Raw genomic sequence first — 117,868 nt, forward strand, 5'->3', positions numbered from 1 at the left:
ACTGACTCTGTTTATGTTTTTGCCAAGTGAGAACGGGCAAGTTGGAGAACTTTCGTCTGGTTTGCAGTAAGCGCTGGGCTTAAACAAAATTACAACTTTTGAGCGACTCAAAGGGCTGAATACTGCAATGAATACTGAGTCAGACCCTTAATCTTAGGATCATCCCCCCGGGGTGGGAGATTATATTAGCAGAGCCATTCATCTCCAATAATTTAGTAATGTAGATAGTAGATTAGCTCTATTCCCTCTTGTCTGCCAACACCTGGGGCATCGCTCACATTCAATACCTCCTTGTTCTCCTACTGTATACTCCAACTGCTGTAGGTGGCCTGGCCTTCCCACTATGCTCATTTGACTCCAAATTACCGAGCTCCCCAGGGATACGATTCAACAGCAGCTGACCAGAAGACTCCCCCTCTGTCACACGTCCGCAGACACTCACAGAGATCACACATAAAGGTGTAAAAAGAGCCGGATTCTGCACATTAATGCCTAATCACGTGTCATTTTATTATACTCGCTTGGTATGTAACCCATGCCCTTTTTCCTGTAATTATAGCCGTCGAGCGGCAGGAGGAAGGCACGCTGTAATTGTTTTTTAAGGAGGAATGGCAGTGGCAAAGATAGATTTCAGATGCCATATTTGCACTGAGGAATTTGAGCTTTTCCTTTTTTTTTTTTTATTTTCTTCTCCCCCCCCTCGTCGCTCTCTTTCCAAAAAAGGACCCTGTCGTTTTCAGAGCTTGCTGCTCCCGGGGTAGTATGCTTTTTATTATTTTTCCAATTAGAGTCAATTGACCTGACAGAATGGAGGGCAATTAGTGATATTTCCCCCTCCTCGCAGGCCTGCGGGGTAATTTGCTGGAGGTTCTCAGCAGTGCTTTATGTGGATACACGCCCCGCCCCACAAACCCTTTCTGGAGTATAATGGCTTATGATTTTTCAGAATATATCTCCTCTTACTTTATTCTTTCTCCCCAGTAAAGTACAATTACAGACTGTTGAAGGGTTTCATCTTTTAAACTGCCTATAATCTCTCTCTCCTCTCTCTCTCTCCCGTGCTCACATAAAACGAGGGGCCATAGTATCAATGCATTGCTTTTAGTATTTATACACAGAAATGAGATCTTTACTGATGTTTAGGGATTGTTGCCAGAGTAGTAGCGGTTTCAGAAAATATCCATCCATGGAGTTATAATTGTGCGCAGATCATTTCTCTCAGTGCAGAATTAACTTGTGCATTGAAAGCCAGACTTACAGAGGAGGGGGAGGTGGTGTTGGTAGGGTGAGCTCGTTGGCTTAAATCCCGACTTGCTATTGATAAACTTGATGAATGTAATTTGTGCCTGCAACCCTGGGTTATTGTCCCCCTCTATACCTGCAATGCCAGAACGCTCTGTTCCCGCGTGCAGGAAAGCACAATGGCCCGGTCCACGTTGGCTCCCATCTGAATACCTGTATCTGCCTGTGCCTCTGCCGAGGAGTCTGACACACAAAGAGAAAAATAATCTTCTGAACTAAGCTTGTCTGGCATATCCACTGCTGAGTCTATAAGAGCGGAGAAAATCTCCTCAAACTGATGCACTGAAATAAATACGCTTAATTTACCTATACAGGAGCCGCGTTGGAGACCGTAAAGGCCGGCAAATAAAGGAGCCATGGATGGAGTTGTTTGGAGATTGAGATACAAGACAGTGTGGGTTAGTGGAGCATGCTATAGCGAAATGCAAATGCACCGAGAAAAGGGGGAGAGGATGCAACAAAAACACGTTTGATACATTGGGTAAAATTTATTCCATGCATGTGAATGCGCCACCCCAACCCGAGCACATCATTTGCTCGACATTCAGTACATCTGTTGTGTTAAGTGACTGTAATTTAGGTGACATTGGCACAAAGCCTCTTAATGTAGCCCCGGTGGACCCCCTGTAAGAGGGGCACGCGGGACCAAACAGAGGCATCTCGCAGCTGGAGCCGCGTCAAGGATCATTTCCCTCTTCACATGATTAATTACAGTTTGATCACTTGAATCTAAATCTGATTAATTTTGGTCACATGTCAGGGAGGCATCAGTGGTCTATAATGTACACTGTGTTAATCTGCACCAGTCTCTCCTTGAGAATCGTTTCATGAGGTTACAACATGTGAAACTAATGTTGTGCATGTGCGAAGTGCTGAAACGATCACTTTGTGTCATTCATGTGTGAATCTTCGCTACGTGTAAATTTCCAGAATTGGCGTCATGAATGTGAGACGTGCTGCCTTTAATGGGCCACTCGCACAATGGGGTGATTTAAGCTTTACATTTATCGTCCTCATTCTTCACATACGGCACGCTCTGCAAATGTATAGGAGGAGGTGGCCTACAAGCTGTGTGTACAACATTAACCTTCTCCTGGAAAATTGTCCTGATGAGGTGTATTTAAGGAGCTGCACTCAAAACAACTCCTGAGAAATCCGTGTCACTCATGGCTGTTTTCTTTTTGCTCATGACACACTTCAGGCTAAAAAGTCCTCGGAAACACACACATGCACATTCCCTCAGGACATCAGGCCAAATTCCTGTCCCAAGTGATTGTTGTGGAACTCCTGAGCTGTCAGAGCCTCACCGTAATCCCTCTCATGGGTCAGGGCATCGTGTCAGATCTCAGTTTACTGTATGGCTTTACACTCTTTACTGAACTTACTTTAGTGTGGCTTAAACCCCCCAAGGGTAGATTTATTAAATACTTTGTATTTTTAGCCAAGGTAGCTTTTTCATGTCATTGTGAGGTCCCTAAAATGTCAACCTTTGGAAACAAAGAAAAAAAAAGTTTTGACTATAGATTGTATAAAATAATGACAGATTATCGGCCTGGACAATTTCAAGGGCAGATATTTGGGTGATTATCTGTATCTGTGTTAGTATAATGATTGCCAATTAAATTAGTTAAAATTAATTTGCTACTGTGGCTCCACTGCTATCTTTATTTATTATTTATTTATTTCAAGTTTCACTTAACTTAACTTTCACTTAACTAACTTTCACTTAACTTTTTTTTTAAGTTGCTGGGAACTTGCTGTATATGATGTTGAAAGTTTCATTTTGATTAAAATATATTATTAATATTTGCTAAAAGCATTCAAACAATGTTCTGTAATAGATTTTTTTATATTCCAAGTTCTAAATTTTGACAGAAATATATATAATTTTTTTGAATTAATATTTAATAATATACAAGATTATTACCTACTTATAATCTGTATCAATATCTGCTCTGAAAACCAATATCAGTCAAAGCTACCATAATATCGTCCACTGGTTTGTGGCGTGAAGGTTGGCATTTTGATGTCTCCATCTTGGATTTTTGGAGCCAGAAGTGACCATATTTGGATGAGAGGGTGGGCCTAAACCTGAACCAAAGCCTCTAGCTTAGTTGTCAGGGTGCATTTACGGCTATGGTTAACCGTGAGAATACTACTGCTATATTTTGCTACCCATTAAAACAAAATGTATTTATTGTACAAACATTGTACAACATCCAACTTAAGGGTCCTTTCATTCAACCAAACACTGAATAAGATTTTTTTGAGGGCAACCAAAACACTGGAATCAATCTCTATGAACTGAAAACACACTGAAACAGCAACAGCTATGGCTACGCCTATATGTGAACCTGGGGTTATGCCATGGTTACGTTACAAACTAACATTGCAGCAAGAGTAGCGATTTGACAATTCACTCATAGCAGCCACAACCTTAATTATGTATGATTTTAAACCTTAACAACAGTAATAATAATCACCCCCCTGTACAATTGCCATGAACTGAAAAAATTAGCAGCACTGTCTCACACGATAGATACCAACCCTTTCCAACACCCCTTGGCATGTGATACCTACGCCAAAGCTGTCTCTAAGCGTCTCTATGACATGCAGCGATTAACCTTTCTGCATTGTAAACCCATCTGTGACAGTACTTGGCACTAAAAGCAACTGACTTAAGTGCAACTTAGTACTATAAAAAACGAGAAAGTCCAAAAAGGTGAGAAGACATGGAGGTGGATGGGTCAAACGTAACAGGACTTTCACCCATAATACCATAGTTTGTGTCCCATCTGAAACCAAAAGTCAATGTTGTCTTAATGTAACACTACATAACTTGCATATCTACTGCCTGTAGGGAAACCAAGTCCTATTGTTTTCACGTAAAGCTACATAATTTACGTACATCGTCAATTCGTCACACACTGATGTAACTTGTGACGTTTTGACATAATTTTATGTTACATGACAAATGTACTTGTTTTAACCCAAAACATGATCTTTTTTCTAATCCATACCAATTTTTACCGTCAGGCTACAATGTGTTTTAGCTGCTCGATAAACTTAAGGGTAACCTGTGCTTCATTATCAGATGCCAAGAGGCATACAAAGCATATGTTTTTGACAACGTGGGAATGAGAAGGGGTTGAAATCATAGACTGTACATAAGAATGAACGACATGACAGCTCCCCCAAAGTGAAGCTGTGTCCGCCTGCAGTACAGGCCATAAAGTCGGCCCCCTTCCATGTCAGTAAACGGGACATGTGCCAAAGTGCATGCCAAGTGCCAAGTGGCCATTAGAGGCACTGCAGTTTTTGGCACTCGCGCTTGAGTTTGACCAACCGACATGGTTCAGTTTATATTTTTAGAAAAATTTCACCTGATCATGACACACACAACCAAAATAAATTCGAGCCCCTGAAATCACTAAATTGTGTTATGTAAACTGTTCTAATTTCGAAATCCCTGTTTGGTAGCAGTTTCAAAAGGACAGTTAAAACAGCTCCGCAGGGACACTTATGCCTGACCTCACAAATGTGGCAGGAATGTGTGGTGAGTGACATTAGTACAGTGCAGAGTAAACACAGTGAGCCCCGGGGTCACTTTTACAGTACCTGCATGCCCTGAAGCTTGAAGCTTTTTTGCGTGTCTGTTTGGATTTCTGTGATTATATCTCATCAGTCAGCTACAGGATCACTATCTGCCAAACCAGTAATTAGAAAAGAATGATAAATATAGTTGAGCAAACAGTAGGAATTAAGGGAGAACTGGGTGTCCAGTACACTACATTGTTTGTTTTGCTACAAGACTATCTGGGTGCTCCTGTTTCCCCCATGGGCCTGTTTCAACCGTCAGATGACAGCTTCCTCAAAGCAGTTTTGACTAAGTTTTCAATTTTGAAATGACAAAAGACAGTGTGCGCTAAATATCTTGTCAATGTCAAACATTGTTTAGTACAATCAGAATCACCTTGACTGCCTGCTTTGTGGACAAACAGGAGGAAAACTGTAATTGTAGATACGGCGTACGTTTTAACATGAGAATATAAAAGGGGGGCACTGCAACTTGCAGGGAAGCTTTGTGAAGTGTGCAAGCTCTGGAACTGTGATCCTCAAGGGCGAATCAGCGGAAAACAAAAGCACACAACAGTCGTGGCCTACATTCATGTTGGAGTGCTTTCAACGCCAACAGAGCTTATTTTCATACGCCATTAATTGCTTGAATAGATTGCCTGTTGAATTCTTAATGTGCTATAAATTCCATGTTTGTTTTCCCTGAGTTGACAGCACGCAGGCATACTGTGTCAGGCTGTGTCCTGTAATCAGCGCTGGCCTTGGAAGAACTTCAGCTAAAGAAAGCCCTTCCACGTCCTCCTCACTTTATGTTCTTGTGGACTATTGTGCACAAGCTTGTCTCTCTTCTTGCATCCGCAACAAAGGAATCTATCCATTCCATCTGCACTGTACATCAATGGCCTTGTGCCACGTACAGTATAAGATTTCTTTGAGCTCATCTTTTCTATTCAAGGTAAGTGTGAAAGCTGGAGAGGGTCACCGTGCAGCGTGCAGCGCCGCCAAACAGATTATCCCGCAGCACAGTGGGGAGTTGGACAGCAGTGAAGGGACATCTCTGGGTTTTGTCTCCTCAAAGTGCAAAAATCAGTCATCACTCCAGGGCTTTTACCTGTAGGAGTCAAACCCTGCTTCCAATCCATTTTAATGCATAACCAGCAGGGCTTTCCTTTCCAGCTTAATTCGTACGCAGGGACTTTGCATGTTTTAAGCTCTATGCAAATATTATTGGATTTTCCAAGGATTTGGGCGGATTTCCTGCCATGGATTTTCCTTTACAAATGTCTTTAGAAAATAAAGTGAACCTATTTTATTTAAATTCGGTTTAAGAAGGCAAACAAATATTTAGATGCTAAAAATATTGAAGAGGGATCTTCTGAAGTGGGGACTGAACTTTATTTCAAATATTTTTGCCCACACCAGCATTTACTTTTCCACTAATCTTTTTTTTAAATGAACTTATTTTTCACTCAAATTCAATCAGCTGTATCATCATCATCACATTACCCATGTGGCTCTATGGTGCTTAAATGCAAAGAAAAATGTGGATTATGATCCTGCATATTTGTGTAATGATCCTGAGCATTGTTTTCCAGTGGCCCTGACAGATTACGCATGGACCTGGCCTTTAAAAGGCAGCACTGACAACATCACATCCTTGAGCAAAACCAAAAGCCTGTCCAGCATAATGGGCTGCTGTTGTAGTCATGTCATCTGAGAGGGTGTCGTACTCAGGAGCAAGGGGATAAGATGGGGGTTTGTTTGGACATGACCGTGGCGGCTACACCACCCCCTCCAGCCATGGAAGATGACACTGGAGAGGGAGTGAGAACACAAAAGCACGTACAGTTGGCCTCTGAGAACAGCTCTAAAAGACCGCCTGATTCCTTTAAAAGATTTCTACTGTGTACACAATATTCATAATCACAACTCTCAACAGACTTGGGCAGTATCTATTTTTTCATATGTTATGGAATTTCACAGAGGTCTACAGTATATGCAGGTGTCAGGCATTAACAGCCCCCCAGGGTGGGGGTTTTGCAGACTGTCTCGCCATTTTCGGTCTACTCAATACACAGTACACTCACGAGATGTCAACAAAAGGTAATATTTTTACACTTATTTTGCTTATTAAACAGAGAAAGACCTTAATCCTATGTTAATGTGTTATTTTAAAAAAACAGTAATAATAATCACCCCCCTGTACAATTGTCATGAACTGAAAAATTAGCAGCACTGTCTCACGCGATAGATACCAACCCTTTCCAACACCCCTTGGCATGTGATACCCACGCCAAAGCTGTCTCTAAGCGTCTCTATGACATGCAGCGATTAACCTTTCTGCATTGTAAACCCATCTGTGACAGTACTTGGCACTAAAAGCAACTGACTTAAGTGCAACTTAGTACTACAAAAAACGAAGTCCAAAAAGGTGAGAAGACATGGAGGTGGATGGGTCAAACATAACAGGACTTTTACCCATAATACCATAGTTTGTGTCCCATCTGAAACCAAAAGTCAATGTTGTCTTAATGTAACACTACATAACTTGCATATCTATATTTTTAAACCTATTTTGCTTATTAAACAGAGAAAGACAACCAAACATGTTTCTCTCTTCTTTTTTTTTTTTTACAAAGACTTCTGCATCACGGAACCTATTTTTTTTTTCGGAGCCCATGTCAACAGGTTACACACTTCATGCATAAGCAGCGCGTGAAAGCAACCTCGCCGAACTGCGCATTTCGCACGCTTGCGGTGTTCACACAGGCAGCATTGATTGTTGCTGCCGTGCTTCTGCAGGGCTGCTTGCTGCTACGAGTACTGTCTTTTCACTATTATCAGCACATATTCCACTCATTTATGAAGTCATGCAAGCTCCAGCATTGTCAACAACACGGTCCTGCAAATGTTTCACAATGAAATACCTTGTGTCAACAACTGATGGGTTTCTGTTGACAAAAATGTTGACTTTTATTTTTAAACAGAAACAGGAAAGGTTGAGTAAAACAGATACATTTGTAATTCCTCATTTCTGTGACAGATAAAGACATTTAAACTGTACTAAAAGGTGGCACAGAGTCAATGTAGTTATCAAAACACCATTCTCACTTTTTCTGCGGGCACATGGGCACGGAAAAAAATAACAACAGGTTCTGTGACACTTATGCGCTGCTCTCACGCAGGCAGTGTGTCCCAGGTGTAAGAGCAGCCACACTGATGCCGCTCAGCTGAGGCCCATCTATAGAAACAGTCTTGCTGATTTTTTCAGTAAAAAATAGACAGCGAAAATGTTTGTTGACTCTAAACCGCCTTTTACCACAGTTTCAATGTCTTTATCCATGACGTGTTAATACAAATTTATCTGATTTACTTAATCATTCCTGTTTCTGTTCCAAAATAAAAGCCCTCAGACAGCATTTCTGTTGACAGAATCCCTTCAGTTGTTAACACAAAGCATTTTACTGTGAAACATTTGCAGGACCGTTGCTTGCATGACTTCATAAATGAGTGGAGTACGTGCTTTTTAATAGTGTAGTTACAACAGTAGGCAGCTCTGCAGCAGCACTGCAAAAACAAACGTTGCCAATGTGAACACTCACTGCTCATGCATGCAGTGTGGCCTGGGCATCACCTCCAGTGCACGTGATCCACACTGCATTCAAAACATCCTTAATAGAGCCTGTCCAGCATAAAGTTAGCAGAAAGATGAGGGTCTGTATTTTTGACAGTATTTAAAATCACACCATCGGGATATCTATATACCCGGCTATACTGTGATACAGTGATACCACCCATGCCGAACTCTCACCCATTTTGCCACCAACAAACGTCCTGACAAAGGCCTTAATCAGACAGCGTTATGAGTGGAATTTGAGGTTCACATGTTTCTGATTAGCGCTCACTCTTTTCCTGCACCGCCATCTTTAACGGTGCCAGAACTTTCAGCAATAATGTTTTCCCAAACAAACTGCAGCAATCCCTGTATTTAAAACATTACGCTTGTGTTCTCTCAGCATACAGGGCACAGTTTTAATGACTATCTCTCACACCCCGCTCGCCTCCTTCTGTCTCTGCCCTTCATTTCTCTCATAGTTTAGTCTGTTGGTGGCTTTTTTCGGGCTGGGAGGGGGGTAGGCCCTGGCCACAAGCTGAAGGCTTGATTACAGTCCTGGCAAGAGAACAGAAAGCTGAGGGGCAGGAGGGATGAAGGGATGGAAGGGGATGGGGAAGGCGGAGGGAGGGAGGGGATGGAGGGACCTCGGGCCCTGACTAAAAGCAGCTGTGGAGCGGGCGGGAGTGAAGGCCCTGTGTGCTCTTAGAGGGCTCAGGAAGACTGACCTCAGCAGGGCTACACGTGGAGGCGCTAAGACGTCCACATTAGCTAACCTGGCAGAAAGCTCGACTATTAAAACTTTTTAGTGCTTCCTGAGTTTCTTATTTGGATTCTTCTTTAACCAGGTTAAATCAGAGCAATTTGGCTTGATTTATGTCAAAAACATGGGAAGAGGGCAATTAGCAACAAAAGCCAAAAAATAAACAAGAAATTATTAAAAAGTAGTTTTTTTAAATTAAAACAAAAATAAACAAGTGTATGCCCTGGAAAAAGCATTTAAAATGATAATAATTCTGTAACATAATTTTAAATGTTTAGTTATAATAATTAGAAATATGGTTTTCCCCTAGCTTTTTTCTTTTCCCCTGGACGTTTTTCGTTATCTTTTTTTTAATACATTTTTTTTTAATCTACTAATTTCCTGCAATATGTGGAACATTTCCTACCAAGTTCCTGAGTGCCTTTCATCCCATCTTTAAAAGAAATCCCACCAGTTTGCTCAGGTTTCAAAGGTTTTAAGACTTGTAAGAGTCTCTGAAAGCAGCACAAGAAACGTGATGTTGCTCCAGTTTTCAAAGGGTTAAAGGTTAAATTCCTGTTTACACAACCATGGGCGTATTTTTTGTAGCTTTGGCTATTGTTTCTATGATAATGTGTATTCACAAATAAACCAATGAGACCAGGAAATATAAGGACATTACTAAAATAAAGTCCAACAGGTTCTTTAAGTGGAGGTAAAACTAAGAGTAAGTACATACAGAATCATAACTATTTGCTTTCCACTTAATAACTTTATAAGGTGTAACATTTTTATTAATTGTTAATAGACTGCCCAATTTCCAGCAGAAAATGTTGGCATTGTATGTTTTCTATAGACCCCAAATGTGCAACGTTTGTACATTTCTAAGTGACATAGTATTAAAGGCTGACTCTGTCATCACCACTGAAAAACACTTGCCAAACTGCACTGTTCAAGACCAACAAACAAACAAACAACAACAACAAAAAAGTTGCTTTTAAGCAACCCATGGCTGTGTCTTCAGTCCCACTTTAGCCCCCAAATGTGTGTGGGTTTTTTAAGGACTCATTTCTGTGTTTCAGTTCAATTCATTTTCATTCAATGCAATTCAATTAATTATATTTATGAAGCTCATTATCACAAATCACAATTTGCCTCAAAGGGCTTTACAACATCTCTCTGTCCTTGGACCCTCTCAGTGGATAAGGAAAAACTTGAAAAAAAACCCTTTTACAGGGGAAGAAATCGTAGAAACCCTAGAAAGATCAACAGAGGAAGGATCCCTCTTTCACAACAGACAGGTGGCAATAAATGTTGTAAAAAGCATTTAAAGCAAGCAAGTCTGCACGTTTTTAGCCCCCAAGTGTGTTTTTTAGAGACCGTGGCTGCATAGCCAGCACATAGCTCTGAAACGTGGATGCTTTTTTGGGGCTATGGCTGTGTTTCCAGCAGCTTTTTAGCCCCCAAATGTGGGTGCTTTCTAGTGACTCATGACTCTTAGCTGTGTTTCCTGCCACAACACCAAAATGTGGGTGCTTTTTTGGACCTGTCGCTGTTTTTCCAGCTCCTTTTAGGTGTTTTTCAGACAGCTAGGATAGCGCCATGAAAGCACTTGATTTTTACCAAGACATAGCTGCGCTTTCCGCCAGATTCTGCCATCAAATCCAGGTATTCTCAGCCAAAGCATGACCTTAAGATTACAACTATAGACTGTAAGAATGTGATGCACTGTGGTTTGCAGAAACGTACAATGCCAATATTTATTCTGCTATGCTGTAATAAATCATTTACTGATGTTTTACAACTGAGCAAAAAATTAAAACAGATTTTGGGTTGTCAGGTTGTGAAAAATCTCCTTGACCAGTGCTCTGCAGTTTTGACAGTAATCCATTCATAAATTCATATTAAGTTGTCAATAAGTGGATTTTCATTTTTTTCCAGCAGGTAAGTGTTCATACAGCCAATCAACACATGTAAAGGAGTGACATACACGTTTATGTTTTGAGTAAAAGGCAGTATTGTGATAAGAGAGATCTTACATTCAAAGCCGAGTAAGATGTGGATTCAACAACATATGCAAAACCTCAAGAGCCAATGAATCTGGCTAGTGAGGCGTCAGCGCTTCAAGTGACTTGATGCTCTCTTCTCATGAAGCTTTTATCTATTCAAAACAAAGAAAAAAAGAGAAAAATGGTGATGAGCTGGATGCGATAGTGCTGCCAGAATAATGATATATTCAAAATAATGGCTGTGTGAGAGCTCCCTAATGGCAACATTCGGGAGCCAAGTATTGTAAAGCACCGCAACAAGGCTAAACTTGTGCGGCGGATTTACATGGGGGAGATAGCCGGCGACTCCCACCATTTTCCTGGCATTCCCTACAAATGAAAGATCTGCAACAGTCGACACGACGGTGTCCTAGTATAGTTTTCTCACACTCCCACAAACCTTCTGTCGAATGCAAAGGGAGGAAGAAGCACCAAAGGGGATCTAAATTTGTGAAGCCACTGGATCTGAGCAGGAAGAACAACAAAATTACATGTTCACAAATGAAAAGCCTAACACTATGGCACCTTCATATTTCACTTTACTGCACTGTCATTTTGGCGCAGTGGCATCTTCTCTCGCCCCCCTCTTTGAGTGACGAGGACAGTCAGCTTTATTAAAGGGACATTTCATCTAAACACGAGGGCCCGTTCTCCTCCTGATTTTTGATTGACGGCTCGACTCCAGCAGAAAATCAAAGCAATCTGGGATGCATTTGGATTAAAGTGAGAGGGTCATCCTCGGAGGCGAAGGTTAGGCACACTGTGTGGATTTCCCCATTGAAGGAACACGCATTTGAGCGCGGATCAAACGCCTTTGTTTCGGGGAACAGGGCTTTAATGTGAAGATAACATGTTGTTGTTTGGAAATGTTGAAATGCAATCTTAAGTATCCCTCTTGAATGTGAATCATCTCATTACCAGTCATTCTCACACTGAGATAATGTGAAGCATAATGTGTTTTATATCATCATGGTATGAAACCGGGCCAGCAGTGCACTGTGTAAAATCCCCTTCAGTGGCATTATTTTGGTCGTCAGTAGCATAAATTTGGATGTGAGAAACATCAAAGCCCCCATATAAATGCCTTTCTCTTCATGTTGTCATCCTATCTTTGAATCACTCCCCCTCCCCCCTAGGGCCATGGTTATTTACATTTTCAAATCTGCATTTTTCATATAGATCTGTCTGCCTCTGATTTTAATATCAGTGATGTTTCCCACGACACCTTTTGTTTTATTATGCATTATGAATTTCTTCCCCTCTCACTCCTCCCTCTCTCTCTCTCTCTCTCTCTCTCTCTCTCTCTCTCGCCTCCATCTTTTTCTAATCCCTATCCCCCACACTAGGCTTATGAGTCCCAGTGTTTTATCATGGGGAGAGAGATTTATCATTTCAATCTCATTTCAATAAATAAAATAATCTCTCTTCTCCTGTACGTGACAGCAGCTAATAGTATTTTGTTATCGTGGAGTGAAACTTTGCAGACTTAGTGCACTTGCTGAAATGCTTTGCATTCTGCAGCGCCGTCGCCAGCATTGTAAACCATGCACAAGCAAAGAAACGCAGCCCACTTCGTTAAAGTCAAGCACGGTGTCAAAGCATTTAAGTTGTTGATTTAATGGGTGTAATAGTGTAATATGCTTCTGTAACAACACGCGTTCAGTGTCGTTCAGAGGTTAAACGCAGCATCATGTTCGATGCTCGGTGATTAAATGAATAATGCACTTATTGGGGTTGTGTCTACTCCAGTGGCAGTATAGGAACCCTCTTGTACCAATTCCATCCTCTTAAAAGCTACTGGGCTGCACTCATGTATGCTTTTATCTTTCAGCCAGGATATGTTCTTAAAGCACGGTCTGTCAGATCCGCCTGCACTGTGGTGTGTAGAAGAACAAGAGCAGCCATCAAGACGACAGTTTTATTTTAATTGCTATCTCCCTTTCCTCCCGGTCCTTCATTTTCCCTTACCCCTGGAGCAAATCAACAGAAAAAATGTAAAAGGACTGACAGGAAAACAATTGCGTTTCAAATTGAACTCCCTGCAGAGTGTGTTCACTTCCTTAACCTGACATCCCTCCCTTCCCCACACATGGCAGAGGAGAAGGCGAGGCGAGCGGCAGCCACACTAAAGCTGGAGAGAGTGAGCGGAGGGAGGGGGGGTGTACCGTCCTTTTGAATATGTGTTTTCTGTTTATCATTAGCTGACTGGGTGCTTCATCATTCGGCGAAAATCCCTATCTGCTGAACATAAGGCCGAGAGACAGCGGGGAATCAATCTTTTGTGCTTGGGCAGATAAACACAGGACGCAATCAGGGGGAGACGGAGCGACGGAGCAGGCCGCGGGACTCACGCCGCCGGTGATGGATGGCGGAAGTGAAAGTGTCAGGATGGCATTATGCAAATGGGGGAGGCATCCGAGCATCGCCCCGGTGATTATGGGAGATGGGAGAGCAGCCTGTGGTCCCCCTGGCACCAAGGCAGCCATTTTGGGGGCTCGTTGTCTCCTAGTGGAGCTGGGGAAGAGGGGGGGAGGAGGGGACGTGCAGAGTGGTGGACGAGGGGGGAGAGAAAAAGAAGGAGGAGATGAAGGAGGAGGAAGAGGGAGGGAAGAACGTGTCATGGTATCATTCCCTCACATGCGCCACCGCCTCACCCCCCACCCCTTACCCAAAAAAAAAAAAGGGGAGGAATAAGTCTATAAGCAGAGTGAGAGGCATCTGTGTCATTTACGGAAACAAATGACCAGCCTTCGCTTTCTGTGGGGTTTGAATGAGGAGGGTGAGCCCATCGAGTGATAGAGATAGAACATTGATGGAGCAATCATGAATAATGAACTTGAACTGGACAGAAATAAAAAAGCCGGTCGGGGTGATTGCGACAGCCGCCATGTTTTTCCCCGACAAGTGGAAACAACTGCACGCGAGCCACTCTCAGAGGCCAACGTGACCCCTGGGTACAATGGTATCCATCCCGCCTGTGTCACTTTCACAACCATTGAGGCTCTCTCACACACACACACACCAATCTCAATGACAAGCGAGCACACACTCCCACTATAATGACCAAGGATGCTACTTGTATTCAAATGAGGGTTGAAGTGAGAGCAAGGCAGATACTTCAGGGAGCAGCCGGGGCCCAGAGGGGAGATCCAGCCGCAGTCCCTGCTGTACCATTACAGTAAGATTGGATGAAGATGGAGACATGGAAAATATGATAGTGTGTGTGAGCTGATGGGGACGGCGCAAGGAGAATGCCGCCCAGATGATCTATGCACACGAGCTGCTGTGTGTGTTTGTGTGTGCTGCAAAATTAGCAGCTGCAGTTGGATGAACCCATTTTTCTCCTGTTTACACAAGAGGAGAAAAGAAGTGGGCACGTGTTTTTGTGATATCAGAAAACAGGAAGAGTTCACAGGGTTCCCAAACATTTTCATGGACAAAATTTCAAAACTTTACCATGACTTTTCAAGGACCCAAAAATTTTGTTTTTGCCTCGTCCCACTTTCAAATTGTTTTTTCAAACATATTAGATTCAAACTATTTTTAAACAAAATTTCATCATCGTGATTAGTGTGTTCAAGGGCCGGCGGTTATTTGAAAATCCTATCCAGTCTGGTTTTACAGTTTGTGGCTATGATAAGTGGTAACATTTTGGTGATTTTTAAAGAAATGCATTCCAAAACTGTTGTTTAAATACATTTTAAGAGAAAAATAGATCAATAAATTTTGGGGGGGGGGGGGATTTTCTGTCAAATTTATATATATATTCTTTTTAGGAATAAAGAAAATTGATGACATTTTTACATTTCCAAAAGTTTTAAAGTTTTCTAAAAAAAAATGCCAAAATATACATACACATATATGTTTTTTTTAATCAATGTGTAATAAATACAAAATGCAGGCATTTAAAGGAGCATGCCCCTCCCCTAAGACAAATTAAAAAAAACGTAAGTCCGTCCCCTGTGCTTTTATTTTGCATGCTTATTGGGCATACATGAAGGGAGAGACTAACTGTGGGGGAAAAAAAAGAAACGTACGTGATTAACAAATAAACAAAACATAATTAAAAAGTTAAAGTTACTGTATGTCGTCAGCTATAGAAAATAAATACACAATTATATTGGATTAATGTCATTTAAGTTATTACACAGAACCAATTGTTATGTTTTTTTTCCAAAACTTTCAACGATTTTTACAAATTCTTTGACTTTTCCAGGCCTGTAAAATGTGATTGTGAAATTCCATGACATTTCCAGGTTTTCCATGACAGTGGGAACCCTGGAGTCATCAGTGTTTCTGAATTCTCTATCCAGTCTCAAATCGTTGTCCCGTTTCTCCTTTTGTGTCCATTTTTAGCCCCTGTCCTAGAGAGACAAAGCGGGCTGAAGTGCCCGTCCTCCACCTCTAACTTTACCACTCGCCACAACGCACAGACAATACCAGTCCGTTCCGCCTGATTGGATCCATTTGCATTGGACACCTCCTCTGCATATTGATTGATGGGTTTAATCAGCGAATCAGGGGGAGCGCACAGACATCAATCTCTGTCAAGCCCCTACCTTTTTTCCAAGCCTGTGATTCCCTGCTAGGACTCATCAAGGAAAGCAAGTTTAGACAGAGAGAGGGAGAGAAAGGGGGTAAGGAGCGGGAACAGAAGAGAGGGGAAAAAAAGAAGAAAGGCATGCAGGGAGTGGAAGGACAAAGTATTAGAAATAACTTCAGGTGGATTTCTCCGACTGGCCCCAGTAAAAGTAGATCAGGTGTAGCATAAAGAGAGGCTGGCCGACTGTGAAGCCATGGAGGGAATTTAGAAATGAAATAGCAGCGAGACAGAGCAGATTTATACGGGTTATACATGTACGGTTATGCAGAAAATGTGAGTCAAGCATGAAAATTGGAGTTTTGACAGTGCTTAGTTGAAAATGATCTGCAACATTATATATGATGTTCTACATTTATTGTAAATCTATCCTATAATATGACACTTTTTATCCAGTTATATCATTTGATCATACTAGGGCTGGGAAATATGGCTTAAGAATGACATTGTGATATCTTTAGACAATATCACAAAACACAATATATCTCTTTTATTTTTGCTATCACTTTGAAACTACTATAAATGTCAAAATTATTAAATTAACTACAGTTACAATAAAGTTAAATGACAATTTCAAAAGTAAGCAAATACTATTGTTTGCTCACTTTTGAAAATGTTACTTGCACACTCTAAGAACTGAAGCGAAGAGAGGCGACGTTGATAGTCATGTGACTCATGTCTATTTATCACACCTGTGTTATACTTATGTCATTTCACTGAGTGAACACAATACTGGCTGTGCACAGGGAGTTTTGTTAATTAAATAAAGTATTGTTATGATGAAATGAATCAAAGAAGAACCACTGGAGCTTTTATTTTGAAGCACGTAGCTCTTTTGAGGCTGTAAGTGTTGATGTATTGTGCTGTGAAGTTAGGCTGCCAGTCAACAGTTAGATGTTACCAGAGAGTTAAACTGTCACCACAGTGCCTTTAAACATGAGGATCTAATCACTGTAAGCTGGAAACAAAGTAACAGCTCTCAATTCCATATATTAAAGGGATACTTTTTGATTTCTTTTTATATTCAACCAGTTTTGTATCAAAACAATGTGAGTAGTATTTGTAGATGAACTGTGGTAACCCTCCCTCCATCTTACCAGTGCCGAGACACCCCCTACAGCAAAACTTCGCCAGATGACGTAAAATAACTGTAATACGAGACTGCTTGTTGCCAGCCGGCCACCATTGTGCAAAACAGATGAGTTCACATAGTCAGCCACCAGCAGGAGCATTTATTGGTCTGGTGCGGGGCAGTGCATTCTGGTAGTTGTAGGTTGTCTTTCTCTGTTTTCATCTGGTCACGTGACACCAATTTAAAAAGAATTTGGTCTTTTCTACTATATAAACAGCCTTTTTTAAGTGAGGACAAGATATTGGTGTATCTGTCTTTCTTTCGTAATATTTGCAAGTACCAATGCTGCGCCATGGTCGCAAAATGCAACTAAATGGCGATCCGGCGCCCTGTAGATGTAAAAACACACAGCTCGCCACATACATTATGGCTCAACTGGTCAAGATGGGCTTGTGAGTGTGTGTGACGTAAGAGTGGGAAATATGGTTTTAAAATAAAAATGATCACGTTATAGATTGTGAATTGCAATATTTCCCCCCCAAAAACGTAATACACGATATATATCGTGATATTCTGAAGTCTCCTCCAAACTAATGTTAAGTACTAAAACAAAAAAATTATTAAATGAACTAAAGTTACAATAAAATTAAATAAAGTAGCTACTGCCACATAATGACGTTAAATAAAGCACTGTTATCGTAACGTTTAATAAAATACTGTTATGATGACGTTAAATAATGTACCGTTATAGTAAAGTTATGAAAGTACTGTTATGATTAACTAAATCAAAGTGGAACCCATGGTACTTTTATTTTGAAGGACTCAGCTCTCTCGAGCCAGATGTGTCAATGTTGTTGTTTTGGGCTTGAAGCTTGAGATGCACACTGGCACAGGTTTTTGGAAGAACAGTGTTATGTAACGCAACTTGAACCTGTATCGATATAAACGGTATTGTCTAAATCTATATCTTGCCTAAAAATATATCAAGATATCGCACATAATCACCCAACCTAGTGAGCCGTATCATGTTAGTCTTTTGTGCATGAGTGTGAGTGTGTGTGAGTGTGAGTGTGTGTGAGTGTGAGTGTGAGTGTGAGTGTGTGTGAGTGTGAGTGTGTCTGTGTGTGTGTGTGTGTCTGTGAGAAGAAAAAAGCCACAGGAGAAAGCAGGAGACCCAAAAAGCAAGTGAGTGAAAAAATAAAAGATGTGCAGGATATAGTTTTATATATACCCTGTGAAACAAGCTGCAACACATCAAGTATATTCCATATATCGCACACGCCTAGATCATACCTTATAATAACTTTTTTCTGTCACCAGCATGAAGAGAAATTAGCACACAAAACGATTTCCTCCTCCTCCTCCTCCTCTCTTCCCTCAAATTAAACTTTTGCTCCTTTTCTCTCCACCTAAACTTTGGTGCAGGGAAGTAATCGGTATGACAAAACAGTAAACTAATTGGCATCAAGTCTTAAGAGCGTTTGTCTTGTGTAATTTCACAGGTCCTACAACAGGTGTAGCTGTCAAATTCACAGGATCAATAAAAAAGGGGCTGGAAAAACAGCCTTTTCACTCCCCTCCCTGCTATTTGTGCACATACACTCATCTCTGCTTGTGTGTGTGTGTGTGTGTGTGTGTGTGTGTGTGTGTGTGTGTGTGTGTCTCCATGCCTGTTGTACAGTTGTATATATAGAAAGTGTTAATTGAGTTGTGATTGCCATTGTGTGCCTCATCAGGGGAAGTACAAGACCCCCCTCCACCCTTCCCATGTCAATGTGAGAGTGTACCTGTGACACGTCGAGCTGACAGATACTTCGTTTCCTTCTCACTCGATAATTACTGTAATGCAAACTCAATTAAAAGTAAGCAGCTCAAAGAGGGAGGAGATGAGTTTGATTAAAATATGAATAAAAATACAGATCTGAGAATACATATTTTTACAAGATTGTGTGAGATTTGCACAAAAACACGATCTAATTTCTGTGTGACAGCTAACAGCAAAGAGACAATGTTTTTAAGGGAGGTTGTTTCTTCAGTGTCGGAGAGAGGTGTCTTGTTCTCAGTTGCTTTTAAATAACAATTTTAACAAAATCAGCCAGTTAACAATAAATGAATGACAGAATTAACGACTCCTTTGTCACTCACCCTCTATTAGGAGTGCAGCGCTGAGGTTGGTTTAACAACGACCAGATAATTGTCATGAAACAACATCACACACAGCTAGTAAAAAACACCAAATGAACTCTATCTGTCTGTATTTCAACATTTGTTCAGGCTGAGAGTATTTTTTTTATTTCTTACATTAAACTCAATTACTTCCTGTGTGAACCTGGCCTTGACGGAAAGGGCCCCATAATTCAGTTCTGGAAAAAAAACATTGCAACATGCTCGTTTTTTGGAGGAAGAAACTTTTAATACCCACAGCTCTTAATGACGGCACTGCAATTAGAGTGGCTGCATTTTTGCTCTAGCCGCGAGTCAAAGGAAAACAAATAAAGCAGCTCGATTTAGAAACCTTATTAGACTTTGAGTCCCTAAGCAATTAAAGTATTACAGCTGAAGTGCTTCTGTGAACCCACCGATGGAAAGCATTTATAGGTGGTCTCTGCTTTACTGGTGGTCTGTTACTGGGCTTTTTTTTTCTTTCCCTCTTTCTCTTATTTGCGCAATTCAGAGCTGCAATGGTTTTATTGTTTATGTGTAAGCATGTTGTGAGAGGGTATCCGACAGTAAAGCATCTGTCAAGGACAAATTTTACTCAAACATGTTCAGCCTCTTCTTGCTCAAACATACTAGGGATGCAACTGGGAGGAGGGGGGAGAAGTCAAAAAAGCAAAGTATTGTAATATTTTGTGAGGCAATAAAATATTGATTTCTTTATTATACAAATACTAATATTGCAAATACAAATTGAACTTTTGGTGGCCTACTAGAAAAATAGAATAAAATACTGATAAAATCAATTTTGTTTTTAGTCTACTAGATACATGCTGCTGCAAAAAATGTTTGAAGTAAAGTTAAAAAAAAAACTGAAAACTTAATCTTATTAGATAAAAACGTGTTGACAAAGTTTTTCCTTTATTTGCAGTTGAAAAAGGGTAATTAATTGCAATATTGTAAAACTTAACCTGGGGAAATAAGCTTAATTTTATTCAAAAAAGGGAAGAAGGCAAATAAGGCAAGAAAACCGCAAGAAAATTTCCTGAAAATTTCCTGAAAATTTCCCCAAAAATGCAAAGTTGTGTTGTTATGTTTTGGTACGTTTTCAATAAAACAGAAACGTATGAATGCCAGAGAAATTTCCTTGATATTTACCTTTTTAATTGATTGAAACTAACACCATGAAGTATGATCTTTTTGAAAAATTATTTAACTTTACCTTCTTGGGCGTCTAAATGGACTTCAATGATACCTCAACAGTAGAACAAACATGATGCCTATTCATGCTGATGGAGCTGCTCGCCTGCACTGAAACAGTTTTCTAGCTTCCATGCTCACCCCGCAGTATAAATCTCAATGACTGCACAGTAGTGTTCCTCACGTTGGCCCCTTCATAGACCTTACATTGTGATAACATGACCGATTTTTAAATTGTTTTTCTTTGCTTTAGAAAGGTTTTACAAATTATAGAACCACCAAAATGCATAATTAAAAGAGTCATAATTGACCTTGATCACAGGTGAAGGTGTCCTGTCTCTTTGATAATGTTGGTCTATAGGGTAGAATAATTTCTGCACTGAAGGGGTTTTTTTTGGTTGTAATACTGCGACTGGCCACTCGGAAAAATCTGCTGCAACGGGGAGCTGCTTCTCTAAGGGCCTGAGTGTCTTCTCAGCAGCATATAAAACAAATAAAGATCCTTAAAAACTATATTATAAACAAATTCAAACAAATATTTTGTTAGTGAAATGCCAGAGACATTTCCTTGATTTTAAATGTTTTAAGTTTATTAAAACTAACATAAATTGGGCTTTTATTTTTGGTACAAAGCAAGAATTAAGGACTGGCTGAAATGCATTTGAGATGGAATATAGGAACAGGGCGCCAATACATGAAGCTTTTTCATAAAGCTTGCGTTTTCCACGATAGAGCTAGGTCTCATATCTGGGGCTATATACGTAACATTGCCAATCACAACGTTATTTCAAGTGTGAGGCAACATTGGGAGAAAATGAAGAAAAGTATGCGACGTTAAACAAAACATCACACATCGACAGCTACAAAAAATAAATGTAAGTTGTAAATATTATTTTCCAAATGTAATAGAACAGTTGTAATTCATACGAACAGCCTCGTACCAAACACTTCAATACAAATACATGTTGTTACACCCCAAAAACATGCATAAATTCCTACTAAATATAACCATGCATCATACAGAAACGTCTATTTAAAATGTAACAATTTAAGAGTTCAAATCAAGTCATCTTCATCCATTCTTTAATCTTCTATCTGCAGCCCCACGCAGTGTCTAAATTGGCTTGGCTGTGATGATGCCCTTTGCAATGCAATCTCTCCAATTTGATGCCTTATCAAATTACTAACCCAGAGGAAATGAATGGTATCATCTGTGTCAAGGCATTGATGTAGTTTCACTTAGCCTGAAACACTATGGTCCTAATTGAATGATTAGATTCCTCTAGATTTTCTATCCATCTTCATACTAATTACAATTGAAGTGGAAAACTGAGTGCCTTACGTATCAATTTAACAAATAAAAACCAGGTGAAATTTTCTAAAAAGGATGTTTCTATCGCACAGAATTTAATAATGCGTAATTGTAATTGGCTCTAATTGAAGTAGAAGAGCTCTGCAGACAGGCAGAATTTCATTTTCTTAGATATATTTTATTTTAATTAGCTGTGGTGCATTTTGCAGAGAGCACAGTAATAAAAGGCTAACACCTGATGTGCCACTAGGGGGGGTGGTGATGCCTTTTGGGCCGAGCAAGCACATGGGTTGAAAATACATTCAAATCTCTCATTCACACACACTTATTTTCCCACAAGAGAGAGAGGAGGTAGTTTTAAGACAGAGAATGAGGAGAAAAAGAGACGAAAGTACAATGCAGTCACATGACTAGTTGCATTACAGCTCTATCTTCACTAACTTTTGCATGTACTTTCACCCTCTGCCTGTTAATACTATAATCCCCCAAGCGGTGACCTCCTCCTCTCAGGCCACTTCTGACACCTCCTGCTCGGCCACCTCTGCCCCGGTTCCTCCCCTCTGATCACTCAGCAAGAGTCCCAGCCATAATTGACTAATGACCCCATATCAATATTTGGCTGTGGTCACAGGCTTTCAGTACCGTTGTAATTTAAAGTGGATTAGTGTTCGCCTCAGCACGTTTCTTTTGGCAGCCAGCCAGTGGGACGAGCTTTTGATAACAGGTTCCTTCTTGCGTGAGTGTATGTGTGTTTCCAGTGTAAGTGTGTGTGCTTGCTTTGTGTGAACTACATAAGCTGCCCGTTGCCCTACGGGACTGAGTAACCAAAGCAGTGAAAAAAAAAGGCTGCAGTTTTTCCTGATGAGGAGATGGGAAGACACACTGACTGACTTACTGCCTGCAAAATGCCACAGTCCCACTCCGAGCTTTTTTTGCTGCTCTCCCACTGTGAAGTGTACATAAAGGGAGAGAAAAAACACGATTACTTGATTCTTCACACTGTCTGGCAAGTTGATTTATGTATCTCATCAAGTACTAAAAAAAATTTCTAGAACTAGATCAGTGGTGTTCACCTTTGTTGGCACGTGGCCTCTAATCACAAGTAATGACCTTATTCTGGACATTATATTGGTGAAAACCTTTTATTTTAAAAAGGGTCCTCACATGAAACTAGGCCGTCTCTGCAGTAGAAAGATGCAAATACTTTTGAAATTGGCGCTACATGACGAGAGAAAACAGAGAAAGAGCCCATTTTTGCTCAACATTTTCAGAATCTATACCTACTATAATGCATCATGCCTTACCAGACGCTCCGGCAGGTGGGTTACGTAAGCGCCTCTTGATGCCATGATGTAATTGTTGACTATAAAATGTACTCTTAAACTGTAAAATATTCTGCCTCTATTACATGTCTCGGTCACAGGTATTTGATAACCATATCTGAGGGATAATTGTATTGCGTAATTGTGTGATAACACTGTATAAAATACTAGCTGATATATCAATACCGGTATCGGTCGTGCTCTATCTAAAATGCTTCGCCGATATTGACACATGGTTTATTTTGCTTATTGTCAGACTCTCTTTTAGACTCTTTTTGATAAGACCATCTTTCTTTCTTGGGCTGCTTTGCAGTGAAGGCAGTTGTTGCCAATGCTGGAATAAACACTTTCTTTGCAGGATTCTCAGCCATTGAATCAGGCTGTCACCAACGTGCACGCACATCTGCATTCATGCAACAGCTAATAACAATGCCCTCTCTCTGAAATGACTAGTGATTGGCCAAAGTCTGCCATCACAGACTAGATTGTATAATGTCAGAAAACAGAGCCAAGAGGAGGTGCAGGAGTCTAGTTTTCTCTCAGTCCGTTTTTATCACAATATGCTCAAAGTTTATAATAGGATTTTTGCCCATTGACACCAAAATTAAACTGCCTACTCCAGCTTTAAATAGAGAGAGAAAGAGCACTTCAACCAAATAGTGAGTTTTCCCTCTCAGATTGTTTTGTTTGAAGGATTTTCAAGGACTTAAGTTGTAAAAGTACTTCTCAGAAAAAGAAAGAGACAACATTTAGATTAAAGGAAGATGACCCCTTGGAAGGGCCCTGGCTGCCTGGTTGAGGAGTGTGAGTGTTAATTCAACAAAAATAAAGCATTAAACTGTTTTCTTATTTGATTAAATATCTAAACGACATAACTGATTTTTGCCTCCTTGTCTTGTACTGTCTGCACTGCTGTGGCCCGTCAGACACAATCAGGTCCAGACATGTCAGGACACACATGTCTGTCTTTCTGCTGCACTTAACAAACCTCACAGCTCTACCATGGCGATACCCAGACAGACAGAGTCTGACCGTGTCTTACCTTGTCCCTGATCCTCTCTCTGTATGCAGAGTGCGGAGGCAAAGTGTTTATCTCGCTCGCTGGTGGAATGTTTGTGTAACTGAACGCTACGCTGATCGAGTTCAAATCACGGCAGGATAATTAAAACATGTTGATCCCTTCAGTCATGGGAAAGGGGCAGATTTATTAATGATACACTTACCACAGCCCGTGGACTGCGTGCGCAGCTGAGGAATGGTAATATTGCATGAAATCGTTGGTTAGATTGTCATTTACCTGCAGGCCCGTGCCAGTGTGAGTGGTCTTTCATGTAAATGAATTTGTCTTGAGAATGAGAGAAATGAGAGACAGAGGGAGGAGTGAGAGATGGAATTAATAGCTTCGGGTCATGGGGATAATGATTTCTTCATGGACCCAGTCAGAGTCAAATGGCCCAGGCATCTCGCTTGGTGTTTTTGAAAGGAGGAATGAATGTAAGGGTGAACATTACATTGAACAGGGGCATTTGCTGAATATGTAAACGCATTTGGTTTTTATGACAGGGTCTACATGCCAACAACGCTTCCAAATGACCCACTTTGTATTCACGCAATGCAAATTTGCCACTGCGTCGTTAGACCTCGTTGATTGAGTGGGGCTCCCATATGTTGAACAAGAGAACATATCATTTGCTCATGATATCAAAATATTATGACATGTAGCTGTGGAAAAATAAAATAAAATCCACAAAACTGACCCAGCTCACCTGTTTAAATTTACTCCAGTCAAACATATCCTAGAATTTCATCCACTTTAAACTGATTCAGGGAAGGCATGGGCATTTTAGGTCATTTCCATATTTGAGCAATTACATTAACCCTTTCAAGCCTGAGCAAATTTTCATGATTTCTTAAAAAAAAACATGAGAAGAAGGCATTGAGCAACAAAAGAAGAAATTACTCAAAAATTGCAAGAAATAAGTAAAAAGTACAAATACTACTCACAAGGTTCACCGACAAATAAATGTTCTTATATTAAGAACCAAAAAACAGCAACATCATTCTGGTCCAGTGTGTGATTATAAACTGCATCCTGCAATCAAAAGAGGCATGACAGGTGTGACGTTTAACTCACGAGAGTCCGCCTCTAGCATGACATATAATATATGAGTCGGCAGCATTTTGTAAACAGTATAAACGGCATCAATGTGTCAATCTATCATTTATCCTCTCTGTTATATGGCAGCTGATCCCATTCCCAGTTTTCCCAGTTTGAGGACATTTACAGCCGCCGTCTTTGAGTTAGCCACTATGCTAACAGCTGCTTTTTAAATATCCTGTGGTGGGTTGCTCACATAAACATGTCAACAAAACTTTACACCTGTGCCGCCATGTTCACATCTTTCCTGCTATACGTTTTACACAGACCTCGTTTCGGTGCTATAACTACCTCTGTTCTGTTCCTGACTCATAGGTGAGACCACGCTGCCCACCCTTGTGCAGCTAGAGAGGGGGGGAGAGAGAGAGAGAGGAGCGGGGAAAGGAGGTGCTGAGTGAAGCAATACACTGCACACAGCTGTACAGTAAAAAAAATAAATAATTAAAAATTAAAATTAAGTCACATTCACATGTGGGACGGCTGCAGCAAGTACTTGACACACTGAACGAATACTGGCGTCCAAACTAGGGGTCGACAAATTATTGGCCGGGCTGATATTTGGCATTTTGACATTTAAATGTATTGGCGTTTTATTTTGATGATCACTGATGATATTTATCATTAAAAGTGTACATATTACACTCAACCAGCACCAGGGAAGGCAGTCAACAATACATGCACAGAAAGCGTCAGCATGGGAGGAACTTTTACTTCTGTAAAACCTCAGGGAGCAATTTTTATTCTTTCATTTTTTTAATTAAATTTTCACTGAACTTTAAAAAAAAAGTTGCATGGAATTTGCTTTTAAACAAAGTTTTAGTTGGAGTTTGAAAATATTTGCTGAAATTTAGAATTTGAAATATAACATTTTCATTATAAATGCCAAATATTGGTGATCTGTCTCATTAACTACAAATAATCAGTATCAATATTGGCCCTGATAACCCAACACCTGTCAACTCGTAGCCTAGAGTGAGAGTGAGAGATGAGGACGGTGGGGCAAGGAGGTGCTGAACGAGCCAATGCACTGCTCACAGCTCTACAGTGAAATAATTTTTACCCACTTTAAATAGTAAGAAAATAAAAATTACGTCATGTTCACATGTAGGAGGAGCTGCAGCAAGCAACCTGAACGAATACTGACATCCAAAGGAGTGCTAAGTACTCATGCCCATCACTAATTCAGAGTTGATATCAGGCTTAAATCTAAACCTTCAAGTCACCCAGGACAGACATACCCCTCCAGCATTAACTGTGAACCCACATAAAGGTGCAGGTGTGTTTTTCCACCCATACTCATTCATATCTGAATGGGGGTGGTCGCGTCAAAAGCTGCTGGTCAATCTCTTTGCACGCCCATTGTGAAGGGAGCAATCTGACAGAGTAAACCAGCATGGACACATGTGAACATAAAGGGCGTACCTCACACCCCCACTGCCCCATGCTGAAAGGAGACGGTGGGGGGGGGTTGTGAGCAGGAGGGAGAGAGGAGGGAACGAGGAAAAAAGGGCCTAGGCCAGGGCCTAATGGTGGGAACAGTGCGGAGGTGAAGCCGTCTTTTTGTTCGCCATGGATAAAGGAGGCTTTTGAGAGGCAGCGTGTGTTTTTGTTCCACAGAGGGCCATCCAGGCTGCAGGCCATGCTTGTCCTGGGATGTGTTGTTGGGGCGGGGGGGACAGGAGTGTGGACACAGGCAGAAGACAGAGTTACTTGCTCCAGGGAGAGAAATATGCTACTGCGAGGGTGTTGGAAGGAGGACAACGTATCATCTGTCTATGAAGAAAAAAAAAAGAAGGGGGGGAGTGAGAGAGTGAGACAGGGCTATAGAAAGAGACAGATGGAGAAGGGTGGAGGGGCAGAAAGTGAGACAGAGGGAGAAGGAAAGAGGGAGAAGGAGAGGCGTGAAGGTGTTTTATGGGGTACTTAGTGGCTCATGTATCCAAGCTGCTGTCATTTCAGGTCATCCATTGTGCTCCGTGCACCTGATTCTCGCTCAAAAATACTCCCCAGTAATACATGATATATATGTGATGGAGAACTTTTTCTGTTAGATTGGAACTGGATCATTTTCATAGATTTTGGGAAAACTGGATTGAGTATTTATTGCCAAGCTGGTCAAATTTCATAGCAAAATAGTGTGCAAATTAAAGAATCCCTTGGTTCATTGCTAAAGAATTATAGAAATGTTCCGTTTTTCCTTTTTTCCTCCAAGAGAATAAAGAATTTTTTTTTTTTTTTTAATTTTGGAAAAATTATCTCATTTTATGTATTTATGTTAGTGTTAGTGTTTTTTCCCTCTTTCCTTTTCTCTCATCTCATTTGGAAAGATAAATTGAGAATGTGTGGCAGTTATAGATACACAAGTATATATATATATGTAAGCAGTAGATGGGGAGCATCTAGGAATCAGTTCTTACAATTATTTTCCTTTTGTCTATATAAACTTTTATGATTTGTGAGGATTAATATGATTTATTATTATAATTATCAGTTATTATTATTGTTATTTTAATTATTTATGTATGTTTAAAAACAGAAAAAATGTATGTGAGACTATTAAATATTTGATGGATATAATGCCCTTTTTTTCCCAATAAAAAGAGAATTTTAAAAAGTACTCTGACATAGTCTATGACATGTATAATTTCTGAATCATCCACATAACCAGCTTTGATTTTTGGACCCATTAAATTGGTACAAGCGTCCCTGCCTCCCCGTGACAATGACCTATTGTTTGAGATGACGGAGCGACAGCTTCAGGCAATGAACTCTTGGTGCTCCCTGACCTGTCTGACCTTTCCAACAGTTAAACTTACACAGACATGTGATGATTGATCTGCCTTTAGGGCCCTTAAACCGCTTCTTGTCTCCTCTGCTGACAGGGAAAAAATCAGTGATTCCTCTACAGAAACCTGATCTTTGTATAATATCTCAGCGTAAAAGCACCATTCATTCTCACCAGCCGAGTCACTGTATCAGCTTACGGTGTTACACCTCAAACCCTCAAAAGGGTTTCCATGTCATAAATTTAATGGTGTATTCAAGTTGAAAACAAGTATTTATTTCCGTATTTTGCATTTGAGGAAACGGTGTGGATTTTATACTGATGACAAACCAAAAAAAGCTTGGTCACATTTTATACATTTTATCAACTCAAGCTACATTCACCTGCATCCGAGCAGGATTTACATGACAGGAACACAAACAGCCAACAGCTTAATAACTAGAAATAAATTCACCTGTATTTCATCAACACAGGTTTTACAACACAGACGGCGCAGGTACAGTGTGTAAACACAGCATGTTAACTACGACACACATTCACCTGCATCTCAACAAGATTTACAGCACAAGAACACTCAAAGCCAACAGCACAATAATAATGAGATAATTTAAAGACCATTTTAAAAAAATAAAATAAATTGCAGCGTATGTGAATGACAGCAGCTGACAAGAAGAAAACATGGACCCAAGCTGTTGACTAGCAATGCAATTCAAGCCGAAATGCAGCCGAGGGGATGATGCGCAGAGGGGTCCTGCATCACAGTGGAGCTCCATATTGATTTAAAGGTCGGTGTGTAGGATTTAGGGAGATATACTGACACACATAGAATATAATACAACAAGTATTTTGCCTTAGAATGAGTTTATAGCTTCATACATTGCATGCCCTTGTCTACAGATATTGTCATGTTTCTACAGCAGCCCAGAATGGACAAACTAAACACTGGTTCTACATAGGGACATGCACATATTTACATTGGACACCATAGTCAGCATCCACTCCGAGATAAGCAGCCTCATAAAGACACTGTTTTTTTAACGTGAAACTGCTTTATTCAGTGTTTTCACTGGTTTAAATCACCTAATCTGTTTGTTTTGGAGAGGAAAGAGAGCTCTGTGGATAATTCAGCATCCAGTAAAACCCTCCTACTGGGCGCTGATTTATCCTGAGCACTGAAGGAATTTTAACCAGGAGAAGTTTCAACTGGTTGCAATCTGCAACCCACATAACACATTTAAATTCCCTTTAAATAATGTGAGGAAAAACTTTATTTTTATGAGAACTTAATTTAAAACGTGTACTCATAAATATGGTAATTAAGTACATAAGGTAAGAATTTATTTTAGATAAAGTGGAAACCTATTTGGAACAAATTAACTTCTATGGGCTATCAACTTAAACTAAGAACTTGTATTCATAATTATGGTAATTAAGTATTACAGTAAATCTTTTTTTTCAGATCATTCAAACGTTATTTTAAATTTAAGTTAATGACAAGTAAAAATTTGATCTAACATATTTTTCCATATTTCAATAGAGGAATTTTAAAGTGCTACATAGTTAATTAACACAGTTGATTTCTTCTTAAATGATGTCATTATATCTAATTTTTTCACATTATTTTAAAGGAATTAAGAGTGTTATAGCTCGATAAGTGATAAATTTAAGCCAACTGAGTTGTGCGGCATTAGCACTGACAGTACTGATGCTAACTGGCCAATTTTAGCTTCACTAACTGTCACCACATGAGCTAGCCTCGCACGAGCAGTCTTACCTGTTGCCATGTTTTCGGGTAGCTGCTCCTCCTCCTGTTGCTCCTGCCTGGTCCATGCTCCGGCTTAACGTTAGCTCCATTAACAATGTCACAGGTGTCCATGTCCTCGGCCTCTTCGTCCCAGTTCCCCGCTGTTATCATCATCTTGTAGCCGCTCATCTGTCCTCTCCTCCCGGCAGGCCGTTACTGTTGTTATCATTTATGCTAACGTTAGCTAAACCTCCCTCGACGTTAGCATCGACGGTTATGATATTTTCGACCAAATTAGTAATCTTAAAACACCTTTTAGCGTAAACAACAAGTACTCTAATTTGTTTCTGAATTATTTTCTTGGTTTACCTTTTGCTTTAACAGCTAATTTTGCCCCGCTAATATGTATTTTCGGTCCACTTCCTCTGCTCTTCCTGTGCGCGTTCCTTCTTTTGCTTCCCGCGTGACCTCTAACGTGACCCGATGGACCGAACCACCTTGGGGGGTGACGACGGACGGAACTACCGCACCATCAAGGCACCGGGCTGCTCCAATTGGTAATAATAATAATAATATCAACAATAATAATAATAATAATAATAATAATAATAATAATAATAATGATAACAACAGCAACAAATTATACAAATTATAATAAATAATAATAATAAATAATACAATAATACCAATAATGATGATTGTTATTATTATTATTATTGTTGTTGTTGTTACCAACTGGAACAGCTCATCTGATTAGTAATAATTATCATCACTAAGATGGGCTAATAATTATTACTAATCAGATGGACTGTTCCAACTGGTAACAACAATAATAATTTAAACTAAAAAAATAATATATTAATATACTGAAAACATTTACAATACAATACAATAACAACTATAATAGTAACTCTATCTATTATTGTTATTATCATTATCCATTATCATCACCATCATTAGAATTATTATTACTTATCAGATGGGCTGTCCCAGTTGATACCAAAATATATTCAAATAAAAATAATAATTTAAATAAAAATGATAACAAAAAACAACAACAATAATGATAATATCAATTATTATTATTAAATTATTTATTTGTTACTTTATTGTTTATATTTAAAGGTACAGTGCACATTTAAAGGAAATGCACCAGAGTTAGCATGCAGCTAATTTGCATCTGTTGTCCCTGTGTGGGCAGGTAAACAATAAAAAGTTAAGTAAACCGTTTTAAAAACACATCGGATTATTCTTATTATTATACTTTATTAAAGGTGGACACTTTGGAAATACAGTTTTCACATGATGGAGACAATTCACCCAACTGGATACATTTTACATTGATACTTTTATTTTCCCTCGTGGGGCAATTTGTTTGCAGTATAATAACAACATCAAAAAGGCATTATAGAAATAGACATGAAAGTCACCCATACACATACAAAACCTCTATCATGAATTGTTCTATATGACATTACACTGCAGGAACAGACAGAAAGTCCTTACACGTGTTAAGTGTAACTACTATTCTGTAAAAGTCCATAGGTGACTCGTCTGTGGTCTTTTAGCCTTTCAGCTGATTGTCAGACATCTATCTCCGCAAACTTCCATTAAGGTGTGAGGGAGAGTTTGTCTGTAGAGCAGATTGTAATTGATGAGATCAGGTGACATTTAAAACTGCCAGAGGAACGACGGATTCCTTCATGAGCTTCACACGGAGAGAAAGAAGTGAGTGGACGACTGTAAAGACTGCTGCTCAGGTATAAGTACATGTTAACACTGTACTGTGCCCAGACAACATACACTAAAATACGTTTCCTACATAATGTTTGCGGGGCTGCATAACTGAATGGATCAATTTACTTTCTGCACTTTGACATGTATTGTTACCTCTAAATTGAATTAAAAAAAAGAGAAAACAGTAAAAACTTGGTAAATAATAAAGTTTCCTTTGATAGAATAAATAGAAAGAAACAGATTATGTAATAACTACAAATAGACTATGGACTGTAGGCTATACATATATATATATATATATGTGTGTGTGTGTGTGTGTGTGTGTGTGTGTGTATGTGTATATATATATATATATATATATGTATGTATGTATGTATATACACTGTATAGACAGACAGACAGACCAGACCAGACAAGATAGATAGCTAGATAGATAGATAGATGGATAGATGGATAGATATCACCAATTGCACATGGATGCACATTATAATAAAATTGCACATAATAATATTGAAATTGCGCAGGTTTAAGTCCATGCTGTGATGTAAGTGAGCACTGTAAGGTGGTAATGTCTGTTTAATAAAGCACAACCAGTCAGCTCTTGTATTTCTTTTATATTTAATTTGGCCTAAAAATTTCCATTACAGCAGTCAGTGAACATTTGCATTTATTTTTTTTAAATATCACATTAAAAAATATTGTCCTTTGCAACTGAATAAAGCAACCATTTAATCTTTGGAGATCACAACACGAACTTGACCAGAGAATACAGGAAAAAAGGACACGAGTGAGATGATTTTGTTAAAGCACTTGCTTTAAAAACAAATGACCTGCTAAATATGAGTTGCGTCCAGCAGAGTGAGAACTGTCGACGCTAATTGGTCTTCGTCGCGTGTTCCACATTTTACATGGCATTACATCACAGTCTGATATTCTGTTACATGGCCAATTAGCATGTCATAATGCTCAGTCAGCCAAAGAGCTCGGGGTCAGAGGTCACGCTCGCTCCAGTCCAAGAGAGAGAGACAGAGAGAGACAGCAACGGAGGCAGCGCAGCAAAAAAAAAAAAAAGTCACTATTTCAAGGCTCATTTTATTGTTGCAATCAAAAATAACAGGAAGTTCTTCTATGATTATTATTTGCAGGAAAATGTTGCAAATGGCAGATGATATCTCACCACGTGGCTGTGTGAGAAACATCACAGTTTCTAGATAGCATGTAGATTAAATGCCAACTTCCTGAAGCCATCCTTATCTGCCATTAGATTGTATCTTCGTGCAGGTACTGTGTAAATGTTCCTCGAAAAAAAAAAAAAGGTATCACAATGCACGCAGTCATTTATAATAGGCAAATGAACTTTAATAATAGCCTTTATCTGAGCACTAATTGCCATAATCCATAAATCATCCTTAGAGATTACATCACCTCAGGGCTGTCAGGTATCATAGACGCACGATAAAGCGTTAGAATCAGTTAATCACCTCTGACAAAGTATATAAAATGATTGAATGGCTCCTCTCTAAAAAGGGAGCTTTGTTTGGATAAGCTACGACACGCAGGGAGCGAGGAAAAAGGCCAAGTGTGTGTTTGAGTGTGTAGTCCACCACTGCTCATTTGGCATTCTTTACAACACACACACACACACACACACACACACACACACACACACACACACACACACACACACACACACAGTAAAACATTAGTATCACACCATCACGCAATAGTCATGATTTCACGCCATCAGCGCTCGTACCTACCAGGACCCTCCATTAGCCTGCGCGTGTGTTTACATTCCAAGGGTCTGTTCACAAATGATTTGGATGCTTTTTTTTTTTTGGTCTCCTTGGCTACTGTTATTTATCACATGCAAAATGGGCTGGGACACGGTGATGTATGCTATCAGCAGTGACAATGATAACCAGGACAATAATTACACAAAGCCCGGCTCATCCATCATCGCCACTTATCACTTAAACAATCAGGCGTTAAAGAGAAAGAGGGGCGGAGAGAGGAGAGGAAGGATCCTGGATCAGGAGTCTCTGTTCCACCTATCAGTCGACACTGATCCAGTCTGCCTGCCCTTATAAACAAGGTGCCATCTGTGTCACCGGAGTCACTGGAGGCAACGTTTATTAGGATAGAGACACATTTACACTAGAAGGGCCAGAATTCCCAGGAGCAGGAATAAATAAGTGTTTACTTCTTCCTGCTCCTTTTGAACATGTGATATTAAAGTGTAAGTGACTTTAGTATTCATAATTGAGATACATGTGTAAGTTTTGGATAGGCCTTTTTTTAAAATATCTTTTTGTTTCTGATCATTGCACTTGGCTGATTTGCTTTTATTTGTGTGTTTTGTTTTTATATGTTCAAAATAAAGGTTCTTTCATTCATTCATACCAACCAGAAAGGCCGTGAGTGATCATTTTGACCACCAGATCCCTAACTCTGTAATCCCTCGCCATAAATGCCCAGTATAGAGAGAAATGCATTTATTGTGTCTGAATGTCTTTTTAAAAAACAAAATAACACCAAAATGTACATTTTAACAAGTTTAATTACACTTTTTTGCTGTTATTTTATTTTGTATGTGCCATCTAGTCATATAATTTTATGGATGATGTGTTCTATACACCTGACTTTTTAAAATTTGTATTTATTTTTGGATGCTCCAAATAAGCACAGTAGGTTTTCTCTCTCTTCCTATACTGCATGTCTTTGTAATTCTTGTGTATTTTTGTTTAATTATGCAAAAAAAGTTGTAAACTTTGCTATATGTTGAAGCTGCAGTGTCAAAATTTGCTGAAAGAGACGATGTTTCCACTTAGAATCCAAAAACTGACAAAATTCTTGATGATTTGAGTCCACGTTTAACAACAGCAACACTGCAAAAAACATCAAAACAATAAAATGGGGAGAATATTAGTTAAAATAAGAAAAAAAATCATCTGCAGACAGATCAGGAAATTTTCTCTCAACAAGTTTTTTTTTTGTAACAGGTAAAAATATCTTAAACTAGTGTACCCAGACTAAAAACAAGCACATCTGTCCAGATACAAGCTGTAATAGTTATTTTCTCAGCAAAAACCAAGCATATACTGCCTTGATTCAAAACTATATCAAAACATCTGTTTACAAGCCCTCACACAGCTCATGCAGTATAACTCAAATCTCATTTTGTGTATTCCTTTAAAGATTTCTCATCTCTGTTGGCTTTAAATTTTAGGTTTAAAGGGAATTTTTGACCTTGGAAATAACAGCTAAGAAAATATAAATATACTGAAAAGATACAAAACAACAACAACAAAATAAGCGAATTACAATATGTGGGGAAAAATATCTTAAAGGAGAAGTTTGTAAGATTTATTTTTAGGAGATTTTACACTTGTGAAAACAGACTTATTACATTATATTCTATTTCTTCCAATAAATATCCATAAATCCTACACACTGGACCTTTAAAGTCAGAAAAAATGACATTTGATCGCTTTTCTGGGCAAATCTGCTGGTGAAGATCATGTGTCCTGACTGAAAGCTCCAGAACAGCTACAGCGATATGAACCTTGTGATGACACTGTTGTTTTCAGTGACTAGACTTGTGACTTTAACCTCAAATTGTTGATTATTTATTCCAAATAATTTGGATTTCTTTTGATAACAGATGTACAAAATCTGGTATGAAATAAAAACATGTTTAGAAAAATGTATATCATTTAAGCAAAATACTTAAAATACTTGTCATCATTCCAGGACACACATGATTGCACAACGTATACAGATAGAAAAGGCAGATTCAGCCGGTGTTTTGGTTTCAGACGGAGAGCTCGGTGGCCTCGACATGCCTGGGCTGCGCTGACAGTGAACTTGAACCCTGAAACCTCTGGAACAACGGAGTAAAGAGGAGACTGAAGGATGGCTCTTACGACAGAAAGAGGGCGAGTCCTCGGTAGCAAGAGGTCAAAGGTTACCTAAATACGGAGAAAGCCCTCTGGGTCGGGTTGATGCACTCTGGGTAATGAGGTTGACACCTCCTGGGACTCGTAACCTCTGAACCCTGAACCTGCGACGGACTGGCCTGTGAAGGGGAAAAGAGAAATTTCACTGACACATTCCTACGGTGAAGCGGAGATACAAGCTGGATCTGACCTTTAACCCCGTGTTGCGTGCTGTGATTTCATCACTTTAACAGATCTTTAACAGTGTAAAATGCGGCAGCTACATGACCCGTTCGAGAAAATGTGGTTAAAAACTAGAGAAAAGCGAAGAGCAAACATCTGCTGCAAATGAAAAGTACTTTGCTCCAGTGTTTCATTCCCTTGTTTATCGCAGCAAGATTGTGAATAAGTTTCCTTTGAACATGATGGATCATTAAAGTATTGGTGTACCGTGGTTTTGTTCTTTTTTTGCTTAGATGTTTCTTCTTTTTAATACAAATTTCTATCTGTGTCTGCGTCTCTCCTGAGAGCTGCCATTGCTCTACTTACCAGGAAACACTTTCTAGATATGCAAATTTTTTTTTAGTCATGAGAGAGAGCAAAAGTGTGTGCGCTTGCATGTGCAATGAAAGAAAGGGAGAGAGAGGGAGACATGCATAGTTGGATTCCTCGTAGCACGAGCAAAGTAGGAGCATTTAAGTAACTTGCAGCAGCACATGTCGCATGTCTCTGGGTTCATACTGTACATGTGTGTGGGTGTGCCTTTGTGTGTCTATTTATGCACATATACTGTACCTACATGTTCCAGTGAGACAGCGCGTCATTGTGTGTTTGGGACTCCGTGTATTGTCGCTGTTTTAAGTTGAACTCGGAGGCCCAGACACACCAAACTGACATCAAAGTGGCTACAAAGACCCACTGTAGTGTTGCTTACGTCTTGGTCAAAAAGTTGCACTTGAACAGACCACAAAGGCACGTATGTTCTGCACCTGCATGAGAGGAAATAACTCACGCCAGCAGACAGCAGTTGTCTGTATTTGTCATCAAGAAGGGAAACTAGAAGACCAACAGGACGCTAGTTAGCCATTTAGCACATTAACCCTTTGAAAAGTAGGTGGACATCAGTTTTTCTCGTGCTGCATTCAAACCCCTTTCACAAGAGAAAATTGGCTCGATTTCTTTCAAAGACACGGAAAGAAAGCAATGAGCAACTCAAGAAGAAATGATCAGAAAGTAGCAAGAAATTAGTAAAAATTACAAGAAAATTACCTGAAAATTATACCTGTTTTTGTGTATATTGTATGTTGCAGAACCTGTTTTTTTAAGATGTGAAAAATTCACACAACGACACAACGGAGATTTGAATTGTGTCCTTAAGGGACTTTTGGTACTTAAAAACATATGGTGCCCATCTGAATATACATAGATGTCATTGATCAACTGTTAAATGCAACAGGAGACGATATTCTTCATTCTTTATGAAAATGGTTTCATGCATTCAAATTTAACACTGCAAAAGTTGTTGTCTCACTTGTCAGCAGTGCAGATATGAATTGTTTAGCGATGGATGCTGGCACATCGAGAGAGAGCTGCAGTGTGTGCAGGATGTTGTGGTTATGGAGCTTTTTACTGCCAGAATTCACAAAGTCAAGGCGTATAGAGAATAAAAACAGGAAGAAAGTTGCACCCGTGATTAGGAGACTGTTCACCAGATGAACTTCACTGATCATATTTTAACTGAGGACACAACAATCTTTACTCGGTCTGCTCACTTTTTCCACTTTCTCTGGTGGAGAGAAACTGTTGGTCAAAGATAAAAGAGCAGGCTGAGTTTGATCAATAAGGAAACGGACCGAGTGGCCACCAGCACTTCAGTCTGTGTCACTTAGCGCTGATGAAGTCCACCCGAAGCTTCAAACGGCAGGCGGAGGAAAATCAGGAGGAGACCACACACAACCCTGAGAGGGAGGGTGGTCTCTGATCTGTCAACAGAGAAGATGAACTAGGGGATTTCATACCTGGAGTGATATTATGTCATCTGGGTCAAGAGACACAAAACGGTACTGCGAATATCAAAAACATGCCATTTTTATGATTTATTCCAAGAATTTTTGTGATGGTAACACTGAGTGGCATTTTTTAAGCTTGCCTCATTTTATTTAAGTAATTATTCTACTTTTCCCAGGAACAACTGTCAGTGATTAAACTGTTATCTCCTCCTCTTTAAGTGTTTCCCCACATATAAGGTTTGGTATATAAGTGGGAAACTGGCATCAATAAAACAGAGTTTTTATTTATATTTTTCCCAAAAGTTACACATTACACATTTTTCAAAATCTACTAATTGATTGCAATATGTGGAACGTTTCATTTCAAGTTGTAAATTGTCTTTTGTTCAGTGGTTTTGGAAGAAACACCAATTTGTTCCAATTTTATTGGGTTTAAAAACTTATGAAAGGAGTCTGAAAGCAGCAAAAAAAAGGAAATGTCGCTCATGGGTTTCAAAGGGTTAAAGTTACTCAACTAACTTTTGGTTTCACACGGGACACAAACAGCTGTCTCCTGGGTGAAAGTCCAGAGTCTTTCTGACCCATCCACCTCTACACATGTGGACGATCTTGCTCTTTTTACCACGTTAGTTGCTCAGAGCATCAAAAAATGCCGGCACCTTGTGCCTCACATTGCCGCTAAAGGTTGCATCGGTGTGTCTGTATTTGACGCCGATGGCCACTATTAAAGCGTCGGTATGTGACATCTGGGAGTGACACCAGGGTGTCATGTTTCTTCTTGCTGGCTCTCATCTGAACACTTGAAGAAAATCATAAATCCCTAAATCGTTCAACAATAAAGAACCTGATTAAAGACTAAAGCGACGATGATAGAATGAGCTCGTGGGTCACGTGACCTCCGTTGGCCAGACTCGGTGACAAAAGAGTCTGAGGCAGCCTCGTCAGAAAGTCAATACGGTGATAAACACTGCCCTTCACTTGAGCCCCGGTTCACCACTTTAGCAGCCAATTGCCTTGACAGTCATTACCTAACAAGTAAATCACCACAAGCAGGATGTGAGTAAATAACAAAGTCAGTGAACAAATAACTCAAAGAAAAGAGGTGAGAGGAAACATGCTGCCGTGTATTCTCACTCAGGCGCCTTCTTGGTGGAAAGTGAGCATATGTTTTATGTTTTGTATTTTTTTTCTCCCCCCCAATGGCTCTGGCAGTGAGTGTCATTCAAGATGTGGCCTTTCCACACTCATAAAGAACACATAAAACACACATTGTGCTCTCGTAAAGCACTTACAGAGGTGAGATTTATGCGCTCGGGTCTGGATTTCCAAATAGAGACCGATGCTGTCACTAAAATGTTTTTGATTTACGCTGCTGGTGTATTGGCATGATTACCGATGAGATTGCTTAAAATCTGATTTGAATGAGCAGTGGAGTGTACCCTAGAGGAGGGTTCCCGGTTCACTGCAGCACATTTCACTGAACACATGCAGTGTTCGTCACCCCGGAGCTCTCTTTTCTACCCCAAGTGTCACTTTGAGAGACAACCCTGCTCCTACCATAGGCCCGGCTAAATGTGTGCGCTATCAAGCATTAAAGGGATAGGTCAGGTTATTTTAAGTGGGGTTGTATGGACTTCTTATCCATAGAAAGTATATTACATACAGTAGATGTCAGTCATCACATTCCCAGTTTGGAGAAGCGGGCTGAGTCCGAAATAGAGGCTAAGCAATCTACTGCTGTGGATGAGGTCAGCAACAAAACATATTTTGGTGACCTAAAAAAAACATCAAACCTAAAAAAATCATTATCAGTTTAAGTATACGCTATATCTAGAATATTTTCACTGCTTTACGTTGCTGTCAAAAAGGAATTTCTGACAGAAAAATGAAGTTGTATGGCCCTCTTCAAAGCCAGACTCCATTGACAAAAACAGTGATTTAACATCGCTGAACACAGGAGCTGCTGGTCTTCCGCCGCCTCCAACAGTTAGTTTGTTTGTGTTATTGTGTGATTTTGGCATCTAAAATGATAAGTTTGGTTTCACCAAAGTCACACAATAAGTCAAATTAACTAAATGATCAAAGCAGCAGTCAACCTGCAGCTCCTGTGCTCAATGAGCTAAAATCAATGTTTTTTTCAGTCTGGTGAGCCCGTTCTCGTTTTCATTTGGGGTTTTTTTGCCTTTATTTACAGGACAGTGACACGGTGAAAGGGGGAGAGCAGCCTGTATTTACTCAGGGCGCCCACTCTACCAGGTGAGCTACGAGGCGACCCCACTTTAACTGATGTCGATATTTTTTTTTTTTTTTTAGGTGGGCCTATTTGAAGTGGCTAAAATGTTTTGCTGCTGACCCTGTTTCAGACTACTGCCTTCTCCAAACTGAAGGTGTGCCGACTGACATCATCTGCATGTTTTACACTGACTATGGATTAGCACTCTAAACAATCCCACTTCAAAAAATCCAAACTATCCCTTTAAACACTCTTCTGCTGGTACAAAACCAACTAATCTACAGCGACAAAGAAAAGTCTACTGCTGAAGCGAGCACAGGTGATCACCTCCACTTTAGAAAAACGTGTATTCCTCCTTAAGCAAGAGGTGTCACTGACTTTGCTAATGTGTCTTTAAGGCGGCTCAGTTGGACGTGGATATCAAAACATTTAAATCGACCTGCTCACTGGAGGCAGAAGTGAGTCTTGTAAAAATGAATTATTGATGCCACGCGAGGCTCCTCTCTGACTGCGAACAATGTAACTTGCACTGGCGAATTCATCTTTAAAAATCTCTCCGCTCGCTTTCATGTTCTGACAAGGGCTGAGTCTCCGAGCCACGAGACATTCCTTGATTACCGCTGATGTCCAAGTCTTTCTCAGAGGCACCCCGGTCCTGTCGGGACAGAGCGCGTTATTGTTGGGATACCTGCATAGTTGCATGATTGGTGTCAAATAAACACGGTGCTGAGCTACAGTGCTAGAGGTCTTTTTACCTGTAATTATGGCATGGCTAGCTTTCCACTGCGGGACGGCTGCCAGCTTGCTTTGGCTTTTATGGGGCTTCTGGTCCTTTCTTGTGGTTGTCATGCTGCAATTAAAACTGTCTCCAATCGCTGGGTGGCAAAAGGCGCTGAGACAGACTCTTGTCTCTCTCACACACAGACACACATGTGTACTTGTGTACACACACACAAACACACTGTGGAGCCTCTGGCTGGAGGCGATGGGAAAGCGTATGATATAGGAAAAACATAGTTAATTACATTTGACAGGTATCTATTAAAGTGCATTCTTAGACCTTAGAGGCCTTCACACATCTAATGGAAATACACACTCAACTGCTGCCCATGAATAATAGGGCTTCCCAGCCAAAAGCTTTTTTTCTTCTTTCTCCCTTATCTCGCAAACATCAAGCGTCTGTCAGCAAATAGACAAATCACCACGAATCAAGTCCACAAAAGTATAAACCAAGGTCTTATAGTGGTATTCAGATGCTTTATAATTAGTTATTCAGGGATTCTTTTCACTTTTAAGTGAACAAGCACTTGAATGCCTCCTCCACAGAAGCACCATCGCGCCTGTTTATTACAGACAATAGTGGTGTGATTGTAATCATTGCACTTTCCCCTCATCCTGCACTTAAGGATTAGGATGTAAATATTGCAGATGTACATCAATCGTGACCTGCAGGTGTAACGTCCAGATGCACGAGTATCAACAAGCTATGATGGTCAGTGAGTTATCCACCTGTTCGGTCTGTGAATCTGCCTTTTTTTCCTCTCCTGATCGGTCTTGCAGTATGCATTTCTGTCTGGTTTGTGGGTTTGCCTCGTCTGACTCCCCATCCTTTGCTGGTCTTTCATCTAATCTGCCTGAAGACTCTGTTCAGATCAGTTGTCTTCAAAACCCAATTCAGGTGCTTGATACAAAATATTGCCCTGGCAACAAGAAAGCAGACACACTCATCATGTAAAATATGGATACTGCAGAATTACGTGCCTCGTCTTTGAAAAGTCACTCTGCTAAGAAATCAGCCCAGACACAAGCAGAAGATTTTGTCATTGTAGGTTTCTGGAGACCACAAAGACGTTAGATTTGCACGTTTCATACGACTCATATCAATGTTTTTAAAGAGATGTAGTTGACAGGACATGCATCAGCTCTGATTTTGTATTTGGAAGGTGGAGAGATGGTGGATAGCGTGACACCTCCGTCAGACGCCTGTAAAGTTGCAGATCACAGTAAGAGACCAACAAACAACAGACTGGTTGTGTTTTTACAGACCAGTGGCTTTTTTGCCCTCAAGTGTGTTTTTCTAGCATTTTCTGCCCCTAAAAGTGGGTGTCATCTGAGGGACCTGTCACCGTGTTTCCTGCTGCTCGTCAGCCCCCAAACATGGTTGTTTTTTTAGGGACCTATCACAGTTGCTGAGAGATAGTGCCACGGAAAGCAGTTGTTTTTTACTGAGACATTGCTCCTTTTTCAGCGTTGACTGGGTCACAAAAACTGGTTACTTTAACCCAAAACATGATCTTTTGCTAACCATTTGTCATGCCCCTCTCCATGTCAAAGCAATTCATAGGGCCCCCTTTAAGGTATCTGTGTGATGCACCGCTGACACACATTGTAACATATGGTTAGTGTTTGGAAACTGCAATGGCAACAATTAGACAACAAAATTGGTGGAGTTTATGTAAAAGATCATGTTTGGGGTTAAAATAAGCTAGTCTTAAGAAATATCACACGAGAGAGTGCTGTTGTTCTTGTCTCCGTGCCACATCTGCGTAACCTAGTTGTGCAGCTTTGCCAGCTACCTACATACTGAGGCAGCTAAGCTAAAAACAACAGCACGACTAACGGCTCCACATGTCCACAGAAAAGCACTCACAGAGGCTTGGTGAAGAATACCGCTGCCACCAATATAACCGAGCGTCCTGGGTTCGCCTAATTGGATAACTAATAAAACGAAAAACGGTGCAACTGCTGCCTTTGAATTTACCTTTACCAAAACTACCACACATGCACGACAAGCCCCCAAAAAAGAGGATGTTACCTCCGCAAGGTTTTTTTTTTTGATATATGGCCACTCCAGAGGGACACACAATAGACCTCCAGAGCAGTCTGTTACAGTACAGTCTACAGTAACATTAGGAAACTACCAACCGTTAATGTAGGCCTTAATTACTGGTTTAGAACAGCTGTGAAGCTGAGTGACACATGAAGAGCTCAAAGTCCCAGTGCTGTTACACCGTATATCAGCACTCCTGGATTGCCTCTCGACCAATCAAATTACTTGGATGGAAGTAACTGTTGCATTATTAACGATAACCTTGAGTCAAGTACACATCAAGTGAGAGACACGCAATGATCATAGATAAATTATGCAATCTAACATTAAAACAACATTGACTTTTGGTTTCACAGGGACACGAACTGCAGTTTCCTGGATGAAAGTCTGGTTGCTGTATATGATGTTGAAAAAATCATTTTTAATAAAACATTTGCTAAAGGCATTTAAACAATGTTTTTTTGTCAGAGCCTATTATATTCCAAATTCAAAATACTGACAGAAAAATTTTAATCTATTAATCTTAAATGCACATCAGTTCAAAATATTGTTTTCTGTCTCATTAACTACTAATAATCGGTATCGGCCCCAATATCGATCGACCCCTAATTTAAACAGGGAAAGAAATCTTGAGAAGCGTGGGGTTAAATGTCATGTAGACTTTTTGCCCTTGCAAGAATGCAACACAGACCAAATATGGCTCATGGAGACATTTGGCATGTCTTGTTTGGACAAAATGTGGTATGAAAAAGTAGTGATGTAAAGTAAAATGTCAAACAGTGGTGCCAAACTAGGTGGCTGCCATGTTTATACACCTGGTCCCTTATGCGTCTAAAGAGAAATATTTGATGTAACATGTAACACTATCGGACAAATTTGTGCATGCTTTTGGCTGTAGGCATTTACTGTGAAACCTGGAAACGTGTGTGTGTGTGTGTGTGTGTGTGTGTGTGTGTGTGTGTGTGTGTATGTGTGTGTGTTGACTGCTTGCTGGCTCATTCTTTTCACTATTTCTGAATAAAGACTTGTTTATGAAGCGTAAAGACTGTAAGATCGGTAGCTGCCTGAGTGATTTGTGTCTGTTAATAGCCTCGATATTCTAGATCCTATCACAAAGATAACATCAGTGCGAGATTTTCCTCTCCGCCCTGATTTGCATCTCCCTTTACTGCTCCCTCTGTTCTGTTTTTTTTTCTGCCTCACAAAACATTTTTTCTCCGTGTCCTCCCACACCCCTGTGTTCCTCCCCGTCCTATCTCCTCTCATTAGAAGGGCTCGAGGATCACACACAAAGCCAGGGAGAGATTATGATGATAGTTTTGTAGCCTGCCCCCCTTTGTCTCTGTCCACATTCCTCTCAAATGAAAGACGGCAACAATTACCTGCACGTCTGATGCCTGGAGTGTCTTGACATACACTTTTGAAGAGCAGGTTTGGTTCCCAGCCTATGGCTATAAAAGCAGGTTTGCTGCAATTACCGTCCACGTCAAAATGGCTGATGAACTGGAAGCGCCCATCTCAAAGTCCTGCTAGTCAAGAGCCAGCGTTTGTTGGCATGGGAAGCTGTTCTTTATGTATGTACGCCAACCTTTTGTGGAACAACTGGAAGTACAAGTGTCTTAACGTGGACAGCTTGTCAGGATTCACTCTATATATTACCACAGGTCAGGGGAAAGGCAGTGCGAGGTATTTAAATAGACCGTGCATCAAAGCCTGGCAATTTGAGAGTGACATGTGAGTCTGGAAAGTGCTAATAGCCTTCCCGAAGCTGATTCCATCCAACCTCCTGCCAATGTCAGAATCCAGCTGAATTTGCTCTCCAAGATGTTCTTCTGAGGTGAAAGCCAGCAGTCAGTTGTAGCTCCACTGGTAGCCGTTTCCGATGCTTTGGTAGCGTAGCATCAAAGTCACGGGGCACACATATATTCTGCAGGATTAGAGTAGCGTAAAAGGACAGCCCCAGCCCATTCACTGTTGGCACGGCCGCCACAGCCTCGGCACAAGTGAGTTTTTAATGCATTCCATTTAACTTTAATTACTCCAATCTCTGCGAGGGCACACAGGAAGAAAAGGCCCGGGCGTTTGTGCCGAGCAGATTACCCCACTGCCCTGCCAAGTCCGCGGCGCGCTGCATCCTAAGATAGAATTCAAATTCAAATGTGGGCTAAAGAAAGTGCAGCTGTCACCCCTCTGGCCTGCGAAGCCCCAACCGGATCAAAGATGAGCTGTCCTCCTCCCCTGCCCGTGTAAAAATGAGCTGTCCTGGCCGTGCCAGTGTCTCGTCCCCCTGGGGCACCTAATCCTCCTCTCCTGACTCCACACTGACAGTCTGAATAAAGGCATTAAACCCCGCAAAATAATTACCAATTAAAACGGATGGAGAAGTCATCAGGTAGTGACTGGGGGGAGAGCAGGCAGAGGCGGCAGAGAGGGATGGAGCCGTGGTGGGTTTCTCTCCTCCCTGCCAAGAACAACCTGTATTTTCTCCTTTATGGGTTATGGTTTTGCAGTTCTGGATGAGTGAGTGACCTTACAGAGTGGTATCAGACCGGGAACAGACTTCGGAAAAGCTTCTAGGATGTTGAAGAAAGTTTGTGTGAGGCATCCCAACTGTACGGAAGCCAGGAATCAGTGCAGAAGTTTTCTAAGCCACTGGAATTAAGAGTGGTTGTTTTATCTGGTGCTGTTCCATCTGGGGCTGCGGCTGCACAGACCTGAGATGTTGTGAAACTGCAGAGATCACCGGGCATCTGCTTGTGTGCAGCACATACATGTTTGCACGAAAGGGCAAAACCATGTGCTTGTGCAAAAATAAACCTCAAAGTCACATATTTTGTGTGTTTACTGGCCACTGTGCTGTAAACGAGCGTGTGTGTGCATGTGTGTTTGTACCTGTGGAGCAGTGTTATGGGGGTGTTTGCAGACTAGCGTGCCATGAGGCCTGGGGCACTAATCCACCAGCGCCACGCTGCCGAATCCAGGTAAAGTGATCCTAAAGCCTCCTTACCCCTCTCCCTCCTCTGTTCTGGCTGCTCCCCTTTGAGCTGTGTCTATTAGCCGTGGTGGAGATCAGACTAGTGAATATCCACTCAAAAGACCAGTCTGGACCAGGACCCACATTTTGACAACTTAATCTCCTCTTTGACGGCAGGCAGAAAAGGAGTGAATTGCCATGTGACAAAAGGCTTCTGACCATATTCTTTTGAAATTCCTCTCTCTGGTGTGGGAGACGACCTGTATTCCCGTCCTTTATACTCCATAGCAAACATGTGGTGCTCCCGTAAGACTCTCAGAGGAGTCGCCTGTTTGTTATCATTTCTACACAATCACTGATTAACAAGTACACTATATTCCACTGTTATTAAGAACATTCTCAATTTGATACTAGTCATGTCAAAAGAGTTCAGATAGACAGAGTAAGGCCTTTTTCTGAATGTAAATTTTTCTAATCGAGATGTGGGATATGCTAACCATTTTAGAGTCACGTGTTACATCACTACGTGTGGTGGCAGAAGAATAGAGGAAAGAAGTGCTGAAAGTGAAAAATGTGCAGAAATAATTGAGATAACGGGAACAATGATAACAGTTGGATGTCTAAATAGACATACAAAAAAGAGGCCCTTCATTGTTATAGAAAACATTGTTAACTAGCGGTTTGAGGCTAAACAAAGATGTTTATGGTTGTTAAAATGCCATGGAAATTAAAAATCATTAAAAATAATCTAGATAATATTGATTTATGATGGTCAGGAGCAGTTAAAAAATTCAAGCTGTGTGTCTTTATGAGATTACCTGTTTAAATAAAGGTGAAAGAATTAAAAGCAGCTTTTCGATATCTGGTGGCGCTGCTCAGTAGGTTACCCGGACTCTTTGTGCTGCAGCTCATATTTTGATCATTTTTGGTGACACAAATATCCTGATTTATTAGCTCCTTTGACGACGACAGCAAACTTTCTTACTATTCCTTCTTTTAAAATGTATATGTGTCCCTTTGTATAATTCTTTTTTTGCGGGTCCATGAAGACGAGTTCTCTTTGTTTTGTAAATATAAACAGAATGCCATGATTTTACAAATGCATTTTGACCTATATTCAATCAAATACAGTACAGAGACAATATATTGAATATCATATTGACTTACACTGACACGCCATCCTGGAGCGTTAACAACAGATGTGACGGTCCACTGAAAAAGCGTCAGTATTTGACAAATTTGAGGTGAGAAGGTGTTGGAAACGCACCCACTTTTAAACTCTATGAAAGACTTGGATATCAGCAGGTTTTTGGATATGTGCAAATATGGCAACACTTACCTTTCTAATTAACACGGATAAAGGACTGACAGAGAGGACTGTGTTAGCACGGTAAAACACAAAGAAGCAAAATGGCAAAAGCAGCAACGGTCGTTTCTTTTTTCCATATTTGATATGATGAACATGTTAGAGCAGAGTATTTCGGAGTATGCATAGCTGCATGTAAACAACAATATTAGTGGAACATTAACTTTCATTAGCTATGTAAACAGCTCTTTGGAAATATTGTCTTTTTTGGAATAAGGGCAAAAAAATGAGTATTTTGTGCATGTTGGTGACTTATTTTTGAATACATGAATTTATGTCTTCACTGTGTTCTTTTACATAGAGGCAGACAGGGACACAACTCGAAATTCTGGCTTGACTCGCAACTCATAAAAACCGCACCGTGTAAATCAAACACACGTCCAAATGCATGTTTATGCCCTCGGTTTCACAACGCCTGTTGAGCAAGGTGGCTCATTCCAGCGCTGGAACCTAACTGCTCCTCCGTCTGTAACCGTCTGTGGTATTTCACTGATCACTTCTGTCCTGAGGGATGGTTTGCATTGCTGATATGACTTGTCTTATGGTTTCTGTATCGGTGCCAGAATCACCCTGGGCTAAGTACACTGGGCGTGTACACCTCTGTGGACGTTGCAATGTGTATGATGCATACGTGCGTGAGAATTTTTTTTTTTGAAACCCATAATTAGACCTCGACTTAGACTCCCGGCCAAATACATTTTTGCCGTATGGATACATACTGTACACAGATAACATGTATATTTGCCCTCAGCAGAGAGTTAAAGATGATCCCATGTGGCTGTTTTCATCTTCCTCTCTTTGTAATAAAGCCCGGGATCAATTTAAATCCTCTCTTGTTTCATCTCAGTATCCAAAAATTATCAAGTCATCATCATGTTATCTTGATTTACACAAGTCGGCATAAAGGTGCCACTTTAATTACATTTATTGTAAAGTAGAGCCTGCTAAAACCTTGATCCCATTGAGACGAAAACTTTGCATCCAAACCTTACTGTCAATCCCTTTTCAGATTTGAATAAAATATTGTGGGGCTGCAATCTGAGGGAAAGTCCCAAGTGTTTCTAAGCAGGATTCCTACAGCTTAAGGCAAATTAAATTTAATATTTTTTGAGACTTTTTTAATGCAATGTTTAATGTAACATAGAACATTACATTTTTGGTCAAGTGAAAAAGCTAGATCTGGTTAAAATTGGTTAAAGCATTTACAGGTGATTTTTATCACTGATTTCATGTGCCTCTCTCTGTATGTGGGATTATTCCACTGCTTTAATTCCCTCCATAACAGTGTAAAAAGAGGAATTCAGTAAATTATTTTTAAAAATAAATAAATGTTACCAATTATTTTGTGATTTTAAAATACAACATCAGAAATGCAATTTATAACATCCTACTTCCAATGTCTTTGTATTTTTAAGACTCCAAAAGGCAGATTTAAGACATTTTAATACATATGAAGGCCTTAGATTAATTAGCCTTAGATAGACTTTTAGATTAATTAAGTCAATGGCTTTTAAGACTTTTTAAGGATCTATGGGGACCCTGTCTAAGTGTTATATCATAGGCAACCGGACCTGCTTGAGTTTCTTGGAGATATTTCCCCACTAAGTTCAAAACTGAAGAATGAGAGGTGAAATATCCACAACAAACTCAGGCAAGTCCAGTTGTCTACGATAAAGCACTTAGAATTACCGAGACCTGGATGACCGAGGATCTTCACCAACAATGTCACCAGTGGTTATAATACTTTTCAATGTGAGCTCATCAAGTCAAAATTATTATCTCTAAGGGACTGTTTGACGAATTTTGTGGGCTTTTCATTCTTCCTTTTTTTTCATAATTTTGGCTGTGTTCATGAATATGGCATAACCTTTGGCAAGGTTGTGTATTTTTGTTGTTTGGAATTTCCAGCTAAGCTCCTGTAATTAGTCTGAAATACACCGTGTGAACAAAACTGTTACATTCATACTGTTAAGTGCAAAAATGCACCAGTGAAACCCATTCAAACTGACACTTTTGATCCCACAGCCATCAAAGCATTAAAAAAATGCATTGTGTTATTTCTGGCTGTCATTCTGGGCTTTTGCCTTGGACTTGTAATTTCACTATTTTCCACCTGTTGACGTCATTTTTTACCACATGCTATTTCACTAGGTGCCCTGTCATAATCAATGTTGCTGCAAATCATTGACATATCCCAGACTGTGATAATAATAATAACAATAACAATAACAATAACAATAACAATAACAATAACAATAACAATAATAATAATGATAATAATAATAATATGTAGTGTATTAAAAATAGTTCATTTTTTGTGTTTTGATTATTCATCGAAATAATATTAAAGTGGGCCCTAAGGGTTAAATGTGCACAATAATGGACTACACCACCATGACGCCTATTGGTTTCTGGAAATGTGAAATGCACTTACCGAAAAAAACTGAACATCCAATTCCATAGCGGGTCGCTGGTCTCTTCTGTGGACTCTAGGAAAATTATCCAATGAGCTAAAAGAGATCAAAATAAATTTCTGATTAAAATCTTTATCTTTTGACCAAGAAGCATCTACTTCAATCATTTGAGAGAAATCAGAGCAGGTAACTAGATACTCAGAGAAGTCATAGTCTATATTGTCAAAATTCTATTTTCAGGTGATTTTAATCACAATAAAGCTCAATATAGACAAAAAATTCTTGGTCAAACAATTTTTCAGATTTCATCTTTTATAGTTATTCCACCTTAAATTGTAAACGTTACAAATTTAGCAGTAACGCTACTCTGACAGTGTGTTATTCTCCATTAAAAACAGAATTTAAAAAAGAGAATAAATACATCTAAGTTCTGAAAGAAATAATATACTGTTTTCAGTAGTATTCGATGAAAACTTCCAATGCTTAAATAGCTATCCAACATACAACATTAAAAAACTCCTTTTCAATATGTAAACTAGGTCATCCTGTGTTTGACCACCACTTTTCATTGTCTGTAAATATTATGCTTTTGTCTGTCTGCTTTTGTATAATATTTTCTGTATTTCCGTTTTTTTTTTTTTACGTTTGAAATCAATCAAAATCAAATCAAATCAAAGTCAAATCATCTCCAGGCTAAGAAATGTATTGGTGAAACTACCATGACTTTTCAAGGTTTTCCCAAGACATCCAAGAATTATAGTCCATATTTGGTGTTTTTATTAAGCAGATTTGCAGTTTTCCATCTTTCATGCAATCAAATTAAACATTTCCAATTAAAAATAACTTCTTTTGTTGCTGTAAAAATAATGTCATAGCAGGAGTTGTTATGTGCTGTAACCTTTTGTCTTACAGTTTGAACAGCGGGCCTGTCTGCAGCTGACAGACAAACTGGTGGAGCAGCTTTGGAGAAATGGGTCAGCTGACGTGTGGACATAACATAGGGTAACGCGCTGTGAGACACCGTGAGAGAAGTATACGCTGTAAGACAACAATGTAATGTGTGCAAGCTACTTTCTTTTACATCAGAGGAAGACTGAAAGGTGACTTTTAATCCATAATTGACCACACATGAAAGTAAAAAAGAAAAAACAGCTGCAAAAGCTGTTGAGACATACAGTAATGTATACAACGTAAAAAATGTGATTACTCTGAGACTGCAGCATTGTCCAAAACCTGGAGCTGAATCTTTTCAAATGGTTATTTGTCTTCGTAATTAACTTCTTTATTGACGTTTACTATGAAGACACGGCAGGCATACAACACTGTTAGCAAAGAAGGAATTGAGTCAGTCATTAGCATGTGATTGTTTCAAGCATCAGCTAAGGCCATTTCTGTCATCCATTAAGTTTTAAAGAAAGGACTCAAAAAATCAAATATACCACTTAAATAAACACAGCGTTTGACGTGCTTGAAAGTGTCTTTGATAGAAAGATGAGAAACTTTGTGACACGCTGAGGTCGAAGGACAATTTGATAATTTAAGGAGGGCAAGGATTTCTGTTTACATGCAAAGAAAGAGTTCTATATAAAAGAAAGAGAAGGCCTTCGGGCCTTGTCAGCCATCTTCATTAGAAACCTCACTTTAGTCTTGATGCATTTCTAGTCATTAGCCAGGGCACAATATGTCACAATCCTCTTCAAAAGAGTATAAACACATTGTTCTGTGAAGGACAAACAACCAGCATGTAAAAAGGCATCATTATTCAGGTGCAATCACTAGCGGGGACTTTAAGGCCTTCCCTCTTCTTTGCTGTTGTTGTAGAAGGCCATATGATGTCAGACTGCCTCTCTGCAAAATTAAGAATTAAAGACGGAGTGATTTGCCAAACAGCAGCATGAGAGCGTCTGTGTGGACTTAAACATACTTTAATAAGAGCTGCTGCTGCTGCTGCTGTGATCTACACTTTAAGGTTCATTACTATAAGAATCACATTTCTAGGCTAATCACAGGTTCATACAGGGTGTGTTAATCTAAAAACACTATCTCTGTTAATATTAGCGATGCATGGATTGTGAAATTCTGGGCTGAAACTACCTGTTTTGTTGTGTTTTTTTATTTTGTTGTAATTTATTCCCCATTTTCTGACATTTTTCTTCTTTAAACCACACAAGTGTATGAAACAACCTTTACAATAAAAACAAATCGTTTTTTTTAATCGCCTCTAAAGCCTTTTTTATATTATATATAATTTATCATAATTACATCTCTAATATCTTTTATATTTTGGTGAATTGATAACCAAATTGATATTCAAACCAGTTTATTTATTGAAATTTTCGCCAAAAGCAAAATTTTACAAGATTACATTGAAAACACCATGAGAATGTTATAATTTTACTTCACCCAAAGCTCAATTTTACTGAATAGAGCTTGAAAACAGCATAATGTAACTCAATGAAATCTCTGTTAGCAGTTAGTTTCAGCTAACAGCTAATGTTAACCAGCTCTCCTCTTACCGACTCAATACAACCTCTGTTAGCTGTTTTACGGCAGGTTCACACTGGACAAGGAGAGGCTGCAAAGCTTTGAGGCCAGCTAGCAAATTTCTGCAGCTTCGGCGTCTGGTCTATTTTTTTCCTGGAGCCACAAGCACATCTGGCAGGAAAACACACCATTAATCTGTTATTAACGATATAAAGGCTATTTTAGATATAACATAAATGATCGAATAGTGAAAATAAGCAACACTAATCAAATATAAACCAAGATTTTTTGCCTCAAATGTTTTCAGAAACATGTTAAAATCACTGTGTAACTGTAGAACAAGGCTGTTTCTTGCCGACTGGATGCTGTTGTTTCACACGTGTGAATTTGCATTACATCACCCACCAGCGGGAGGTCTGGTGCAGAGCAGTGCATTCTGGTAGTTGTAGGTAGATAAATAAGTGCATCCCTTGTAAATATTAGGGAAATGTGATGCTCTTTGATAACACCATCCTTCTGGGTGTCAGTCAAACTGCTGTAGATCTAAAATTTGTCACATTTGCTCAGGTTTTTTAATTGATGTGCATATTTAATGAGCTGTTTTCTGACAGACAGCAGCTGAATGGAACAACATCACCACGCATGGATGGCTGCCATATTGTCTTGTGTATTATCATTACGCTCCCTTGAAGTCGAGGTTCTAACCATCCGTAGAGGTTAAATACTGATGACCTCCCCCACCACACAGTCGAACTAAAAGCCTCCCGGATGACGAAATGTCCTCGATATTACTCAGTAAGTCCAGCTGCCTTGACTTGACAGATAACCCTCATACAAATGATGTACACAGTTTTCACCTCATGTAGGATAATCAGGAATTTTCATCACCCAAACTCCCTAACAGTGTGCAAAAGGTGATATTCAAACACATATGAACCAAAAACAAGCAGACTGGGTCCCAAATAAGTTGGCATTTTGGGAAATATTTCCCTTTTCAAGAGTTGATGACTAACAATAAATCTGAAGCCACAGGCAGCAGCTGTAACTGCTTAGTGTAGCTTAAAGACTGGATAGAGGGACAAACAGCTAGCCTGACTCCAAAGGGTAACAAATACTGCATCCCAGCACCTCTAAAGCTCACTAATTAACACGTCACATTTCATTTGTTTACCCTGCAGGACACTTGGCGTTACCAGGCAACCTGCAGAGACTCCAGGAAGTAACTGCTCCCAGCCAAGAAATAGTCTTGTACAAAACCACAACCTGTTTTTGCACTTTGGTTCGTACGTATGAAACAACTAACTGTATAAAAACAACAGAAGTAGCTACTATGATGTCACACGACTCCCATTTTGAGGTCTCAAGTTCAACATCTGGGGTTGTTGCCATCTTGGATTTTTGGAGCCAAACGTGAGCTTGGTGGATCTGACTCAAAGGTTGTGGTCACGCCTCATAGACAGCTTGTCAGTCAAAGCAGCCACACCCTTAATTATGCATAACTTTACGCCTTAATGCAGTTATACTCAACATATGGCCCCCACACATAAGGTGTCAAAGTGCATGAAAAATCATGAAAATAGAGCTTGTTTATCAAAAACAGTGGAGGTTTCTCTGGTCCTAAAATCCTGGAAAGATCATAAAATCTTAAAATTGTCGTAAAATCCAAGATGCATGCTTAAATTCTAGAAATGTCCTAAAATCCTAGAAACGACTTGAAATCCTTGAAACTTCCGAAAAGCCAAGAAATATCGTTATATCCGAGAATTGTGCTTAAATCCTAAAAATGTCCTAAAAATCAAGAATCGTTCTAAAATCCTAGAAATGTCTTAAAGTCCTTGAAACATTATAAAATCCAAGAAAGGCCCAAAAAATCCTAAAAATGCTCAAAAATCTGAGAAAGGTCCTAAATTCCTAGAAACATCCTAAATCCTATTAATGTCCTGAAATCCTAAAATGTCCTTATATTCAAGAAATGATCTAAAAAGACAGAAACATCCTGAAATCCTTAAAGCATCCTAAAATCCAAGAAACATCCTAATTTCCCAAAAATGTTCTAAAATCCTACTGAAATTTAAACAGGTGAGTTGTGTATCAGTTTACCGTGCATACAGATGTCAGGAATGTTGACATGAACTATGGGGACCAAAACCATTTTTACGGGGTTTTTTTAAGCAGTCTGAACAAACTGCACTTAAGCTGCATTGCCTAACATGAAGCCTGTGGTGCTGAGGCTGCAGGGCGGCTTTGGCCAACTCACCGATGCCCAATCAAGCCTCCAAAAACTGGCTGAGTGTACAAAAATGAGCCCCCCAGCTCTCTTAATATCTATCAAATAATCTGAATTTTAAAACCCGCCCTGGGTCTCTAAGCGAATCCTTTCAAACAACTAAATAACAGCGAGAGAGCCGGGGTGACTGTGCAGACGCAAACTTTAATACCCGCACTCTGTCTGCCAAAACGGGAAAAGCAAGGGTAGAAAAGGACACATTTTTGGCAGCCCTTCATCAAAAGCATAAAGCAGTGGCCACAAGGGGAGAAGTAAACAGATTAGAGAAGCTATTGACATTTCCACGTAGCAAGGAAGGGGTGTCGAATGGCAGCAAGGATGATAAGGTGTTTCGGTCTCCCCTCTCATGTTTTATGTATCTGTGATCACAACTGATCGTGAGAGAAATTAATCAATAACAATGCCGCCGGGATGTGTGGATGACACATGCCACTGCCCACCCCCACCGCCAACGCCACCTTGTGCCGCCACCTCCTCCACCTCCTCCTCCTCCTCCTCCTCGCCACACTCCTCCATTCTCCACCCTCCTTCATTTTCCTCACCCCATCCATTTTGATTCGGGGGCCTGTTGTTCGCCCACGTCTAGGTGAGGGATTTTTACATCCCCGGCGTGCTTGGAGGAACTCCATATGGCCGGGATCAAAGGTGTTGCTGGGTGCATGGTTCTGCTTGGTTGCCAGCCACCGCCGTTAATTAGAAAACAAGATCAGAGGCGGTATTAAAATCCAATTAAGCCCGTATGAACAGATTGCCAAGTGATGTTCACTAATGCATTACTGAGCACCATGCAAATTTTAGTGGCAGCATTTGGCTTTATGTTACGTGTTTGTGTCATTAAGAGTGTGTGTGTGTGTGTTTGGGAGTGTGTCTGTGCACGTGTCACTTGCTGGCTATCCGAGGCTCTGTGACATTGCCTGATCTTTTTCCTTGATGCACGGCTCTAATCTCATATAAACAATCAGCCAAAGCTCCGCAGAGCAACAACACCTATCCACACAATAAGATTGGATGATATTGCTTCTTACAATTAAAGCATAATTGAGAACGCTGAATTATTGATCCATCATAATTGAGTTCTCTTCATTTGATTTGTATGAGAATATGATGCACAGAAAATCCTGCAGATTTGGATAAATTGCCTTGAGAGCATTCGGGATTTGATACAAAGATGTATAGCCGCTCCATTCGGTCTCCACTGGCCACTCAAAGACATAAATTACAAGAGGGACAGGAGCGCTCCATTTAAATCATTTTAAAATTTGAGATGGCTGTCAGCAGATATAATTAAACCATGTTAAGGAATTGGATGAGGCACATTAAAATGCGTACATAAAATCATTCTGCACAATAAGTGCCAATTTAGTCCACGAGTTTCATTCGCCACAGCAGACAGACAGGGCATCTGTACCAAAGACTGACAAGTGGATGCAGCTGGTGGCCTATGGCCCGAAGCCTCCACATTATCACAGACGAGGGCTGTTAATGTTGGGCTGAATGGGGCCCCTTTTGAGATACAAAATAGCATTCTGATTAGAAAGCCAGGAAATACACATCTGAAGTGCCGGAAATTGTCACAATGCAGAACGGCGGCACATTTGGCACAGTCTCAAGCTGGGTATAGAGGAATAAGATGTTAATGAAGGGATGTGCCTCTGTCAAGCACGTTTAGATCTCTCATATAGCCGCGCAGTTTGTCTCTTTCTTCAGGAAGCGTTCTTCAGGTCATGGGCTGGGTCAAAGTTTTCTTCTTTGTGCGATATAAAGTCGTCTGAGGTTTGCACAGATGATTTGAAGCACGCTTTGGTGGTATCACGGTATTACGGTTTACCGGGGTATTTAGAATTCCTGAAGGTCGGGCTGTGCGATATGACAATATTTTGTCTGACGATTAAAACATTTCTATCATTTTATATTGTGCTGTATCGTTTATTTCGTTTACATCATCTGATAACTCTTTGCGTCTGTTAGTGTGGCCGAGGGGGCGTCTACACAATGCAACAAAAAAACAACAGACATGGAGGAGCTGGAAAGCAATACTGCATGCAAGGATTCAGCATAAGACACTGACACAGACCGGCCTACTCACAACGAGAAGGAGCTCGTACCCAAAAGAGGGGCGACTTCTGTCGTTTGGACGTGGTTTGGGTATGAAAAGTCAGAATGACGTGTGGGTAAATATACTCAATGCATTGTGGCTTGTTCCACGTGTGATGCATAAAAGACTTTATCACAAACATCAAGTATAAATTGTCTTGTTTTTTTAGCCACTGGCATGAGACTCGCTTCGGCGTTTCGTTTTCTTCCTTCTCTTCTACGGCTCTCTGCCTCTCATAGACAAACACACAAAAAGCAGGGCTTTTGCAGAGCTCTGGACAGTGATTATTTTGATTGTAAATAATTGTAATTGTGATTCACATCATGCGGTTGCATAATGTGAATCACAAAAAATGTGAGCGCACATTAGCAGGTGTTCGGCTAGCAGCCCGTCTGCAACATGCTAACAGAATCGGAAAAACACTGACACACTCCAATCCTCACTGCTAGACACTACTAAATCCTCCTAAATCTTACACACTGGATCTTTAAGTTTAAGATGTTCTAAAATGACCAGCCCCATTAACTGTATTACAGTACAGGCAGGTCACACAATTTGACAAGAATCATGTCTAACTGTTCAGATACATGCGTGTTTAGATCTTGTTAATGCCGGCCTCTAACAGCACTTCCACAATCATAAACAAATTTCCAATGTCAGAGTAAAATCATGAGAGTTTTGTTTGAGTTGTGGAGCGCTCTTGTGATGTCAATTATTTGGTGTAAGGTGGTCATGAAACTCAGTTCGAGCTCTAATTTTCTCGTCTTTATATTCAAACAAAATCAAACATGTTTAATATTATAATATATATTTTTAGTCTAGACTCGTGCAAATAATAAAGTTTAATGATGTGAACATTAACAACCAATAGCTGCTCTCTCTGCAGCACCAAACAGGAAGCAGCAAACCAGGTAGAGAGTTATGAAGTAAATAACTGCATATTTAACTCTATGTGTATCTGATCCACCAGTCAGCACTTATTTTAGAGAGAAATTTAAATTTTTTTTAAATGGTTCCTCTAATTCCCACAGTCTCCTCCGACTAAAATGGTGTAGCTGACCAACAGAGGCTGGTGGCGAGTTTAATAAAACAAGTTTGTGCACAAATTATGTTTATTTTTATGGAATATATAGATGCCGAATTGACAAGAATACTGTCGATACATGACGCCTTTTTTCTTGTGTTTCTAGAACTATGTGTTTTTGCAGAATTGTAAGAAATTGTTAATATGTCGTATTTCTTATAGGGAGTTTGGTGTAATATTTTCTACCAGAAGCAGGATGGGAAGTAAGCTTTAAAGGAATCTAGTTTTGGACTGTGACCCTGCAAGATCCCCAGTTTATGCAAAATGTTATAGTGTGACCAAAAACTCACGTCTTTAGATGTGAGAGGGTGTCAGACTTCAGTCCTACTTTTTGGTAAACGTCAGGATTTATAGATACAAAAACACAAACTTTAAAGAATCCAAAGCTGAAAATAAAATGTTGCACTACAGATACAAAACCGCACCAACTATAGAAATCTGCAATAACAATTGCAGAAAATGAATCCTTGAAACACTCACTGCTCAGGTGTCTGCCTGGTGGATCCACCGTTATCAGGAGTCTTGTTCTGATTGGTCAGGGCAGGTCACCTGCAACATATATAAACCTCAGATAGGGTCATGGAGGCACCTGAGCTGCTCATGATTGGCTGCGTGGTTCACCTCAGGGTAAGAAAACAGCCTGTGATGTTTTAACTGATTTCTGTTAAGCAGTTGTACTCGTATTTTGTCTGCTTCTGAACAGCGCTTTGCTCATGGTCATGATGACTGCTGTGAGTCACAGTTACCCCATGAAGACAGGTAAAGTACCGCTAACATTTGAAATAGTTAAAGATGTTTAAGGGTCTCTCACTACTCCTGCTGGTTCTAACTGGATGATGTCTTCTGGTGGATTTGCTCTTGCTGCTTCTGGTTCTGCTTCTAAAACGGGCTCAAAACCAGCTGATCCTAAAACTGCTCCTCAGTCCAGTTCTCAGAGAGGACCACCACCAGCAGCAGCCAGCTCTCACAATTTTGCTGCACCTATAGCTTCAGGATACGCTGGCAACTCGGCCCCCCCGAGTTCTCTTCAGCCTGCCTCTGCTAAAGGTAACCGGTGCTAATGTGATGCAGTGTCCATGTTTAACAACGTAACCTTAAATTATTTGCTTTAAATTAGTGCTGGAAGATATGGATTTAAAATAATATCATGATATTTTTAGGCTCTATCATGATACACAATATATTGCTATTTTGAAATCTTCTCTGAACTACTAAAACACAATTACTACATGAAATATAATAACAAAAAAGTAGCTACTGCCATAAAACAAAGTTACATGAACTACTGTCATCATTTTTAATTAAGATTAAGTTATGTTATAATTGAATAAACCAAAGCAGCTGTTTATTTTGAAGGGCCATACCAATATCAAACACATTTCCATTGCTGTAAAAAATCAACAAATGTATGATTCACTTGTTACGTGCTGCTAACTACATAAGTGTGTGTAGAGGAGGCTTCCAGGTAGCATGTAAACACAGGTGTGCAGGTACGGCCCAAACTAAAAAGAGGGCTCCCACACTAGGAGCTACAACAAGGCTAAAAATGTGGCGCTCGTGATGTTTTTCAAACACCTTGTCACATCAGGGCTTCAGGACACTAGGATTTCTTTGGATGAGCAGTATGGAGACATTTTGTGGGTTTCTATTTTTTTTACGTTTGAATCCTGGTCACAATTTATTTAAATTTAGGAGATGAGTGCAACGTCTTTTCCCCGTGATACTCAGGCAGTATTCTGTGGATTATAAAACTTCACCTGACTTTTTGTTGGCACGAGGGTGAGTAGATAATGACTGAATTTTCATTTTGGGGTGAACTACCCCTTTAAGCCCTGTAACGTGAACTCAACCTTGGTTTCATGAATACAAACCTGTAATAAAACCTAATATGCATTTCAAAGCAGCAGGCACATTTGTTTGTCAAACAAAGCTATATTTTCTAATGCTAATTCCATTTAAGGAGAGTCAGCTCCAGAGCTCTGCTACTCTGACACATAATGGCACAATGAATATGAGGTATACTTGAGCTTTTCCTGCTACGACAAATCAATACTTGCTCTTGGAGAACGGTCTATAGTTAAAATATAGCTCCGAACCTTAAAAATTTAAAGAGCATCAAATTACCTCCGGTAGGTTTATTAGAATAATGGTCATATGAAATCAAGTGTACAACTTGATGCTTTCACGGCCCTCTTACCCCCTGTGATGCATTGCTGATCTGTAATGATGTCTGATTACTGAATCAGGATGTGGCAGCGCTGCACTCCAGGTTCTCAGCTCCAGCATTAGAAAGACGTATGCAACATATTTATCTTCTGATGCAATGTATACATTAAATAAAACGCATGCATTTTCAAACACGCGTGGGGGGTCGAGGGGTGGGCGTCTGACTTTTTACTGCGGATAAAGGAGCATTCATAAACAAATCCCTGCGTCCTGGACGGCCGTGATGTATAGTTTAGTTTGAGCTGTGTCTCAAACAAGGGTGAATCAATACCCAATCTGTTACAGTGACATTGCCTGATGTCATTAATGGACAGTGGGCATCCTAATTCATATAACAAATCACCTCAGAAAGACTCTCCATTGATCTTTAATTAGAAGCAGCTGTTAATCACCTTTATGACTCTCCTCAGTGGCACCATAATGGTTTCTGTAGTGAGGCCACAGCAGTCTGTTCCAGCTAAAGAACAGCAGCATCAGCAGGGTGTGTTTACCGTCTGTGTTTATGCACCGCACCCCACGCTGGTAATGGATCCACTCTGAATATTTTGAATATTTCATAATTGTGATTTTTATTCAATTTATTCCTGAGAGAACAAGAGAATTACAAAGTCTTCATCTCCACTGTAACGACGTGAAATCCTCTTTTTTTTCTAATGGTCTTTTCAGGCATAGGGACAAACAATGACCCACAGGAGAGAAATGGCAATTACCTCCAGTAAGGTGCCCACTTCACACACCTGTCACAACACAGATGAACCCATCATAAAAGGCCGGCGGAGAGGGGCAAAACCGGGGGAGTTCTCCCTTGGTGACCCTTCAGCTTTCATAGTCTCCCCTCGTTTTCAGCTCAACTATTAAGACATAAAGGGGTCAGTCCCCAGACGGCTCCATCCTTCCCCCTCCCTCACACACTCATCTGACATTAACCCTCGCTCTGTTCTCTTACTGCTAGCCACTGAGCATTGACTTCACATCCCAATCACAGTCTGATTTTTGTTCTAAAGAAACAGCTGCTTCCAGGTTGCGGATTTTGTCAGTTATTGTTATTTTTGTGCAAACCAGAAAAAGTGTTGGCATTAAACAGTTTTGCAAACCACAGACGCGTTACACTGGCAAGTAACTGATACATCGAAAATTTATTCAGCAACAATGCTGTGGTTAACGGCTGTTTATGTGTAGACACAAAATAACACGTGGTTATTGTTAGGAATCATGTCCTGGCTTAAAATGACTGGTTTTGGGGGCACAATCCCCACTGGAAATGCAGCAATGTCTCAGCAAAAAAACAACCACTTTTTATGGCACTGTCCATTCTGGTAAAATAAGACATGATCCCTAAAAAATACACACTTTGGAAGCAAAGAAGCTGTTGAAAAAGAATCTATGGGTCACTAAGAAAAACCCACATTTGGGGATTTACATCGCTGCTGTCAAAACAGCCATGGGTCGCTAACAAAAATGACATTTTAGGGCTAAAAAGCTGCTGGAAAATCAGCTACAGATCTCTAAAAAAAAAAAAAAAAAAAAACCCACATTTGGGCACTAAAAATTCACTGGAAACAGTAACAGGTCCCAAAATACCACCTAAATACCACTAACATTTGGGGACTACAAAGACGCTGGAAAAAAAGCATCAGGTTTCTAAAAAGCACCACATTTTGGGGCTAAAAAGGAGCAGGAAAAACAGCCACGGGTCTCTAAAAGACACCCATGTTTGGGAGTTAAATAGCTGCTGGAAAAACAGCTGAGGGTCTCTACATATAACCCACGTTTGGCGCAAAAAAAAGCCACTAGAATAACGGCCACGGGTAGCTAAATACGACCCACGTTTGGGCACTGAAAGTCCACTGGGGGAAAAAAAGGTTTGGGTCCTTAAAAAACACTCATGTTTGGGGGCTGAAAAGTGTCTGGAAAAACAGCTGTAGGTCCAAAAACACACTCATGTTTGGGGGCTAAAGGCTGCTGGAAAAAGAGCGATGGGTCCCTAAAAACACTAATGTTTGGAGGCTAAAAAGCCACCGAAACCCAGTTTCTCAGAAACTCAGAAATGAGTTTGAGTGAAGTTTTTTTTTTTTAATCACTCTAATAATCCTGACTGGTAACTGTCTCTGTTACAACCATAAACATTTTTACTGAAATCAGTTTGAGACGTATAATACACGGTGCAAATCATTTAATCGTTTGAGTGATTTGAAGCGCTGCTCCAAAACATATTGCATGAAGCGCGGCAAAGCAAAAATAAATGAATATACATATTGCCATATGCTGCGATTTGGCATCTGGCGTCCTCCTGTGCGAGTTGATGTGAAGGTGGAATCTGGTTTGACTTAACCATGTGGCACATACAGGCCTAAACAAACATGTATTTCAGATGTCTGACTGTAAAAAAAAAAAAGAAAAGCAGATAAAAAGCAGCGGCTGTACGAGGAAATAATTTGCTCATAAAATTCATAGATCTTCATGCTTGAGTGTTATTCCTTCAAGTGTTTTATGGCTCCCTCTTAAGATAATGAAACAGAAATAAAATCCCACGGGGGGAAAGATCTGAGTTTTATTTACAGTCGTTCACATCAGTGTGATTTCCTTTGATGAGATTTGGTCATTTATTGTCAAATTTACTTATTTATCCGTCTAACCTCGCACGCTCAATTTGAAGTGCACAAAGAACAGCGGAGTCCTTTATTCTCAGCAGAGATTCCTCACATTTGAATACCTTTGTGGTATGAAAACCATATCATTAAGTACACCGCAGAAATAGAGGAGGCATCAGATTCCATTACCGTGTACAACTCTTGACTTTTTTTTTCCTCAGAATTCGCAGGATGTGTACAGACCAGTGTTAAAATCTACCCCCAGCCGTCGCAAACGGCCCAATTGCCTTGTGATTAACGCACAATAAAAGAATGTGATGGCTTAAAGAAGCAGCAGGAAAAGCTGCCCAGTGAAAGATGGGTGTACGGCACACTCTATAATTAAGCCAGTCTGCACTTGATGAAAGTAGATCACACTGGCGGGCCACGGCTTCACAGCCAGTTTGTTTTTACGACATAATTACAGTCCAAATCAAATGAGAAGATTTAATATTGCACCGCGACGAGCATGTGCCCAACGCCAACAATGACACTGACCCCCCTGAGGCGAGGTGTGTGTGCGCGAGTGTGTGTGCGGGGGGCAGGTCGGGCGTCAGGAAGCCGACAGCAGAGGAGCTTCCCCACCGCGGTAGCTATCTACCTGCGTCTGGGCCCATCTGGGAGGTCTGACACCGGGGGAATTATGCTGACAGTGGGACAGAAGAGAGGAGTTTGGAATAAAAACAGGAGGGGAAGAGGAGAGAAAGTTTATCTGGAAGGAATCAATCAGGCAGGCGAGGGAGAGGAAACAGAGAACAAAGAGCTGAGGAGTGAAAATAGATACAAGTGAGGTTACGACAATCGGAGCGAGTGATGAAGAGACTGGAGGACTTAAACAGGCAGACGGCGAAGGTGTGGCTGCGGCGCAAAGATAAATAAACGTTTTGCTTGACTGTGTCTCCATGGCGAGGTGACGGCCGGGTGTTTCGGAGGGCTTGTGCAGTCACGACCCGCCGAGTTGTTTGAGTGAAAAAGACGAGATCAGCTGACGGAAAATCAGCATCACATCAGGTGTCTAAAACAGCAAAGGAAACTATACAGTGTAACTGACAAACAACGGATTTTAGTTTTAGTTAACCCTTTCACACCAGAGCAAAGTGGCTTGATTTCTGCCAAAAACATGGGAGGGCAACAAGCAACTTAACAAGAGATGGCCCACAAAATAGCTAGAAATTAGTAAAAACTTACAAGACAATTACCAGAAAGAGAATAAAATAAATAAATTAATACTACTACTACAACTACTACTACTACTACTACTAATTATAATAATAATAATAATAATAATAATTATAATAATAATAGAGGGGAAAAATCAAGAAAGTTCTTTAAAAAAAAAAAGAAATATATTTGTATTCTAGACATTGCCTCCCTGTTTTTTTAACATATCTAATAATGAGAACCAACGAACAAATCAAACAAGGTAAAATATATATATATTCATAAACACACACACACACACACACATATACAGTATATGTATATTTATTTATTTATTTATATTAGCGGTCAACTGGTATGGGGCCGATACCGATCATTATTTAATTAGACCAGTAATTGATATTTGGTTACAATGAAAATAAAATGTTTAGAATTTGAAATATATAACAAATTGCAACACAAAACTTTTGTTTAATGTTTCCTAAATAAAAATTAAATAAATAAAAATAGCTCACTGAGGCTTTACAAAGTAAAAAAAACAACACTTTCTTCTTTCTTTGCACTTTTTTAAAAATTAATTTTATTGGCGATTACAGATAATCTGCAAAATGCCAAATACTGGCCATCTGCCCCAATCATCGGCCAGGCCAATAATTTGTTGACCCCTAATATATATATTATATATATATACTTTTAATGAATATAGTTTTCTGGTCACTTTCCCCCATTTTTTCAATAATCCTCCAAGCTACTTTTCAATTGCGGGTCATTTCTTGTCAAGTTGCTAATTAGGTTTTTTTCTGGGTTTTTCAAATGAAATCAAAACTTTTGTCTTCGGCTTTTGAGGTTTAAATGTTCATGAAGTGAACTTCTATCAATCCAGGTGTTAAAGGGTCAAAGAGGTATTTCACCGACATGAAGAAGCCAACAAAACTCTTTCGTCATTTGGCGATGTATCTATGCACTGGTTAGATGGAGGAAAGTTTACAGCAGTTCATCTCCACATACTTCCCACATTGTTTTGATACAAAGCCGGTTGAAAATCGGCGAAGTATCCCTTTAAGGGATTTTCTGTATGTAAAGGAGGCAATTATAGCAACCATAAGTTGTCATTTCTGTTTTGAGATGAGTCTCGTTTTGATGCTTGACGACATGGTTGTGCCGTAAACGACCAAAACCTCCCACCGAGTGGCTTCAGTGTTTTTCCTCTCTCTGAAAAAGTCTGCATTTCCTGTCCTTTAGTTACACGCTCGACATGACCGCAAAGCCTTTGTTCCTTCGGGTCAGATTCTCCCCGAAGAGAGGATCTTCCCAAGCCGCAGCTGTTGAGTGACCACGCTCCACCACACTGCTCTGTCTCCTGACCACCCCTCAAAATTGCTCTCCCTCCCTCCCTTTTCCCAAGAGCAGCCAGCTGGGCTGGATTTACTCTGGTCGCTGTGTCGCAGGGCGAAACTTAGTCTGCCTGCTGGGCGGCAGCGCCATTCGGCTGGGTACTGGTCAGGGCCGGTAGATTAGTAACTGGATATCTACAGAGAGGCCAGTGGGGCCTGAGCCCTGTGATCCAGTGGAAAGTCGGGTCTCTGCGGCGGGCTTGTGGTTCTGTGTGGCCCAGGACGTGAACCGCAATCCCTGCTGACACCCTGTTCCCCGAGGACGTGGTTTTACTCCAAACCATGATTTCCCATCTCCTGCTCCGCGACTCTCTGTCTGTGACTCTCGGGCCTCTGCCCAGCGCTCTCTGGTGAAGAGGATCCAGCACCTCCTCACCACTGGTGCTCCAGGCCACTTTTCTCCCACGGAGCCGGGCACGCAGGAGGGGGCCTGCTCCTAAACAAGCTTTAAAGAGAGCTTTGTAACCTCACGTCACATGTGAACTGTGCAGCATGGGCTGGTGGCAGAGAAGTGGCCGGATGGGTCTGGGAGCGCACATTTGTGTGGCCTCTGATTATACGGAGAGTGGCCCTTTAAAAAAAAAATACAGTTCAGAACGGGTCGAAAGAGCTGCCAAAATAAGTCTCATAATAAGATGCTTGAGGTCCAGATATGATTTGCAATTTTGCAAGACAAATACACAACTTTGTTCTTTAACTTGTCAGTTTGATTAGAAAAATATGTGTTATGCCAACAAATTGCATCTTTCACGTGTTTTAAATAGATATGAAGAGAGTGAGGGATCATTTGACATTATGAGATTTTTTTTTACCTTTTTTGAATCATTAAAGGGACAGTTCACCCCAGAATCAAAAATGATAATTTTCTCTCTTACCTGTCGTGCTATTTATCAGTGTAGATTGTTTTGGTGTTGGAGATATTGGCTGCAGAGATGTCTGCTTTTTCTCTAATATAGTGGAACTACATAGCACTCTGCTTGTGGTGCTCAAAGTACCAAAAAATACATTAAAAAAACTCAGCAATGTCCTTTTGCAGAAATCATGACCCAGTTACTCAAGATAATCCACTAGGGCTGCCCCTTGAAAGTTTGTTGTTTTCTTCTTGTCACTGTGCTTTTGTAGAAGTTTTGGTTCCTAGATTTTGCTGCAGAGTGAGCGCTCTTGAGTTTTACGATACTCTTTTGAACAAGCAGCTGCAGACATGCAGGCCGTCACACAGAGGGAGAGAGAGAGGCCGCACCATGAAGTGAAGAAGTGATGAATTTACAACTAACAGAAAGTTAATATGATTCAGTCTCCGGCTTTTGTTTGATATCTAGTGTCATTTGCGATCTGTCATTAGCACCCTTGGCTTGTTTGTAACATTATATGAATGCCGCTGTCACACTGAACGTCCCGCTGAGCCCTGATCATAATTTTACAATGTGCATTTTTCTCCCACCCAATAAAAACATGAAAGCAGCTGTATATGTCTTTAATTTTTGACTTAATTAAAGACAGGGCTCCCACACATTTATACAAATGAATTTTCAAAACTTTTCCATAACATTTTATCCCATTAGCCTGACTTTAAATAGTTTTAAATGAATGGGCCTCAAATGCGGTAGATGTGATTCAACCTTTTTAGAAAATCAAAGATCCTGTAGATGCCCCCCTGCCAAAAGTCAAATTTCATGCAGGTTAATTTTATTAAAGACACCATAAATTGATGCAGAAAATTTTCTCAACAAGAAAACTTTTTGCGCGCTGTCATGAGCATGAGCCTCTCCTACACAGGTAGATGCAGCCTCCTTTTGCGTAGTGATACAGTTGGGGTTTGTAGTTCAGCGGAAAGAAAATAGTTCCTACATGAATCTGTTCACAACAAGGTCTGTGGATGATCTTGAATAACCAAGTCATGAAAGAGACATTGCTGTTTTGTTTTTTTTGTCTGTTTTTTTTGTTTTGGTGCTTTGAGCACCACAAGCCGAGTGTCAGCTTGTTCCATTATATTGAAGAGAAGGCAAACATCTCCACGTCCGAGATCGCCACACACTTTGCACCTCACACCAAAAAAATCTAGGCTGAATAAAAAGAAAAAACAGTACAGGTAAGAGGAAAAATATGTATTTTGGATTCTTTGTGTGAACTGTCCCTTTAAAAAAAAAACATCTGCAGCCACTAAGCGTTTACTGAAAGTCATGCTATTGCAATTGTTGTGTCAATAGCTCTGCCATTGCTAGGATAAGAGCTGTGGGAACGTGACATCCTCTCAACATGCACATTTCTGCTGACCAGAAGACCAGAATGATCAACATGGCACCCAGATGTCAGCCTTCAGGCACACACACACACACACACACACAATCCCTCCTGCAAACACCAAATCCTCCAAACATCAGCGATTTGTAGCTGATTGTTTGATTATTTTCAGGATATTTTGATGTAATAATTACATTTTTACATTGATCCGTGCTGAATGTTGTGACACTGAGACACTTTAAGCGACGTTGTTTGTGGCGAGAGCTGGCAACCACAGAGAATTCCTCCTGATTCGACTTTCTCACACAAACCCGCCCTGCACAAGCCTTCTTTCCGTTCTTCATTCCTCTATCTCCACTCTATTGTGTCTCTTCTTCTCCTTTCTCTTGGAGCGCGCACACACACACACACACGCTGCTCGCGCACGGTTTCTGTTATGCTATCCAATGGCCTGGAGGCTCAAGCGAGGACAGGCTTGACTGCTGTTGGCCCGATATCAAGAAATACCTGATGGGTCCCCACACTCATGCCAGGACTCATTTATGAAGCATGAGGCTGTCAACAGCTACCTTCAGAAATAAAAGCTGTGAGTCACACTCTCGTCTGCATTGTTTTCAAAGAACAAGAGAGTTGTAGCAGCAGCAGTCGTCTCTGGAGGAACATTTTGCAAGGTGCTCTTTTTTTTCTTTTTAATCAATGCACTGGTGTAGTCGCACAATGTGAAATATTATTTGTCAGATTGTGATCAAGATTCAGCACCAACCGTCTATCTGTGTCTTGTCTTGCCCCGAAAACGTTAACTGCAAGCTGGAGAGATTCCTCACTGACAACATGATAGGTTTTTCTTAAATTTCAACCATAAAAACATCAAGCCATTACACTTAAACATCCACTGCAGTTTGCATTCAATCTTACGACTAAAAAATTACTGGGGGGCAGTTTTAATTATCTCTTTTTATTACACTGAACTAATGTTTTCTGGATTATACTCTATTTATTTGTCAGAAAATGTGACTGTTAATGCTGATTAAAATAACATTTTAATTTATTTCCAGCATTTGTTAAAGATACACTTTTAATTTGTTGAGGAATTACTTGCTTAATGGTTTTAAGATCACGTTATCTCAGAAAACCACTACAGCAATTTAAAGTTGACATGTCGGCCAGTTCTCACCCTCACTGCCTTGTTCGTGTGATTCTGATGCACAGGCACCGTTTACTGTCTGTATGAGACTGTAGATGGATTATTGAACAGGCCTATCGAGAACAGGCCCAGGGGAGCAAAGTGTCAGGAGCACCACCTAGCCTTCTCCTACAATAAGTCACTCACACATACTGACCAAGAGGAGACTCAAAATCACCACAAATTTCACTACATTAAAAAAAATCACTTCAAAAAGAGAAAAACAACCTCAAAAATACTAAAAATGTCCACAAAGAGACACAAAACAACCATACGTTACAAAAAGAGATTACAAAGAAGCACAAAATGCCCACAATAAACACAAAACTACCCCCAAAAAAGTCAAATGACCTCAAAGAAACACAAAACTAGCAAAAATGGCACACTATATCTACAAAAAGACACAAAACTACAACCAGGAGACAAAAGGAGACTGCAAAGAGGCACAAAATGACCATCATAAACCCAAAACAAAAATGGCTTAAAAAACACACAAAATTAAAATAAAAAGATAGACTACCAAAAAAAACTGACACAAAATGACTTTAAGGAGACATGAAATGATTGCAAAACGATATGAAACTCCCTAAATGTAAAATCAAATTTATAATAAAATTACTTTTTTTTCATGTGTATGAATGCAGCCAAAATTATCAAAAAAAAAATGAAGAACAGAAAGTGCATAAAATGATCTAACCTGACATTTCTTATAGCATCAACAACAGAATAAAGCAGAGGAGAGCCTGCACCAAGTCACGCGCACACGCACAGGTGTTCAGTAACATAACCATTATTGACACATTACAAGAGTTTGTTGATGTACTCACCTGTCACCTGGTCCCTCTGTCCCACTGCTGCCAACGTTTCCCATCATGTTGAGCTGAATGTCACTTCGGGGATTGTTGTCCAAATCCCGCTGTCCCCCGTCTTAGCCTTCATGGTGTTAGCCTCCGTGGTGTTAGCCTGCACTGTGTTAGCCTCCGTGGTGTTAGCCTCCGTGGTGTTAGCCTTCATGGTGTTAGCCTCCGTGGTGTTAGCCTGCACTGTGTTAGCCTCTGTGGTGTTAGCCTGCACTGTGTTAGCCTCCGTGGTGTTAGCCTTCACGGTGTTAGCCTTCACTGTGTTAGCCTTCACTGTTTTAGCCTTCATGGTGTTAGCCTTCACATTGTTAGCCTTCACTGTGTTAGCCTGGTTAGCCTCCGTGGTGTTAGCCTTCACTGTGTTAGCCTCTGTGGTGTTAGCCTTCACTGTGTTAGCCTTCGCTGTGTTAGCCTCTGTGGTGTTAGCCTCCGTGATGTTAGCCTCCGTGATGTTAGCATCCGTGGTGTTAGCCTTCACTGTGTTTGCCTCCGTGGTGTTCGCCTCTGTGGTGTTAGCCTTCACAGTGTTAGCCTGGTTAGCCTTCGCTGTGTTAGCCTCTGTGGTGTTAGCCTTCACTCCATGTTGTTAGCCTAGCCTGCACCTGTGTAACGTGATATCGCAGGTGCGTTTGAATTAAGTCATTTGCTAAGCCGGTGTTGAATAAGTGATTATTTAAAGAAAAAAAAATGCATTTTTTTAATCACATGGAGATATAATAATGCTAACCACAACCGCTGTTGCTAGCCACAGCCGGAGTGTCACCTGCCTTTCCGCATCCTTCCCACCCCGTCTCCGCCCCTTGACCTCCTGACCTCCGGCCGAGTTTTTTTTTTTTTATTGAACTTTATTGAAGATTAATATTCAATAAAAACTATTATATTCATTCAAGGGTATTATATTAAGTTCATATCATTCACATGAACTGACCTGCGCGAGGGCAGCAGTCAAATAAATTAAAATATGTAGACAGCCTCAAACAATTAGATAAGTAAAGGACAATATATAAAACAATAGGAAAAAAACACAAGTGGTCATTCAGAAATTAGATATTTATACAGATGTAGGGCTTTCTCCATATTGCAATATTTCAGTGATCTTTTAAATAGTTTTATCTCATAAGATAGTCAAATTAATATTATATTTTTCTTTTTTCTTCTTTTTTTTTATTCTCCATTTGAAAACCAAAATTTATATTTTCAAATGTTAGAATCTGAATATTTTGGTCATCATAAATAAGCCAACACTGGAAGGCATCCCCCCAAAAAATCCAAGTTAAACTACAAGAGAAGAAGAGACGTTCTGATGTCTGAATTAGAGAAAGTACAGCTTTTCAAAAGTAAATTAAATCTTGATTTAAGAAGTCATTGCATGGGTAGATAAAGTGGAATTACAGGTAAAAATACTCAAAAAACTATACAAAATTGACTTTATTACACTAACAAGACCAAATGTAATTCGTTACTTCCTCTCCTGCATTTAAAGGAAGAAAGGAAGCAAATAATGGTCAAATTCTGGAAAAACCCGTCATCAGCCTGCTTCTACTGTATAAATACCATACGTTTAAGATCTTTTCATTATATCTAAATTCCACAATAAATAATCAGTAATTGTAATAACTGTATTAGTTTGTGTTTGATTTGTGCATGTTTTGTATAGTTTTTAATAAAAAAATTAAAGTTCCACACCCTAAACTCAACATCAGATTAGACGTTATACTAAATTATTAGCAGCAGTGTCACATGGTTTGTGTCGATGGCAAATAAATGCATGATTCACTTGTCGAGGATTCAAAGTTTTCAAGGAATGCTGATTTAATTAACAACAGTGTTGTTAGAAATAGGCTGTAAAGCAACAATAAAGTTTTGTATTCTAGTTGTAACTAAAATTATTGTGTGTCGGGAACTGTTCCAATATAAACTGTGGTGGTGGAAGAAAACGAAGGTGAAATAATCAGAGTGAAAAGATGCTTCAATCATAGAGCAATTGCAACATTTATTGAAGTGTTGGCTTTCTTGTATTGATTTTTCAACACATTACAAAAATACATATATGTTCAAAACAGCAGATGTGTACTGTTCTGAAATCACTTTTTTCCACAATGATGCACTCCCCCCCAAAAAAGAACAAGGAAAACTATTTTGTACAAAGAGTGTGAAAGTGAAAGTCGTGAAAAGTGAAGTATGAAAATGCATTTAAAATTACAGTTGCAAGTGCCGTCACAAGACCTTCAACCAACCATGAGGAAAACAAAACAAAAAAAAAACAAAAACATGTTTGTGAATGTCTCGTAAAATTGATTTGGAAAAAGGATTTCCCGCACAAAGCTCTCTGCTCCCCTGCCGAAGGTTGTTCCTTTAGGATCATCTCATTCTGGTAATTATTTTCTTTTTAATCATTTTCGTTTTACATCCACGGAGGATGGCTTCACCAAACCAACAACAGGAAACTCATTTAAAATTAAATATATATTCAAAAAAAAAAAAAAAAAAACATTGAAAGAGACCAAAAGTCAATAATGGCACCACTCTTGATAGAAAAAAAAATAATCTGGCATGATTCTGCAATATTACATTTCAAAAGTTGTCTTCCCATTACAGTGAACAATTACAGAAACATGAAGATAAAATCCCTCCACCAGGATAATCATACAAAACTGCTATGGCATTCAAAAACATTTGAAAGAACATTGGAGAAAACAATACTTTATCATAATTTTTAAACACTTACACAGAGTATTTCATTAATGGCGTACTTCAACACTGTAAACATTTTGCAAGACTGAATGTCTGTGTGGGATCTGGGTTCAACTGTTCATCGTTTGCATGTGATATATCGAAGCTATCCGAATTTCGGGAGCAGGACCACACCTCAACTCTGTCACTTACTGCATAAAGTATCTACCTTTTGGCTCATTTATACGAACGAAAACTGATGTTTCCCTTTGTAATGGCACAGATGCAATCAATAAATGGCACTCAAGGTCAAAAGTTTCAGACAAACAACCCGCTCTTGCCTAAAACTCGTCAAATACCACCACTCACTGGACATTGATCTCAGTGGACGTTGGTGTCAGACACAGATACGGAGAGACGCCCTTTAATGGCAGTATGATACGCACCGGGCGAGTACGTTTTAGAGGCAATGGCCAACAACCCAACTCAGATATTGCTGCTTTGTTGGTGGACATTGGCGTTGGTGGACATTGGCGTTGGTGGACGTTGGCATCGGTGCCATCGGTGTCGGACATGGACACAGAGGCATCCTTCAAGGCAGTATGTTACACACTTGGCGGCAATATTTGGGGAAGATGCCGCCAACTACAGTGATACAAAGAGCGACAAAGTTTGTATATGGCAGGCGGAAGGGAAGGTGGATGGGTCAAACAAACTCCGGACTTTCACCTGGGAATCTACGGAAATCAACTTTATATTTATAGTATTTTACCTACGCTGTAAGTTTATTACACAATGCATGTATTTAAGTGTACAATGACACGTCGTCCATAAACATCCAAAACAGACACAGGAAGGTACCCAGCGTGTAATATATTAACGTATGTGTCCGCTGACAAAGCGGACATTCGGTATTCGACGAGTTGGGATGAAAACATGTCGCAGCAAACGAAGCGACGGTGGAGGAGGTCGTAATAATGTATCTTTTAACGGAGGCAATGTGCAGACGGTGGTGGTTTGTGACGCCATTAAATACATCACGACATGTGAACAGAGAATTCTTTTTACTATATTTACCGATTCGTTCTGTTCGTCCACGATCCCAGCGGGACTGCTCCATTTTGTCCATATCTGTAAGCTTCTGTAAGCTGTAAGCGGCATATTTTAACATGCATGTCCTTGACAAAGCGGCGGTATTTGACGAGTTGGGATGAAAACATGCTGCAGGTGGTGATGGTGAAGGCGTGAACAAATGCATCTTTCAATTAAATATACTGTGACATGTGGACGGAGAATTCTTTTCACTATATTACCGATTCATTTCTTTCCGCCTTTTTTTAAAATGTCTTCGTCATCTCCTACAGTCGTATCTCGCTCGAATTACGACCACACAATCTGTGGTGGTACTGCCCCCTTTTTGTTCAAAAGCTTTAAGAAAACATGCATAAATGTGGATGAAATCCATCTTTGTATGCAGCTAAAGTTGAGCGTAAATGAGCCCTAACCCTCTCCTCATGCTCTGCCCTCGTATTCTTCGCCTCTCCCTCCTGCCTCTCCTCCACATACACTTCTCAGGGTCTTCGTCGTGCCCTGGTGCTACAGCAAATTCCCTGTCAAAGCTTTCCCACAATGCATTTGGCAAATGAGCTACAAGCAGTCGGAGCAAAACTGTAAAACACATCTTGTTGACGGTGTGGTCCTTGCTCATGAATTTCATGGCTGTATGTCTCGTTTTGGCCGAACCGAGGTGAGTTTTTTCCTGGAATTAACGCACTGAGCATCTACATCAGGGTTTAGATTTTTTTGCTCTCATGTGCTAAAATACATAGAAGCCACTTCTGCAGAGTTGCTGTGTCCTTTCTTAAAATCACAAAAAAATGGGATTTGTATCCAAGGTACAGTTTCTGTCGAAACAAAATGGCGCAGATAAAACCTGACAATCATCCAAAACAGGAGGTCACACTTGAGGATGATTGTGACGATTGCAAAACTAAAATAAAAGATGTCGTCTCAATCTCCTTTCATGTGGCTTCTCCCTCCCTCTCACGCTCGCTCTGTCTCACTCTGATGGTCCGTTATAACATGTGGCCACTGTAGATGTGCATTTGGGTACAATAAAGAAAAAAAAACACTTTTCATATGCTTTCAATTTCATTTGAATGACTCTTCTCCCCGGTCAAGGTCTCGCTCTCTCTCTCTCTTTCCATCTGATTCTCACACTTCTTCATTTCTTTCGTTCCAATCTTTCACTTTGACTATCAGCATAGCCGCTGCTCAAGGTCGCCCGGCCGTCCCCCCAGTTGCAGCTGTGCTCAAAATTATCATAACTCACACAGCCTCTCTGTACCAGATTCATTTCAGGATGAACGATGCAGAAAATAAAAAAACGTAATCCCCAAAAGTCGCGAGCACGCACACTGTCTCAAAATCTGTTACTGCGAGTTAAACCCATATCACTTTGTGAGGCGAATGAACAGGCTTCCCTTTTAAAAGCCGCTCTAATGCATGAATCTGAGCTAGTGAACTGTGAAAAGACGCCGTCGGAGAGAGAGGCTTAGAGCACGCCGCGGAGAGAAGAACACACACGCTAACACGTATTGATATGAATTTCATTTGGAGCCATTTTGTGGATCCTGAGGGGGACACGGGTCAGAGAGAGACACGGCGGCGGTGTCGGCAGCAGAGGGAGGCGATTTAGAAAGCGTTACAATTGTTGAAGTAGCTTTAACAAATTGCCTTTGAGTTGGCACACGTGGGGCGGGGGGAGTGGGGGAGATAATCAAGTGATAAAGCAATAATGAATGGTAGTTACACTTAGCATATACTGTGGATGATGCAAGCAGCTGGTCTTCTGATTGTTTTAGGCCATCGTTCACGCGCAGTCGGGGCTACTTTAACATATCAAAAAAAAAAAAAAGAATATATTTACAAACCATAAACAGGACTGTTCTCCTTCTCACATCGATCACAAGTAGTCTTAACTTAGTCAACATATTAAATATGGTATTTTTAATCCTACATTGGGAATGTTCTGAGCATCAGTTAAGGGTTCCTCCTTGAAGTGCAACCTTTATTTACGTCCCGACTGATGCGAGGACAGCAATACAGTAACTGCATTTTGAAACTGTTCACATGCCAATATTCAAAAGGACAAATTCCCTGAATAAATTCAACTTATCAGGTCTTTAAGATAACAGTGGATTTTTAAAATCCAGCACGATGTTTTATTGTCAGGCTGACATTCAGTGCTTGTATGAGGGAGTGGATTGTAGTCCGCTGCTGCAGTTTATATAGAAAACAAATTTTTTTTTTCTTCGTTTAAAAAGCTGAACGCTTTGCACAATTTTACTCACACATGATAATAAGCTTCCTTAAAGGAGAGAAAAACAAATTGTATTAAGGGTGACTTCTTTCCAGTTATCGCATTTTTAGAAAAAAAAAAATGTTTTAGCACATTTTCAAAACTAACTCCATATGAAATCCCACAAAGATGTACCTGCACATGCCAAATATCATTACAAAAATCCAATAAATACAGAAATTATTGCACAGTAGAAAGGCTCCATGGATTCCTAACTGATAAAATCCTCAGACAGTTTGCCAAGAAACACCAAGTTGTGCATTCTAGACAAGTTCTCATTAAAGTTTCCCTTTGTTTATATTCTCAGGTGGCAGTTTCTGTGACAAGAAAAAAAGATGAACATCAATCAGTCTCAAATTTTTTTTTAAGAGAGAGAGAGAGATTATCCAGCCAAGCCCCGTAGCTGAAGAAGTGGTTATAGGGATTCTGTGTGTGTGTGTGTGTGTGTGTGTGTGTGTGTGTGTGTGTGTGTGTGTGAGTGTTGTGTACACTGTCGGCTGTATAACTAATGGTTGGTGGCTTAACCTCTGTCCGCCTGCTCCAGTTTGACCTCGCTGGCCATCAAATGTTCGCCGTGCCACTTCTTCATGTGTTTCTCCAGCGTGCTGTAGACGCTGAAGGGCATGTGGCAGATGTCGCAGCGGTACACCTCCTTCCCAAACTGCCCGTGGGTCTTCATGTGGCGCGTCAGCTTGGAGCTCTGGGCGCAGGCGTAGCTGCACAGGTCGCACTTGTAGGGCCGCTCCCCCGTGTGGCTGCGGCGGTGCACCGTCAGGTTGCTGCAGTTCTTGAACACTTTGCCACAGTACTCGCAGGTGTCGTTCCGTCGATCCTTAGAGCTCGGGGGCCGCCCGGGTCCGGGGCCACGCATGAGGTGAGGGGTGCTGCTGCCGCTGCGGCCTGAGGCGCTTCCTCCTTCCATTAGCTCCCCTGGCGGGGTGGAGAAGCGGAGGCTTCCTGTCTCTGAGGACGAGTGCTCAGAGGAGGTGGCAAACGGCGACTGGCGGGAATCTGTGAATCCCAGGAAGGGTTCTCTGATGAAGTGGCGTGAAGCAGCGTAGCCAGCCAGGAGCTGAGAGTAGACGTTCTCCGGGGAGATGAGGGGTAGAGTCGGGGGAAGCTCCAGCTGCTCCTTCTCTATCTTGATTCTCTTGTTGTTGGAGGGGCTCGGGCTGGTGATGGGGGTGGGCCGGCGCTGGAACAGTCCGGGAAAGGAGTCTGCTTCGGAAACGCTGATCCTGCCGTTCATCACAGGCCGCTGGGCCGTCTGCTCGTCCTGCTCTCGGTCCGGCTCCCTCTCGTTCTCTCGTTCTTCGCCCCTCTCCCCGCCGTCTCCGTTGGGCTGTCTCTCCAGGCTCCTCTTGTTGGGGTTCAGTCTCAGGTGATTGTCCAGGTGGTTGTACGGGTGCATGATGCCGACCCCGCCGCTGTCACTGACTCTGTCCTCGCTCAGGGGTTTCTCCTCCTGTCTGGGGCCGTTCTCCCTGTTCTGGCTGAACTCCTGCGAGTCCTCGCTTAGGTTGGAATCTGGCCGACTCCCGTTCCTCAGCTCTTCCTCCTCTTCCTCCTCCTCCTCTTCTTCCTCCTCCTCTTCCTCCTCCTCCTCCTCATTGTCCATCCCCATCCCTCTTGTATTCCCCTCCCTGCTCTTCTCCTCGCTCTCTGGTCCCTCCTCTCTGTTCCCCTGCTCTGGGGAGCCGCTCATGGACCCGGACTTGTTGTGCATATGTGTCTTCATGTGCCTCTTGAGCTTGCTGGCCTGAGAACACGCGTGATCACATAGATGACACTTGTACGGCCGCTCCCCCGTGTGGCTGCGTCTGTGCACGATCAGGTTGCTCTGGAACTTGAAGATCTTGCCGCAGAACTCACAGGATTTGGACTTCCCCGGGTTCTGATTCTGGGAATCGGGAGGGCTGGAAGAACCGTGTCCCCCCTGAGAGGTGGGTGGCTGCGGGGCGTAGGTGAGGAACGCCGGGGGCTTGGCGCCAGGCTGGAAAAGCGTGGGACTCAGCAAGCGGTGCATGGGCGGCACGCGGTTGGGCGAGAGAGGAGGCGTGGGCCCTCCGTTATTGGTCGTGTTGCCCGCCAGTTCTCTCAGACGTCGGGAGAAGTCCATGGACGGAGGCTCCATGGGGGTCATCCGCATCACCCTCTCAAAGGCACTGGGGTGCTGGGAAAGCAGCCCCATCTCCTCTGGGCCCAGCCGCTCTAGCGGGGGTCTCGGGGGCGGGGGAGGGCTGACAAAAGGCGGCGTCGCAGGCAGCCGGGTCTCCATGTACCCCGGGGGAGGGGGGTGTTCCCTGAGCAGGGGCGCAGCCATGCGGAGGAGGTGGAATGGGTTGTTGTCTCCGAGGAAAGTGGGGAGAGGGGAGCGGGGCAGAGCGTCGGCGCACGGCGGCGGAGGCAGAGCCATGCGGGGAGTGAGGGAGCAGTTGGCCGGGTGGTTGTCCAGGTAGATGCGGATGCCATGAGTGTGCTGGGCGTGCTGCAGCAGGAACCAGGCGCTGGTGAAGGTCTGCTTGCAGGTGGTGCAGATGTAGCTGGACGGCTCATCTTTTTCTGTGAAGAGAAGGAAAATCAACGTTAATGTTGTAAAATCTCAGAGCTCCATTCCAGGACCACTGTTGTTCTCCGTGTATGTGAACAATCTTTGTCATAATTTATCAGCTGCTGTTCTCCACTTTTATGCAGATGACACAGTTATCTATTGCTCATCCTCCTCAGCGGCTCAAACTCATTCAGTTCAAACTTGACTTCAACTCGTGTTACATGCAGACAAATCTAAATTCATGGTTTTCTCAAATGGAAAAAAATGAACATCTGATCTTCATAAGATTTCAGCTGCTCAAGGGGTTCAAATTTCAAATGGTCACAACATAGAAGTTAGGCATTATTTTTTATCAGAACTTGTCATTTAAAATGCAATACAAAAAACAGTAAAATACATAAGCATGTAGTTTTCTAGAATGATTTCAGTGAGAATTTGAGGATTTTATTTTTCCAGTCCTTTAAAACGGACTTAAATTCCTTCATAGTAATCAGCTCCGACAATTTCAGGTCCTTCTGTGAGTTATTCAGGGCAGCATATTGAAAAGCCTTTTTGCCAAGTTCTCTTCTAACCTTGGGGACCAACATCTGTAAAACATTGTGAGAGCGCAGACCATATTGATTTTGGTTTTCACCCATGTACATACACAGATGAGAAGGAACCGGCCCGAGCAGAGATTAGTGTCAGTGTTAGAGTCTGCAGATGGACAAAGATGACCATTAAGCAGCATCATGCAGTGTACAGTGTTGTACGCGATGCATTTAAACATTTGAAAACTGCTTTGATTTCTTTTGAAAACATGGCTAAAAAGGCAACAAGCAACTTGACAAGAGATGTTCCACAAATTGCAAGGTGACAAGAAATAAACCTGGCAACTTGTTTTATAAAGAGAGAAAAACTATTATGAGAGAATTTACAATAAGTTAATAATAAAATAAAAATATGGAAAATGTCCAGAAAACTACATTTATATTATTATTGTTAACTTTTTGTCTTAATATATATTTTATAGGTAAAGTTTTTACGTAATTCTCTACTAACTCATAACGTCTTATAACATCTTTCGGTGTTTTTGAAAGAAACCAAGCCAGTTTGCTCAGGTTTCAAAGGGTTAACTGGATGTTGTAACAATGTCTATGCTGCTCTTGGCCTGGTCGCTCTTGCAAAAGGTGATTTTAAATCTCTGAGACTTTTACCTGGTTTTAAATATAAAATCCAAATAAAATATGCAAAAAAATGTCTTTACAATGTTTTGAGTTTATGTAAAACCTGTGTGAACATGTGTGGAGTTTAGGGAAAATGAACTTTGTGCTTGAGTCTGTGTATGAGGCTCTTTGTCTGTGTATGAAATTTTGAGTGTGTGCATGTCTACAGGCTAATGCAGATGGCAGGTAGTGCCCTAAGGCCACGACACATTATGCTAATTCTAATGTCAGCTAGGCTTTAATATACAGATCCATCTCGTCTACTCTGTCATTTCCATATGGAGACAGGGGAGGCAGGAAAAAAAGCACTCCAATGGGGGAAAAAAGGAAATATGTGATGGGGTGGGGGGCGGGTGGCATTAGAGAGAAAGAGAGACTCACAAAAGGAGAGACAGGAGAGGTGATGGAGAAGATGTGTAAACAGTAAAGACCCCTCCGGTCTTAACGCAGCATCCACATGAAATAAAGCTCTACGTCACTGGTGTAATAACAACTACAGTGAAGTGATGACTGTAAACACACACACACACACACACATACGCAGAAAAACTCTGTGCCACTCATTGACAAATTGCCCCTTTAAATGGCACGACTTAATAAGGCTAAATGAATCTATCAGTCACGACGGCACGGCCCTGTCAGCCCGCTTATGAGTCATAAAAAGAGCCTCGGTCGGGATTCATCTAATTCAACACAGGCCAGCGTTCAACACGCTCTTATGTTTGCTTGCATCTGCATCTACTTTATCATCAGCGGCTACCGCAAGAGTTGGTACGGCGGTCCCAAAGCTCGGAGCCCGGAGGGGAGAAACAAAGCCGGAGAACTTTTCCCCAAAAGTCTTATGTGATCCAAGAAAAGAGGTCTTACAGTAAGACGGCTGCCTCAGAGCCAGCCACTGGTGGAATGTAACTAAGTACATGTACTCAAGTACTGTCCTTAAGTACACATTTGAGGTGTTTTACTTGAGTATTTTTTTCTTTTCATGCTGCTTTTACTCCACTAAATTTCAGAGGTAAATGTTTTACTTTTCACTTCACTTCATTTACCTGAATACTTTAGTTATGATACAAATTAAGATTTTTGCCAAAAGTATCAAACAGTTCATACAAGTAAAGCTGCAATGATTCGTTGATTGGCATAAAATGAATTGCCAACTATTCTGATAAACATTTAAGCATTTTTCTTTCTTAAAAAAAGTTTTCTGGTTGTTTTCTATAATGTTGAGTTTTTTCCCTTTATATTCAATAATTCTGGATTTGTGTTATTATTACTTTAAATCAATTTTCAGTTTTTGTTTGTTTTATATTGTTTTGAAATAGTACATTTTTCTGCATTGGGTACTTTTAATACTTTGAGTACTTTTTCCTGAATACACTTAATTTTTAAAAATAAAAATTTCAATGCAGGACTTGTACCTGTAACAGAGTATTTTTACAGTGTAGTATTAGTGCTTTTAATTCAGTAAAGGATCTGAATACTGTTGAGCACACACACACAGACGCAGATATAAAGTAATATTCTCTCTCCTCTTTCCTGCTCTGTCTCCAGCCTCCCTCGCAGCGTTACACACTTGTACCGTGCAGAGCAGATGAGCGAAAGCTGATGTTGGATCAGTGTCTCGTACAGGAAGCTGATTTGGCGGTGTGATTGGTTTGGCTTTCCCCAGGGGAGACGGGGTCAGAAAAAGTTAATGAGGGGCTCATTTACTGATTCTGTCTGTTTTTCTCTGCTATTAGTGGCGCTCTGGTGTAGCCGTCACTCTCACTGTTTGTGTGGGGTGAGACATGACCTGACTCCTGCTACTAACGTGTGTGTGTGCAAGCCTGTGTGTGTGCATGTGTGCGGACATGTATGTGGATGTATTTTGGTGCTTGTGTGTGTGTGTGTGTGGGGCGAGTGGCGGGCTGCCTGCCCGTGTTTAGTTTGGCGAGGCTTCACACGGCCGCTTGGCAGCGCAGAGCTGGACAGCTTAACAGCTTGGACGGGGAGAAGAGAGCGGGAGAGGGAAGGGAGGAGGAGGAGGAGGAGGAGGAGGAGAGGGGGTAAGAAAAGAGGTGGAGGGACTTTAAGGGCCAGACGTGCTTGGGCACACACACAGTGACACACACACACACACAGAGGGTATTTACATGCCCCCGGGGAGCGAGCAGGGTCTATAGACGTGGGAGCTGTGTAATCTCATCAACACACGAGGATCAATATGAAATGAAGATGTGAGATTGGGAGAAGGATTGATGATCTCTCTCAATTTATCAAATTGTGTTTTTTCTCCTTCTTATCTTTATTTTGGTCGGCACACATGGCCTCATCAATACGAGCCACGCGATCGTACACCCCCGAAACCTTCCACCCCTCCACCACCGCAGCATCACATTTGCATCTTGTCATATCTTACACAGCCGTGCCATATGCTGTTAAAGGAAGCGTGGCAGCTAATAGAGTGGCAGCTGATGGCTGCTGCCTAATGACGGCCAAAGACAAATTTCATCAACTTTCCAAACAAGCAAGAGAGCGGGGGGAGGGGAGGAGAAGAAAAGACAAATAGACAGATAGACAGATAGATAGATAGATAGATAGATAGATAGATAGATAGATAGACAGACAGATAGATAGATGGATGTGCTTTGAGGTTTAAAGTGGTAACAACACGGAAGCTGCAAAGATGATGGATTGCATTTTAATGCTAAAAGCATTTAAACAAGAGATTAGTGGCTGTTTACAGTTTATTTTAATATTTTTATATATTATTTAATTTTTCATGTATTCTATATATTATATTTTTAGATTTAATTTAGGTCACTCTGCTTGGACAGCAGTAACACCACATAACACACATGAATCAATAAAGAAAGTTTCTTACCATTTACCAAACATTGATTTTTACCCGCCATGTTTATGCATTTATTAATTATTATTATTATTTATTAATTGATAGCGACTTGGAACAAAATAACGAAATACGCCTTTTTTTTTCATTTTTTAAAATAATTACTTTTTGGGGTTTTTATGCCTTTTTTCCATATGACAGCTTAAGCTTGAAAGGGGGCGAGAGAGAGAGACGATGACATGCAGCAAAGGGCTAAAGCCAGAATCGAACCTGTGGCCGCTGCGGCGAGGACACAGTCTCCATACATGAGGCACCCGCTCCATCCACTGAGCCACAGGGTGCCCCAAAATATGCCATTTTTTTACCGCCACTTGTTGACACTATTTCCATGTTTTCTGCCATTTCTGCTGCCCTGTAATGTCACGTAAACATCACAACTTGGCAACTCTGGTATCACTGATATTTCCCAATGTCCCACTCGTAATTACGACTTTGTTGCCGTTCATGTGCTCTTTACTCATAAAGACTGTAAACACGAAATTTCTGAGGAGCACCTGAAGGCAGCAGTATATTTGCTTGTTGACTGCCATTGACGAATTTCATGACATTCACTTACAGCCGATGTTTTTTTTTGTGGACAATAGAGAACGTGTTATGGAGGTTGCATTGAGCCTGCAGGAGCGGAGCTAGTTAAAGTAAGCCATTAGCCAGACCTAACAGCTAACGGACTTTGCATTGAGCCGGAACTATCAGCTAACAGAGATTGCATTAAGATAGCAGAGAGAGAGGTTGTTAACAACATCAGCTGTTAGCTGGGAAATACAGCTCACAGAGGTTGAAGCTGTTAGCTGTGAGCAGCAGGTGGCCATAACTAACAGCTAACAGAGGTTGCATTGATTTGGCAAGAGGAGAACTAGATGATATTAGCGCTTGGACAAAACTAACAGCTAATGGAGTTTGCACTGAGACGGCAGGAAGACAGCAAATTAACGTTTGCTGTTAGCAGCTGATGACTGGTGGCTGAAACTAACAGCTAACAGAGGTTGCATTGACTTATATTATGATGCATTCAAGCTTTTTTCTGTAAAAATGAGTATGCAGCAATGGTAAATTATAATGTTATCACGATGAGCTTAAATGTGTTACTGTTTATGATCTTCTCGATCTAGTTTTTGAGGAGAAATCTGACTAAATAAGCTGTTTAAATAAAGCTGATGGAGAAATTTGTTGATGTTTTCCCAGCAATAAAAGTAGATATTGGGAAGGAAATTATGATATATTACAAGTCTTTTTGAAGCTTTTTTGAAAGATGTTTTTCAAGTGAAAGGTTATATTAAAGGTTGTTTCATACATTTGTATGGCTGAATTTGTGCCCATTCAAAGGCAGTGTAATGAAGTGCTAAATTACTTTTTAAAACAGTTCAGTTATTTTCATAATTAAGATTTGCCTGGCACAAGTGGAGGAATAAATAGTAAATAAAATAAAATAAAATAAACAACATCAGTATTGGCAATCAGCCAAATTGTTGTTTTAAATACTGGTATAATTTTAATAATCAGTGTATCCAGTTTTAGACATTGAGTATAGATAGATAGATAGATATAGAGATGGATAGATAGATGGATAGAGAGATAGAGTTGCAGACACTCCATTCTTTCCCCTCGCTTACTTCCACACATGCTGCGTGCGTTGGGGTGTTGTCGCCGCTCGGTGCTCCAGCCAATAAAAGCCTTCATTAAAGAATCACGGTGGGCCGTGTCATGCTTCAGTTTGTGGTAATTACAGTCGTCTGCCTGACACGCAAGCAGGGACCCCTCCACCGCTGACCGCCAAGGTCAACTACCAGTTAGAATAGTTACATTCTCCTCTCCACGCAGTAACTGATGCTGGACCTAATCGGCCAATTTACTCTGGCACGCCATATGCACACAGAGACACACACACTCGTACCGACGCACACACAGTGTTCAGTGAATGGGCCCGAGATGAAAGGTTAAATGAAACAGCGGGATTCTGCGATATGGTGCTGCATTATGATCTGAATCTCGCTGGTCATTTTGCTGCTTATGAATGCTACAGCGTGATGATGTTCCCCTCAAAAATACTCTGAGTCTTATATTTCTGCCCAGGGAGACTTTCCGGTGAAACAGACAAACACAATACAGATCTGAGACCAGCTCAGGAGGGCAGCTCTTTGTCCTGTGCAACAAAACAAGGGCGAAGGGCCAGGAGGCCTGGAGGAAGTTATTAAAACATTGGCACATGCGTGGAGCTGAGGTGGGCCAGTAATAATGCTCTCCTTCTCTCCTGGGTCGGTTTTTTTACTAAACCACCGGGCCAATTAACCCAGTCTTCAGGGACTAAGATCTGAGCTTTACATCAGATTTTATTCTTTCCAGATTGCCTTTTATAGCCATTATTTTGCCTTAAAAGTACAAACAAAATGCCAGTGAATGAAGGGGAGCCACGGTATTGACTGTTTGCATATGGCCGATGGAGAAAAGTTGGTGTGAGCTTGGCGGGGCTGGAGCAGACACCAGGCGTTCGGCGCAGACATGTGGATTTGTGTTTAATTTAAGAATTCACATATGCCGTCCCTGCAGCCTGAGTTTGATTTATACATTCGAAGCATGAGCTCCCTCCATTTACATTACACTTACATTTTGGGGGGCATTATCAGATGCTTTAATCCGGAGGGACTTATAATAAGACCGCAGAAGAATAACAAAAATCTACACAGGCTCAGCCTTCGACAAGATGGGCAAACTGGAGCTCCTCAGCTGACAGTGAGCACTGAGTGGATGGTAATGAACGCTCACTGATGCCAAATTAACTCTCACAAAAGCTCAGGGAGGAAAAAAATCGTAATTGAAAATAAGTAGCATTTGAACGCCGGCCCACCAACTTCTCTGCTGCAGTTATTTGACGTGGACAATTCAGGAGGCAGGGGAAACATGTCCAAGGGCCAAAGTTTAGACCGCGATGAATAGCCTGGTGCAGGGTTCTCACAACATTTCAAAACCTTTCCATGACTTTTTTAAGGACCCATATACTTTTCCTTGTCCCACTTGCCCAGTGTTTTTTTTTTTTTCCAAACATAAGTTAAAACTCAATTCAAATATTATTTCAGCCAGCAGACACATGAGGGGAGAGACGTGACGCAGGGAGAAAGTGAAAAAAACGAGCGTAACGTAAAGAAAACGTCACGTCGACACACATCACAGCTTCATTACATCAACAGCTACACAAAATTCGCTATTAAGCTACAATACATAGAGGGTTGTAAACAGAAGATTACTGCAACAATTCATTACACAATGTTCAATCAATGATTTTTTCAATGTCACTGAATTATTTTTTACTTTGCCCAGCATTCATATTAACAACTGTCACATATACAGTTTATTTAGTTTTAATCATCCCAACCAGGCCATTTTACACATTTAGCTATGTTTCTGATGAAGACGAGGAATATGCCGGTATTATTCGGATTTTTGGAGCATTATTTGGACATGCAGTTCAGAATATGAAACTCGACTGGGGATTTCACTACAGTTTGCGACACATGGCCTCTTGTCTGTGTACGGTCGGCACTGTGCGTTGTCATGGATACGTGGTACACAAACCAACTCGCCAACAGTTTGCAAAGCTGTGGCATAAAGATGCATGCTAAAGAAAATCCCATATTTCTGGCCAGAAGGAGAAACACACCGACTTTTAAACTAAACAAAAGCCTTGAACATCAACAAGTTTTTGGATATGCACAAATATCGCAGCAGTGACCTTTTCAGGAAGGTGAAGGAAGGAGAGAGGGAGTCCAACAAGTCTGCCATCAGTAGGAAAGTATGAAAAAACCTATTTTGATGCAAATAAGCAAAATGACAAGCTGTCCTACTTCTTCATATTTTGACATGAAAAATGTCCCATTAGGGCATTTTAATCAGAATATGCACGGCTGCATGTAAACTAGAGCGTTAGTGGAATATTAGACTAGTGGTCAACCGATATTGGTTCTTCAGGGCCAATATAAATGTCAATCATTAGTACTTAATGAGGCCGATAACCGATATTTGTAACTGACACACATTTACAAAAAAATGAGAATATTTCTGTTGAAATTTAGAATTTGGAACATAACAAACTCCAATACAAAACTTTTTAAAATGCCTTTAGCAAAGGTGTAATCAAAACTGAGCCTTTCAACATCATATACAGCAAGTTCCCTGTAACTTAAAAAAAAATAAAATAAACTTTGAAAAATGAATGGATAAAAATAACTCCTTGAGGTTCCTCCCATGCTGACACTGCATGGTGTCAGCTGCTTATATTGCAGATTACCTTCCCTGATGCTGGCTGACTGTAATACGCACAATTTAAAATAAAACGCGGATACAGATAATCAGCAAAATGACAAGTATCGGCCAGGCCAATAATCTGGTGACTCCTCATCGGAATATTGTGTTTTTCAGAATAAAATTTCGGATTATTTTGCGCATATTAACATACTCCACGTTGAGCTGACGTCATCAGGATGGTGTTACCAGGCTACAATAACGTAACTTCACAGAAGAAACTAAAGAAAGCAGAGGATGTGCCAGAGTTGATGTCGCGCGTGTGTGTGTGTGTGTGTGTGTGTGTGTGCACTGCAGCATTCCTGGGGTTCAGGTTCGCCGTACCGCTCCAACATTCCATCAAGGGCGACAGAACGCCACAGCTACAGATTTGCATACAGAACAAAGCCGCCCGCAGGCTAGGCCACTGGGACACAAACCTGCCCCTGCAGCCCCTCCCACACGCCCTCACAGCACGCGTGCACACACACACACACACGTGCACGCGCAGGCACAAGCCCTGGGAGTACGCGTGTGTGCACCTGTCAGGGGTTAGCTGACACCTCTGCTGCTGGCAAAGCAGCTCCTCATTAGCATGGCTGTGATCTAGGGGTCCCCCGGGGTCCCAGCCTCCTCACCTCACCTCGCAACCCCCCCCCACCTCCTCTTTACACCTCTGCTCCTCTCCTCCTCCTCACATCTCCCATCCGTCCCTCCTGCTCCTCCTCCTCCTTCACCCCTCTGCTCTGATGGCTTGTTTGTCATGAACGGGGCTAATCAGGAGGCCATGCAGATCAACCTCGTGTGTGTGTGTGTGTGTGTGTGTGTGTGTGTGTGTGTGTGTGTGTGTGTGTGTGTGTGTGTGTGTGTGTGTTTCACAGAGCATCAGGAGCTCGGTGGGTAAACTTCGGCCTCGGCGTGCGGCGTCTGACTGTCACACACATGCAGTAAAAGAAAGAGAGACAGAAAGAAGGAGAGAGACTGTGGAGGGTGGCAGTAGCAGGCGGGGGGTAAGGCTCTCACACAGTGTGACTGGCTCCATGCTAACTCAAACCAGCTTCGGCCTGCTAACCATATACATCTGTGTGTGTGTGTGTGTGTGTGTGTGTGTGTGTGTGTGTGTGTGTGTGTGTGTGTGTGTGTGTGTCTGCAGCCAATATGACCAGCTGAAATGCCTGAGAGAGGATTTAAAGAAACAGTACTCCGTAACATGTGTGGGACGCCAAAAAAAATGTTTTCTCTCTCACTTCTGTGTCTTCCTTTCCTCTCACGTACACCTGTACAAGGTATCTGGGTACTCCACCCTGACCCTCATGCCTCCTGGGATGCGGGTCAAATGAACAATAAAAGGGATCAGGTATCTCCAACAACATGATCACACACACACACACACACACTGAGCGAGTCCAGCTGTACAACAATGCACGGCGGCTCTCATGTAGCGCTATGAGGCGAGCTGTCCCAGCCAGCGAGGGCACAGGGGACGCGCTGTGAAAAATAACTGGAAAGACCTCTCTGTCAGCGAAGAGCTACGACTTTTGGCTCTCCTTCTAGGACAAAGAGGGAGGGAGAGAGAGGGAGAGATACAAATTAAAAAAAAAGAAAAGCGAGAATGAGGAGAAAAAGGGGGAGCTCCATAAAGTGCATTAGCTAAGCTCTCTGTGGCATTTCTCTAAGCCTGACTCATCGACGTCGGCTCCTAACTGGTCCCAGCGCCTGTGTGTGTTTGCGTGTGTTTTTTGGGGGGTATGTGCACGCACTTGTGGGGTCTGCTTTCTGTCACGTGACGCTGACAAATGGATGACACTCAGTCGTGCTTGTGGTTGTGAGGAGATGTAAGCGAGAGGAGCAAGATGGAGGGAGATGAAGGAAAAAATTAGAGGGCAGGAAAAGAGAAAGATGAAAACAGATAATGCCGGAAGAAGAATTGTTTTTCTTTATCACCTGCATTTACATCTTAGATGGTATGACAATCATTCTAGTCTCTCATGACATACCAGTTGGTTGGCACACAGCTATTTCTGTCCTTTGAAGGTCACAGAAACAAAAACGTTTGCTTTCTTCACCTGCACGCATCTACTGTGTCTGAAAGTCACAAACTTTTTTGGTCAGGGTCTTAGATTTCAGGGGGGGGATGCAATATTTAAATAATTTATTCCCCTTTGAAACCAGGTTAAACATCAGTTTTCTTTTGCTGCGTTCAGGCACCTATCAGTAGTAGTATCTGTCAAAGTAATTAATGATTTAGCAAAAGGTGACAAGAACTTTTCCTGAAAAAAAGTATTGAAAACAATCCCCCCAAAACAGGGGAAAATGTCCACAGAACTCTAATTATAATTCTCATATTTTAAATGTTTTTTTTTTCTTTAAAATGTTATCTTGCACTTCATTTCATTGTTTGTTTTTATTCTTATTTTTTTTGTTCTTCAGATAATTTTCTTGTATGTTTTTGCTAATTTCTTGCAATTTTTTTTGGGTCATTTCTCCTTAAATTGTTACCTTCTTTCCATAAAAAATTCCACCAAAAAGTGGTGCAGAAAAATCACCACAATGCAGGAAATGAAGTGTTTGATGATTAAAATAAAAAAAATAAAACAAAAAAAAGTCCCAAATCCCCCTCTTTAATGTGTGCCTCCCTAAAAACAAAACCTACACTCTTGGTCAGGGTAACATTTCAGTTTTATAGGACTGAAAATGTGTTCTGTTGACTAAGTTAATTATAAAACCGTATTAGAGATGTTGGAAATGTGTCTGTCTGAAGTGAATGATGGTACTCACTGAGCAAAGGACTTGATTCAAACATTGTCTCCCTGGTATAGCCCAGGATTTATCGGCTATATATAACCCAATTTTATACCATATTTTAAAAATAATCATTAAATATATTGAAAATACATAAAAATCTGTAAATAATTGATAAAAGTACTGCATACCCACATGTACATTATAAAAGTTAATTTTTTGTCATTTTTATTTGCATCTGGTTATAATTTTCTAACATAAATTCTGCCGGAGAAACACAGCAGAACACAGCAAAAGCGTGTCAACCAACCCCGGTCTCCCCTAATTATACATTCTACTGATAAATTGCTTAAAAAAATGTTGTTAGGTTTAAAAAATTGGCAAATCATTTGTTAAATGTACATGTTTTCTTGTTCTTGACTAAATGAGATGTTTAAATTGTTTCTATTGGTTGCTTCCTGTTTTTGTAACATAGCATTTTAAAACTGTGCCAACCCACCTGTGATGGGAAAATATGACTTATCTCCTAATTTTAGAAAATATTTGAGTACATTAAAACATTTGTATTTGTAACTGAGACCTTAACCTTTAATTTTCTGCTTGTAGGAATATTCTGACATAAGTAACGCAAGATAAATACAGAGTTATATAATAGCATAGCAGAGTTAAAAAATGTGCCAACCAAACCCAGTCTTCCATAATTTGACAATCCTACTGATAAACTGCTGAAAAAAATCTAAAATGTTATTTTGTTTGAAAAAATTACAGATTTTCTATTAAAAGTTCATGTTTTCTGGTAATTGTTTGAATTAAATGTTAATTTGCTAAACGACAGAGAGTGAAAAGTGTGCAAACCAACCCCAGTTTCCCCTATTTTGTATCACAACACAGCAGCAGAAAAAACAGACACCATGCATTTAATAAAAAAGGAGCCAATGGAGTCACACAACAGTACGTATAATGGTGCAACAATGCTGAATTAAAGGTTAAATTCACCTTTTATAAACAGAATAAATACAAGGTGAAATATTTGAGAGAAAAGGTCTCCGCGGACACAACAGACGAGCACGAAAACACCAAACTGTTTGTATAGGCGATGGCATGAAAAGACAAAAACTCAAGCTGCTTTGACAATGAAATAGAGACTGACTTTGTGGACTCACACAATGTTTGTTCGAGGTTTTACATCCAAATGAGCTCCAGTCGTACCCCTTGGGAGCTCTCACTTTGTCCAGAAAGTCAATTTCCGACTCACTGGCAGCGAATAGGAAATTGACTTTGACATGTGAGTGACTCGCGAATTCTGTTTTGTGGGTTTATTAAATTTTTCATCGGATCAATCATTTTATACAAACAGTGTGTCAAATGTATTATTCTTTTAATGCTTCGCCTCGAATGGTCAACTAAACCAAACTGAATTAAACAGAAGCACGGAGGTACGGTGCTCGACTCTACCTGTGATAAAGCACGTGTCCCTTTGGAAATTCCTCACCGGCTGCGGCGGCGGCGACATGTCACATGCACGCTCAGTTTACCTTTTTACTCTGTGTGTGTGTTCAAAGAGAGACTATGAAAACAGATGCAACAGAAAAATAGGTTTGCGCTTCTGTTGTGTTATGCATGTACCATATGCATGTGTTTGCATGTACATCTCCCATTCTGTGACAGGGTGCTATATTCTTTCTGCAGTAGTAATGGTCCCCAGCTGGCTTTTGCCCACTGGAGCCAAGCAGCCAGTCCCACTTAACTAGCAGCCCACAGGAAAATACCACCGTGGCCCTGAATGAAGCACACAGGCCCTTCCAACCCAATCAGCCCGCTATAAAACTCGCCCCTCACATGCTTCAGACATGGCGTAGAGTGCGTTCCAGCGAGAGCCTGAACATTCATGATCTAATTCCCCCATTACTCCACTATTTTATTCAGTTTATAATGTAGCTCTGGCTACTTAAGGGCCGTAAGAGGATACGGTGCTTTTTTTTCCCCTCACGCTCGTGCACAAAGCAGGAGAGGGCACAGGAGTGTTGCATCATTTGACACCAATTTGCAAGCTATCTAATTAGTGTTAGCCTCCTTAAACCGATGTAACAAAAAGGGAGAGTGTTAAAAATAAGAACTGATATTAAGCTCTCTTTATTCAACTGCTCTGCTCCATCTCGTAAAAAGAGGTTGTGGAGAGCATTTCGAAAAAAAGCAGGATGTGGGTATGTGATATGCTATGAACTCTACAATGTTTTGGTTCATTTGCTTTCTTGCCTGTTTAACTCCTCATGTTTGTCCGTTGAATATGAGGCTGCATCCGGGAGCTGGTTAGCTTAGCCGAGGTGTAAAAACGACATGCTGTGGTTTAACAGCGGGGTTATGTATCGGACTATTCTTGCAGTGGAGCGTTGACTTCCTGCGGCCTCGTTCCGTTGTTTTTTACAATTCTTTTTTTTTTTTACTCAGAATGAGCTTCAGAGTTTCTGATAAATGTGTTTCGTTGTCTTTAAACAGTGTCTCCCTGTCGTTGTGCTAAGCTAGCCACTTCCTGCAGTTTTATGTTAACCGTACAGACATGAGAGTGATGTCAATCTTTGCATCATGAGTCTACACCGAAAGATTTTCCAAATCTTAACTGACCCACGTAAATATTTATGTAAAAGTTCTGCTATTAGAGCGAGTGGAGCAATTTACAAATAAAAAGCACCTCACACATCGATTCCATCACAATCAACCAGAGTCCCGACTCTCAAAACTGGAAATCTCACGTGATCAAACTTTACAGTAAACAAACATGGCGGACGACAGGCAGGAAGAACTAGGTGTTACATTTTTTACAGGAAATTGACAAAGGATTTTTTTTTTTGATGGAGTCAAGGAGACGGTTTGCACGTAGACTCGAGCTAAAACCTCTTGGATGTGTTGATTTTGCATTAAAACGCTCTAAGACGTGCAGGACCGAAGACGATGCTTGGGGTCCCCCACACACACAACACGATATCAGATTGTAATTGTTAAACATTTAATATTCTGTGATTTTAAATCTGTATGGCCAGCATATCAGGGGATGTAAAATCTAAAATCTTGCTAAAATTTTCTTAACATACCTCACACCACAGGGAAATCTGACCAGATGATCATTACCAAGCTGGCATCAGACATCAATGTGACGTCAGAAAGATGTTGGACGCCGGATTTGACATCAGATTTTGGTTGGAATTAAAATTATGTTGATAATAATTTGATGTCAAACAACGTTAGAATTTGATGTTGTGTATAACATTATCAGACGTTAGGTTTTGTTCACCACAGCTCACGATTAAAGACTAGATGACGTTGGCACGAAGCGTTTGTATGACATTCAATTTAATAACTTAACTTAAAACCAACAAAATATAGATGTGTAATACAACGACATAATAATACTTTGTACTTTCTAAATAAATGTATACTTTTACTCCATTTCCCCCATGCATCTTAGTTACAGATGGCCAAATTAGGATATGGGAGGGAAGAAAAAATATTGGATATTGCTATTTAAATCCTTTTAGTTGTGCAAAAAGATCTCATTTCTTTTCAAGTGTAATGTAAGCTCTATTGTTAAACTGGTGTACATGTTACAAAGAATAAACTCTGACTGCTTTTTTATTACTAGCTTTAACCTTCTGAAACCTGGATTGGCATCACTTTTCTTGTGTTTTTATCCACATGCCTTTCACAGACATTTACACCCTTGAACCCTGAGCAAACTGGTTTGATATTTTTCAAAGTCATAAGTAAAAGGTAATGAGCAACCTGGCAAGAAATGTCCTTCAAATTGTAAGAATCACTTTATAGTGTTTTTAGCAGCACCTTTTTGCATTTTTTAAATTTTATTTTATTTTTTAACTTACCCATGTATTTTTGTTTGATTCTTCTAATTTTCTGGTAATTTTCTTGTACTTTTTTTTTTTTTTTACAAATTTCATGCTAATTTCTGGGTCATTTCTTTTTCAAGTTTCTTCCCATATTTTTGAAAGAAATCAAGCCAATTGCCTGGTTTTCAAAGGATTAACTTGCACATTTACTTTCAATAAGTACATTTAATACAGTAAAAGTATTTTCTTACAATACTTAAGTACAATAAATATCAGATATTCTAAGACTTTTGCTCAAGTAATATTCTAATAAGTGACTTTGCCAAAGTTGTTTTCTGGTAAGAAATCTGTACTTTCACTCAAGTGTGGCCTTAAGGTACTTCAGCCACCACTGCAGAATAACAGCGTCATCTGTCGTCAGTATTCCACGTCAAACCGACTCTGAATTTTGGACGGCACAACCGAAATGTAACCATCATCTAATGACTTTGGTAGCCAGCTGGGTAAAATCAGGAGTGTTGTAGTGGGGGGAGAAGCGGGACTCATTACTCAGGGCCCCAAAAGGATGGGGGTGCTCAAAAAGCCTGGAATGGCAAGTTTGTGTACATTTTTTTATTTCTAAGTAGTTAGTGTCCTAACTAAATTCAAATTGACTTAATAACGTGATTTAAAGACTAAACTTACAATAAAAACAATAGTGGAGGCTCTCTGAGGCCCCTCTCACCCCTGAAAGGAGCAGAAGGGTTCAGTGTGCCCCCCCAGGATTTGTCTCTAAATGTAGCCAGAAACAAGTGAGTGACTGCTGCTGAAGCACCAATATACCGTCCTGTCTTTCCCAAAGAGCAGAAAATCAGGTTACAGAAAGAAAAGAAAGAAAGGAAAGGGTGAGAGAGCAAACTGACTTTGTAAAGAAAAAAATCAAAAGGTGCGTGAGAGAGACAAGAATCAAGAAAGGACAGGCTGGGGGGCCACAGAGACAGCTTCTGCATAGGGCCCAGAGTTTGGTGCTACGCCCCTGGGCAGAATCATCAAAAACAAATCGAGGCTTTTGCTGATAATTTTCGTGAGAGGGGAATCAGACCCAAAATCGGCTTAACAAGAAAGCGAATAAGAGTATTTCCCAAAATCCTGAATCATTTTATCTCTAGGCTCAATTTCCAATGGTATATGTGAGATCCCAAAAAAAGAATACTTTGCACATCTGTTTCCAAACACCTTCATAGGAGAGGGACTTGCAAGAAACAGCTTGCAGAAAAAACTGCACACTGTCTTACCTGCATAAATAATGATTTAAATGCACATTTCAGTCAAGCACACTGCCTAATGAAGGTCTAGTTACTGAAATGTTGTGTTAAAATCATTATTTTTGCAAGCTAGACAATGTGTGGGAGCTCTTCTACAAGCATATGAGAGCTCAAAAATAAAGCTGACAATTAATCAACGGCCAATAAACAACCTATGGTCTAATATGATCAAATGAACGTACAAAATCGATTTTAGCTTTTAAGTACAATAACAGGATTCTCTCTTTTCCTTCTCTGTCTTTCTATCTGTTCATCTGTCATCTATAAGTTTCTGTTGTGATCCTGTGAAGGCCGGCGGCGCATATTATTAACATTGCAACGGTCATGTCTCCAGGTGAATTCTGTTCTCTCTCATGAGTCCTGAAACATACTCAGGTGTGTCAAACCGTCTCTCTGACACACACACACACACACACACACACACACACACACACACACACAAATGCAGACATGAGCATAGATTCATCTCTCATCATACACACCCAACACATATTTATGAAGTGACAATCGTGTGTGTGTGTGTGTTTGTGCGTGATGGGACTGAGTCTGGCCTCAGGCCTCCCCCTGTGGGTTCAGTGTGGCCTCTCTTTCTCTCTCTCTGTCATTTCTTTTTCTCTCTCTCTCGTTCTCTCTCTGTCTTTCTGGCTGTTATCACACTGATACATTTCCTGCTCCTGGCACGGCTCCTGCATAGCTTATGGTTAAAGAAAGCTTTCATCTATCCAGTGCCTTTAGGACACACACACACAAACACACTCACACCCACTCTCTCTCACACACACATGCAAGCGCTAGTACGGGCCGGCGCTGCCCCGCCAGACCACAGGCCCAGACAAGCTCCGCTGGCACCAATCACCCCGATAACATCTTCGGCTTTATTTCATTTTGGCTCGCTCTGTTCTGCCCTGGGAAAGACAGACAAGAAGAGGCTCTTTCTGGAAAATATGAATTACGGCGGTGCGCAGGGAGAGTGTAGCCCCTTAACCTTGAGTAGTTAACTCCCCTGTCTGCAAAGCCATCTATGGACATGACAGTGCAAGCCCTCTTTCATCCACGAAACAGAGACGAGCAGATGTTTCTTCCCTTTTCTCACAGACAGCACTACAAGTTTTACGAGTTAAAGTGAAAGTGAAAAAGTGACACAAGTTAATTAAAAAACAAACCAAAAAAACATGTTTATTTATAGTGAATAAAGCCATGAGGACAAATATAAGTATCCTCACATTTAAACTTTCCTTAAAAAAAACATCTCGCCCTGCAAATAGTTTAGGTTTTATTACCCAGGCTTTGAGATATTTGTCTTGTATTTCTTCCTCCACCCATCTATACATTTCTGTGGTGTTCACAGCATTGAAAAAATATGTTTCAAATATTCAACATAACTGGATTTTTCCGAATAAAATGTCCCTTTCACTCTGGATAATCAGGACCTCCCTTAACAGTCTTTACTGGAAGTGGAACTAGGGGAGACCGGGGTTGGTTGGCACACTTTTCACTCTGCTGAATTTCTTCAGCATATTAAATATACTAACCAGCAGCAAATGAAGGGTTAACAGCTAAAAAAACTGTTCTACACCATTGTTTTGTGAAATTAAATCACTGCAGGCCCCACAATACGATACTTGGGTCACAATACAATATTATTGCTTTTCAAAACATGTTGCTTCATGCCAAGTATTGTGATACAATATGTTGTGTTTTATTGTGATTTGTTATCTATTTTCATCTATTGCGAATTTTCTGTCTGTTAATGATTTTTAATGCGGCAAAATCTTTCAGGTGGACTTAAAAAAGCAGCTGGCTTTATTATTCTAGTAGTCTGCCAAAGGTTTTACTGCATTTGCTGTATTAATAATTTATATAACTAAAGAAATGTTATCATTACAAAATTGCCACACAAAACATTGCAATACTATACTACACTACACTGCACTACACAATACCATACTATACTATACTATATTATACTACACTATACTATACTATACTATACTATACTATATTATACTGTACTGATTTCTGACAGCCCAATCGCAGGCTTGGTTGGCAAAATGTTGTAAAAAAAAAAAGAAACAATTTGAATATTTCATTCAAACAAGAACCATAAAACATTTATTGAAATGTCAGCCTATTTTTAAAAGCAAACTTCATTTTAAGACATTTAAAGCTTGCCCAAGGCACCAAACATGCTAGGTCCAGTGACACTATTAATTCCTTTTTATGCATTTTTTATTGTGGAGGTAGACTTGTTAGAGATGTAACAAAACATCAAAACCAAACCTTTTAAATTTTGGTTTAAATGACTCTTTGACATTACATTACAAACATTTAGGATTTTTTAGGTATTCCTTCACCTGCTGTAAAAAGAAACTAACTACTATATGACTTTTTTTTTTACGTCAATTAAATTTGAGAAGACAAGTTGAGGTAATTCTGTAATGATTCAACTTGGTTTTTTTTTCAAATTTAAAGTTAAAACAAATACTTTCTTTTAACAGTGTGCTTAAAAAATGTGTGTGACAGAAAACTATACTGTGTATCAGTGTTGCATCAATATACAAGATGTTGTTTTCACACTAAATATTGCTCCTGGCACACCAGTGATTCATATCTAAGTGACAAACCGACAAAAAGGAACTTCTTTCTACTAAAAAAAAAAAAAATCTCTATGATAACTGCACGCAGTAATGTTGTTTCTAGAAAGAGATGCTAGTATTTCATTTTTTAGAATTGCATTTTTAAGTATTGATGTGGAGGCAAACATCTCAAAACCTCAAAACCAAACCTCAACAGTTTTCAATGAACTGACTCTTAAACATTATATATACATTTTTTTAAGGCTTTCCACCCTTCAATCAACTTTATCTGTTTACATGAGACATTTCCTGACAGATATGATGTATTAATGTTGTATCAATATGTTGTGTGTACACTACATGTTGTTCCTGGCACACCCCTGATTTACATCTAAGTGACAAACCGACATACAGGCGGCTTACGTTCATCATGTGTTTGTCTGTCTAGTGTTCTCCCTCCGAGTAATTGCTGGAGACAAATAAGTAGATGAAATAAGGGCAATCGTAAGTGTACCATGAAAGGCTTTCAATATCTCTTGCGGTGGAGCAGCCTGTAAAAGGAAAAAGACGACCATAAACGCTGTCTCCTCATTTTCTTCTCCCACAATCCCGCCCAATCAGAGTGGGACGCTAATAAGATAAGAGGAAAAGGAACAACAACAGTGTCGCAAGTAGGATTACTCGTGTCTGACTTGCTAACAAGCACCATCTCTTTTCCTTTTCACAAATACTAATGGTAGCCCTTTTCCTCCCAGAGGCAAACACACGCTACTTTTCAATAAAGGAAAAAAAACGTGAGTGAACGCCCCGGTCAGAAAATCTCCGCATTTACTCCTGAAAGGGGCGTATTATATGTTACACTAACTGTTGCACTAATGTCTGGCAGACGGCACAATAGCTGAACACACAGACACATGAGGATTTTATCTGCACAGCCCGCCATGAAGGTTTCTTCAAGGGACTGTACTTTACTTATCAGAGTGAGCTGGAGTGCAGCTTTTTTTTACATCTTGAGCTACTGGAGGAAAATGCATGACCCTTTATCCACCACAAATAATCATTTTTAACAGTTTTTGGAGATTTTTTTTAAGAAAGCACGCCTTTCAAAAAGAAATACAAACATGACCAACTGTCCGTCCCCTAAGCCATGTCAAAAAACAAACCTCTTTCCCAGTTCTTAAAAGGTTATATTTAGTGCCTTCCCCTTTTTACACAACACCCTCCCCTCTAATAAGAAACAAACAGCCCCTTAAGAAAAAATATTCTGCTCTAAATTAATGAGATCATTAGGGACTGTACTTTATTTATCAGAGTAGTAGCTGGGGTGTAATGCATGACCCTCCCTCCACCATAAACAACCATATTACAGTTTTCAGCTGACGCACTGTGTGAATTTGGAGGGAAATCACAGTGCACAGTGATGATTTTTCTGGAAAAAATGTTGCTATTAATTTTTAAAAGTGCATTTTTGGTGCCTCGATTTTTTTTAACTCACCCTTTAACATTATATTACATTACAAGTCTTTTTCTCCATTCATTCAACTTTACCCCCTCTTAAAAGGTAACAAACATGCCCTCATTGAAAAAAAACATCTGCTTTATTTTTTTTATTTAATGAGATTATTATCTCAGACATATGAGAAAGGTTTTTAGGACTGTATTTTATCAGAATAGGGGAGTGGCTGGGGCACAACTTAGCTTTTTGTTTTGTTTTGTTTTGTTTTGTGTTGTTTTGTGTTGTTTTGTTTTGTTTTGACCCTCCCAGAACTACAAACATGTCTTCCTGGAGCCTCCCTGAGTGATTGGGGAAAATACATGATTCTCCGTCCACCATAAATAAACATATTTTGCGTTTTTTTTGGTGTGGGTTTTAAGATTTCTAAAGAAAATGTGCATTTGAGAAACCCTTACAGGTTCTGATATTATTTAAAACAGATACAAAACACGAACATTTAAAGTTGACTGTCCGTTCTCAAAGCCAAACCGAAAAACATAAAACAAAAAACACCATATGCCCTCCCCAGTGCTTAAAAAAGTATTTGAAGAGCCTCCTCCATTTTGCAACACCCCCTCCACTCTTATAGTTAACAAACAGTCCCTTATGGCAAAAGCCTAAGTGACTGGGGGAAAACGCATGACCCTGTCTTCACCAAATAAACATATTTAACAGCTTCTGGCTATGATAAAGGATGTGATTTTGGAGATTTATTAACGTTAATGTGCCTTTCAAACCCGTTTGCGGATTCTGAGGATATTTAAAATAAATAGAAAACATGACCATTTAAAGCTGAATGTCCCTCCACTAAGCCAAATAAAAAAAAAAAACTAAAAAAAAAAATTCAAAGTGCCTTCCTCCATTTTGCACCACCCCTTCCCCTGTAATATACAACGAACAGTCCCTAAGGAGTGTTTCCAGAGTGAGAGAAAAGTGTTGCTGAGCAGGTTCCTACTCAGGGTCTTTGCATGCGTGTCAGTGTACATACACATGCATACTTGTGCTGTAATTACAGTAGGGTCTTTATAACATTTGCAACATTACTCAGCACTGATGAAAGCACACCTGTTATCAAAAGTCACAGCCAGAGAGGAGAAGCGAGGGGGGAAACTCAAATAACTACAGTGCAGCAGTCAAATTACCTTGATTATAGCTATTTATGCAAAGAACATAAACACATTCACAGCACTGACACAAGACAACTTATGGACCGTGACAGCGAGACCATGAAGTTCACATCAGCACTTCACTCAAAGCTCGACACAAAAGCGGCGTGTTTGTGTTGAATACCAAAGCGCCATCATCACTCTCCATGCGTAGCCCGGACGGGGTGTGAGGTTTCTAATGCCTCTTAAGTAAGGCTGTTAAGGAGCAAAGAGTCCACACATCTGGAAGACACAGTCAGTCGGCACATGCTGAAAGTTAGCGGTGGCGCTCGCAGTCCAAATTAGTGGCGAGTTTTATTCCCCCGCTGTGGTAGGAAAATATCAAATCTGCTGCCATATGAGTGCCATAAAGCTGGCTGTGGAGCGTTTGATGCCTTCATGTGGGAGCCTTTAAGCTGTGTGTGTGTGTGTGTGTGTGTGTGTGTGTGTGTGTGTGTGTGAGTGCGTGTGTGAGTTTGTTTGGTGGGAGATGCAGGCCTTAATGTGAGATGGGAGTCATTGTATGCATTCCTGCATGCACATATGTGGCTCTTATCTGTGTGTGTATTCCTGCATGCATGTTGAGTTTTTTGTAGAAATGTGCGTTTTTATCCGTGTGTGTGTGTGTGTGTGTGTGTGTGTGTGTGTGTGTGTGTGTGTGTTTGCAAGTGTGTGTGTCAGGTGGCTGTGGCGGCATGCACACGCAGCTGTGCCACTTTAGCAGCTCTTATAGACCCAGTTGACCCTGCTGGATATAGCAGACAGACAGACACAAGCAGAGTCAGACGGCCCCTGGGGTGGTCCTGTCTGAGGCGCAGTGTTATGGGCCAACAACTCTAGGGGCCCATACACGGGCAGGGACACGTATACTGTAATTGTACACACACACAGTCACACACACACACACACACACACACACACACGCACACAGATGTGTATGTGAACCCAAATACTCATGTATGCTCAGAAACATACAAGTGGTAAATTTGATTTAATTAATTCATTTTTAGGGCATGAGGTTCTTTTGCTGCGTGTTTCTGCAGGTTCGCCCTCACTGCACTGTGCCTCTCTTAGAAAATCTTGCTCTTGCAGTGATTTGAGTGAAGAATTTGCAAAGACAAATAAAGTTATCTGAGTAAAACATTCACTTTTCAGAAGGGCTGCAACTGACTGTTATTTTCACAATTAATCACTGAATTGTTTAGTCTATAAAATGTGAAAAATGCTCATGTGACATCTTCAAATTGCTTCTGTTATCCAACCAACAGCCCAAAACTCAAAAGCTATTGTACATTTACAACAACCTACACTATCATAAATGACAAAGAAAAGCAGCAAATTGCCTCAATAATGAAGCTAGAACCTGCAAATGTTTAACTCTTTTTGCTTTAAAATGACTAAAACGATTAAGAAAAAATAGCTGGCATAGAATTGTCTTTAAATCTTATCAGACTAATCAATTAAATGAATAATTGTTAGTCTATACAACATAAAAAAAAGGGACAACTTCAAATTGTTTGAATTGTTTGATCAAGCAGTCCAAAACCCAAAAACTATCATTCATTTACTACATCATATTTACTATCATAAATGACAAAGAAAAGACGCAAACTGTCACACTTCAGAGTCTGGAACCAGCAAATGTTTATCATTTCTGCTTGAAAAATGACAGAAATGATTAACCGAAAAAAGTTGGCAATTAGTTTTCTTTCAATCAACTAATCTATCAGTCAAATAAAATCAAATAATCATTGCAGCTCTACTCTCCAGATTCAACCAGTGCCTACAAGTGGCTGTGCAGGGGTGACATGCATGCATTTGTGTATACAGAGCGTGCACATGCAGCATCTTGCAAAAGCACATGCAATTATGCACATGAAATAAAATGCATTATATGGGAATAAATGTTCTCAGATTATGTATTTAGCTCATTTTTAAAAAGGCATAAAATTCAGCCTTGCTTGTGCATCGCATTGCAGCAGGGAAAAGTATTAAAACACAAAAGGAGCATTGTCTATTCTGTTTCTAAACTACAGTATAAAGTCTGTATAATGTAGACATTGCAAAACTTTTTTTAAATATCTCTAACATCACTATATTTCCTCTCACACTTTTTCTTTTCCATTATAAGGTGCAGAAACCACTGAGAAGAAGATACTGTATCTTGAATTTCATGTTGTTGAAAAAATGTTGCGTATTCAAACGGAGGAAGGAGTGTACTCCTCTTTTTTTTCTCCCCACAGAGGAATTAGGAAATATTTGCCACTCACAGAAACTGGGAATCGCACACGCGCACACACAAATGAGAAAATGAAAATAGACACACATGCCCAACAACAGACAAGAGATAAATTCCCTGGCAAGCGTTCAAAACACTCATGAGCACACAAACACAAACACACACACACACACACACACACACACACACACACACACACACACACACACACACACACACACACACTCTGCACCAGAAATGCAAAAACACACTTGCAGGCACACACACACACACACACGCACACACTTACACCACTGCAACCGTGTAACCCCTACTCACAACCCCAGAGCTTGGACATCAAATGAAGCAAGTTTTTTAAAAAAAATCATCAGGAGTAATTAACGCATTTTCATATGCAAATGTGATTAATGCAAAACTACAAAGTCATTATGCAAATCGACTTTTCCTTGAGCCTCTGTACAAATATTCGCAGCTCAAATCAGGGATCAGTCTCGCCATCTTTCTTTTTTTATCTCTTACCCCTCTCCCTCTATCTCTCCCTCTCTCCCTCTCTCTCTTGGAGTAGAGATAATGCGTAAGTAGCATGTGAAGTTATTTCTAACTCACACAGTGTGTGTGTTTTCATGCGATGGGCCGGGGCTATGGCATTACGCCGCCTGCCTACTGATTACTGGCTGCTTGGCACTGGAGCGAGACAGGGAAGCCGGCGTACAGGGGAAGGTATGAATATGCAAAAGCCTGATTGCTTTTCATGATTAAAGCCTATTTAATATGGAAATGAGAGCAAGCCAGGTGATTAAAGGAGCATTGGGTGGTGGGGCAAAAGAAAAAAAAGATGGGGGTGGGGGTGGGGGGTGGAGAGAGAAGCGGAGAGAGACACCTTCAAATCCGCACCGGTGGCGGTGCGAGGTGTGGAAGCTGGGATGTCACGGATGTTCGGCAACAGCAGCGGTAAAACAAGTGTCGAACACTGCAGATCTGACCTCTTTGGGCGCAAAGGTCATTTTGTAGGTTACACCGCAGGTTTTCATCCTGAAACAACTGTGAGTCATTTCAGATGAAGAAGAAAAAAAACCCTTGATGCCCATTTTTCTTGAGAAAAGTAAACTAATCTTATCAAGTTAGAATCTTCTCATGCACTTTACCACACTTTAATGTCCACGAAAAAATTAGACATGTAGGTTTTAAAGTGGCTTTTTTTGGTTTACTATCAAATTGAGACTATGCAGTAATTATAGCATATATTAGAGGGGATATTCAAATATGCTTAAAATGCCCCCTACATATATTGATAAAAAATACAAAGATTAAAAAGCTGCTTTTCTACGACTGGCAACCTCAGATCACCTTCTGCAATAATCCTTATCATAGATAAAGTTAACAATCGCACGTGTTATCACTATTCTGGTGTTTCTGTTTACTGCAGTGCAGTGTGGTTTGTTCAAGCTCTGTTGCCGTAGCAGACGCAGTTACTCGACTGCTGTTGCTTCAATCATGTCAGACACCTTCCCGTCTTTATTTCATTCATGTTGATAATATTTTGACATATAACAATGTTAACAATGTGACAATTGGCAGACGTTGGGTTTGCTCTCCATACCTCTCATCGAAATGCTGTTATTCTTCGTAAAGAAATGGCGTAAGAGGTTTGAAGACTTTGAGTTTTGGTTGAAATGCAAATCAGGTTGACAAGATTTTAAATTTCTAACAACCTTAGAATTTCACATTGTGACGTTTTACGGATGTTGGGTTTTGCCATTCATACTTTACGACTAAAATCTACATGAAGGTGATGTTGGTACAAGACGTTTTGAAGACGCTGAATTTTAGTTACTTAGCAAAACAACTTAAAACCAACTAAATATCAACATAATCTGTCGTCAGTGTTCTCTATCAAGATGACACTGACATCTTTGTCTTTGCTCATTTATGCTCAATGTTAGATACAGAGAAGGCTTCGATCCGTACTGTTTCGTACTGCGTTTATTTTATTCGCATTTTTGCACGTTTTCTGAAAACTTACAGATACTGATAAAATAAAGCATCACCACCGGAAATCACCAGGCAAGTGTGTTGTAATTTAAGCGAGATACTATCGTAGGAGACGAGAAAGACGTTAATAAAACTGCCAAACTGAATGAAAAAAATAGTGAAAATAATTTTCCGTCCACATGTCGCAATGTATTTAATGACCTCACAAACAACCGCCACCTACAACGCTGCCTCCGTTTTTAAGGTACATTATAACAACTTCCTCCACTGTCGCCTTGTTTGCTGTTGTCTGAAACTTTTGACTTCGCCCTCTAGTGCCATCTATTGGCTGTATCTATGCCGTCATAAAGGACGCATGGACATATGTGGGAAGTGACGTTTACAGCTTTTAAAACAGATGCATTTATTTTCATATGTAAAGGGAGAATTAACAACTGCGTAGACGTCCTGATGTTGACTTTGTGACCCAACATCACATCCTAAACTCAACCAAATATCACTGTTTTAAGACTAGGGCTGGGAGAAAAAAATCCTCATAGTTACTTTTTTATGATATAAATATTAATATTACAAATGCAAATGAAACTTTTGGTAGCCTACTAAAATAATAAAGGAAAGTCACCTTTTCAGTTCACTATATGCGTTTTCCTGCAAAAAATGACTAATGTGAGACTAACAGACTGAAAGCTTTATCTCATTAGATAAAACAGATTCCTTTGGAGACATAATTTGTAGTTGAAATAAGTTAATAAATCGCAATATATGTAAGCGCAACAATTAACGTATTGCAATTGCAGTAAAAAGTATTGTGACTTAAGTATCGTGATAATGTTGTATTGTTGGGTTTCAGTGGCCAGCTGGGAAATAGGACTTATTCATCAAAACTTTTTTAAAATGCTCTAAAATGGTCCTTTACAACCTGGTTCGACATCAGTTTTCATGTGCTGCCTTCAGACACCTTTCTCAAATAATTTAAGCCTCTGAAATCTGAGCAAAGTGGTTTGATTTCTTTCAGAAAACTTAAGGGAAATGCAATGACCAACTTTCCAAGAAATGTCCCACAAATTGCAAGAAATTAGAAAAGGGGGATGAAGAAAATAACCTGAAAATTTGTTTTAAAAAGGACAATTATTAGAAAATTATTCTAAAAATGTCCAAAAACATATTTATAATCATTATCATTAGATGTTTAAAATTATGTTACAGAAAAAAAACATATTTTTTTAATTTTCTGCACTTTTTTCAGCTCATTTCTTGTTTATTTTTTAACCTTTTTTCCGCTTATTTTCAGATAACTTTCTTGTAGTTTTCTACTAATTTCTTACTAATTTTTGGGCCATGTATTAAGTTGCTCACACCTTTCCCCATGTTTTTGAAATAAATCAAACCAAAACCAATTTGTAAAAAAAAAATCTTGGGGTGAATTCCCCTTAGACCCCTCGTGGGCTGGGTCACAGAAGCTGTACATTGAAAATGTTCTTCCGCTTATGTTAAATAGGTGATAAAGTCCTGCGTCGCCTCCCATTAAAATACACAAAAAACAAACAAACAGAATCTCCTAATAAAGTGATATGCCCACAAAAGTGACAGCAGGGAGATCGGATGTGGCCGGAGAGATAAAGAGAGAGAGATGTTTGAGGATGTCACTGTCGTTCACACTGTCTCATGAAATATTTACCGTGTGATCTCGACACACAGTGTCGAGACAGACAACAGAGGAAGAGAGAGGTTGTCATGATGTGACTTCGCCCTTATATACTGGATGTCTTAAAGTGCTCCGAGGGGGCCCCGGCAGCTGTCCTGGGAGGGGTTCAAAGCGGGGCCAGGGTCGTCTTAGCATGGTAACGCTCCCCTAGCGACAACCTCTCGCTTGCCTGGTGACACGCATCATTCTTCACAGACACCACACACAAATTCATACAAGGCACATATTAACATACCCTGACAAAGCCCACACATATACACGCAGAGTGCATGCATCAGCAAGAGAAACTCAAGGAAAAAAAAATAGGGCACAGAAGGGCCATTTTTCATCTACGCCGTGTGCACGAGAGAGTGTGTGTTTGTGTGTTTGCACCTTTTGGGGTTGAATCTGCTAGCCTTGCAGCATGTTTGCAGTTTAAGCAAGCAGGCTGACAGACAAAGAGGCCAGACAGGATGTTATAAAACACAACCAGGTGAGAAAAAAAAAAACAATCCAGGAGAGGAGAGGGTTAAGGGCTGTGCATACAGCACAAGCATTTCATGCACGCAACAGAACATTATGCATGTTTCTGTACGTAACGCATAGTTTTTTGTCACCTGTGCTGCAAATATTTGACCGCAAAGTTCTCAGCACCACATGCAAGAGAATGTAATGGTATTTCCTTGTTGTGTGTGTGTGTGTGTGTGTGTGTGTGTGTGTGTGTGTGTGTGTGCTGTGAACACATTGGACTTAATTAGTCCTAATAATGTAATCTAATTCGGTTGAAACTTGAGACTGCCTTGAGTGGCAATCTAATGTGTTGAACAAAGCTCTCCTCCTCTCTTTCATTTGGGGCTTCGAGTGCTTTCATGTCCTGTCCTCTTAGTGATAAGACTGTCTGTCTGTGTCTTTCTGTCTGTCTGAGTAACTAACTGACTGTCGCTCTAACAGGCTGACTCAAACTCAAAACAGTTTCCCTCTGACCACCTCACAGACAAACTGCCACATAAAAATGCACGTTTTTCTTCCTGCTGCAACAGCTTCTGCAGAAGGTGGGTTGCTGCAAAAAGCCAGTTAATATTCACTGAACTACCAACTGAAAAAATGCCAGCATTAGGATCTAAAATTTAGCAAAAAAAAAGGGCTGTCTCAACTTTTTCTAATTAATCACATTATAAATTATCACTTTCTCCTTTTTTTAATTTGGTTTTAAAGAAATGTTTTTTATTATCAAGAAAAAAACGAGCTGTGACATCCAGAACTATGCTGTCACAAATCGTTTCTGATCTCCTTCAGTGCATTTTTCCCAAAAGATGGTGACCACACACAGCTGCTGACCACACACGCACACAAACTGTGCATATGTGCTGATGACATTAGACGTCTGCACCAGCTTTGATTCTGGATTCAACAAAATGTGCAGATCTCAAATGCTCTGTGTCTCAGAAACTTTGCACATGTACTTTAATAATATGTCACAGACAAACTTAATGTTACAGAACCCTACAGTGAAAACCGAAAGTACAAAACTCCATTTAACTAAATTCAAAAGTGACGCCTCACACGCTAGCATGAAACCTCTGTGTTGTGTTTGCATGGGTGCAGGTTTCGTTTTAAGGGGACACATATAAAACAGGGAGGTTGGCAGCATCAAACACTGAATTTTCTGCATTCTGGTCATTTTTCTGTGCACCAGAATGTGCCTTTTCTGCATTAATGTATAGTAAAAATGTCTTTAATTTGTCAAAATAAAAGTCCTCTTCATGTTTTTGTTTTGTTTTTTGGGGGGACAAGTAAGATCAAAGCTTTTTTTTACCATAACTTTCTGACTATTATCTTCAGATAAACATTTTTAGTTGTGTCATTCTGAAAATTAGACGAATTTGACAGATTGTGACAGAAAACGAACACCACAAATAGAGGGCGTAGGTTTCGTTTTAACAATTGGACGGAAAGTTTTGGGGGTCATTCACTAGAACATTTTGAGCGTTAAACATTAATTTCCGGTATTCTGGTGAATGTTTACGCACCAATTTGTGCTTCTTTTGCATTACTGTATAGTACTAATGTCTTTAATGTCTTTAACATGAAGTTCCTCTTCATGTTTATGTACCAGGTGCTGTGGTAGATGAGATGAAACTGAAGCATAACCATAGCTTTTTTGGTTTATTATCTTAAGATACATTTATATCTGTGTCATCCAAAAAATAAACCAGATAACTTTCATGGATTGTTTAAACGAAAAAGAATACCACAAAACGAGGGCGTAGGTTTTGTTTCAACATTGTGGTGGATGCATATGAATTAGAAGGTTTGGAAAATTTGAAAATTTTGAGCATCAAACACTAATTTCCTGCATTCTGGTAAATTTTTATGCACCAATTTGTGCCTTTTATTGTATTATGCAGGTAAAATGTTTTTCATTTTGTCAAAGTAAAAGTCCACTGCTACTTTTATGTTTTTATTGAGTGGGACAATTGTTCTACATATTGAAGGGGGCGTTTCCCCTGCGTTCCCCCAAAGTCTACGCCTGTGTGTGTTTGTGTTGGAACTTTTTAACAATATTAGTTTATAATTAAAACTGTCTAATGTGTGATTTTACATATCTACACCCCTCCAAAACAGACTTTATTATCTTTGTTTATGCATTTTAAAGACTTTTATATCAAATGTACATATGCATTAGAAAAGTCTACCTTCTAGTATAGAAGTTGCTCCATAACACACCAGTTAAAGGCAGACTGGTGACCAGTTTCTGTGTTAACTGTTATAATCTTTTTAAATTCTACAATACAGCCGTCTCCCTCCTCTAACCGAGTCCCTCTTAGTCTACTGGAGTCTGTGTAATCCTGGATAGCCTTCCCAGCTCTCGGGTGTGATGGTGACTGTCTCCTCTGATAACTTTGAACTGGTTTCCCTGCAGCGCTGGCAGTCTGCAGCCCCCCTCCCCATCACACCCCCCTCATAGCCAGATGAACGGCCTTGCTGCTTTATTAATCCCCTTCTCCTCACCACGCACACAGATGAATTTTAATCAGCTTTCTTAACCTCTTTTTTTTTTCATATGCTGCAGGATTTCTTTACAAAGACACGTGATGTGCACTCAAAAAAAAACCCACAAACACACACACACACACACACAAACACACACACACTGGGGGCGGCTCCTCTATCACCTTCTTCCTCGCCTTTCACAATTGGTTTCAGCTGAAGAAGTCCTTCAGGCCTGCCAGTGTGTGTTTGTTTGGCGTGTGTGATTTTGTGTGTGTGTTTGTGATGTTTTACTTAGAACGGAGCAGAATAGACATACAGTGCGGCTCTCACTCACTCTAATGAAATCATCCCAGGCTACATTAATCCCTCCTGAAGGCCACTGTCAAAATAACAAGCAGCTGGGATTCTTTAAAGAGAGCTATCTGTCTTGGACAGGTGAGAGATGTGTGCAGGTGTGTGTATGTGTGTGTGTGTTTAAGACATGTGCATCTATACTGACAAGAGAGCGCTGTTCAAAACTTGTGCTTCTTCAAACTGCATTTATGTTCCAGTTTCCGTACCTCCTCTCTCCTGCTTGGGGCAGATCCCTCTGGCCGGCGTCAGCCTCCTCTGCAGATCCTCCTCTCCGCCGGGTGTCACCTGGATGCCCACCTCCACCGGGATGGACCCTCTGCCCAGCTCCAGCGACCTCACCCTGGGTGACAAGGGAATGCCAGTGATCCCATCAGACTCTCCAGGCTTGGAGAAGGACCCCAGCCTGCTCCCGGGCCCCCGACACAGACGGCGCTTGTGCTCGATGAAAACTAGGATGTCGCCCAGAGGGAAGTTGGTCTGGCACTGGCCGCAGGTCAGCATATCGTGCTCCCCGGGGCCCATCCTCCGAGGGCTGGGGCTGGACTGCTCCGGAGATCCCGCCCCTGAATCATGATTGGCCTCTGCTGTAGAAAAAGAGAAGAGGAAAGATGTTGTTTTTGTTTTTATTAAGTGAGAGACACAGGCAGAAAAAAAACACACACAGTGAGGTTTAGTTGTTCCTGATAACATTACCTGATAAAAGCCATCTCTCCCTACCACACGAAATGATCATTACATTCACAATTGTGTCACTTTCATGTCACAAAACAACGGCGCTATAAAGCTACCTCGCCTAGACAAACACCTGCGCAGCTTATCCAGGAGAGATCTGCGTGGGTGGGACGCAACACATACACTGTATGAATCTGTGTGTGTGTGTGTGTTTGTGTGTGTGTGTGTGTGTGTGTGTGTGTGTGTGGCCAGGAAGCTATTCATCTCACAGTGCAGGCTGGGTTTCCGGTGAGGGCCTTTCGCTACACTAAGCTGTCACAGCTAGACGGCTGCCTTCACCACGTGGGAGCTATAGCTTGTGCAGAACAAAGTGTAGCGTAGCATCCACCACCTCTGTGTGTGTGTGTGTGTGTGTGTGTGTGTGTGTGTGAGAGAGAGAGCATGGTATCACAGAATAAGACAAAAAAAAGAAAAGACAGTAACATATCTAAGTGTGTGTGAATGGAGCAGCACACAGGTGAGTTTGAATATTCTCCACAGACAGAAAATCTATAAAGCCGAACCCGAGGTCCTGTTAAGAGAGTAAATCTCATTCTTCACAGATCTGACACGGTCATTAATAACCATTACACACACACACACACACTCCACCACCACCACCTCCCCTATGGCGTAGACTGAGTCCCTCAGCTTAATCCCTCATGGACAACCTCCATTTTTTTAGTCAATGTATGAAAATGTGTCCTCTTCTAAAAAGCCCGGAGGAAACCTGAAGCTCCAGAGACTCTAGGGGTGTCTGGGTGAGCGGGTACCCAGGGAGAGGTGTTGATGCCTGGGAGAGGAGCGTAGCAGCGTCTGCCTGCCGCTCCAGGCCCCCCTCCTCTCTACCCTCGCTTCTCTCTCTTTCTCCAAACATGACACCCTAATAATTGCAAAGATTAGACAAAGAGAGCGCGCGCTGGTTTGTGTGCGCCCGTGTCTCGGTGTGTAGCTATCAGAGCAGAGATCCTAAACTCTCTTATCACCCATCTCAAACTGCCAGGGAGGCGTTGCTCCTCTAAATTCCCAGTCATAACCGTTAAACTCGGGCAGAGCTCCGGCTGCACAGTTTTACCCAATTTTTTTAGTATTTGAAATATTTCCTTTCAACTATGAATCACCCCCACTACCCCACCACACACATACACACACACACACACACACACACACACACACACACACACACACACACACACACACACACACACACACACACACACACACACACACACACACACACACACACACGTTCCAGTCCACTCGCTTCGCCCTGGAGTGATGATCCGATGCCAAATATCTTTTCTCTAAATGGAGATGGGTTCCTGGATGCCTGCCAAATAATTTCCATCTCATAATCTTTGGCGGCAAAGAAGGAACACAAACACATATTTACCTACAGTTCACAGCTTGTGACCATGATTCACATGAAGCAATGTTCCAGAGTCCTCACACAAGCCGAGGAGCTGTGCATGCATGCATGTGTGCATGTGTGCGATGCATTTAAGTAGGTGGATCTTTGCTAACAATATGGCGCGCTCTCATTTTAGAGACAGGTGGAGTAGGAGAGAAAAGACAACAACAACTCAGCGAGATGACAGACACCTGGCCAGTTGAACTTCGACGAGAGACAAATAGATCGAGGCCTGTTTGTTAACCTATGGTTGGGTAACACGGCCTGGGGGCAGAAGCCAGTAAATTAGTAGGCGTTGGCACTGTCACTATGCCACTGGAATATCAGTCGGACATCTTCTAAAAAAACACCGCACCCCTTTCTGAAAAACCCGCTCCTCGCTCGTCTATCCTGAGGCTCACCTGTGTGAGAAAAAAAACCAGGTGCAAGAAGGAACTGAACATGGAATGCTTGTAGGAAAAAAAAAAATCAACCGTGGACAAAAACACACGAAAGAATAACACACTAATGTAGCCTATCATGGTGACAGACAGTGTCTAATTCCTCTGTGTAAACTCCTATGTGAGAGGAACATGCTTGATAGGTAAGGGAGCAGAGCAGACGCACTGTCAAACATGCCATCGTGGAGAAGGCGTGATGATGGCAATGAAACCCAGCTGTCTAACATGATACCACACATACTTTATTTCTCGCTCTTGGTCTTTCACACACACGGAGGAGCTGCGTTCACCCAATGACAGTCCTGCTACTCTGCCTTATCAAGTGTGAGTTAAGTCAGGCAGCCTTAGAGCACCCCCTATCAGTTTGATGAGGAGAGAGTCAGTCAGTCACTCCACTGCTGCTGCTGCTGCTGCTGCTCGCTGCCACTGCACAATATGTACCAGATGGGAGACACAGCTGAAGACAATGGGCCTCTTTCAACGATATTTCCAGTTGTGCAAAAGGTCGAAAAATATATTCAAAAGCCCGGCCAAGTAATGAAGAAACAATGGGGAGGAATTGTTTCATTTGCTGTTTTTTTTTAAATTGCAAGTATTAAAATGTTTGCATGCAGTTAGAGTTGTCATAACTAGTATAAGAAACTGTAAATGTGAGAGTGTTTTTCACAGCAGTGGTCAGGTAAAACATGCCGAAAGTGCAGGTATACATGGTTGCTCTCATGTTACATTAATTGCCCCTATAAAAGCCACTAATGCCTAATTATTGTGTTCGTCCTTTTGTGCTCTAATAAATGAGATGGCTCTTTTTGTTGTTCTCGTTGTTGCCTGAGGTGAAGGTGAAGGGAATTAAAATTTCCGACAAGTTTCTGCTCTGTCCCTAAGTTGAACGAGGAAGTGAGAAAATGTCTCTTTTTTTTTTGTTGGAAACATTTGTTTTTATTTAATGATGTGAATCGGATGAGATTCTCATAAGCGGCGCTAAACAGAAAGCGTGAAACTATTTTTCCGTTGGCGCCGAAAACTTGACCTTATACAACGTCTCAGCTGCACACTGTGTTCTCCTGGTAAAGGCAGAGTAAGGCCAGGGGCACTCGTATGACAGTCGGCCACAGTGTATGGGTTCAGACCTGTCTCCCTTTCTTTGTTTCCCCCCTTTGCTGAGAGCACACACACAGACACAAACAAACACACACACACACACACACACACACACGTGTGTAAAACCCCACAGGGAAAGACGAGTAAGATTCACGCTGTCATTGAAAATAAATGACACCAGCAACGTTGCAGATGGTTGCAATCAAAAATTCAAACAACAAGCGGCCTCGCTTAGCCTATCCCTTTTTCTCGGCTGCGATTGCCAAGCAGAGCTGCAACAGTGTGTGTTGTGTAAGGCCAGGCCTGTGTGTGCCTTTCATTATCTTATCACCATTTAATCTGTAGCAGCCTCGTTTCTTATCATAAATCTTAGATTATCAGCCTGAAAGTGAGCAAAATACGGCTCTGCAGCTGACTGCGACTTGTCACTAAATCGCTTTAAATGACATGCAGGCTATGAGGCGTGACATTCGGGGATGTAAATCAAATTTGCCAAACGATTTTAAGAGATATAATAATAATAAAAAACAAGGAGCTTTTATGGCGTTGCAAAACTGATTAAATGTGTTTCGATAATATTGGAAGAAAGGAGTCTGAGAACGACGGCCTCGCAGTAAATCATAAATCGCTCACCAATCATCTCCTGTGAGATTATCATCCGGTTACCACAACGTGTGTGAATATTTACTGTGGTGGTGCAGTGTGTACGGTGGGTTTCTCCCCCAGCGTTTTGACAGCCATATGGTGCGAATAAAGACGAAAACATTAACTGTTTCACAAGTAGCATGCCAATTGTGAAAGTAAACAGTTATTGCGAGGCGTTTCCACAACTGGATCCATATTCTCTGCAATATTAGAAAATGCAAAAATATCTCAGAACAAGGGAGGCCTCTGATACCAAACACCAGGTAATGTGTGAGTAATTCATAAGGATATTCCTGTGATAGGTGTCCTTGTCAGGGATGCGAGTCTGAGCTGAATCATTGATTGAAAGAACCTAAAAAAGCCTAGAGGGGTTGTTTGTCTTTTTTTGCCTGCAAGAGTCTTAATAAAACAAAGGATGCAAACTGAAGGTCAGCATAGATTGCTACATGTGATTTATTAGTGAACATGCATGCATTTGAGTGTGATAAGTGCAGTCTTAAAGTGTGTGTGTGTGTGTGTGTGTGCGTGCGCCTGTTTTCCTTGTGCATTGTGTGCATTTGTTGCGGTTACATTACTCTCCACATCCTGGCAAGTCGATCTCCAGAACACAGTCTTGCACTAAAAGCTTGTCCAGAAATATGCTGATATTCAGGTTCTCTGCACTTGTCTCAAAAGTACAGTATGACCTATAAGCTCATGGCTGCAGGGCTCGAGGCTGTTTAGTTAAACTGAATAACCCCCAATCTGACATGTAAGTGACATATGAAGTATGACGAGTTTGTGATGTTCACTTGCAGAAACTTCAGAGCCACCTTGTGAAAGCTAACCCTGAAACGTTGCACAAAAAAATATTAATAGTTGGTTGTTTTTTTTTCTCTGAAATGTTCTCCGGGAAACAACACTGTACATAATTTGCAAAGCTTCTTATTATATGTTGACTTAATCAAATTACAGTTTGGTTTTCCCCCAGCGCTCCTCAGATCCTCCAACCTGAGGTGTGATCCTGGTCCTCTCCAGACCCACCCAGCTTAAGGAAACAGCCCACAGCGACACGCAGCCTCCAGCCATTGAATGATGGGTACATTAAAAGCCATCCGTCCATCACAGCCACAGATATCATTATTAAGATATGGTAAACACGGCTTAGGCGTTTTATGCAAATACACGTGCATCTGTGCACACACTGGCATACAGACATGCATTGTTCTCATGGAGGGAGAACAATTGAATAGAGCTAATAAGGCAATCTTTTTTCTTTCTTTTTTTTATCCCTTGCTCATCTGTCCAGTTTCGTCGCTGCTTTTGATCTTGATAGCATCGCAAAGTCAAACAAAGCACATACTTGCAGGTCCAGTCCTTCCTTAATCTCTCAGGTCATTGAGGCCACAACTCAACATGCATGAGACAGTGAGTGTGTATCATGTGAAAGAACAGGTAGGACGAGATTCAGGCCCATGATGGCATCAGCATCCTACTGCACTTGCTCTAATAGCCATTTTAGCACAGCGTTGACCTCTGCGTGATCGAGCTGAACATCAAACATTTGTCAGCATTTGCAAAAAAAAAAAAAAACTCAAAAACTCAACTTGAGTTGTTGTTTGACACTTGAAAGTCTGTGCTGACAGGTCAGCGGTGATTAAAAGGAGCTCTGAAAGCAGTCATTAAAAGCTTCAGGCAAGAACACATGCACCCTGGAGACACGTGCACACAGCTCGGACAGGGAAATTAAGAAATTTAAAGCTAATCTGTATCGGTGTAATTATGCAAGGATCTACATTCAGCACCACAGCTCCAGAATTTGCTGACTGTAGCTGCAGCAGGTGCTGTGAGGTTTTTTCTGTAACTAATATGTAAAAAAAGATGTCAAACAAAGTGACCCAAGTCTGGGAGGAGGGAAGGCAAATATTTAACAGTCCAAATTTGTACCAGCTCCCTAAAGACAAATTAAAATGTGCAAAACGTTGCAATCATTTGTCATAATTCATGCAGGTAAATGCTGAACAGACACACACACTCGCCTGGGGTGAAACTGTAAAAATGCTGTACAGTAAATGTATCTCAGCTCCACCTTAATTAACTGACAGGCAGTGGCTGTGACAGCACAGAGAATAAACTGTCAGATCAATATGCAGGCTGGATCAATATTTGTCATCTGCCTAAAATGTGCTGAGGATGCAACCTGCTCTCTCAATTAGAAAACAAAAACACTGGTTAAAGCAAACATTTAGATCTCAGATTGCTCTTTAAAATTACAGTAATTATTTCAAGTGAAAACTCAATATGAGGAGTCAGTGACAGGGGAGAAAGAGAGGGGGAGAGGGAGAGAGAGTGAGGATGGGGGTAAATGATTAGTCTAAAATGCTAAATGTGTCGGGTGGGACGGAATGCGTCTAACCCTTTTCAACACAAAACAGATTGGCCAAAGATTACATCATGAACTTCTGCAATGAATTACCCAGATTAGGCCTCTATGAAATTGGATTTAGGCAAAGCAGAGCGCTGGGAGATGAAGGTTAGATTGATATAATTGATTTGAAATTGGATTATGCGACTTTTTAATCATATGCCCACAAAGAGAAAAAAAAATCCTGTCTCAGATTTAATCTGCGCAATTTAATCATGACTTGTTTTGGTCGCAGCTCTGAAAAACTTCAAAGTTATGACCCTTCGTTTGGAAATTAAAAAAAGTTCACATTGCAGTTGTGTGTGGGGTTTTCCTTTAAAGTGCGAGTGCAAAGTGAATATATTTCTATGCACAATTTGATTTTGGTTATGTTGTCTAAAAGTTACAGTGCAGAAAGGCCGTTATGTGTCGGGAAAATTAATTTAAAGACGATATGAGCGTGATAAGAGAGAGAGCGAGAGCGGACGGTAAAGATGTTTTTAAAATTAGAAATACATTTAAATTAAGATACAAGTTAGTCCATCGAGTGCAAAGTCACAAAACAAATAAAATGCAAAGTAACATATTTAACAAAGTAGACATAAATATACACATTGCCACATGTTGCAATATGCTGGGGAAAAAATCAAAATTGTGTTGTGATGAAATTACATGCTCCCATGTGCACGTGCATGCACACACACACACACACACACACACACACACACAGACACACACACACTCACACACACTCAGCCAGACAACGTAGATGCCATAAGATCATGTCTCGTAGTAAAGTCATATAAAGCTGCAAAAACCGCGTTTTGAAATATCACTATTGTGTTGACAAATTTCAAAGGTCTAAAACAACTGCTATTAAGCCAAACAATGACTCAAATTCAGACTAATAACGAAGTTATAAAAAGCGTAGTATTGTATTTCCTTTGTGTGTGCACATGGTTGAATTTATTTCTACAAATCATAGTTATTATCGATAATTAACTTCCTTGTTCGGCGCGTTTTCGAAGACTAAAACAAAACACGAATCTGCATTCTTTCATTTTGCTTTTAAAACCTGAATTAATAATAATGATCAATTATAAATCATTTTAATCGGTAAGTTAATGATGAATGAAGTGTTGCAGGAAGCTCACCTCGTACTGTCTCCCTGTGCGTCAACGATAAGTGCTGCGGGTTCACCTGCTTGCGGCGGGACATTGCCCCGGCATTTACTCTGGCATCGCCCGGTGAACGGCACTTGGAGTCGGCTTGGACCGTGGTGTCGGTCCTCTCTGGCTCGCAGGTGACCAACTTTTCCCCCCTCCTCTCTCCTTTAATCCCTCTAACTGTTCACAGTCTTCAACTTTGACGCGCGCTCGGGGAGGTGGACAGGAGCGCAATAAAGATCGATGGAAGACCAGTTTGTCCACAATGTCCTGCAGCGTCTTCGGAAGAAAAGCAACACCTGGATTGAGGAAGCCAAAGTGTGGTTTTAGGAAGCAGTTAAGCGGCCGATGAGCTGATATGTGCGCAGGTAATGTTTTTTTTTTTGTTTGTTTTTGCAATGACCTTTTGCAGATTAAAAAAAAAATCCTGGATTGCCCACCTCTGCAGCGACCGCGGTGACAGATGAGGCACTCCACTGGTGATGGGTACTTCTTTGCCTCCTTTCCTTTTTCTTAGTTTTAATGATATGATTATATCATCTGGGGTCAAATGGCTGCTGTTTATTCTAGGATTCCCTACAGTCCTTCCATTTCAGCAGTAGTGCGCTAAAATGACCCTTTGGCACTGACTCCTCCTGCGCGTTTTGGCATCGGTGCGCGGAACGGCAACTCTTGGCTCTGGTGGTAGAAGGCTCGTTGATTGAGAGAGAGAGAGAAAGAGAGAGAGAGCGAGAGCGGGAGAGCAGGCGGGCAGACAAGACACCTCCTCCTCCTCCTCGTCCAACAAGCAGAGGTCCAATGTTTCCTAGTTTCCTACAGTGTCGAGGCTACTTCTCGTGTTGACTCACACGATGAAAGCGGCTCTGTTTGGGAGGACCCCGCTTTGTGTGTGTGTGTGTGTGTGTGTGTGTGTGTGTAGACTAAATGCAGCCTGGGTTTCTTATTGTGTGTGTGCATGTGGGTGTGTGTGGTTGGGGTTGCCTCCGTGGAGTGGGATGGGATTCAAGTTCAAGTGTGCGTCCGTGACGTTTGCGCGTCAGACACCAGAGGCGCGGTGAAGGCGGCGGACAATAACAAGACGCGGACACTAGGGGCAACTAGCGGCGGCTCCCCCGGAGCTCCACACACACACACAGGAACTATCAGTTTCATTTCAAAGGCAGTCAAGTTACCACCCAAAATTCATTTTTTAACAATTGCATCCAAAAAAAAAACAAAACAAAAACACGATGTCCAAGAGTCTTATCCTGTTTCTTTTTCTTTCTGCCTCCAAGGGTCTAGGTTTTGTTTAAACATTTTGAGGGAAGCAAATGATATTAGGTGTTTTGGGGTCAACTGCCAGACGTTTTTGAGTTAGTTTTCTGCATTCTGGTGAATTTTAGTGCACACATTGATGCATTTCCTGCATCAATTTCTTTAATTTTGTCCAAATAAAAGCTACTTTTATGTTTTTTTGGATGTGGAGAGGGCTTGACAGAAAAAGAATACCACAAAACAAGGGCAAATGTTTTCTTTCAACACTGGGGGAGAAACATATGAAATAGGGGGGTTTGGAAGTAGCACAAAGGCAATTTTGAGTGTCAAACACCTAATTTCTTGCATTTTGGGGATTGTTCTATACATCATTCTTTTCCCTTTTCTGCAGAAATGTCTTTAATTTGGTCAAAATTAAAGTCCTCTTCATGTTAGGGGACATAAGGTGATGTAGTAGATGAGACTGAAGCAATACAATTCTTTTTTAAAACCATTTTTTTTTTGTCAGTTATCTTAAGATACACTGCTATGTATGTCATGTTGAAAATCAGATGTATTTGATGGATAGTTTAACAGAAAAAGAATACCACAAAACAAGTGTAAAGGTTTTGTTTAATCATTGGGGAGACACAGGAGGATATGGGAGTCCTTCGCCAGCAAACTTTGGGCG

The 117,868-nt window shown here is 40.7% G+C and overlaps 2 protein-coding genes across 3 annotated transcripts; both read right to left on the minus strand.

The window, feature by feature from the left end:
* Positions 1-31,833: 31,833 nt before the first annotated feature.
* On the minus strand, positions 31,834-70,593 carry LOC148186798 (uncharacterized). The gene is made up of 4 exons (XM_088089067.1): positions 68,745-70,593; positions 49,153-49,228; positions 35,340-35,446; positions 31,834-35,251 (listed from the first exon to the last, which is right to left on the minus strand). Exons 1-4 carry the CDS (start codon positions 68,789-68,791, stop codon positions 35,113-35,115), a joined length of 369 nt encoding a protein of 122 aa, XP_087945193.1. The 5' UTR covers positions 68,792-70,593; the 3' UTR covers positions 31,834-35,112.
* Positions 70,594-70,745: 152 nt separating this feature from the next.
* On the minus strand, positions 70,746-116,924 carry bcl11bb (BCL11 transcription factor B b). 2 transcript variants are annotated; one of them, XM_088089066.1, is made up of 3 exons: positions 115,933-116,924; positions 108,297-108,671; positions 70,746-77,373 (listed from the first exon to the last, which is right to left on the minus strand). In XM_088089066.1, exons 1-3 carry the CDS (start codon positions 115,994-115,996, stop codon positions 75,332-75,334), a joined length of 2,481 nt encoding a protein of 826 aa, XP_087945192.1. In that variant the 5' UTR covers positions 115,997-116,924; the 3' UTR covers positions 70,746-75,331. The 2 variants fall into 2 exon arrangements, with proteins under 2 accessions (XP_087945192.1, XP_087945191.1); XM_088089065.1 differs by having other exon boundaries at positions 108,297-108,674; positions 115,933-116,922.
* Between the last annotated feature and the right edge of the window lie 944 nt (positions 116,925-117,868).

The sequence above is a fragment of the Plectropomus leopardus genome, chromosome 16 (genome assembly GCF_026936395.1).
Source record: "Plectropomus leopardus strain MGB_pleo_1.0 chromosome 16, ASM2693639v1, whole genome shotgun sequence".
Classification (NCBI taxonomy): domain Eukaryota; kingdom Metazoa; phylum Chordata; class Actinopteri; order Perciformes; family Serranidae; genus Plectropomus; species Plectropomus leopardus.

What these genes read in the sequence shown, in the direction of transcription:
- LOC148186798 (XM_088089067.1), bottom strand. Translation starts at nt 68,791, where the DNA reads ATGATGGGAAACGTTGGCAGCAGTGGGACAGAGGGACCAGGTGACAG. An exon ending in TGGATGTTCAGTTTTTTTCG is followed by an intron (nt 35,447 to 49,152) that starts GTAAGTGCATTT and finishes TCCCCTTCACAG; the next exon opens with GCCAGTCCGTCGCAGGTTCA. An exon ending in AGGGCTTTCTCCGTATTTAG is followed by an intron (nt 35,252 to 35,339) that starts GTAACCTTTGAC and finishes CCGTTGTTCCAG; the next exon opens with AGGTTTCAGGGTTCAAGTTC.
- bcl11bb (XM_088089065.1), bottom strand. Translation starts at nt 115,996, where the DNA reads ATGTCCCGCCGCAAGCAGGTGAACCCGCAGCACTTATCGTTGACGCAC. An exon ending in GCACAGGGAGACAGTACGAG is followed by an intron (nt 108,675 to 115,932) that starts GTGAGCTTCCTG and finishes CTTTTTCTACAG; the next exon opens with CAGAGGCCAATCATGATTCA. An exon ending in CCCCAAGCAGGAGAGAGGAG is followed by an intron (nt 77,374 to 108,296) that starts GTACGGAAACTG and finishes TTCTCTTCACAG; the next exon opens with AAAAAGATGAGCCGTCCAGC.